This window comes from Ixodes scapularis, unplaced genomic scaffold (assembly GCF_016920785.2).
Source record: "Ixodes scapularis isolate PalLabHiFi unplaced genomic scaffold, ASM1692078v2 PGA_scaffold3__209_contigs__length_174095766, whole genome shotgun sequence".
Lineage (NCBI taxonomy): Eukaryota > Metazoa > Arthropoda > Arachnida > Ixodida > Ixodidae > Ixodes > Ixodes scapularis.
The window spans coordinates 133295117-133401186 of record NW_024609868.1 but is presented as its reverse complement, the minus strand read 5'-3'; the positions used below and the strand labels follow the sequence as shown (position 1 = coordinate 133401186).

At 45.4% G+C, this 106070-nt stretch overlaps 1 protein-coding gene across 1 annotated transcript; it reads left to right on the top strand.

Annotated features, from left to right (window-relative positions):
- Nucleotides 1–15854: 15854 nt before the first annotated feature.
- LOC115329253 (proline-, glutamic acid- and leucine-rich protein 1) lies at nt 15855–82921 on the top strand (the record flags this gene model as incomplete). Its single annotated transcript, XM_040222058.2, has 3 exons — nt 15855–15907; nt 45290–45476; nt 82631–82921. Coding segments are annotated over exons 1-3 (531 nt in total), but the record flags the coding sequence as incomplete, so codon positions are not given.
- Between the last annotated feature and the right edge of the window lie 23149 nt (nt 82922–106070).

The following is a 106070-nucleotide window of genomic DNA, read 5'->3' as shown; positions in this document are numbered from 1 at the left end:
CTATTTTTCTTTTTTCCCCCGGCGGCAGAGAATCGGTGTAATATTCTGACCAAACTTGTGAGTGTTTTGATCAACCTGCTACGTAGCAAGCGCACATACGGTGCGTGGACGACTGACGAGACCAGCGCTGGGGGACTGGAAAAGAACGTTTATTCGTCCGTGAACAGAGTATTTAACGCAAGCAAGAGAGAGGGAGTTGGGAAGGGAGAAAGGGCGAGGAAAGACATAACGCTGCTGTTGTTGATACGTCACACGCCTGGCTCAGGCGGCGGGAGATAGCATATCAAGATGATTTACAACACTGGGGAGAACTTCGGCTGTACAGCTAAGCACATTTTCGAACCGCTTTCCGTAATGGTTCTATCTGGAGCCCCGGTATCACCCTTGCATCAGCTGTCGAATCTATTCAAAATCGTTCTGCCCGTTTCATACTCTCGAACTATCATCGTAGAGCCAGTGTAACTTTCATGAAATCGTCCCTCTTCTTACCTGATCTCTCTTTCCGAAGAAAAATATCTCGTCTATGTTTCCATGAAATCGTCCCTCTCCTTACCTGATCTCTCTTTCCGAAGAAAAATATCTCGTCTATGTTTATTTCACAAGATTTATTACTCTAACCCCGTTGTCCGTCAAGCGTTGTTTTTAGAACCATCGTACCATCACGTGTAGACCATGACCTAAAGGTAGGGATTCCCCATTGCAGCACATCCACTTTTAATGCTTCTTTTCTGCCCCAAACCTCCATTGATTGGAATCGCCTTCCCGCACATAGAGTCTCAATGACTAACACCGTTGATTTTAAAAATGTGATTACCAACTTTTTAACAGATGATGCGTAGCGCGTATTTTTTTTTTCTGTGTGTGTGTGTGTTTTTTTGTATTTTTTGCCTCGTTCAACTATGTTACTTTTATGTGTTGACCGCCCACTCCCCTCTGTAATGCCTTCGGGCCCTGAGGGAATAATAAATAAAATGAAATGAAATGAAACAGATACCGGTATGATCGAAAGGGTGCCGCTATGAACCTCTTCGAATTTCAAACTTTTTTTTTTATTTGGTAGGGCGTGTATGTGCGAGAGCATTGGTCGGAATTAAATACCCGATCTTGTCTTGTGAATGCGGTTGATGCTCCTAGACTGAATCGCGATGTAATAAAAAAAAAAACCTTTGAGATCCGGAGGGGCACGCCTTTTACATTCACAGCCTTGTGCTTTTGCCCCCTTGCTTTGGACACAATGCACAATTCATCGAAGCCAACAAGGCAGTTGTAGTGAAAGCGATGCGCTTTCGTTTGCAGCTGCTTTACTGCTCAAATGAACTTATACAATCGCACGCAGAAGGCACAACATGTTGTACACAATAATGCTTTTCGAGCAGGAATTTCTACTTAAAAGAAAATCATTTTTAAATGCACGTAACGCATAGTCGAGCACGAAATGTGTATTTAAAATCAATGTAAAGTTTAATATTGCGCTTTTCTAATATAACAATATCGCCTGAAAATATTAAAATACGCGTCACGGAAGGGGCCCTTCAACTATACTTGCATCTTTTTTCAATATTCGGCTTGGTAAAAATCGTGAATACACTGAACACAGTATAAAACCCATTCAGTGAGTTTCCGAAAGAGTTATAATAAAATGGTGTAACGAGCGGAAAGTGGGCAAGACCGGGCAATAGAAACTTGAAGTTGCGCCGCTACCGTTTAAGAGGGCAATAAAAATAAAATAAAAATCTAGCCCCTTTGTTTTAATAGCGTGGCAAAGGCAGAGGTATCACAAAATGAGATGTGCTACTCTAAAGAAACTGGAAACACAGGTGGAGAAGGAATGGCGCAAATCGTATCCATGTCAGCTTTGCCGAAATCATTGGACGCGACTTAAGTAGTGTCCGCGAGCAGCGTCCTGCCTGCTATATCTCCATCTGCGAAGAGTGGCACCTACCTGGCTGAGGGGAGCGCTCGATTGTTGGTTGTGTGGATAAGCTCTTGCTTATCCAGGCAGACCCGTGGCTTGGCTCTAAGCGGTACAGTTTGCTGCAGCAAGGGGGCGACAGAAAAAAACGCCCTCACTGCCTGAATGTTATGATAGCGAGAGGTGACTAACCACTGAAGGAGAAATTTAGCCAGTGCTGTAAAAAATATGAAATGGGTTTTTTAACGTAAACCAAGGAGTAATAACTGCACGAGTGCAGACGCGCAGCCTTGCAGGTAACCCATCCTAAGTATAGGATAAATTTGATGGGCAGATTCCTATCCCCAGACTTGGGAGTGGGAATTTTCAAGATAAAATTGGCTTGCGAGACGTGTGTCATGCTTGATTTAGAAACGAGGCCGTACGGATAGTAGTATATTTAAATGACGACATGCAAGCGTAAGCGGAAAACTACTGACCTGCAGAGGAGGAAATAACTTCTTCTAAGGTCAGACTCACACCTCGATTACCGGGAATACACTTTTTAACATCACTTATATCTACTCGGTAGGTATATAGTTAGACTGTATTGAAAAATTATATTGTGAAGGATTTAAGACTCTAGCATTTCAGCTAGAGTGCGTCACGTTTAGCTGAAATGCCCCAGGCAATCCGAACCGCGGGCTATGCGTACAATTATTGTACAGTTTACTATGCAAGATTCCGAAATGGCTCCCAAGAAGATGATTATCCTGATGGTAATGCCGATAATAACAGTGGCGATAAGCGTGCAATTGTTCCCCTGCAAAACAGGCGGGCTAGAATTGGGTTTAAGCCCAAGCCGTCGCAATAGGCCCCTGGATGTCACGTTCAACTTCTTATATGGGCTGTCTGCCCGTTTTCCTCGCCTGGTGTCATCTAGAGTCACTGTAGGGGTTCCCAGAGTAACGCATTCCTTTACTATTTGTGTTTTGCCGACAACATACTCACTCTTGCCGATCATGTTTCGGCTTGGTGAGCATCATTCGGAGGTAGCAATCCCGTGACACAAGCACTGCTAGACTCACCTCCATCAGCGATACATGCGGCTCTAATCGCAGCCATTTTGGGTCGAGCAAGCAACTGCTCATCGAAAGCGCGTTTACGCGCCGTGCGCCGTCTTTTCCCCGAAGTTACCGACGTCAAAAGCAAGAATGTTGTGTACTCAGTGGCACAATCACTGCTTGTTGCGCTTTTGGGTGCAGTAGCAGGTCGGACGATGAAAAGAGACTCTTTCGTATCCCGTTTAGGAAAAACGCAACTGCAGGACAGAGGAAGAAGGCTTGCAGCAAGGCATGTAGTTGGGCTAGTTGGTAGTACACACTGATTTAGAGGGAACAGCGCAAAAAGGACGTAGGACGAGGTCCTACGTCCTTTTTGGACGTAGGACCTCGTCCTACCTCCTTTTTGCGCTGTTCCCTCCAAATCAGGAAGAAGGCTTGGCTGGACATAGTAAAACGGAAGGATTTCTAGCCCACCGCAACGAGCAAGCTTAGTGAGGTGAGTGCCAAATTCACCTAGTTCATTCCCCATATCGGGGAATCAACCAGCTCTTTTAACACGCTCCAACGCATGTTATTATTGCCTTCATACCCCCGTGGACGCGTGGACCCAAGATGGCGGCGGCATGGTTTCGTTTTCAGCGCCACACCGCGGTTCTAGAACGAACCTTCGTAGTTTCGTTACTCTGGCAACCCATACAGTGACTCTAGTGTCATCGGGTTTTCACGTCTTCCTTGTTAGTACAGTAAAGTCAACACTTCAACGAGTGAGAGGGGGTTTAGATGTTGTGGGCCGTTGTTTTGCGAGCAGCTCCCAATAAAAAATAAACATGCACAAAACTACAATAATGCCGATTATCTCCTCAGTAACCGACATGGGGTCAAAGCTGTCTCGCGGCTCCTCCTTCCATAAGGAGGTGCTTTGCCATACCCCTACCGCTCCACTATGTCGGCGCTGCCCTCCAACACGATTGCGACCAGCCCCACACTAGCTTGCGTCGCATGTTTCTTCCTGCATATAACGCAAGTGCGTCACAGCTATGTAAAGATAGTCATAAAGTCAGCCTCCACTTCACCAAAGAGTTCTTTCCATTTATGCTCACTTCACACCGTTAATTTACGAAAGCCCACCACTGCCGTCACTAGTCCGCCGGCTGTGCCTGCGTAACCACCGGCTCCTTTTTCCCAATTTCCCACATATATCTCTTATGTATACCACACTCTCCACGTATACCACACCAATACCACGCCTGACACTGAACGCACTCTCCTCACTCGAACCAGAAAAAACCTTGCAATCACCGCCATCCAAGATGCGCCATATAGCCACAGAGTTAAACTCTCCCCCTCTCATCTCTTCAGTAAAAAAATCGGCTCACAGCGTCTATGTAACAAATACCTACTGCCCCCCGAAGCAGTCGGTGCAGTTCTTTGAATCGACGGCGCGCCTCCGCCCCACACGACTTTTTCCGCACCTTATTGCAAGCGACTTCAATGCGCCCCACACGGCATGGGGTTACAACAAAAACGCTCTCAAGGGTAACAAACTCTTAGCCATAATAAAGAGGCAACACCTCTATCTCCTTAATGATCCCGACTCAACTACCCGCCACGGAAATTCAGTGGAACGGGACACTACTCCCGATCTCACCCTACTAAAAGGTCCGACGAAGGCCACGTGAACCACCACGCACGACACGCTCATTAGTGATCACACCCTCATCAAGATCAACCTTCACGCAGCCAGCCAACTACAAACGATCCAAGCGCCCCCAATCGCTCACTGACTGGAGGAAATTTCGTGAGGACACCGACCCGCATGATTCCTCGCATTCGCCGACTACCACATGTGGATGCGACATATCCATCATCGCACTCAGCTTCACTCTCAGAAATTACAACAACCAGACGATGCACCGGCGGCGGACGCTCTGCTTCTCCATCTGTGGGAAGCTCGTCATAGCCTCAATCGAAGGTGGAAGCGCAACAACTGCAACCCCCGCCTACGCAAACGCATCTCTCTCCTCAACGACGAAATAGCCACTTACTCGAACTCTCTTACGGAAGAGCACTGGTACAGCACCTGTGACAGACTTAGCAATAGCCTGAATCTTGCCTCAGCGTGGCGTCTCGTCCGCAGTCTAGTTAATCCATCTCAGTCCAAGGCGGCCGCACGCGCTTCCCTACACAAACTCCTCGATAAATATACAGCACCCGATCAGCTTGTTCAGGCTCTCCATGACAAGTACATCACCACTCCCATGCAGCTCGCGTACAACGACTATACCGGGCGCAAACCTGACGACCACTCCTTGTCGGAGGACATCACACTCGCCGAACTCAAACAGGCAGTAGCAGAAACCCGAGTCAACACGGCTCCGGGACCCGACAGAATTACACCGCAGCAGCTGCGCAACCTCACAGATCAGGATTAAGAGCACCTACTCGCACTCATGAATGAGTCCTGGTGCACTGGCTTACTCCCAAACCAGTGGAAGACGGCCATGATCACCTTCATCCCCAAACCGGGCAAGCCACATGATATTGAAAACCTTCGTCCCATATCGCTTACCTCATGTGCGGGAAAACTTATGGAGAGAGTTATCCTTCGCCGACTCCACACTCACTTAGACAATACAAAACACCTTCCACACTCCCGCATTGGCTACCGGAAACACGTCTCGACAAAGGACGCGCTGCTCCAACTCTAGGAAGAAGTATTCTCATCTCCCAGCACAGCCCAATTGAAGGCAATTCTCGCAATCGACCTCCACAAGGCTTTCGATAACGTCCATTCCGACAGTGTGCTAGAAGAGCTCCAGGCAACCAATTGCGGCACCAGGCTCTACAATTATGTCCGATGCTTCCTACGCGGACGCACATAATCCCTCAGTTTAGGTGGAATCACAACCACTACCCTCGACCATCCCCAACGCGGCATTCCACAAGGCTCAGTACTCTCCCTACTCTTTTCAATCTCGCCATGTGCCATATACATCGAGCGCTAGCTCCGATACCAGACATACATTACACTATATACGCCGACGATATCACCCTCTGTATAAATCGAGGCTCAGTAGGACACATACAGGACACACTACAACATGCACTCAACAGAATCCAACAAGCCGCCAACCACATAGGCCTACAATGTACTCCTACTAAATCGGAACTCCTTCTAGTTCACAATCCCCGTTGAGAACCGCCACAGATTCACCTTGAACAAAACTGTATCCCTATCCCACAGCCTAACAGCATCCGCCTTTTAGGACTCCATGTCCAGCGTGATGGCGGCGGCTCAACCACGGTTAATCATCTCCTCAAACAAGGCGAACAGGTTCTGAACCTGCTCCGCCGCATCTCCACTTCTCCTCGCGGACTTAAGGAAAGGAATATGGTGAGGCTCTGTGACGCCTTACTGATATCCCGCCTCCGCTACCGCCTCCCGTACACTAAACTCACTCAAAAACAAAAAAAATTAAACTGGATGCTCTGATTCGTAAAGGCATCAAGCTCGCCATGGGCCTACCCATCACCACTAGCACCCACCGCCTCCTCGATATGGGCTATCACAATACCGTAGATGAGCTCGTTGCTATTCACAAACGCGGTCAGGAAATCCGACTCATTCTCACCCCCCGAAGAAGATACATACTCACTCAACTGGGCCATAATGTCCCATCCTGACTTCCTCCGAAAGAAGCAGCTCTCCCCACCACTACCCGTTCACATCTTATCATAGCAACACTCCCTCGACACATGCACCCAATGCTGAATTTAGCATGACGCGCTAAACGTATTGCCTTTTTTCACACATTACACCGCCCGCACTCCTCATCGCACATACCTCTACACAGATGCCAGTACGACTGATACTCGCATGGCCATAGCGGTCACAGATCATCATTTCTGTACAATACACACAGCCGTTCTTCCTCCCATGGAGCCATGCTCGGCCGAACTACACGCCATTGCAGCGGCTATTACATATACCTCCTCAGGCTCTTTCACTTCGGCTATTCCCATCATGTTCACCGACTCTATGGCCGCCTGCCGGCGACTCATATACAACTCGCCTCCACTTGCCATCGCAAAACAATTAGAACGCGACCTACTATCACCCGTTGAGGTTGCTTGGATCCCAGGTCATGGGGACATGCCGGGCAACGAGAAAGCACACCTGCTCACCCGCGAAAGGCTTCACCGGGCACCCGACATCCCCAGATCTGCCCAGACGTTTCCCGTGGCCTTACCTTCCCTCGAGTCATGTAGTCTTTCCCCAAAGTAACACTCTTCCCACCCCAGCCCGCATCCACCTTCTACGAGATCTACTTCCTGAGGATCCTATCCCCTGCATCCACTGTGGCGACCGCCCAAATACCCATCACATCTTATGGATCTGCCATCCCCCGCCTCCAACACTCCCTAACCCCACCTCCCTGTCCTTCCCCCCCAACCCCGAGTGACTGACTACGACCACCACATTATCGGACCAAATTTACCTGGCTGCGTACATCCAGTCCTCTCTGGAGTACGCCACCAGAGGGGGCCTGGACTGAGGCCCCCCGCTCATATTCTTTGAGCCTAATAAAGTTTCATCTCTCTCTCTCTCTCTCTCCCACGTTCACGCATCTGTTCCTCACTCTGTTCCCCTAAAGGTATCTTAACTACTTCTTCCACTTGTTCTCCACCCCCCTCCCCCCTCCCATGCTGATCCACAGCCTATGTCACTTTTATGCGCAGGTCGATTGGAGAAGGCAGCACTAGCGGGCACTTCTCGAATAATCGCCCTGGCACTGGGAGCGTCCAAGATTGAGAGGGGCAAACCAAGACATATCTAGAATAATCAAGCACCGTAAATATCCTCTTCCTCTATGAGACGTCACCAGTCTGACAGCGCCCATTCAGCCACTGCACCCAAGTCCGTTGCCAAGCGCCTTTCGATACGTTGATTGGACACGAGACCCAGTCAAATGATGACGTAGCTATCATTCCCAAGTGAAGTAAAGCCTTTGCTTTACTTCACTTTGATGACGCCGAAAATCTTGTACATATACTCCGATGTTTCTTGGTGGTGTTGGGCAAAACGGCATCGGTTCGTTTGGTAGAAACCTGTGCTGAGGTTGGAATAGGTTCATCCCCGGACGGCAGCTCAGTGTTACGTGATCGTTTCGCGTATCAAGAGTTGGCAGGAGTGAAAAAAACGCTGAAACTCCATTCGCCGGTATCAGTTATAATTTAGGAACTACGTAACGAGCTTGCTCTCCCAGCCCAAGCTTCGTCCTAGCGTTTATCGTAGAGGAGCGTCTCATCTTCTGTTTCAGCTTCATTTGTCAGTGGTGAAAGTAGGTGGTGCCCAAATCCGTCGTTTCGAAGGGGTGCACGGCGACGAGGAATGCGGCATCGTTTCGAAGGGCTGCACGGCAGTGAGGCGAGGGATATGCATGAATTCGAGCGCCACGCCATAGCTCAGAAACGAAGCTTGGAATTGTTGGTACCGCGGAAACCTATAATCCCTTCTCTTTGCAAAACCACCAGGCGCTGCTCCCATCTTTGACATCCCAGCGCACTTCCGGATCATAAAAATAATGAACACAGCCGACCTTAAGAATCCTGCTTGAGACGCCGAGGAAACATCTAACAATTAATTTTCCAGACGCACGTCAAAACAATGAAGAATTGCGAGATCTGTTAAAATTTTTGGAACAATTTTTTTAAACCATTCACTCGTCTCCAAGACGTCGAATATTAGAGCCGGAGGCCCTCGCTACATCTTCATCTTTGTTGTGCATGTAGCATTTATGATGCCACGTTACTTTTTTTCGAATGTAATTTTGCAATAAAATTTTGTTACAAAATATTCGTAACGTATCACTTTTGTTACTTGTTATATTTAAAAAAAATATCAACATAATGTAAAAACTGGAGTAATATGAGCAGTCAATTGAGCAGCATAAGGATAGCAAGTTACACCAAATAGAAAACATAATGAAGAGGAGAATAACCGAAAACACAGCTTTTTGAATGACCGGTCACTAGAATCATTAAAAAAACGTGCAAAACCTACAATTTTGCGAAAAATAAAAATTCAGAAGACAACGCCGACTAGGCGTTTCTTGTTGACCTCCTAGCGGAGGTAGATCGTGCTAGTGAGCATGCGCGCAGCTAGCGTTGTCTGCAGAATTCTTGGGATCATTTCCCGTTGCTTAAGCTAGCGGGATGGCGGGTGTGGTCGTAGCTTTCACTAACTTCTCAGCTTGCAGGTGAACAGAGTGCATGTACATTCATTTTCTTGAATAGAATATTTTGTTTTCACAAGGATTACCATAACACGGGCGTATGGGAAATACAAAGTAGTTTGTGCAAAACCTTGTTGAATACATCAAAATTGGTTCTATTGTTTTCTTGATAAGTGTAGGGAGAAAAGTAACGTGAAAGTAATTTGTAACGTGACGAGTAAAGTAATCCGTAACTTTTCAGCGAAAGTAATCAGTAACGGTAATCCTTTGTATTAGAAACTCCATATTTTTTAGGTGTAATCAATTACACATTTCAAGTAGCGAGGATAAGTCTGGACATAAGCAAGCTCGACAGGCTTGCAAAGACTGCTCAACCAGTAGTCAGGGACGCAAGCGGCGGTTCATGTTTGTAAAACAACAAAAAGGTCTATTCATGAACTCTAGGAAACATCGTCTTAACGAAGTTCCAGATGTCGATAGGGATATCTCAGCCATTCCTCGTAACAATGTTGCCAACTCCAGCCATTTAACTATCGCGGCACCCACCACAAGGAGACCATGAAAGAGGAGTGCACGAACATTTGGTACCAGAAGCACTCAGGCGTCTCGTCGCTCCACTGGCTTCATTTTCTGAGAAAAGGAATGTATCTCGAATTTGACAAATCGCCAACTCAATCAACTCAACGAAGAACTTTCGCGCTTCAGCTTTATTATGATGGTCGAGAAAGGTACGCGGAAAAATCTATTGCTTCTCCCATTGGCACAGCGCTTCGCGCCTTATGGGTCACTATTACCAAATACCCATGCAAGCCAATACTGCCAACTCTCGCGGAGCACGAGCGAAAAGTTATCGCAGCGCCCCTGACAAGCTCGGAGTTTCCGGTAGCAGACGAATTTCCACAACGCATTGGTTTTGAATATTTGCGCGCGAGGTGACCAAGGAAAAAAAATGTTACGGGTGTTCACTGCTATTAATGATAAAACATGGTTGAAACCTCATGAGTGAAGGACATTTTGTTCGCGTGAAAAATGTTAGCTTTCTGGGTGCAATTTTTCGGCTATCCTGATGAAAACAATCTGTCACAACTTATGTAAGCCATTCAAAACACGAATGTATCTTGGCGCTGTTTTTTGAAGAAGGCCAATGTACAAAAATAACAAATCATAGCTGCGTTTCAACTCTGCTGTTTTCATCAATCAATTCGTTTTTCTGTTGCCATCCGCATTTCTTTTTAATGTATTGCTAATAACCGTGTTCTCGAATAGGCGAGCTGGCTAATCTCGTTAAGATCGTCTCCATATAAAGAAGCAAAACGCAATTTCGAACCAGGTACGGTACTGCGATGCCAGTATGCTGGATAAGAAGTCAGTTGTGCACATTCAAATATGACGCTAATATTGAAGTTAATAAAAGCGGGTCAGAAACAAAAAAACAGGCTTCTAGCGCGTGCAAAAGAAAAAAAGAGGAGAGCGTCGTAGCGCGAATAAAGGTGATTTCGATGGCGTTATATACGGTGCAGAAATTCCGACTGCTAGTGCCGGGACGATGAACATCTGCGTTTTTTACAATAAAAGCCGGCACCCGTCGGGCCGTTTGCTACTCCTTCCATTTTTCAAAAATTGATTTTCTTTTTACGTCTGAGGCGATGCTGTGCTGGCGCGGTCTCACTTCCTCCTGCTCTTATGATGTTCTTTTTTTTTTGTCTGATTGTGGCGCTAGCGCGCATTTTGCTTTGAACCCCCTTGTTCGGCTAGTTCTTCTCTTTCCTTCGCTTCGGCGCTTACTACCGCCGTTTCGTCTGCTCGTGTGCTACGCTATGCTCGGACTTAGGGCCCTTTCTAACTTCGTTGATTTTGTTTTCTACCAGTGTCGTTTCCGATGTCCTTCTATTTTCGCCTGCGATTGCGTTTCTAATTGGGAGTATTAATAAATATTTTTTGATGATTATGAAATATATTAAAAATTGTAAGCTCGTTATACATTCCTATTTGGGAATTTATTTGTCTATGAGGGCATATCTGCTATGAGTCATCGTTTTTTGATCAACCGGCCGCCTTCGGGAATACACCAGCGCATACTTCGAGACGGCAGGCATGCCATGTGCTGCCTACCACCGAGAGAATACGTTTTTGCGATGCGTTGAAAAATCCTTCTTCCGTTTCCGAAAGACCGCAGAAACGTAAGTAATTAATTTACTGCAGAATTCATATGAAACTGGAAAAGCTATCCAAGTCTGGCTTCAAAATCGCCATTAACGCGTCAACAGACTATTATGACAACTCCACAGAGATTGCGGAGAACTTCACAGACGAGAGACCCGATGCACAACTGAACACCGAGTCCTATAGAGCCGGGTGGGCAGCCAGTCATATCTGTCATCATGCTTGCCAAGTCTAACTGCAATCAGAAACATGGAACACCTTGAAAGACTTTCTGCTGAAGAACAAGAAAAATTCGCATGCAGAAATGACACCACCCTCCGACATGGCTCGTAACCTAGCCGGTAACATCAGCCGTGCCTTCCACACACATCTCAGTGATATATTGCAATAGAGAGGAGTTCATCTGCAGGCGGACTTGAGCCCGCTGATCGACACTCGAAACAAAGCCACGGTGAGCAAAGCTTACCTGGACACGTGCGTCATCAAGTACTTGAATGTACTTTTGAACTGCTTTGTCAGCGAGGAAACAAAAAAAAAAAAAAAAAAAAACTGGCCAAGGTCACTGAAAACGAAATGCGAACGCAAAAAATGTCACACACTACTTGCACGTACCAGATTGCAGCGTGCAACTCTTGTTTACCGGGCAGTGTGAGCTGGACTACGTTAGACCTTTCCCCTATTTTTTTTTAGATACTACCAGCGCCGCGAAAGCAGATAAGCCAACCTGTAGCAAGGAGCTAAAAGCAAAAAGCGAAGCACGTTTTTTTTTTTATTTGTTTTGTTGTAATGCGTTTGTGTTTTTGGTATGGACTCAACACCGACGGCGAAAACCACCTGCGGAACGATCGTCGACGCTATAGGAGTTTCTCTGCTGGGATATGAATCTTTCTATCATCCGCTAATCTCTTTGTTTTATTCGCCATTGTTTGCGATTGTTCCCCATTTCTTATTTTCGTCTTGGATGAGGACCCCATCTTTTCTGCAAAGTTCGGAAAGTGTTTGCACGGTCGTTTTTCTCGTTACATTTTGTTTTTGCTGTGCTGCAGCTGCTGGTGCGCTTTCGCTGGTAATCTTAACATGTTGTTTACACCCGTTTTAATGATCACTTATTCGGGTAAGAATTTATAACACCGCAGTTTGTAACGGATCAACAGTAACATTTTACGACGATGTTCGAGTAGCTAAACGTTTTTTGTTATTTTTTTTTCTTGCTTCCCAGTCGCGCTTTAAGCACGTGTGATCCCCTGAGCGTCTTTTGAGGCTGCTAAAGAAACAGCTCGATCTATGTTTCTGCGCTCCTTGTTATTTGATTGTCGTTGCAGTTGAAATCAGTGGATTCCGCTTTTCAAGCGGACTAACGGCAGTGAATTGTTTCAGCTGTTGTGGTGGAGAAACGGGACTCGCAATGATCGAGGACGTCCCGGAGCCTATATTTTTTCATTGCGTCGTCTGCTTTCGTAGATTCTGAGTACGCTAGGGGCGCCACCGTCGCGTTCGCCGCTGCTCTGATGGGTTTTCGGGGGAGTTTCTTGTATTGGCGAAGCTATATGGTACTTGCTATAACCACGGTACCATCTGTAAGCAGGCAGCAGTGAAACAACGGCAAGACCAGGTAGCTGCTCGTAATTTAGGTTCTAAATGAAACACAGTGGGCAAACAAAAACTATATAAAAAATTAAGCGTTTTATTTGCATATACGTGTGGTCCATCCTTCTAAATACTGATATAGAATGCTAAATAAACCAGGTTCTGGTAACTTATGCTTCTTTTCTAGCCCTGGAATGCAAGGAGGTGCTTCTTGCTGCATGCCGAACATTGTGAACTTTATGGACAATTGAAAAACCTCCGTGCCGTGTTTAACCTCTAAAACTTACCATTTAACAGCATTTAGCTCATTATTGTCTACAATGAAAGCAAAATCACTGGCGGGTGAGCCTAGCACAGCGAAAGGGTTTGTTTGAAATAATCTCGCTTATACCAGGCACTTTTTCAAAATTTCTCTTTCATGCACAAACACACACACGCGCACACCCCCACCCACACACACACACACCTACCCACCCACCCACACACACACACACACCCACACACACAGACACGCGCGCGCGCGCACGCACGCACACACGAGCACGCACGCACACACACATACACATACATTCGGACGCACACACGCACACACGAAAAACACACACACACAAACACACACACACGCACAATCACGCACACGCATGCACACACACACACATTTAGAGACAGGGAGACATTTGACTGCGTACTTTCAGCACTCATATGTTTTTTTTATACAAACTTCTTTAGTGAAGATCTGTTTTTTAACACTATTTATTCTTGAAGAGTGTAAAAAGGTACGTAGAGAAGGTCGCTCAGATGGACAGAGACAACGCTTTCCTTTTAGATACGATCTCCATTAATCATTGCCTGCATCAACGCTCTTTAGCGTAAAGAGCGTAGATAAATTTTATACAATAACCGTAGAGATGTTATTCATTATGCGAAATATTGTCGAGAAAAAAGTGACATACATGTAACCTGCGTAATTGTGGCTGCGGTCAGCTGCGAATCAATATTTTTTTTATTTGTTGAGCGCGTAAGACGGTGGAGCAGTCCCCAGGGACATGATTACTTTGTCGTGTGTCCTTCATTGCGTCTGTATTTGGTCTCTTTGTGCATGTAAGAACCACATATGGTGATTGTTGCATGAAAACTTCTGCTCCTACAAAAAAAATTATGATGATGGAACGGAAGTGATCAGGATGATGAGAGTTGCGTATTTGGTATACTTTGCACATTACATATTACATATTACGTAGCACACAAAGTTCAAATCATGTTTTTGTGCATTTTGTAATGTTCATCTTCAATAGACACATAAGGTTCAAGATCCGCATGATCCAAACTGAATGTCCTAAAAATTAGGCTTTGCTCTGCTATAGGTTTGCTGTGTTGTTGAATACAGGCAGCGATCTAGAAAGATACAACCAGAGGTGCTAATAACTTGGAGACCTGAGGCCTTAGAAGACAAAGACAGCTATGATGAGTTACGTATGACACAACAGTATTCCGAAGTCGAAACATCAAAAGTATTATTTTCTATGAAACAATATCAACAAATTGGGAGAGCTTGAAGGGAAATTGTGCTCTGCGTAGTAACAATAAACATCTTTTAGAAATCAGTAATAGACATATAATCGTTTTTGGTGAAAGAGTGCGTATTATTCTCCTTGCCATGAAAAGCATTAGTTAAAAAAATACGTTTACTAATCGGCTGCTATACACCTTTTTAGCACCTATAATACGGGCAAAAAGGCTTAGCAAATATGCTGTGGACGCACAACTCGGGTTATAATATCGTGCAAAAGAGAGCTTCTGCACAAGCTCATAACCAGTTCCACAGTTCAGTAGAGAACAATGGGAGCAAGAAAAATGCAATTTTTAGAATGGTTAATGGTTACTGAAAGATTGAGAACATCCAGGCGTCACTTTTATACGCCCGGCCTCCACCGTGCGCTCGTTGATCATTGTGGTGCACATTCGAGACTCACGAGGCGCGGAAGCGTTATTCAATGAAGGAAGCTCGTGCTGGAGGCGGGAGAAATAAAGGATCTCCATGCTATTCTAACATCGTCAGTTACTATATCATTCCTTCAATTGCTTTGAGTAAGATACTAAATGATGTACGGGGCGAGGAAATATGTTTCACGATTATTAACTGGAAACTGAAGCGGTTCTGTAGTCGAGAAAAACAAACTTAAGCTATCCTCATTTAGCCTTCATTATACCGAATATTGTAATTATATATTAGGTTGACGAGTCAAGTAGCCGCAGTAGCGTTTTTAAAATGGCTTTGAATTAAGCCCCTCTATCTCGGCGTGTTCGGTGGTAGTAAAGAATCCTGATGTATTATACAAATAACTCAACACTTCCGCGCCTTCCGCAAGCCTTAACGGAGCAGTAAAAAAAGACTACAGACGTCTCCTCACAAGCGGAAGCGCGAGGTGTTTTAAACCTATAAGCATGACGTCACAACCCGCTGTATTTCTTTCTCGTGTCTCTTGATACGCTCTGGTCAAATGTTCAAGATATTCATAATACAGAGGACAAAAGTACGCTGGACTTCAGCCATAATCCTTTTTTTTTCAAGAACCCCTTGAGCTTCTTTTTAACTTTGCTTCACGCTACGCCGTTGTGTTCTGCCATATTTTGGCACTTTCACATTTAACCTAACAAACAGAAAAAATATATTTAACAAGGAAGGGAGTGCCATGATAATAAAAATGACAAAGGCATGGAGCAGCAGTTTGTTGACTTTTCTTAGCTTCTTAGTTTTTTCTTCTTTTTTTTTACGATACAGTACTTCTAACATTTCTGACGGGGCATGACCCTAAGTGTTACGGAATCTTCGCACACAGGCGAGAGATATAATACACGGAAGGATCCTCGGATAATTGCACTGAGGAAAAAACCCAGGAGCTCCGGTGAGAGATGGAAGCTGAACCAATGGTCATCGCTGCTTTCATTTTGGTACTTCTGGCACAGTAAGTCGAACTCGGCTTCAGATTGTCGTGCGTGTCATGCAGTCTGATGAAGTATGATCGTGAAAAAATATTAGTTTACCCTTAAAATTACGCTTGTCGTGCGTGTCATGCAGTCTGATGAAGTATGATCGTGAAAAAATATTTGTTTACCCTTAAAATTACTCTTTTCCTACTATAATCATATTACAATTTGTGATTACCCAAATTAGAAATAAAAATAATTATATCCGAAACTGCTTTAAATATTTATCTGGCTCCTTACACGTGTAAGACAGGGGAATTAGTATTTTCACTATATAGAGTGTATATCTACATATCAAGAACGTCATTAGTCGTACAACAAAAGATTGAGTTTGCCGTGATTTGTATTTCGGTTGTGCGTTTGGGGAGATGCATAATTTATACGATAGTTATCTGCTTGCTACGTCACCGGAACAATCGCGTTAATTTAGGACCGCTAGAAACTATTAATTTCTTACCCTAGTTCGGTTCAAAGCCTTAAAAATAATAAAACTAGCGTTTAGCATATTCAAAATAACACGTAAAGGGATATTAAATATTAGCTGCACGAAAAAATTGTTGTAAAGGCTGTTACGACGAAAGAAGTAGTGAATTGCTTTAAGGTAACTTTTGCTTACTTTTTGCCCTTTAAAAGAGTAGGAGATTGAAAACTCAGCAGTATTAAATATTATTGCTGCCCACTTAAACTGTCTAAGCTCTCTTCGTTCACTTTGCGATGGTTTTTTCCTCATCGACATTAAAATATCTAAATATAAGGGAACTAAGATATCAAGGCACTCTGATGTGTTGGAGACGTGCGAGTTGTGTACACGGGTTCAAAGACGACGAAGCAGATCGAGCACGGGGACTTGGACCTCGTGCTGACCTTCGGTCTTGCTCAAAACGCATCACTTCATTTCATTTTCATTCTGATTCTGAGTGCATAGCTGAGTTACCCCACCTACCCCAGAAACATGGTGTAAGAAGGTTTGGTACTCGTCAGCAATCGTCGACACACAAAGTGAGAGTCGGAGTACAAAAAGAACCACCAGGTTTTCTGTACTACATCGTTACAAAACTAGGCCTACTCAAGGAGATATCTGGACAAGCCGTCTCATCGGTGCAAGGCACCCCATCGATCCACGTGAACTGAGCGCTCCTGAACCCTTCACGTTCCATCCGGAGCGATAGACGACAAGGAACCGCCGCTGGTAGCGATTTCGATGGGCATCCGGATCGTATCTTAAGTCTCCGGCCAACCAAGTAAATTCTTTCATTTATCTGATGGGACCTAGAGCATAGGAAATATACCCCCCCCCCCCCCCAAGCTGTATCGCGATACATTTTTTTCACCTCTATCCTCTTGTATCAAAATATATTTGGAATGTTTCTTTGTATCGCGATACAATCAGGATGAAATGTTTTGCGTTACATTTCTTGAGAAATACCTCCCGAATATGAAAATTCAAGTCCAAACGCATTTTGTTTTTAGTTCTGAGGGCACCAGGGTCAAGGAGATATTGGGCCATTGCTGTGATGCTGACCAAGGTTCCTTCCGATTCTCCAAATTATTTTTCTACGCGTCCTCTTCTCTATTCTGAAAAGTGTTGCGTAGTCGGAGACTCGAACCAGATGGCGTGTCAGGAGGGGAAGGCAGAGCATCTTCTGCCGCCGGTCCTTAGGTAGGGATTTCTTGAGTCATCGTTTGCTGGCATCAAGTGCCCGCTGCTAACCGGCTCTCTTGCCTTAGCGTATACTGTATTCAGTACACCCAGCCGGGAAAGCTGAGTCACAGTCTGTTGCAGCACGGCCTGGTGGTGGTTGACTTGAAATAGTAGGATGACTCACGCAGTAAAGTTTAACGCATATCCTCCTGAGGCCCAGGACGATTTTACCGCAGCAGATTCTCATTAAACTTTCAAAATACCTTTTATATGGCCTAAGTACCACACTACAGCAGCTTTTACTTCCATATGAGTTCCCAGAATGGCTCAGCACAGTGTCCAATATATTGGACATTGGGCCTACACATCTTGATATTTTCAACGAGGCAATCTAGGTTAAATAGATACTTGCGTCTAAGAAAGCAAGCATTTGATTTGATCAAGTAAAATAAAGAAGCTTTTATTCATGCGAACTCAAAGATACATAAACATACAGATTATTCTTCCATACTCTGGACATCACAAATGTTGGCACTTAGTTTCTTTACTTTGTGTGAGCTTTCTCGAAGCACTGTCTTTCCTTGGTTATACAAAAGAACAACTTGCACTTGATGCAAAAAAATTTAGTTTTCATGTTACATCCCTCTAGCCTACAACGGGCCGCATTTGCTACATCCGCAAGTCTTGGCAGGTGTCCTAATGTTTTTGATCTAGCTTCGATTGGAGGCAACCTAGCCCGTTTTGCTGCAGGGGACCAATCTGTGTCACTGTCAGTGTCTGAAGGGTCCCTACGGCCTTCTGCGACAAGGGCCTCTCCTACAGACAGGCGAAACTCTAATGATTTGAGTACGTCCTTCTGTCGCCTTTGTTGGGCGCGCATGTCTTGGGTGTACAGAATTCAGGAACTGCTTAAGGCAATGTCAATAAGATGAAAGATACATCGTACAGTCCACTTTTTTACTCGCGCTTTCATTCGATAGTAGCTGATCATTCGATCAGCCATGTCAACCCCTCCCATGTTTGTGTTGTACAAGCGTACAATGTTTGGCCTGGGGACGTCTATGTGCCCCTTCTCTTTAGCTGACCATCTACGGCACGTATCTTCTGGCTCTTTACCGTGAATTGACGAGAGGAATGTGATTGACTTGTTGTCGTACCAGCGAACTACTATTTGTTTGCTGTCGTTCCTCACTTTCATCTCGGATGTTCCTCGCCCTTTGGCCTTAAGCTCTTTTTCAGTGAACAGTTTTGCACCCTTCGGGATGCGGTTATTCATTATCGTCCCTGTGCCGGCAATGCCCATCTCCGCAAGCTTATCGAGCAGTGCCCCGGAGCTGAAATACCTGTCAAAGAACAGCTTGGTTCCTGGGGTGAGTGTGTCTGTAAGCCTGAGCACAGCTGACTCGCCGATTCCAGAACTGCCTGGATGTAGGGTGGATTTCTTACCTTGGTATATTTCGAAGTCAAGAATCAAGCCGCTTGGTGTCGCAAGTACAAAATTCTTAAGCCCTTCGGGGTTTGGTTTCCGTGGCACAAACTGCCTCAGCTGTGTTCTTCCGCTAAATGGTATCATTTGCTCATCAATACTTAGATACTCCTCGCGGGGAAGCTTCTGGCAACCTTTCAATACAGACGACACAGGAGCTCTGATCCGCCAAAGCCTGTCTTGTTCTTTGACCTGCACGCTTACTTCCAGGTCATCCACAACTTTTAGTCGAGATCGCTGTTGAAAATATCGATTCCTAGACATCCTGTTCGCAATGGAAGGCACCCTTGTACTATTCTGCCAGTACATCCTGATTTGTGGGTAGCCTAGGCAGGACATTGAAACCGAAATTCCAAAAAATACTTTCAACTCCTCCACAGATGTGTCAAGGCTTTTCCCGGTCTCAGCGACATGTTTCGTGTTCATTGCCAGTGCCATACTTTCGAAAACTTCATCAGTGATGTACTGCTGGAAGTACTCATTGGGAGCCCAGGAAGCCCGTCCTTGCTGGCCGTCAGCGAAAGCAGAGAAATCTCCCATCCAAGACGAAATCGGCCTGTAAAAAAAAAAAGAAGAGTAAAATAAGTACTGCTTTTGGTTCAGATCTCGGAAAAGGCATGTAAGAATGGAAACATGTCCAGTCTTGATCCTTACCCTTGAGCGGCTTCCCGTGACGGCATCCGTTTGGTTCTGCACGAGGTGGAAGGTTCTTCATCATCGCTGGCATCATCCTCGTCTGAACTAGGTGCATCAGGTAAAGCTGGTGCAGAAAAAGTGGCGTCTGCCACATCGTCATCACTGTCTGAGAGATCCATGTCCGACGTGTGGCCCCGCGCAATTCTTTCCAGGATTTCGTCAGCTGTTGCGTCACTGATACGCGGTCTGGTCCCTAAGTAAAATAAAACAATATAAAACTGAGTAAAAATGAAAAACAAGCGGCCTCGCTTCATGAGGCGCCAGCACGAAACAAAAAGTTGCACCAACTCGCGTAGCTTGGGCATAGGCCCAACGTCCATTGTATTGGACGTGACAAAGTTTGTGAAGTTTACATAAAAGCAGACGTGCTTGAAGCTCAAATCTACAGTCCTATGTATTCTCTGTACCATTGTGCTTAATACTCAAGCAATAGAAAGTTAGAAAAACAGGTCAGATATCTCGAAAAACAACTTACGTTTTCGGCCCTCGCCGTAAAACGTGGAGCCGCTGAGCGCTGCCATTTTGAATGAGCTTGGTGGCGCTGCAACATAAACAACTTCGACACTACTCACTAGATGGCGGCACTAGGTGTCCAAAATATGGGACAACGGGTTTCTACGCGCAAAAAAGCAATACTATTGACGTTGTAGCTCAGACTTTGTTGTCCAATATGTTGGACAGAGTCTCCATTGCTGGGCCTCAGGAGGATATTCGAATGCGTCTGCGGCTGCGCCCGTAATATTGCAGGGCTCAAGGGTACGTCACCAGCCGACGTGAACGTTACCCGCTGCTCTGGTGATCCGAAACCCAAGAAGGAGGCCAGACGCTGCGTCGCTGTGCCTACCCAGACCTCGTACACCTGCGACTCGTCTCGAGCGCATTGTTTCTCGGAGAGCTCGCACCTCTGCCGCCAAAATCAAGTCGCAGTCCACGAGGCCTCTGTTTGGATGATGCTAGGCGAAACTTGAGGACTGCAATCCATGCGGCGGTGGCGGAGGGTCGGCAGGAAGGACCCTCAGAACAGGGATGCCACTGTATCGTTTTTTCAACCGTAACAGAAAATAAGACATGTATTCCAGGAAACTTCAGGTGGTCCACTATCCTCAAAAATTCCAAATAACACTGCCTGCATGATCTTCAACGAGGGAACCTACAACGAAAGTACGTATTGTCCTTTCATCTAGCGCCGTGTTAAAGTTTCATCTTCAAGGCCACACTTACAAATAAAGAATACCAGTTCATTCCACCGTGACGTCATATGATCAATGTTGACAGGGGCGTCCTTATTGGAGAGGGGCGTGGTGACGTTTTGATGGGATTGAGGGTGACAAAATTTATAGAGAGATCGTAGTCATTTCGCATTCCTCGTCAGACAGACAGGATGTCAGAGAAGGTACCGCGGTCAGTCCTTGATGGAACGTTTTTTTGAGCCCATTGAAGTCTCTATGTCGTCCGAAACCACTACCTTCAAGCCAAAGTGCCAAGCCTACGGGAAAGTAATTTCGGGATCCAAAACTTCCACTTCAAACTTCAAGCTTCATCTCTGTTGGCGTCTCAAACCAATTTGAAAAATGTATTGCAGTATCCCTATTTCTGTATTTGTATCTCTGCCCTCCCTAAAACGTATTCCTCTATTTGTATTTCCAAAGACTTTTTGCCTCTTTTTAAAATGTATTTCCGATACACATCGCGATACTTTTTTACAGATATAATTTGAATCCGTATTTTAGCTACTATTTTAATGTATCCCAGTATTTGTATTTCCAAATACATATTTGAGTATTTCTGCCCAACCCTGCCCCAAACTAACGGTGTATCAGAATTGGCCGTCAAGGTAGATAAAATCAAGTTTAGAAGTGAACGGACCCTTCTGGAGAACTTCTTGCATATTGTGCCACGCACATAGCTTGTAAATTCAGTCCAGCAGACCTCCTATCTAGATAAAAAAATTCGAACACAGCTGGCGGTCCCACCACGACTGCTTCATCCGAAAACGCCGGACTTCTCCCTGCTGTGAGAAACAGAACGCCAAGAAAAACACAAACAGGAGTGTGACTTCAACGGGCTTCAGAAAGTTAGAAACTTTCCAAAGCTTGAATATTAACAAAAAGTATTGTTAAAGGACCTGAAGAAGGGGGGACAGTACTTATAAAGACCGATTCGACACGCTCAAATAGGGTACCCACAAAGGATGGCATCGTCCGGTGAAACGCGAAGTTTTTGGTTATTGTCCAACGATAGAATAAGGAGGACGACGAGATTTCGTACGATGAATTGCCAGGTACAAACCTATACGGAGGCCACCGGGACGATAGACCACTCGATATTCAGGTAGAGTCACAACTTCACAAACAGCATATCCCGGTAGAGCAACAACGTGGGTTCACTACACGATCAGGAAGATTGGTGAATCCACCAAGTCGATTTCGATAGTAATAAGAAGAAGGGATGTTGTCTACACGGGTTTTAAGACGACGAAGCAGATCGAGCACGGTGACCTTGAGATCGTGCTGGGTTTCGGGCTGACTCAAAGGGCATCACTACATTTCTTGGGATTTTTAACGGGATTTTATTCGATCGATTCTCAGTGCGCCTGGTGATCACGGTTTAAATGTTCTTATATTTCCTTCTGAAAATTTTAAATTCAACTTCCCACTTTGGAAGACCACTTTTGTTAAATCTCCTATGCAAAAATCTTTCCGTTTTAAAAGCTTCCTGATTTCACGAGAGATATAGTTACGCAAGCGAGAGTTATTCGATGTATTAAAAGGGATATAAATGTCCATGGCCTCCTGAACAACAGTTGTGAGGAGATATACTTGGTCGTTGACATCAGACGACCCCTAGATAGAAGCGAGTCAACACTCGACAAATGGTGACGCATTCCAGTGTAGTCCCCCGCTGAATACCTATAAGATGTGTGTGGGGAAAGATAATTAGTGGAACTGAGGACCGGAGGATAAAAAACAGAAAGAACTACGTCAAGAGCAGGGTGATATTTATCCCCAGTAACCAATGAAAGTTCACTTCGAGCCACACGTACATGGGCCCTGGTTGTTTAGAATAGTATTGTGATGTCTAAGATCTAAAAAAAGAAGTAAAGTGGAGGATATAGTTGCACTTTTGTTTACAATAAAAGTTGTAAGTAAAGACATTCAACTGTGTCCAGTTAGTACCTGAGGCGATAAAATCCCGCAAGATTAAGATCTTGCTTCCCTATTAGCCGTTCATTGTATTTTCAATGTCAGCGAGACATCTTTGGAAATCACCTGGTGTCAACCAAGGAGGCAGGTGAAACAGACCTATTAAGATACGTTCCCTCCTAGAACACTTAATTTCCTCCCCCCCCCCCCCCCCCCCCCAGAGACTCGAGAAATCTTTTCAAATCCTCGCGTCTTCGTGAGATATTTTTTTTCTTAAACTGCGAACAATACACCGCCTCCTACTCGGTCCCGGGAACGAAAATTGCGATCGTGACGGTGGACATCATAACGCGGCGGAAAGTAGACGGAGGAACTAACACTAGTACACAACCAAGTTGCCGTTGACGATTAAGTGATTAGAAAGAGTAATGGTTGGTAAAGAAACATTCAGCTTTCGTCCGCAGGCCATGGACATCCTGATAAAGTAAATCAATATTACACATCTTTATAATAACTGTTGGTCTTGTGAGCTTCTTCAGACGAGTGAAGGAGCCTTTTTTATTGTATCCTCTTTAGAAGTGATCGAAACCACTCCCACTTTCTGGGAACGGCCAAACGCAGTTTCCACAGGTCGGCGTCACTGCAAAAACTATACTGCTTATTTTTGTGTCCAAATGCAGCGGGTAAATTCATTTTGTTTGATAACACTCATGCTTGGCTACATATTGCATTTTCTTAATTTTGTAATGATGGCAGCTGACATTCCTTAGTCAGATCGTTAGTGGTGCAGCGGATGTTCCATTATCCGATGTCTAAAGCCAGGGCACAAAGGGCGGAGAAAACGGAACGATTTCTTCATGTAGGCACACTGGGGTCATATATCTGGTTGTGCTATACACAGCTTGTAAGGCTTGAAGCACCTCGCCACAGTACACAAATTTCGTTCGCAGGACGTCTCCTTGATACGAACATCGATGGACTTCGTTGTAAAAAAAAATGAAAAAAATAAAACAATGACAAGAAGCGTAATGATTTTCGACTTACCGGAGAGAGAAATCGATATATTTAGGAAGCACGAAAAAGAAGAATAGGCCTCAGTAGGTGCTCGCACAGGATTACGCTCCTTACATGTGTGGTGCACAGTACGCGAACCAGGCCAGGAACCTAAGGTGACATCAGCACGAGATGCAGAGGCTCCGGCAATATGAAAGACATATTCGCCGATGCTGTTCATGCAGCGATGCCAAGTCCACCTCGGCCGGACGCGCTTTATGTTGAAGGAGAAAATAGCACAAACCTTTATTTATTCTCAAGCCAAAGCAATGTGTGCCTAGCCAAAGCAAATCTACCGTAGCCACCTAAAATGAAATCGTCGAATCGCTTTTCCGTATTCCCGAAGGCTGTGCAATCTTCGCATTAAGCTCGGTTCTACAAAGTGGAGAAATTAAAAGTCTACATAGTCTAAAAGCCTTCTGTGCATGCGGGAATCGTAGCTTTTTGGCATTCAGAGATATCGATCGGTTTTGAACAAAACCCAACACTCTGATTTTTAACTGCTCATACTAGTTCAAACAGAAGGGCCACATTCTCGGGTTCACCGCTCGCTCGCTTTGGCTCCAGCTTTTGTTCTGTCCGTCTCGACTTGCCTCGCTGTTGAACTTCTCCGCAGCATCTGACCGCTGCCTTACAAAGTTCAGCTCACCTCCGCGCTCGATCGTCTCCGCAGAGGCAAGCCGACGCCGTTGTCAGAAAGTTTCAATACGGTGTTGCTCATGAACTGGACTATTTAAAGCACGACAACATATTGTTTTATAAGAGCATCCTAAATATATTAGCGTTAATTAATAAAAGTGACTGTTTATCGCCAATCGGGGTTCGTGTTCTGTAAAAAAAAATGCCTTCGCTTTATGTGAACTCAGTCCGTTTTCCCCGCTTTTTTCTCTGAAAACTGCTTTTCCTTCTTAAAGAGGGGCATGTGCTATTACATATTTTTGATATACACGCTGACAATAAAGAGCAGGCAATTACATGGTTATTTGATCACAGGCGACAAGACACATCATGGATGGGCGGCCCGTGCCGGGTGCTTCCTGGGTGCAACGGAGATGGGCCTATAGCGCGAAAGGCCGGGCGTGCTGTACGTGCCTTACAAGATGTGTAGATCACGAACAGATATATGACCCCGGTCAAAATACATGAAGGGCTCGTTCCGTTTTCTCCGCCCTTTGTGCCCCGGCTTTACGCACCGGATAATGTAACATCCGCTACACCGCTAACGATGGGACTAAGGAATGTGAGTTGCCATCATTACAAAAATAAGAAAATACGATATGTAGCCAAGCACGAGTGTTCTTAAACAATATAAATTTACCCGCTGCATTCGAACACAAAAATAGCAGTATAGGTTTTGCAGTGAAGCCGACCGGCGGAACTGCGTTTGGCCGTTCCGAGAGCGTTGGAGCGATTTCGATCACTTCTAGAGAAGATAGAAAAAAAGGGGGGGAAATCGCATCGAGCCAATATAAAGTTCATATGATCGGCAGCAATAAAAAAAAATTGAACGAAATAAAAAAATGGCCTTTTTCGATAAAGTGGGTTCAAAATATCGGTTAATTTAATTTTTGAGGATATTTCAAATTTCATATACGAATTCCGTAAAAATAAAATAAACTCATTCCCGTCAACAGCCCATATATAGGACCACACCGGCATAGTATTTGGTAAGCGACAATTATAATAACTCATGAGGTTTTGAAGATTTCACCGGATTGTCAAAGAGACGATGTTTGGCACTTTTTACCTCAAAAAACAAAAACAGAGAAATATTTTCGTTTGAACTAAAAAATAGTACAAATCAGTGTTGCGGAATGGGCACCCCCATTCCATTCCAATTCCATTCCGGGGAATTAGAGTTTTCGATGATTCCATTCCTTTCAACTCCTAGGAATGGGGACATTGTGCCCATTCCCACTCCTGGAATGGCTGAGTCGCTCCATTCCATTCCTACAATTCCTAAACGTTAAAAGTGTCACTTGACAGCTGCTATACATTGCAGGGTTGGGCAGAAATGTTCAGAAATGTATTTGGAAATACAAATACTCGGATAGATGAAAATAGTAACTAAAATATTGATACTCAAGGATCAAATATATCTATAAAAATATATCGTGATACGTATCGGAAATACATTTTAAAAAGAGGCAAAAAGTTTTTGGAAAAACAAGCACACGAATACATTTTAGGGAGGGCAGAAATATAAATACTAATAATACATTTTTTAAATTTATTTGAGACGCCAACTGAGATGAGGCTTTAAAAGTGGAAGATTTTTTTTTTGGTCCCGAAATTACTTTTCCGCAGGCTTGGCACTTCGCCTTGAAGGCAGTGGTTCCGGACGAAGATTCATCATTGGATTTAAAAAAACGTTATATCAAGGACTGACCGCGGTCCCTTCCCTAGCATCCTGTCTGACTGACCAGTGATGCGAAAAGACTTCGACCTCTAAAACAAACTCCATCAAAACATCCCCAATTCCCTGTCCAACAAGGGCGCCCCTGTCAGCACTGATCACATGACGTCACAGTGGGATGATTTAGTATCTTGAATCTGTAGGTGTTGCCTTGAACATGAAACTTTACCCACGCTGCTGTATGAAAGGACAATACATACTTTCGTTGTAGCTGACTTCGTTGAAGACCATGCAGGCAGTTGCATTTGGAATTTTTGAGAAAAGTGGACCACCTGAAGCATCCTGAACCACATGTATTACCTTCTGTTACGGTTGAAAAATCGATACGGTGGCATCACTGTTGTAACGGTCCTTCCTGCCGACTCTCCGCCTCCAACGCATGAATGGCAGCCTTCAAGTTTCGCCTAGCATTATTCAAACAAACGTCTCGTGGATTGCGATCTGAGATTGCCGGCACAGGTGAGAGCTCTTCGAGAAACAGCGCGTTCGAGACGACTCGAAAGTGTACGAAGGAGGCCAGACGTGGCCACAGCGAGGCCACGTCTGGCCTCCTTCATGGGTATCGGATCACCAGAGCAGCAGGTCACGTTCACGTCGGCTGATGACGAACCAGCCGTGCAATATTACAGGCGCAGACGCATTCGGATATGTGTTGAACTTCACTGGTGAAAGGCGCCACCCCCCCCCCTCCCCTCGCCCCTCTGTTCTTTGCTTTGACGCTTGTTTTTTGTTTTGCATTTTTCCTTTTGCGCATAAGTTTGCTAGGGACTTACGCGGGTTCGCAGTTTCTCGCTCATTTTATTTCTGAACAACCGACTCTCTGACTGGCTCGGTATAGCTGAACATAAAAAATAAATAAATAAATGAATAAAATGTAAAGAACGTGGCCCATTCCATTCCCATTCCATTCCGGGGTCGCGAAAATGCGGAATGATTCCGGAATCATTCCAACTCCGGAGTGGCAACTCCGCAACACTGGTACAAATAACATACAAGACCACAAAAACTTACTTTGTATTTTGTATACTTTCCGTATTCATACCAGCCTACAGAACTGGGTAGAAAAATCACAGAGTAAAGAACAGATTTTCACCCCGCTCCATTCAATATTTTTTGTGATACAAAATAGTTTGTTAAAAAACATTTTAAAAGCGGTTTTGTTCTTTACAAAAATGGGGCAATTACACATATTTTTAAATGAAAATCGAAAGTCTCACCCCGACCAAGAAGGACTTCTTACAAGGAAACAAGGTCATTATTACACTGAAAGAACAACTATGACACTACAATACTAAATAATACAAATAAAGAAAAACCGTACATCATCTAGATTGTCTTAGAGCTACAAAGATAAGGTCAATCAAAAAGCAGAAACACGACAAAAAGAAAAATAGTATTTGACAATAACTTGAAGGAGGTAATGTAGGGACCAAAGATAAATATATAAAAATTTATCATATTGTTCTTAGCTGTCTCTTTATTTGGCGTTTTGAGTTCTACTCTAAAAAGGAATTGGGTAAGCCATTAAAAAGTTCAGTACATAAAGCTAGGGTAATCGTTTTTCATACTTGGTATAAACACGAGGGATGATAAAGCGTTCACCGTCCCTTAGAATACGCTCGGAAACACGGGGGGTATTAAAGGTGCTAATCCAATAATGCTTCATAATGACACTTCTTTTAAAAAGAGCTGCAAAACGCTCCGGGCGCAAAGATAAAATAGTTTGTCACTTGAAACATCAAGAGGAGCGTAAGCTAAGTCCCTTAGAATTCCCTTTGATATACTTTAATATACTATATATTTCGTTCTGCCAAATAATCGAACAGTTTGCGTAGACTGTGATACCGTAATGTAAAACACCGTAGTCTAAAGAGTTGACCAACATCTTTCGAACAGAAAAAACAAGAAACGATTTTGTGGAATATAACATGCATGATACACTTCAGAGCGTTTTAGCAACATAGCTAAGATGCGAGTTCCAGGACATGTCAATATCAAAATATAACCCCAAGTATTTTGTTGTGTAAACATATTCAATAGGTGAGCAGCTGCAGCTAGCACACTTTGACGTGTGGAGCACAAATGAAAAATCAAGGCATTTACGTTTTAATAGACTGCAGAAACACTTAGTTTGTTTTTTAACGTTAATTTTGATAAGATTTGTTTGAAACCAGTCCATTACGTTTGTAGCATTAACTTGTAACATGCTAAGTGCACTGCGCCAATTTATATAACGGGAAAGTAACAAAGTATCATCTGCGTATTGAAAGATGTCACCACCTGATATCGCCTTAGCGAGATCGTTCACACACAGATTAAACAGAAGAGGAGACAAAACAGAACCTTGAGGAACTGCGGCTTTAAAGAAATACTTTGGCGCTCTGTTTATTGCTGACAGAAACGGGCTAGTCAAAAAGACTTGAAGTATATTAGAGAATGGACCTCTAAACCGTAGTAGACAACTTTTTGATTAATAGTTTGTGACTAACAGAGTCGAGCGCCTCAGAAACGTATAAAAAGGAGCGCCGGCATATTTGCTGTTTTTCAAAGCGTCGTGTAACTTATCCACAAAATCTTCGAGAAGTGAATCCGTGCCACGTCCCGAGATGAAACCGTGCCGGGACGGCGAAAAAATATCAAACGTTTCCAGGAACGCCGTCATTGCTTTTAAAAGGTGTTTCTCAAGTATTAAAGGTAAACAAGAGAAAATAGATATTGGTGTGTAACTTTCTACGCTATCACGTTTTCCTCCTTTGTAAAGCGGTCTGACAATGGCATTTTTAGACCAACTGGAATGACCCCTGAGCTGATAGTCCCATGCAGTACGTACAGACGTACAGCAGAATACCAGACAAAACGTCGAAATTCCACCGTAAGTCGCTGATACGAATATTATCAGCTCTGGGAGCCTTGTTGGGCTTAAAACTAAATACAAGACTACGCGAATCCTGTGATGTCATGTTTGGCAAGAATGCTGAGGCCGAGCAAGAGAGGTTCAAGTTAATAGGAGTGATGTTCTCGTCGTTTGATACACCCGACACGGAAGCAAAAAACAATTAAAAGCGTCAGTAACCTATTGTAAGTCGGTTCCGAAATATTAATACAATTAATAACACAAATAATAATAATACTAAGAAGAAGAAGGAGAAGAAGAAGTAGAAGAGCAATAGAAATAATAAATCTTTATTTTCATAAAAAACTATAGGTGGACAAAAACACGACATATTTCAGGGTAATACTTGCACAGTATTAACAAAAAATTCCCATTAAAAAAAGACAACAAAAACCAAAGCACATTTGCTACATGAAAGACCACGAAAAAACGTCCATCAAAACCTACTAAAAAATTACAGACATTAGTTATAGCAGCCTTACCACCTCTTTTAATTTTCTTTTGGAAGTCACCGAAAATATACGTTCCAGTAATGTGTTAAACATATCGGTAACATACACACATCGTCTGGCCGCACCATATCACGTTGAACACCAAGGCATTGTAAAGCGTGGGCCTTTTTTTTTAACAATCTCGAACAAACATGTTCAATTTTAAATTCAGGATTCCAGAAATGCCGTGTCACCACCGTCTGCTCAAATAAAAACGCAGAAAAGGAAGGCCAACGTCATAAAAATTATCTGATCAACGTAAAAGGGAAGAATTGTACGGAATAATCTTTCATATTGCCACCCGCAGAGCCGAGAAGGCAACGCTCGGTCACGGTCTTCTAGAAGATTCCCGGTCATTCTCAGAAATGTCACGAATGAAGGTGACGAGAAACCGAACAGTGAACTGAAAATAAAGATTTAATGGGCGAACTTGTGCCAACCAAAAAGAAGTAACGGAAGAGCGTCGAGGTAGCAGAAAAGCGGGCGGCGGTTCGGCGGCACTACAGAGCGCTAGCGAAGCTGGGACTGACTCGACAAGGTCGCGGGAGCCGCTTATCTACCCTGCGTCACTATCTCGAAAGTTCGGCAAAGAAGGTTCGAGCGTCGCGCGCTCGGGGCGAGGATGAACTGGCACTTTCGAGAATAACAAAGCAGAAGGAAAGTTACGTCTGCTGCGAGAATGACCGGGAATCTTCTAGAAGACCGTGACCGAGCGTTGCCTTCTCGGCTCTGCGGGTGGCATACGCCAGCCAGGAGCACGGGGCTCCTGGCTGGCGTACTGGGGCTGGCCGCCCCGACGCCAGTCTCCTGCGCCGCAGCACGACCGACGCCGCGACGACCAGCCCCAGTACGCCAGCCAGGAGCCCCGTGTACCCCGGAAGACCGATGTGTGGCGAACAGCCGACCGACGCCCGCTCTGCTACCACTGCGGGGAAGCCGACCATGTGTACCGCCGATGCCCATACCGACGACTCGGGCTGCGCGGATTCCACCCAAACGACCCGCGCCCCCGGTATGGTGAACGCCCTCGGGAGATCGACGAGTACCTGCGACGACCCCAGTCCCCCGAGCCTGCGTCCCGCCGAGAGTTCCGGTCGCCATCGCCCCGACGTCCAGCTTCGCCGATGCACCGACCCCGACGTGAAAGCCTGTCACCCCTCGCTCCTCACCGGGGAAACTAGGCGCGGCAACCCCTGGAGGTGGAGTTGCCGAAGACAACCGACGTAAAGAGCCTCCAAGAACGACGGAGCGCTCCCACTCTCCCGACCCCAAGCATCACAACGACGCTCCTGCATCGGTGTCTAACAACCTGAACGTTGTGATCGACGGCCTCGACGCATCGGCACTCGTGGACACCGGAGCAGACTACTCAGTCTTGAGTGGGAGGCTCTCCCGCCGCCTTCGAAAAGTCATGACGCCGTGGGAAGGACCCCAAATACAAACCGCCGGAGGACATCTCATCACACCAGTCGGGAGATGCACTGCTCGCGTCGACATCCACGGTGAAACGTGCCCTGTCAAGTTCGTCGTTCTGCAAGACTGTTCGAGGGACGTTATCCTCGAAATGGACTTTCTCTGCGAGTATGGCGCCGTCATCGATCTCGGAACAAACCGGCTGACGCTACGAAAACCTGCTCCACCAGCGGAGGGACCCCAAGCGACGTCACCCACGGTCCGAGTCCTCGCAAACCACGTAAACCTACCACCGCGGTCGAGTGTTTTCGTACTTGTCGGGATCGATGAAGCTTCCTGTGGCGAAGTTCTTCTCGAGGGAAGCCTCCAATTGCTCCTGGGAAGAGGCATAGGCGTCGCAAGGGGAGTAGCTGAACTTCAGGACGGGCGGACTGTGGCCCTCGTGACGAACTTCCGAAACGAAACGCAACACCTCACAAAAGGTGCAGCCGTGGGCCACATCGAGAAACTCCGAAACCCCGCCGAAATCACCGCGATTACTGACGAATCCTCGCCGCCCCAGCAAGACAGTACGTCGCCAGCGCAGCTCGACATTGACCCTAAGCTTCCGGACCCTAAACGGCGTCAGCTGGCTAACCTCCTCGCCGAATACCGCGACTGCTTTGCGACGTCGTCGAAGATGCGCCAGACCGCGGTTGCCAAGCACCGCATCGTTACCGAGGACGACGCGCGCCCTGTGCATCGATCGCCGTACAGAGTCTCCGCTAAGGAAAGGGAGGTGATCCATCAGCAAGTTCAAGAGATGCTGAATGACGACATAATCCAACCTTCAAGCAGTCCATGGGCCTCTCCAGTCGTGCTGGTTAAGAAGAAGGACGGAACTCTTCGGTTCTGCGTGGACTACCGGCAGCTCAACACGGTTACGAAGAAAGACGTCTACCCACTCCCCCGCATCGACGACACTCTAGACCGGCTGCGCCACTCCCGATACTTTTCGTCGATGGACCTTAAGAGTGGCTACTGGCAGATCGAAGTCGACGAACGGGACCGAGAGAAGACTGCCTTCGTCACGCCCGACGGACTGTTTGAGTTCAAGGTGATGCCCTTCGGACTGTGCACGGCGCCGGCAACGTTCCAACGTGTCATGGACACCGTCCTGGCAGGCCTCAAGTGGCAGAGCTGTCTCGTTTACCTCGATAACGTCGTGGTATTCTCGGCCAACTTCGACGAGCATTTGCGACGCCTTCGGGCCGTTTTAGAGGCAATCAGGACCGCAGGACTCACCCTCAAGCCGACGAAGTGCCGGTTTGCCTACGGCGAACTGAAGTTCCTGGGCCACGTGGTGAGCAACGAAGGTGTAAGTCCTGACCCTGAGAAGACTCGCGCCGTAGCGGCCTTTCCACCGCCCACCGACAAAACTGCCGTCCGAAGATTCCTTGGGCTTTGCGCATACTACCGGCGATTCGTTCAGGATTTCGCCAAGCTTTCTGCGCCGCTAACGCACCTTACGAAGGACACCGTGAACTTCGACTGGGGTGAAGAACAACAACAGGCATTCGACGAACTAAAGCGACGGCTCCAGTCACCACCGATTCTCGGCCACTTCGACCAATCAGCCGAAACGGAGGTCCACACGGACGCCAGTAATACAGGACTCGGAGCGGTACTGGTCCAACGACAAGAAGGTGCGGAGCGCGTGATCGCATACGCTAGCCGGACGCTGTCGAACGCGGAACGCAATTACTCGACGACCGAGAAGGAATGTCTGGCCGTCGTCTGGGCTATCACGAAATTCCGCCCATACCTGTACGGGACTCCGTTTCGGGTGGTCACCGACCACCATTCGCTGTGTTGGTTAGCGAGCCTGAAGGACCCATCGGGACGCCTCGCTCGATGGAGCCTACGACTGCAAGAGTACGACGTAACCGTGGTCTACAAGTCAGGCCGAAAACACAGCGACGCCGACTGCCTGTCCAGAGCCCCTGTCGAGTCAGCTGCCGGATGTGCCAAAGACGACGACGACGACGACCACTTTCTTGGCGCGGTGAGCATTCACGGCATGGCAGCGCTCCAGCGGGACGATCCTGAGCTGCGTGCATTGATCGACCACTTGGAGGGACGAGGGGGTACGATTCTCCGAGCCTTCTCACGTGACCTGCCACGATTCGCCGTCCGGAGAGGTATCCTCTATAAAGAAAACTTCGGGGACAACAACTCGACGTGGCTGCTAGTGATTCCTGCTAGTCTTCGAGAAGAGATCTTCCAAGCCTGCCACGACGACCCAACATCTGGTCACCTTGGCTACAGTAGGACTCTTGCACGGATCCGAGAAAAATACTACTGGCCCAAGCTTCCGAAGACTGTCCACCTCTACGTCCGTTCGTGCCACGAATGCCAACGACGTAAGAAACCACCGACGAAGCCGGCAGGTCTCTTGCAACCGATCGCGCCCCCGACTACACCATTCCAGCAGGTTGGAATGGATCTTCTCGGACCTTTCCCACCGTCGGCGCAGGGAAACCGGTGGATAATCGTGGCAACTGATTATCTCACCAGGTACGCCGAGACAAAAGCACTCCCGTCGGGGACCGCCGTGGAAGTAGCCAAATTCTTCGTGGAGTCTATCGTCCTCCGACACGGCGCTCCCCAAGTCCTGATTACGGATCGAGGATCCTCGTTCATGGCGCAACTGACACAAGAGATACTCCGCCTGAGCCACACCGACCACCGCCGGACCACGGCATACCACCCGCAGACCAACGGGTTGACGGAGCGACTAAACAAGACCATCGCCGACATGATTTCTATGTACGTTGACGTGGAACACAAGACGTGGGATGAAGTGCTGCCCTACGTCACGTTTGCGTACAACACGGCGATTCAAGAAACTACCGGCATTACACCCTTTCAGCTGGTGCACGGCAGAAAGGTGACGACGATGCTCGACGCCGTGATGCCTCACGGCACCGACGAACGACGGCACCGACGAACGACGGCACCGACGAACGACGGCACCGACGAACGACGGCACCGACGAACGACGGCACCGACGAACTACGGCACCGACGAACTACGGCACCGACGAACTACGGCACCGACGAACTACGGCACCGACGAACGACAGCACCGACAAATGATGGCACCGACGATGCTTAGTTGGTCACCCAACGAGCAGAAGTACGCCAGCTAGCCCGCCTTCGCATAAAAGACCAGCAACGTGTCAAAGCTGGCCGGTACAACTTTCGTTGCCGAGACGGGGAGTTCCAGCCCGGAGACAGGGTGTGGGTGTGGATGCCCATTCGTCACCGCGGCCTTAGTGAGAAACTGTTAAAACGCTGCTTTGGACCCTACAAGGTTATTCGCCGCCTTGGGGACTTGAACTACGAGGTGCTCCACGACGGAACTCGCCCATCAGGACGCCGCCAGCCACGACCCGAAGTCGTCCACGTAGTTCGACTCAAGCCGTTCTACGCGCGTTAGGATTGTGAAACTGCACGTTTGTTTTGTTTCGCCGTAATTGTTTTAGCCATTTCCGTTTTCCTTTCGTTTTGCATCGGGGCGATGCACTTTTAAAGGGGGGATAATGCCACCCGCAGAGCCGAGAAGGCAACGCTCGGTCACGGTCTTCTAGAAGATTCCCGGTCATTCTCGCAGCAGACGTAACTTTCCTTCTGCTTTGTTATTCTCGAAAGTGCCAGTTCATCCTCGCCCCGAGCGCGCGACGCTCGAACCTTCTTTGCCGAACTTTCGAGATAGTGACGCAGGGTAGATAAGCGGCTCCCGCGACCTTGTCGAGTCAGTCCCAGCTTCGCTAGCGCTCTGTAGTGCCGCCGAACCGCCGCCCGCTTTTCTGCTACCTCGACGCTCTTCCGTTACTTCTTTTTGGTTGGCACAAGTTCGCCCATTAAATCTTTATTTTCAGTTCACTGTTCGGTTTCTCGTCACCTTCATTCGTGACAATATATTCTTCAGTAGACTGTCAACACGGCTTTGCCCAAGCAGTGAAACGTATGTGAAGGCAGTTATACCATATCTGAATATGCTGTAAGAGAGAGCCTGAGCAATTGTTTGCTTTATCTCAACGGGAACAATACTTTTGAAGTTAAAAAGTAAGCAGGCCGCGCTCCGCAACATAGTGCAGACATAAGCTATGCGGCTTTTCCATAACCGGTCACTGTAAAAACAAACAATATATTTAATAGAATTTACATATTCAACCGTAGAGCTTTTACACGGGGAACATTCATGACCATTCAAAAAAGAGGGTTCTGAATCATTCTGGTTTTTAGAAAAATTCTTAAACAAATCAGCCTTGTCTTTTGCACATTTACGAAAATGGCATCTTGAGAATAGCACCACATAGCTTTGATTACGATACTTTGCGGATTTTTTATTGCCTTTTCATGGCACAAGTTTTTTTAAAAGCAGAACCGTATCATCCGCGTATTGGAACATAGTACAGTTGTTAACTGTTGAAACAAAGTCATTAATAAAAAATGTTTAAAAGCATGGGAGATAAAATTTAGCCACGGGGGGCACCGGCCTTCATTTGTAATTTACTGCTACAGTTAATTTTAACGTCTAAAACTACATCTTGGGATTGATCGGAGAGGTCCACGGAGGGGTCCACGAAAACCCACCGCATACAAATTTTGTAATAAAATATGATGGTTAGCTGTCGAAAGCTTTTGCTATATCTAGGAAAAAAGCACAGCTATACAGGTTTTGTTCGAACGCGCCATGGAGCATATATGAAAATTCTTTCAAAAGTGGTAGGTATTTACCTTGCCGCCACTTTACCGTACCAAAAGTGGTAATGTAAAGTAATACGAGAAATAAATCGATTCGAATAATGAGAGATATTCCTCTTAACACAACCCCAATTAAGATTGTAAGCAATTTTAAGGTTTTGGGAATGATCTTTTCTGAGACTATGTCCTGGGATAATCACATAAATTATATAATTCTCATACTGTCACGAATAATTGGATTGATATATCGCCAGCGACCAATTTTGCCAACGAATGTGAAATGACTAATCTACAATTCTCTGGTTTATTCGTATTTAAATTATGGCCATCTTGTTTGGGGCTCAACTGCATTATCGAACCTTGAGTAGATATTTTTATTACAAAACAAATACTGGAGGTATATCGGCGGCGCCTTGTTTGACTCTCATACAGCTGGTCTTTTTGGGGCTTTCCGCGTTATTAGCATATACAATTTATACAAATAGAGACTTAGTAATATGTTTAAAACAGAAAACAATAGAAATACACGTTTCCTTACAAATTTGGCTAATCTATATCTGAAAGAACCCGTTTACCACACTCGTCATGCACACCTTTGGGAGATGGTGGCTCGAGGACAAATTACGGCTCCCAGTTGGTTTGATATTGCGTTGCCTAAATTACTGAACCAGTTAGAAGAGAGTGAACTGGAATTGAATAGAATATCATTAACACACATTAGTGAATATTTTATAAGCTAAGATAGGTAAATTAGCAATGACTTCCTGTTTTATGTAATATTTGTTTTTAAATATTTTCTAATATATATATATACATTTGTTTTTATTCCTTGTTTGCTTAGTACGTATTTTGCGCTTGTATGGTGTCCTCTTGTTTTACCTTGAACCATGTTTTGGTATAGAATATCTTTTTCGTATGCGTTCTTCTTTTTTTCCTGCGCCTCTGCTGTTTCGCTCATGTAGGAGGTCGAGGACCTTGTCAAGCTGTACTTTACAGCTTTTTTTCTCGGCCTCCGCCATCAGTGTTGATGGGAAATAAACTTACTTACTTACTTAATTCGTTTTGTAGTGAAACCGAACTGTCGGCTAAACAAAATATTAAATTTTTTCAGAAATTACGTCATTCTTGCGAGAAGAGATTTGTCCAATATCTGCGACAGTCTTGGCAATATTGATATTGCTCTGTGAATTTGTATGTTGCCCTTTTGTCCTCCCTTGAAAAGTGGGTTGATTATAGTGGTCTTTAAATTTTCTGGAATAAAATATTTATCTAACAACTCATTTAAAATAAACAGCAAAATATCAGCAAGAGTATTGAAGGTACTTTAAAGCGTAAATGCCGACACACCGTCAATGCCGGGTGGCTTATTTTGTCGAAAACTAAATATAATTCTTGCTAGTTCCGTTTTTCTTTGAGTTGCGAAAACGCTGAGGCTGCTAATGCCTCAGCGTTTTCCTGCTAATGCCTCAGCGTGCACCAGCCATGTTGCACCGAAGATGAGCTTTCCAAAGTCCCTGCAAAGTAATGATTAAAGTTATTGGCCACTGCAGCGGGATTCCCAGCAAAATGATCTATGATAGCGAAACAGTTATTATTTCGTCCTCGAAGGTGATTTATCACATACCATGTTTTGCCGCGATTCCCGCCGATTGATTGAAATAATGTAAAAAGTGCCGTCGCTTTGTAACAGGGGTAAGAGCGGACACTCCACCCTGTAATCTAAAGATAAGGCCTGATTTTTTGGCGCACGTTGTTGCGCGTCCACAGCCAGTCTCGATATGCCATGGATAGGTTAACGTCAGAATTTAACCAGCTGTATCTACGTTTCTTTATAAGAACCCGTTGACTGAGATTTTCAAATATTTTAAAAATATTTTTAAACGTTCACAAATTTTTTTCGTACAGGTACACAGAAGAATTACACTGAATGAGTGTTAAGCAATCAAAACCAGTGATTAGATCATCGAACTTGCACTGATTGAGTATCAGAACTTAAATTTTATTGATTTTTCCCTTGCTATATGAAGGTCGTTAAGCAAAAAGGAATGAAGTGTTTGAAAAACGATAGGCCACAAAATATTGATCTGCTAATCGTTGCGCGATAACGCAGGAACTCAAAGAGCTATTAGGTGTGCGCAATGCAACATGGTCTAAACATGATTCTACCATCTGGTTATTTACCAACTCTTCCCGGGTAGGATCATGTATTGTACCATTCCAATTCATTTGCAAATAAAATTGACAGGTAATCCGAAACAGCTACTTTACTAGAACATAAGATGTCTATTTTCAGATCTCCTACCAGACAAATCTGATCTGTCGACCACCACGGCTGCAAGATGTCATCAAGTTTCAATATAATACGTAAAATACTATTGGAAGGCTGGCGATAGAAAGCAAACGATGAGAATAAAATTGCCAAGACTCATTTTAATGGCTAGGCAATCTGCATGTGTAAATGCAATGTCGAGGGGTGCCACGGCATAAATCTCTTTTACAAAAATGGCTATGCCCCCACACCGACGCAGTGGTCGCGTTACAAAAAATGGACAATAACCTTAAAAAATAAACACATCTAGACATTCGTGTGTAACATTAATTTACGTGACAATAAAAATAGCAACAAAAGATGGCAATGGTTCCGCCAAGATTTTGATTTCTTCCCAGTACTTTCAAATGCTTCTTATGTTTATACTTAGCAGTGTAAAATCCTGTTCAGTATTTGAACCAAAGTTCTCTTAAAAAAACAGTCTGAAAATACCAAAACATTAGATGGCGAGCTGAGGCTGCTAATGCCTCAGCGTTTTCCTGCTAATGCCTCAGCGTGCACCAGCCATGTTGCACCGAAGATGAGCTTTCCAAAGCCCCTGCCAAGTAATAATTAAAGTTATTGGCCACTGCAGCGGGATTCCCAGCAAAATGATCTATGATAGCGAAACAGCTACTATCTCGTCCTTGAAGGTGATTTATCACATACCACGTTTTTGCCGCGATTCTCATCGATTCATTGAACTGATGTAAAAAGTACCGTCGCTTCGTGACACGGATAAAAGCGGACACTCTATTTCTTTAAACCCTGTAATCTAAAGATAAGGCCTGATTTTTTGGAGCACGCTTGTTGAGCGTCCACATCCAGTCTCAATATGCCATCGATCGAATAACGTCAGAATTTAACCAGTTGTTTCTGCGTTTCTTTATAACAACCCGTTGACTGAGATTTTCAAATATTTAAAAAATATTTTTAAACGTTCACTAATTTTTTTTGTACAGGTACACAAAAGAATTACACTGAATGAGTGTTAAGCAATCAAAACCAGTGATTTGATCATCGAACTTGCACAGATTGAGTATCACAACTTAAATTTTATTGATTTTTCCCTTGCTATATGAAGGTCGTTAAGCAAAAAGGAATGAAGTGTTTGAAAAACGATAGGCCACAAAATATTGATCTGCTAATCGTTGCGTGATAACGCAGGAACTCAAAGAGCTATTAGGTGCACGACTCTAAACACGATTTTACCATCCTTTTATTTAGCAACTCTTCCCGAGTAGGAACATGTATTGTACATTCCAATTCATTTGCAAATAAAATCGACAGGTAATCCGAAACAGCTACTTCACTAGAACATATGATGTTTATTTTCACATCTCCTACCAGACAAATCTGATCTGTCGACCACCACGGCTGCAACATGTCATCAAGTTGCAATATAATACGTAAAACACCAGTGAAAGGCTGGCAATAGAAAGCAAACAACGAGAATAAAATTGCCAAGACTCACTTTAATGGCTAGGCATTCTGCATGTGTAAATGCAATGTCGAGGGGTGCCACGGCATAAATATCCTTTGCAAAAATGGCTATGCCCCCACTCCGACGCAGTGGTCGCGTTACAAAAAATGGACAATAACCTTGCAAAATAAACACATCTAGACATTCGTCTGTAACATTAATTTACGTGGCAATAAAAATAGCAACAAAGGCTGGCAATAATTCCGCCAATATCTTGAATTCTTCCCAGTACTTTCAAATTCTTCTTATGTTTATACTTAGCAGTGTAAAACCCTGTTCTGTATTTGGACCAAAGTTATCTTTTAAAAAAAGTCTGAAAATACCGAAACGTTAGATGGCGAGCTATTCATACAATCTTATCAATACCTATTTGCCTGTTGACTCGAATTAGAATAGCATTTTCTGTTTTTTACCTATATATTTTACCTCGCTTGGACTATACGAAGTTATATCTCTTATCTTTTCCTGTAGTCCTTGCCTGCCAGAACAGTTCTCGGTTTAGTTTCGAAAGGTTATCGTTAAAGAACAGCTTTTGTAGCTCCTCCGGTTGGTGAAGCCGCTGCATCCTTCCGCGTGCGTTGGACCAGCTCTCTTTTTGCTGCGACTGATGAAAAACGCACCAGGACTGTCAAAATTGCTTCTGATTTGCTGGAAGGCAATGAACTGCCGCAACGTCGATGTTCGAAAAATGTGGCAATTCAAGCCGCGAGGCAAGCTGAGTTAGCCTCTCCTTCAAGTTCTCATTTTGTTTGTAGGGCAAGCCTCGAAGTTCCAGGTTTGCATTTCTACTGTGTTCCACGTCATTTTGCTAATCTCGCAATTGCTGCAGCTGGTTCGCCTGCGCCTGAACAGTTGCTTTTGAGCTGCTCATCTCAGCCTTACCTGTAGTGTCCCGCTTTTGGACACTCTTCACCGCAACATTAAGCACCTGAACCGACCTAGAGAGCTTCGTGAACTGCTCTTTCGAAAAGAGCAGAGGGTCAACTTTTGCATGCAACGCTGGCAAAGATTCCACGTTTGCTTCTATCTCTCTGAGCTCACGGAGCAACAATAATTCAGAGAGCACGTTTTCCGCCTACTCATCGTGAACTAGCTGTGAATCAAACCATAAATCAACAAGTGAACCGGAGGACGATTAGAAGACAAAATGTGTCCTGGCGCTTGGCCAGGTAGACCGCAGCCTCGGGCCCGCGGACCAGGTCACAGATCACAGCACCAGTGGAGTGAATAGGCGAAGACAGCAGCACTCACCAAATGTTTCATGTTAGGTGATGCGACCGATCCCAGCTCACCGTCGAACAATTCCTTGATGTCGCCTGGCGCGTTCCCGGCAAACACGGTAGAGAGCAGGGTGCAGGAGTGTGAGGTGGCGGAGCACACTTTGACGTAGTTCGATGCGTTTCTTGTGGCCCCTGAAGAAGAGTGCGGGAACAGCTTACAGCGCGGGCTCGCCGTTTTCGATGTTGCTTGGTTCGTTTCTCGGAGGGGACTGCGATGCTTTTAGTTTATTTTTATTTTTAATTTAATAATAATAATAATAATAATAATAATAATAATATAATAATAATTCAATTTCACTTCAATTCATTTCATTTATTTAGATACCTTCCTAACACTATAAGGTGACGGGTCGGTCGTTTCCTTTATGATTTCTGTGGAGAAAGTAAAGCACAAAAACCGTGAGTCGCTTGGTTCCTCAAGAGGCGATTACTTTGGCCTTTATGAACATTAAGATAATGCAGATTGGGCTTTCATATATAGTAGGATCGATGGAAATCGTGCCGTTGAAGTGTTTGCAAACTATACCGTATATGCACTTCAAAGTTTCGTGCCCAAAACGCGTCCTTACACAAGTCGTTATCCGCTCTGGTACTCCAACGAGCTTAGATCCCTTCTAAGTAAAAAAATTGCATTGTCATCAGAAATATAAGTTCGAAAATTCCACGTTTTAGTATCGAAAATTTTCTGAGTCGCGTGCGCTATCTAATACATTGCTGAAGCGCGTGAAATATCACATCGTGAGCCAGTAGATCGTAGTTTAAATCGTGACCCAATGTTTTTCTGGCGATATGTAGAGGATCGCACAGGTATACCTTCGTCAACAATAAACATAGGTGACTCGTTTTGTAATATGCTGTATGAGTCCGAAGATGTATCAAATGGATTGGCGAGTTATTTTTCTTCGGTTTATTCTTGCGGCCAAACTGGACTGCCTGTGCAAGGCGCAAGTGATAATGCCAGTGATCACATGACAATTTTGTCTTATGAAATTACTGGTATTGAACTTGCTATCAGAAAACTGAAGCCAAAGTTATCAGTTGCATTTGACGGCATTCTAAGCTTCATTGTTAAAGGATGCTCCTTTGTTTTTGCGCCTGTCTTAACGCATTTTTTTAACTTGTCGTTACAGAGCCTTACATGTCCTTCCCTGTGGAAGAAATCTAGAGGGTGTTTTTTTTTAGATGCACCAAATTTTCAAGAAAAGGGAACGTGAGATAGAGTAATTGAAGCCCTGGGAAATGTTAATGGCCATGGCGGCTACTAGAAAAAAGGTGAAATTAGGTAATTAGGTAGCTAATTAACTAAAATATTTTAACTAACTTTTTAATTTTTCTCCTGAGAGTACATAATGTATTTGGAGAATTGAAGCTCGACCTCAATATGGTCTAGCCCTGACATCAAAGTTTGATTAAAAATTTGTAGTATGTGCTACGGGGTGAAGAAATTTCACCTTGGTGCACGACGTCAAACCGAAACTAAGCAAGGAAAAGCGCCGGTGAAGTTTTCGCTCCGCCCTATTAAGTATGCGATTTGTTATTATCGCGGCCGGCTACACTTGCATAGGCGAAGCTGGCTGCAATAACGACGATCCACGGGGGCCGGAAGGGCGGACCAATTACGTTACCGGCGCTCTTTCTCGTTTAGTTTCAGTTTCACGCCGTGTACCAAAGTTACATTTCCTGACATCGTAACACCTACTACATATTTTTTAACCAAACTTTGATGGCAGGGCCAGATTATATTGATGTCGAGCTTCAATTTTCTTAATACATTATGTGCTTTCAAGTAAAAAATTAAGAACTTAGTTAAAACATTTTAGTTAATTAGCTAACTGATTACCTAATTTCACCTTTTTTCTAGTGGTCACCATGGCCATTGACACTTCCCCAGGGCTTAAATTACTCTATCTCACGTTTCCTTCTCTTGAAAATTTGGCGCAGCTAAACAAAAACACCCTGTATTACAGTGTCAGTAGATAAGAATGGCAGAGCGGATGAAGTAAAAAATTACAGACCTGTGTCGTTGCTACCTCGCTTTGCTAAGATCAATGATATGGTTTTATTTGAACGCATTTCAACCCGTTTTCAAGCGTAAGATAATCCCTTCACAAAACGGCTTTATGCGTAGAAGGTCTGTTGAGACAAGTCTCGTGTCTTTTTTTTTAATTTTGTTTCGCCTACTGTGTGTCAACGTGGACAGATAGACGTTGTATATTTTGACCTTCCTAAGGCTTTTGATCCGGTAGACCATTCGCTAATACAAGGTGGTGACGTGTCCTCGTCAGTGGGCCTACAGCGTTTTCTGCCTCGTTTTCATTGACGTGTCATCCAGAAACATCGTTGGAAGAGTCCATTTTAAACACCTCACTTTTTTAAACACTTTACAAGAAATAGTGAACGATTTATAATTCCTCGAATATATACCAACTGTGGAAAGAATGTACAGTGGCCCAATCTTTTAATATTATCAAGCGAGAGTCGACCGCCGGGCCAGAAAGCGCCTTGCCGTGGAGCGGTGCGGCGATAGGGAATAAATTTGGTGCGTGCGCATAAAGCTCTTTTTGGTGCAAGGGTCGTCTGCTAAGCTATACCGTCGACCACACAAAACCCCTGCTCTTTATCTGCTGGCAGAGCTAACCGCCTTTAAGCAACGACCTGAACAGCGCTTGCTTGCGTGGTTCATGATACTTCTCAGGCGCAGCATAAACCGCGCGTCATTGCGCCTCTGTTTATGCTGCGCACGACGTGCATCACGCCAGCGCTCTCTTTTTAGACATTTGCTCTACCAACAGATAAGAGAAGCAGAGAGAGAGAGAAAAAGAAATTGAATCTTTTGCGAGGGAGCAGGGGCTGTGTCCGGTCAACGGAATAGCCTAGCAGACGGCGCTCGCACTTGAAACTGCTTCGTGCGCACGCGCGTAATCTCTCCCGTATTGCCGCACCCCTCCGCGGCACGGCGCTTGACGGCCCGGTGGTCGATGTTCGCTTAATATTATTAAAAACATGGGCCACTGTGCGAACATTTTACGTCCCTGACATCTCTAACAAATTACCAGACTTTCTTAATCACCTCGATTCACCACGATCTTTAAAAAAAAAAAACATATAAAAGAAAAATGCTAGAAAAAATGTTTGCATTTGATTTTACAAATAACATTTCAAACTCTTTTTGGGTCTTTCTGTATTTAGTGCTGAATCGACATATGCATTTGCTTGTGTCTTTATCTATGAAGTACTTACTTGTAGATTTGTATATCCGTGTACGAATGCGTAGACCAAAATATGGGTATATATATAGGTCTCGGTGCATCATTGTGTGATATATGCCTGTATACACATATCGGTATTGCTTTCGGCTTTTTATCCGAACATTTACATTTTTATTTTACTTTTTGAAAGTGTACACTGTCTCATATATGTGTTTAAATATATAAGTTTACTTTGTCTTCAAGGATGGTATAGTGTAGCTGTAGCAATCATATATGTTTGTCTTATTTGTGCCCTTCGTTAAGTGTTCTGAAATTGTACACCGACTGCTATTAGCAACGCCAAGAACGCCCGTTTACCACTAATATTGGCTATCATCATTGCTGGGTCGTGTCACACAAGCCATCACTGGCTTCGACAGACCTGACTCTTATATAATGATGAAACCAAATGCTGGAATATATTTATTATTATTAATATTATTACAGAAACCTTCTTCGATATTTCTGCAGACGTATCTAAGGGATATCTTGTTACGTAAACAGCAAATGTTTCTAAGTATAAAAATTTAGGAATAAAAATACATGTACCTCGAATTGTATAACATATTTTTATTGCAGTATCTATGCCCCGCATTGGACTACAGGGCAGTAAAATAAACCAACAATTATATCGAATAAATTGTTTTCAAAATATTCCACATTTAACGCACTTATCCCATGCGCTTGGAATTACCTCAATTTTATAAATAACGACGTTATGCTGGGTTATGCGCATCTCAATTTTCATAGCCCTGCAAGGTGTTTCACAAGTTTGCGCAAATATATACCGCGAAATTCCGTGGATACCAAGAAATGCGTAATAAAGAAAAACAAAGTGGAATATATATTTTTTTATTTTTGTCGTAATTTTGCAATTTCACTAACTATTTAAAATCAAAAGCTCATTTCAAAAATGAGCAATTAGAATAAAATATAATGTGTGGCAGTTTGAGGACTATATCTAGAATAAGAAATATTTACCTGTTGCTCTTCGTCCAAATTGCGAAGCTTGACGACAAAAAAAATATTTTGTTGAGTCGTGTCTGTTATTTGCCAGGTTTGGAGCGCTTAGCAGTTTTGAAGTATCAAACAAATGTGGAAGTATTACAAGGTTCAACGTTTCAACTATTGCCAACGGGTCGGACCTTGTATGCCTGACAAATACAAGTTGGTCAGACGGAAATAAAAGCTACAACTTTTCCTACATCGGGAACTGGACTGGTCACCAACAATGCCTTTCCAATGTAAGTACAACATAACTTTTATTTTTTTTTCCTTGTGTGAGGAGTTTTATAACTAAAGTTCAGAAGAATACAGACGGTTCTATTAGAACTGAGCTGGTGCGGCCGTCACACCTAATGTTATGAAGTCAAATAGTGTACTATAATTTAGTTGAATAATGAAACTGTCTCTATATTAAGAACCTAAATAACATGAGGGATGTGCATTGCGCCGTCATGGTGCAAATTGAGGAGCCTCAAGACGGTCCGATTGGATATCAGCATATTGGCACCATCGTGGCTGAGGAGACGTGCACTATACTGTGTTTCACCTTTGGTGAGAACGCAGCCGACGGTACAAGCTGGTGTTGCTAATCAAATTAAGCTAAAGTTTCAACATCTTGGCATCTGTCATATTGTGTTGCGTCTCCTATCTTCAGCTAAACTCGTACATTATGGCTCCTCGCTTTTACTACGTGCGTCCGTGATTGCACGTCTTCTGTTCTTCGGCTTCGTTCTCGCTTATGGCGAAAACAAAGTATGGAAAGCGCGAGTTTGTCTGCTTCTAGCACTGCGGTTGCTATGATATCAGAACGCCTAGCTCTTATAGTCTGATTAAAAAAATATTTTGATCTCAAACATCTAGCATTGAGGTTTACCCACTATCCTTCCAATCAAAGTCAATCAGAACTCGTCATAAAGCAGACGACCTATTCTTAGGTGTGCTCACCTAGTGAGTGTTATGCACCGAGAAAGTGAGGAAGAACGGGAGACGGGAGCGCCCGGGGACGTTAGAACGCCGAGCTTTTTTAATGATTAGTGGGTAGACCGAGCTAGGTGACCGTGTTACAAGATGTACTCGATCTGACTCTAGAGTAAAGGTTCTGTACCTTGGCGTTCGAAAACCTTCCCGCGTCTAGCGTAGCTCTGTCTTGCCACTTAGTATGATTCGCCGCAATAACTAGGATCCATTACATGGAGATTTGCAACACGTCCTGTGTCTAAACTACACTCGCCGAACGCGTTCCAATGGGCTGTAACGCGTACGGCGAATGCAGTGGAGAATAAGGCTGCCTCCGTCTCCTCTGCACTCGTCGAACACGTTCTGCTGCCTACTTTCATCGTGTCTCCATGCGTGTGCTTTCATTGTGTCATCATGCGGCTGCTTCGTAATTTTATCCTATCTTTACTAGTCATCCTCGACATCCTCGTGGAGTTGCGGGGTACTTTATCCCAAGTCCTTTGTTCGTACACACCCAAGGAGCACTAAATCATATCCTATAACGATGCCGGCAGAAAGCCCACAAGACCAGCGAGTCCCACAAGGAGAGCGAACCATGCTAATAGATTAAGAAGAACCTAAACACTGAGCTAGTCACCGCAAAAAAAGAGAACCACCGGAATTTGGTCACCTGCCACAAGACCGATGCGGACTGTAAAATGAACGATGATGAAACCATCGCAGCAGACCTTGGCCGCTCTCTATCGCTATTTACATGCTCGTCGAACCTCGCACTCTCTCGCCATAACTGGCCGAGGTGTACGAACGCGTCGAGCACTGCATTAACCAATATGACAGCGTCGCCCGCCAAACTGGGTGCACAGATGACCCGCTACAGCCGAACCTGTACTTCTGGCTGAAAGGAATTGCAAGGCACTGCTTTGGGAACCACAAATGCTCCTTCACGTCGTGTAAAGTCTGCAAGACCAAGCTGAAGCGCACGCTTGTCAGCCAGCATCGACGAAAGAGAGCTGATCTGCTTTGGGCCAGGGCACGAGGTCCCAACGAGAGCGTAACCGCCTTCGTGAACCATGTGATGCGCCTAAACACCCGCACTGACACTGAGGCTACAGAAGAGAAGCTGAGAATTCTTGTGCGGGACGTGAGGTACAGCACCTTAGGCGACCTTATTCGCTACTCTCAGTCATCAGTTGAAGAGTTCGTCAGCGCGACTTTCAAAACCTAAAGTGCACAGCAGCCTTCAGCCAATCAGGATCAACGACATCCTGGCGTCTCCATACACTGAGTCGTCCAGCTGCAACTTCGACGCCAGCCTCCCAGACTTTCGTGACATCATCCGCGACCTTGAACAGGAGGAATGAACCCTGCCGCCAGTCTCCCTGCTTGCATTTCAATTGCCTAGGTTGTTCGGAAAGAAGTTCAACAGGCATTTCAACCTGAGACTTCTGCGGGCGCAGCGGCAACTGTCCAATTGAGGGTGACCTACGACGCAAACACACGACGACTGTCATAAACTGCTCTTTAGTAGCCGACGCCAACTCAACGGAATACCCTAACGCCACAGTATTCCCGACCTCAGGAAGAGCCAGATTACGTCAGCGTTGAACAATGTACACCGAGAAAGACGGACATATGGTGAACGGCTGACCGAAAACCACTCTGCTCTTACTGCTGTGATGCATGTCCAGCGGACTTGCTTGTACCGACGAATAGGTCTGCAAGAGTTCGCGCAGAACGACCATCGACAACGATTTGGGGAGCAACCGCGGGACTCTGAAAAGTATCTTTTACGAACTTAGTTCCTCGTGCCAACTCTCCCCTGAGGCTCCCAACCCGTTTCACCTCAACGTGTATTAACTCCCTTACGCTGGTATCACCAAGGTAGTCTGTTTTTATTGTCTTGTTGGGAAAACAACGCCTGGGGGTGGCGTTGCCGAAAGCACACAAAGTAAAAACCCTCCAGGAACGCCGGAGAGCTCCCGTTCTAACGAGGACGCATTTGCAAGGGGGTCTAACAACCAACACGTCGTCATCGACGGCCAAACTTCAACGGCGCTTACCGACACCCGTGCGGAATATTTCGTTTGGAGTGAGAAACTGCCAGAAAGTGACGATGTGGTTTAACGGTCCACAAATAAGGAGCGCCGGAGGTCACCTAATGGGCCCCCAGCGTCGAAGTTTCGAACATACTGTGGCGCCCTCCTTTTGGGTAGTACACTTTCACCTCATTAGCTCTCGACGAAGTTACAAAACACTCAGTTGCTAAACTCACCCTTAAAACCCGGACTGGTCGCGTCCACCGTGACTAAGCTGGATCAGAGCCGTGTATTGAGAAAGTTTGGCCATGCATCGGTTTGAATAGGCGAGCATCTCGGAGCCAACCACAGGCCGCGAAACATCCACTAGCACTGATCATGAGCTCTAAAAACGCGACTCGAAAAAATTAAGCTTTTTCAGCGTCGCTGGAGTAAAATGGTGTAACTCTTAGTGACTGAAAACTTGGCGCATGTGATGTTTTCGTCACGCCCATATTCAAGGGTAGAATAACGAACATGCGCTCCCAACGCGACAACTTTTCTTGACATTTCCGTGGAGAGGAGGAGAGCCCGCGCACAGCTTTATACAGCCGATACAGCCTCTATCAGCGTTCAAAATGAGAGAGGGAGCGCCTACCTCTGCCTTCCCCTGCACTGCCGAGAAAAGTTATCGCAGAGTATAGAAACAGCGTCTCAGCTGAGGTGGGGAAAGAAAGCACTGCCAAAGCCAGCGCACGAGCCAAGCGGGAGTCCGCTTCTCAATTCGCTTGCGCGCCCCAAACCTTTGCACGGTTTTCTTTCAGCCAGTCTCAGCTGAGACGCTTTCCTAGCCAGCCGGCCCAACGCAAACTGTCACCGAGAGGCCCAGATTGAACGCTTCTACTTCACGCTTTAAATGTCATTCGCAATATCGTGACGTCGCGGTCTGCTGATTGGTCCACGCTGTGTCGCACCCTTAGTTTAAGCTCTAGCCGCGGTGGGAGCATTCGGCGTTGGCGGCGGCCTTTGCTCCGCCCATTGGCCAAACCCTCCTAATACACGGCTCTGGGCTAGATATGATAACAGCGACGCCCTTTATTGGCGAGTCAAAACATGAAAGTGTATTCATACAGCTACTGCGAAATGGCACTGCATTCTAAAAAGAAATGGAGGAAAAAAGTAGCAACGGCGCGTCTTCCTCCCATCTACTGACGCGTCCCCAAGCGGACACGAGAAAAGGGGAGGAACGAAACGTTTTTCTCCTTCTCCGAGTACACGGGAGAAAGCTTTCGCCCTCCCGACTCATCTTCTTTCGGTTTCGTTTTTCGAGCAGGTCACCCACGTTGTTTAATAAAAAGCTGTTGAGTTGATCGAGCTTCAGCGGCAGCGAAGGCCGCCTGTAATTTTGTCTTCTATTCTAAACGTGCAGAACATTTCGGTTGAATTGACGTTTTTATCACTAATTTTATCAAACGAGCAAACGAAGCCGCTAGAAACAGCGAAGTTCCGGAGCAGTGCCAGCAGCGCCACGTACACTGGGTAAAATGGCCGTCTCCGGATTGCGGGACTCACGCGGCATGGACTACTACAGTGTACTAGAATACTTGGGTAGTGTTGGGACCGGAGCGGCTCGGCAACGGGAGCTCGTGAGGAAGCGTGTATTGACAGTTCGTGGCGGCGCTGTAGTCGAGTTATCCAAAAACAATTGCGCAGTCCGCCTTTTTTTTTTTTTTTTTTTTGTCACTTTGAGCAGTGCACGTGTCGGTGTTTTCACCTTATGTTGTACCGCAGCGAGGGCTAGAAGCTGCCCTTGGTGCACGAGAGCTTGTGCCGCCGAGATGTGCCCTAGAGCAAGGAGCTCGCGCTTGTAGCCTTTCCTGCGGTACAACACAAGGTGAAATAGAGTATTGGCGACGTGCGCGATCAAGCGTGTCGCTCTGGTCGAGCTTTACAGAATTCATTAAAAGGAGGTAGTAGATACGTGTATGTCGTCTGCACTGTACATACGTAGATCTCGGCAAACCCAACAGGGGTGAAAAACCGTTGCAATATTTTGATTACTCAGCCGAATATAGTAATTAACTTTTTAATGAACGGTTTAATGGGCCATGTTGCAATTGCAGCTTTAAAGGAGCCATTATTAAAGGCCAACATAATTTAGAAAGTTCGCGAACAAACAACGAGCTTTGAGATATTCATCGCTAAAATTTTGCCTTTCTTGCTTAATTAAAAAACCGCGCGCTGAAAGCGCGAATGAGGTTGTGCTGATATTGATGCGTAGAAGAATGACGCAGGTTGTTTCTGTCCCCTCGTCACTAACTCGACAGCGTTTCTTCGGTGGACTCGCCGGCGCCACACATCAAGACGACTAAGTTACTATTCTACGTATTATTTTCATAACGCGGTTTCTGAATCAAGCGAAGAAAGGCAAACTTTTACAATAAATATCGCGAACCCCGTTGCCTTTTCGCGAATTGTCGAAATTGTGTTTGCCTTTAATAATGACTCATTTTAAAACTGCAATTGCGCCATGGCCAATTAAGCCGTTAATAAAGAAGTTATCTAGCAGATTTTGGTTAATTATTAAATATTGAAAACGGTTATTCACTTATTTATTGTCCACCGAGCCCTAGAGATATAACGAAAGACGGCATCCACATGTCTGCCACATCCTTTTTTTGTAAAATATGTAGTTCTGTAAAGAATAAAACAAAAGCACCCTGTATGCCTGCGTGAACCACATATGCCCCCTTTGGAACCACTGGACTTTCCCTTCGAATACCCAGCTCAGGCGAGACTTGCCTGGTTGTCAGAAAGCAGCTGTCGGTTAAATTTATTGTTATGAGTGTGTGGGTTTCAGATGGTGTACCCTCAAGAGGATAATGCGCTGCATATAGTAACCATGTATGCGCTGCACAATGTAACCATTATTTCAATGCCGTGCTGTAAACTATTACAACTTTTTCCTTGCCTGATCTATGTGTGCTCATGCTTTCTGCTCAAAATGATGTGAAATAGTTTCTTGTTTTCTTTGAATCGTATAAAGCATTACTTGTTCAGCCCACTTTGTCTCAGATTTTGGACTTAAGTTCAATGTTAAAACGCGTGATAAAAATTGCCACGGCTTATAAGCCATTTCTTACAAGTGAACGTCGGGTGGTCCTCGGATGGTCGTGGCAGTCATTAAGAAATAAAATATTCTCCCCCCTTCTCGACCGTCGCTTGGGTGGTTCGTCGCATAAATGGACACAAGAATGAGTGACAAGTGATGCGAGCTGATTAAGGTAAAAAAAAAAAAAAAAGAAGACGGACAGAAATGAAGACAGAGAAGTTAACCTGGGGTACTTAAAACATACTAAAATGATTTCGGACTTTAGTATGTGCCGTTTCGTTCCATTATAAAATAAGATAGAAAAAAAAAGAGAACCGCTTCCGAGTTTTGGATATCCCTTCCAAATATCTAATATTCGGCCTTTGCGACCAAGAAAATGGGCATTTCATTTAAAATGCGCACCATCCGACAAACCGAAAGTCGCAGCTAATTCTACGTTGAAACAACTTGCAATCCGCTTCTTTAAAGTCGCAATTGTTTTTATGTAAAGGAAGGGTAATGTTGCTTAAACCGTCCAATACATTGAAGCATCTTGTTGCTAACGTTCGTGCCGCAGCGTAATTGATGCCACGGTAGGACCGCTGGCAGGCCGTAGCTGTATCAGAAACCCTATGTGCACTCCACCAAAGCGGCACCAAAGATTCATATTTTCGCGCGTGCAGCCGCGCATGCGCACACCTTCCGGATAACGCGCCGGTGTTGACACCTGTCGCGATCAATACCACGCGCTTCAGGCGAGCCCCTCCGGTCCCAACACTACCCAAGTATTCTAGTACACTGTAGAACTACTGTAGCGAAACCACGCGGAACTGTGTCGACGTTTTCGACGTTATGGAAATCGCAGGAATCGGTTATGGAAATCGCAGGAAAAAGCAGGTTTTGCTGCCGGCTGCCTGGGTGCCTTCCGTGCTGAGTACGGTTCTGTTTTCCGATGCCAAGTGCAACCGGCGTTCAACGTGGTTCTGTATTTGTGCGTGTCAGCAACATAGCAAAAACATCGTGGTGGCAGTGTTATGGGTTGTGAACAGAAGACTGGAATTATCGCCGATGTGACCGTGTGTTCGCGTATCAGTGGTGTAACAACAAGATGAGATCATAAACCGTCGGGCATTGATGCCGCTTGTCAGGCCGTGATCGGAGGGGGCGGGGTGTCGCAGGTTGACATTCCGCTTTGCATTAAAAAGTTTAATACCACTTGAGGGTTTAGGTGCAATCGATCGACGTCCGGATAGTGATGTTGGAGCGCTGGTCTGAACAGTAAGCTTCAATCGTACAGTGGCCAATGTGACTGTCGGTTGTCTCGTCCCCAAGAGCGATTGCGCTCTGGGGAAAGGACAACCGTACAAAATCGTAACGGAAAGTACGTATGTTTACTGTGTGGAATTTTAGCATTAAAAAGAATAGCAGGTAAAATCAGAAAAAAAGCTACCCTTTATTTTGCTGTTTAAATATACTACGGTTCCTGGAGAAACTGCCCTCCAAGTGGCGCGCTGGGATGAGCGCTAGAAGTTTGCGAGCTCGCCACGGCGTAGCTCTGTACACCTAACACCTGCCGCAAGTCGCGGCTTTGACTACACTCAAGTTGATCGAAAAGCGATCTCTGAGCCCGTGAAGCATCACTTCCAGCTGAGTGAATATCCGCTCTACAGAAATTAATTCAAGACGGCAATCGCAGCATTGCGCGAACAGCACGAATAGGAAAACAAACACTACAATAGAAATACAGGCTGCGACGTGCCGTGCGGGAAACAAACTCATGGCTTCGAACCGCATTGAAGCGGCTTGATTTATTGCTTTTAAATAATTACGGCGTGATCGAGCGTTTGCTTTTTAATAAGAGATTCATCCCCTGAGCCATTCAAAATACTCTCAGAGGTATGACATTGCTGGAAAAAAATCAACATGCTGGTAATATTTTTTATTGCTTATTCAGTCACCGAAAAATTCCGTACGTTCAAAACGACCAGTATCAAAGACGAGAACACAGAGCACGGGTGTAATGCTCCGGCTAATGTGGTGTGCCGCTGTATTTATGTTTGTATGTGCCATGTATTTGTATGTGCTCGATGTATGTTAACCTGATGCTTGTACTATACGTTTGTGTATAGTAGAGGATTCCAATGCGCGATAGTGGCCTGAGAAAATGAAAATATTTTCATGTAGAACATGAATTGGGCGGTACCTAACGCCACCCAACCTAGCAACTTGCAATTCCTTTGCTTGACCCTGCCATCTGGTGGCAAGCGACTTAGCCCTCTTTCAGGCTACGCGATAAACAGCGGCTCCGAGTTTGTTCTTTCAAAAGCGGCTTTTGGTTTCGCTGATTGGTTCGCCATTTCTCCGTGATGTGCGGTTGGCGAAAGAATTGTGACTCGAGGAACACCGAAGGTAAGGCGCAAAGTGCGCGAAGTAACTGGGTATCGGTTGTCTCCGTTTAACATCGCAGTGCTGGCGACGAGAAGACTGAGTAACTGCTTTCGAAACGCAAGTTTCTGTACCTGTGGGGGGAATCTGGCTTCGATAATAAACACAGTTTGCGGAAAGCTCGTGTTACGCTTTTATTTGCTGCTCCTCTCGTCCTGTACAAGAGACGTAGCGTCCTCGTTAAGCCTTATTGAGCTCGATTTGCTCGATTCAAGGCCGCCATGATGAGATGCAGGCGACGGAGGAACTTTGCTCCCGTACTTCAGGGACGAACGTTTCTCTATTTCTAAAGGAACATAGGTTACAGTCCGTTCCTCCCCTAAGGGAGGACTATCCATACCCTTTTTTCTATGAGTGTGCGACATGATACCGTCCCTAGTGCGACTCGACCTGAACCAATTACGTGCAGCCCAAGTTACTAAAACAACTTAGTTGGAAAACTGCTATGGAGCCTGCTTTGAAAAAGCTGCCCCGATCTGTACTCGAGAACCAAGCTAATTGCGATCGCATCCCCGCCACTTCTCCCGCAGTGGTCACTCCGGGAACTGCACGGCTGCATGCATTGGTTCAAGTCGAGTCGCGCGAGTACCTGTGGCGCCATCTCGGATAACGCTTTCGCAGTATCTATATAAATCACCTTTAATGTTTTGACTCGCCGCTAAAAGGCGGCACTGTTATCGTATTTAGGTTGGTCTCGGTGTACGGGAGCAGTCCGGGTTTCATGGGTGAGTTTCCCAACTGAGTGTTTTAGTAACGTTGCGTGCAGCCGTGCATTTTCCGGTGTGGCCGCTGGGGGAGAAATGGCGGCGCTGCGATCGCCTTTAGTTCGGTTCTCGCGTGCGGATCGGAGTCACTCTTTACGGGCAGTCTCTGATGCAGTATCCCAACTGAATTGCTCTAGTGGCGTTGGGTCTCGCACAAACTTAAGGTGCTTCGGCTGAGCTTTTTTTATTTTGTTGTAGTGATGAAGAACGAAAAAGGAAAACACCTGTGGGTGTCTGAAATCCGCTACATTCAACGCCGCAAGCAAATCGAAAGTTTCATATTTATACTGCCACAGCTAGAATACGCCTCTCTTATTTCTGGGTGGTGACGTCAGGAAATCTGGCGTCCCGGCGTTATTTTCTCCCCCTTCTTTCTTTGAAGCGCGGACACGGCGTTTTTTGGTTCACAGTTTTATTTTCTTAGCTTCGACTTGGGTTCGACGGTGTTAGATTTTTTGTTTTTTTTGTAGCTTCCTTATTGTCGCGTTCCGGACCAGGGCACGCACGCTTCTACATTTCTTACAGTTTTAAATGCCACCTGTAATACACGTAGCAATACTCACAGAGGGTTATTTTGTAATAATGTTAAAAGGTGTAAATGCTATTTCTGCAATATTGTAAGCCCACGCATAAATATAACGAGTGTTTGATTTTAATTCGAACAGATTTATTTAAATAAAAAAGTCGGGAAAATAAACCATCGTTTCCAATTGGAAAATCTAGGGAACGTTGTCTTAAACCACCAAATCAGTCAACCTCAGTTAAACTTGAAGCAGACGGTAGGTGCGATAGTGCACTGAAGTTTCGACTCGTGCAACTGGCGCAACGCTGGGGGTGTGAAAACGCGGATGAAAATATTTGCATCGCGTTTTCGCACTGCCAGCGTTGTGCCTGTTGCACAAGCGAATAGACCCGCGTTTACAATGTGCTTCAATTTTTTTTTTTACTTGACCGATTTGGTGGCTTTATATTTCACTCAGCAAGTTTCTAATTGGAACCATGTGCTTATTTTTACTTAGTAAAATTGATTAACAATTTATTAATTGTTCGACTTATCGTGAGAACAGCCCCCTATATGATGTCCCCATGGCCATATACCTCTCGTGCACTTTATGTCACGTGCACTGTCTAAGTCATCGACTTGAAACGAGCGGGGTCAGGAATATTGTAGCGTCGAAATACAGGATGGTTCGTGTCAAATCAATATCCTGTCATACTTTTCCCGAACATGAACACAGAGCAGGTTGGCACAGAAGAAAAAAAGACCTGTCTGTGTTTGTCCGTCCCTATGTCTTTTATTCGTTCGTGTTTCAAGATACTTCAACCATCGAGCAGGCGCACTACTGAAACGCAAAAGAATTTGTCCATGCAAACGGTTTCGGACATATTTCCTAAGATCAGAACAAAAAAAAACAAAAAAAAGCAATCTAAAACTAAAACACTGCGCTTGTCATCAACAGGGTATGTAGTACAATATTTACTACAGTATTTCAAAATCTGCTACCCTGAGACAAACACAAGCTACAAAAGAACGCATTGCAACCCCTTTCTGGCATTTTCTTCGATGACACAATTTTTCATGAATTCAGCGCATAAGCAATAATACACAAAATTGTCGGTGAAATATTTATTTCCCACAGAGTTTACGGTATCATTTTTCGGGTCTGTGCAACCACTGTAGTGGAGAAATGTGTTCTTCCTGTCGCGAAAATGCTGAAGATTTGTCACGCTTTATGTTGCTCGTTGTTCCATATTGTTCTGCAGTTCAATTTAAAGGGATACTACAACGAGATTTCGGCGCTCATTTTTTGGTCTATATGTGTTCGAAGGAGCAGTATCACATCGAGCATACCAATATCTTGTTAAAAAAGTCTCGAAAAAGAATTTTAAAACGAATTAAACGATTAGCAAAGAGCACCTGGTGGATGTCGCTAACGCCTCGTTTGTAATGCCCGTCTATAGACCGTTCCATTAGGGTCATAGCAGAGAGGGTAAAAGAGAAAAAAATGCACTCCACCTCTCACCCCGCATGACGTACGCTCCGCCGAGTGGGCTGTAGCTAGCGTCCGGCTGGCGTGCAAACTCTGTTTAAAATCGCGTCATTTTGGAACTTTCAAGCGCAGATGCGCAGATTTTGGTATGCCAGTTGTCGTGCAATATTATGCTAGATATAAACACTCACGGGGTCCAATTGCGCTGTTACCTGCGTGCAAATAAAAAAAATATTGGGAAAACTGTGTCAGATTGGCCGGTCTCTTTGGCGAAAAGTAAATCCGGTTGCTGTACCTTTTTTACTATACACTAGTTCGTACTGGTGTAGGCCTTTAGCGACCATGAGTGGAAGTCTGAAATAATAAATAAAACGTGCTCTGCTGCCGCAATACAAGCAGTAGTTGAGGGTAGTACTGCCGGCTCACTCAACTGCTATTTAAGTAACGGAAAAAAGATATGCTAGTTGATCATTTAGCAAAATAGGACAACAGAGAGCTATAGGCTGATTTTGGAGTAGCCACAACTATTCTAAGAACGCGAACCACTTCACAACGGTAGCCACGAGCGAGAGTTCGATGTTCGGTAGAGCCCGCCGATACAGCCCAAAGATGGAGAACGGCAACCTCCCGGTTTGTAGTCTGCTAGCGGAGTCGCGCGCGTGCCCTCTCCCTCGTTTTACCCCGCCGAACCCGCTGAGCTTCCCGGATGTGTGGAGAGGGCGCTGCTGTCGAACAAAATGGTGCCGCCCAGAGAGCGCTAAATGATATGGTCTATACACCTTTTCCGTCTAACCTCGACCCAGCGTGTAACGTGCGTAGCCTCGACTCGGCGCACAGCGGGAATAGTTCTTCAGGTTCTAACACTTCCGGTATGCGGGAGCAGGCCTAGCCGGCTGACAAGGTGCTGAAGTGGTGCGCGTTAAATGTGTTTTGAAGCCCTTGACAGCCAGGTAAGTTGTAATAAGGTGGGTTAATAAGTCGATGTATCATGTCCGCGCATATTTGGTCATCGGGCTACCACTGCGCAGTCGTTGGCTGCAGCAGCAATTTCTGAAAACGGAAGATAGCGCGCGACAAATTGTGCACCAAACACAAGAAGTCGCAAAGCGAATGCGGCTGTAACGTATACATTTTGCATCGCTTCCCCGGTGATATCAGCGGGGAAGCGATGCAATATCAGCACATAAAAAAAGCAAATAGGTAGAATAGAAACGGACATCTACAAGTGCAGTAATAGGCCTCGACAAGTCAAATGTGGAACGAAGTTTGCAGCTTGTGGTGCAAATGTAAGACCCTGGGTGTAATGATTGTTATTGGCTACTCAAGTTTTGTTTTTCATTCCGTTCATTCCTACGAGGATGTGCACTATAATTTTGTGTGTTGCTCGGTAGCGACGCCCGTTAAAATACGTTCATGGAAACAATGCGAAAAGAGGGCGCAAAATCGTCGTCGCCCTCCCTCCCCCCGCCTTTTCACCCCCATCTCCTGAATAGTTCCGACGCATCTGGGCGTCATACGAAGTAGAGATGTCCAGGTAACTAGCGATCGTACCTCGACGCTGCACCATAACAATAAACCGTTCGGCCCGCGTCGCCAACTCCCATTGTGAGTATTTCTACGATTAAACGATGATACTACTATGCCCAGGGTCGCCCTCGCTCGCGCATAGAAACCCTCCGTTAGTCATTCGCAGAAGGCTGTCATTCTTCACAAACAACAACACGCGAAGAGTAAACACTGGTAAACGTCCTCAGGAAAAGTGAACATGCCTCCGATTTCGATTACCGGCGACGCTGGCGACGAACCTGTCGGCGCTGTTGGCGCAACAACGGGCGCCATGAAGGCGAATAAACACGCCAGAACACAAGAATAATTCACACTTTCAATAACAAACAAATTAAGAACTCACTAAAGGGAAAACAATGACGATACGATGCACGGGGTCAATGGGGACGTAACGGGAGCTAGGAACAACGCTGCTCTCCGCATACCAAAATGGGCACACAACAACCGTACGCCAGACGGCGCGGCTGTCGCTGCAACACGCAAGATGGCGACGACTACGCGGAAAAGGTGTATACTCGGCGACAACTTTTCTTGGCAATGCAGTGGAAGGTAGAGGCCCGCGTCCCCTCTCCCATTTTGAATGTACGCAGGCTCTCCTCCTCCCCCATTTCCGGGGAGAGGAGGAGACCCTTCGTACACTCGAAATGGGAGAGGGGACGCGGGACGTACCTTCCACTGCATTGCGAAGAAAAGTTGTCGCGGAGTATAGATCGTTTTACTGAAAGAGGGCGAGAGAGAAAAGGGGAAAGGGCTACCGGCGCTTTCCCCCTTTCTGATTGTGTAGAAAGAGTGAAAGTCCCAGATGAGAGGCTTGGCCGGTGTTGGGTGTCTGCTGTGCCCCAACTTCGTTCGCGCTTTCTTTTCTGTCTTGAACTCGCAAACTTAATTAGAGTAACGGGCTTCGATGGCAACAGTTCCCCGGTCATCGGGACACCATTGCTCGGTCATAGGGTGCACGAATAACGACAGAAAGCGTCGAATACTGTCCGAGGACCTATGTAGCTTGCAATGAATCCGGCAAGGCGGGAGCGGCTGCAATGTCTTTAAGCTCCATCGCTTTCCACATGACCCCAGTCTTGGCGGCAGTGGATTGCGTTCGTAAACCGAAAAGACATTTCCTCAACACCATCTTCTCGACTGTGCTCGGAACAGCTTGCGAATGGAGCGCGCACCGAACGCTGTACCGCCAATGAACATGGGGTACGCTCGCAAGGTGCGTGCCAGTTTTCTCGTGATAATTGCTGTTTCAGCTTGTAAAATTTTGTAACTGAATTTATCTTAATATTGATAATTTGCAGTGGTGACTGACTCGATTTCATCATTTACAACACTTAGTTGAAGGCTTATTTCCGCCGCCGGGTGAGGCTAGAAATTGTTGAAAAGGTAGTTCTATCGGTTTTCCTGAATAGCGATCCCCTGTGCGAGAGCCGAGAGCCGAGAGCCGATACCAGAGAGCCGGCAAAAGCGCTCCTTGGAGTGCCGCTGGTGGGTTGTTTGGGTTGTTTCCGTTGATTGGGCGCTTTGAAGCGCTGGATAGTCGCTCCAGAGTACGACTCGTGTGTTGCGATCTGCGTCTTCGAGCCCAGTGTGTACGTTTCTTTGTTCGAGTCATGGCATCCGCCAGTGCGGCAACGGGGGGAACAGCGGCAGCGAACGCGTCAGTGATAGAAGTTGGAGGTTAGTATTCAAAATATTGCATCAAATAGTAAAATAATTCGTGGCTGCTTTGACGCTTTCTGCGGTTCGATATAAGCACATCTAGAACGTCTTCGTCGTTCATCCACAATGAAATATCAGAACACGGACACGCAAGATAAAAGCAGCGCAGCAAAACGATATGTAGCAGCTCCGGGTGTTCACAAAAGTTAATTGAGGTTCCAGTTTTGTGTAACGCTTGTTCATTACTAAATGCGCCTATTGCAAGCAAAAATTTATGAATGGTTCATCATTTCCCGTCACGCGGAGAGCGGTGGAGCTTCAAAACATTGCAGCCGCACGTGCCTTGCCGAATTCCATGCAAGCTACGAGGTCCTTGGGCGGTATTCGACGCTTTCTGTCGTTATTCGTGCACCCTATGACCGAGCAATGGTGTCCCGATGACCGGGGGACAGTTGCCATCGAAGGCCGTGGCTCTAATTAAGTTTGCGAGTTCAAAACAGAAAAGAAAGCGCGAAAGAAGTTGGGGCACAGCAGACACCCAACACCGGTGAAGCCCCTCATCCGGGACTTTTACTCTTTCTACACAATCAGAAAGGGGGAAAGCGCCGGTAGCCCTTTCCCCTTTTCTCTCTCGCTCTCAAAATGGCGCTACCCACGATAAAACGGTCTATAGACCGACACGCTGTTTACAAACAAGCCCACGTTCGCCCACACCAGGTGTGGGCACTGCGCATGCGCAGAAACCTAATTTGGAAGGAGTGAAGCGTCCGCGCATGCGCAGTGCCGTATACAGCGCCACCGCAGCTGCGTGACGTCAGGTTCGCGTGTTGGTCTATAGGAACCCTGACAGCTAGTGACGGAGGTTGTCTCGCCTCCGGCCACCTCGAAAGATTAGGGGAAGGAGGAACTCCCCTCTTCCCGAGAATGCCTTTTGTGTGCCGGAGAAGTCGCTATTGTCCCCCTAGAAGATTATAGAAGATTAACCCGTCACTCAAAATTCGTACAAAAGCAGCCGCTTCGGTGGCTGGAACGACTAGGCCATCCTCTCGACGTCAGCCTCGCCGTAGCTTTGCTCGTCTTCAGACGACCTACGTCACGATTGCGTTGGATGTCACGTGGTCTCCGCTGGGCCTTCTCCGAGCGCTTGCCAGAGTGGGCCGTTTATAACGAAAAATACAGCCTCCAGGCTCAAAATACAAACGTGCAATTGTCTTTTACGGATATTGTGCATCATATTCAACCTATTTTTGAACACGACGGGAATATTTCAAATTTCGTTGAAGTATCCCTTTAAAATAGGAATAAATAATACTAGCACGTACTATTACGCCACGAATTACCGGGATAAGGGCTGCACAACTCAAGTTAGAAGCATCGGGTTATCACTGGCGTCGAGGAGCTCAGGCACTTGCTCCTGTACGAGTGCAAACACAAACGCGGTGTTTCTGCATTAGCACATGTGCGTCACATATGTACAATCAGGCAGTCTAAACTATACGCTTACGCACATGCAGGTGGAGAAATATTGGAAACGTGTCCAGCAACTTTAGGCGTACCGAGAAAGATCACTGTTAGTCAACAATACAAAGGCAGCGTTGTGGTAAAACGAGCTAATATTCGCTGTGGTGCTTCCTTACCAACATCTTTTGCGGCAGGTTGGTGAGTCCCAAGCGCTAGAAACGTTGCTATGTTCACTGACAGCTAAAAACGCCGGGCCTGGCGTATTATCTTCACGCGTCTTGCTTCTGATTCGTTCTAAAGGCTAATTTCTTATTCTTGTTGATTGCAGGGTGATACGGTGCTAGTGACTTGCCGTGCCTTGCTTTTTTTAAGCTGAGAGTGACTACACCAAATCGCGTAAGGTAGGCGTGTCTGCAAGAAGTGCGTGTTATTAATGCGCTTGTACGGTTAGGCCAGAGTGAATTGACATTTCACCATAATGATTTTAGCCCGGGACCGGGGTACAGGATAAACTCGTAGTGGTTAATTTCAACCATCTCGCCTGTGCACTGACCGTAATTTCATTGACATATAGTTCGCAAAGGCCTGTTTGTGGATCGATCAAAGAGTGATTCGCAACATTCAGAAACAAAAGGGAGTGGGGAGGAGGCACAGATGACAACAAAAACTGTTGGACATCTGGGTGATTGACATGGCACAGCACAATGACGTGCATCGTTCAAGGTTAGTCCTGTGGGGCCGAGTGCTCTATGGCTCCTACTCAACAGGCTGATCTCCACTGCGACAACGGTTCCGTCATGGCAGAGTTTGTTGCGTTCTGTAAGCACTAGTGATGGACCGAATGTGCCGAACTTCAGAATCGGCAGAGGACGGTACATGCCGAACTTTTGAAGAAACGTTCGAAAACGATTCAGCTAAGATTTGGCAAACGCCTGCGCACGCGCGAGAACGCGGCGCGGCCGCCGGGCCAATGATTACAACTGGATGCCTTGCGGTCGTGCGGTTACCATCGTACAGTGTAGTACTACCGTACCAACGTACAGTGTAATACGTCGAGGTGCAGAGTACATGGAAACTGTGTGTTTGTCAGGCTTTGTGTGTGAGGTTTTCTTCAGTATTTTTCTGCCTCAAGAACAGAAAATCGACCAGCAATTGACGCAATCTACTGCGCAAATGACAAATGATGCGGTAAATTCGAGATAACGTGATTTTAATTTGATATTTGTGACGCACAAGGGTAGCTGCAACATTGACAGACAGGTACTTAAAGCACTCCTCGGCATTATATTGTTCTCGGCTCACAAGCGCTTTTTGCCAAAACTAAATATGATTGCTTTTTAATTAGCGCTATTTTGCGGTTTTTACCTGCCTGCATAAAACTAAACTCAGCACTATCATGCTCGATGATGCACATCCCATTTTCCTAACTCCCAAACGTCTGCGTGAGCCCCAACATCAGAAACCAGAATTTTAAACGTTAAAACGAGAAGTTTTGAGAATATGAGACACTTTCATGGAAAGCTGAAATAACCCGAATTCGAAACCAAAATTTAAAATAGCGTATTTACAGTAACATTGCTATCTCTTTTGTTGAAGGCTCAGCAGCCGTTGCATTCATTTTCGGGCACGAAACGGTGACTCGCACAGAAAGTAAGAACATAGTGTTAGCGCATTTATTTCAACAACGTACGTGCACACTTGCAGGCTTGCGCTGCTGAGGCCTAAAAACTGAAGTTCGCGTATTGTGCGTGACTACGTCTGCTACCCCGCTACCACTCAACCTTGTTGTCAAACTCCTTCACAAAGAAGTCGCTGTAAAATTGCCAGTAAACATAAAAATGACAACCATGCGATCATTTTATGTAATATCACCTCCTTTAGTAACAAATGTGTTAATATGCCTTTAAAAAGAACCTAAAAGCTCGTTTTGCCGGAAAGACGAAATATTAAGAGCTCTGGCGACAATGTGTTGTTGCCGAATCTTTGCCGAATCTTCAGAAAAGTTCGGCAAAACTTCGGCTTTTGCTGAATCCTAAGATTTGGCTCCAATTGTTTTATTCGGGCAACGTTTGGCCCTTCACTAATAAGCACAGGTCAGACACCAGTCACAGGTAGATAATTGCATGTCCTCAAAGAACGCCGTACTAATTCAGAGCTCATTCAGCGTTGGAGATAGTGCTAATGCTGATATGTAACTTTCATGAAAAAATGTTTGGTTACAATGCACGCAACTTCATCAGGCATAGTTGCACAAATGTAACAGAAGCCTTTTCCTCAGTCACGCAAGTGAAGGATAACCCTCCTTGTCGAGTGTATTATCTTCAAGAGTGAAGCGGACTATTTCTTCTAGTGTCCCTTCCGCAATGCTTTCTGAAGTCCATGGCTGAAATCTTCGAAGCCATTGTGCTTCTCTTTCAGCTCTGAATACAATATTAAATGCAATACCGCGTCTTTCGGCAGTGTCGCCCCATCGAAAAGATTCTGCTCTGTAACGCAAAAAGAATTACGGATGCGCGGGAGAGTGGTGTGTGGATAAAGTAACAAGACAAAACGAAACGCCGAAGGTCCTGAAGGAGAATCGGAACCAGTACCCTAAGATAACTGCGTCAAAAGGAAGGCTTGTGAAGGGGTATATACTAAATGTGAAAACATATTGTTCGCCATCCGACAACTCCCAACATGCAAGTGGCGCCAGCGGGTACGACATACCTAGCGGGAGATCAAGGAAATATAACCAGGGAAGGTAAATTGTAAGTGATGTTTATATAAAACTGAAGGGAGTAAAAATAGATTACACATAAAATGGTCAGGGTATATGAGAAGGAGTGCTGGGGCCTGACTTCCCTTTTTGCTATATGGGTACTGTGCCTGAGGCCAGAGATTGAATCAATGTTAACAAATTGAGAAGGGAGCGTGGCCACATTGGCACTCGGTGTCTATGGGAACAAACCAAATAAGACGGTGCAGGAGGACATGGTGTGGTCGTTCATTGAGAACAGAGGTGCAATTATTTAACTGAAATTCGAACAAATGTTGAAATAAGTGAAGAATAAAGGATGGACCCATAAATTACACAAACAATTGAACACAAAAGTCAGCATAAAATTAACAAACCGAAACCGAAAGATGACATGTAAATATCTACACATACATATAGATCTGAGGTAAACTAGTTTGGTAGAAAGGATACTAAAATATCAAAAGGGTAAATGTGGATGGGAAGAACGCGATAAAAATCGACACTATTAATGTAGAGGTCACAAAAGCAGGGCACTATAAAAGGGAAAAGTGTTCGGTATTTCACAGGAAGCTCTTTACTGTTTTTATGCGAGAAAGCGAGCGTCAAAGAAAAATGCGTAAAGGACAACATTTCAAGAGATAGACTCATATGTGCCGTATGCCACAGTGATTACGAGACCACGATCATCTGGTGGGCTAGTTGGTTGATCATATTGTTGAAATAACAGCGCAAATACGACAGGAAGGAGAGATAAGGGAGACAGGATAGAGCGCTGAACTAACAACTGACGTTTAATAAAAAGAGAAAGAGGAAGAATAACCGAAGAATGCTTTTAAAACATGCATAATGAAAACCCGCAAAAACATATGCTATAGCTTGAGTTGCCTGAAAATGAATTGCTAAGAATACCAAGCTTTAAGCTGGTCGCTTAAATGACTTGTTGAAATCGATTGAGTCCTGGGACGACGTGAATAGAAATTCCGGTAGAAAAAAGAAAGAGGAAGTTTACGTTTAAAATATTCACCGGATCTAAGGACCGTTAAAGATCGCGACTTAAAAAGTGAAGTTCTTTTTGTGACAAGGCCACGGACGGCGCGCTTACGCAGGTATCCCCACGGGACAGAATAACCTGTGCCTCGTAGAGCTCGCGAGTTCGTCGTTCCCCTAAACGTTTCAGGATTTTTGTTTTCCTGAACAAGGCGGAGCACTGGCAGTCCCTGACATGTATGGCAAAGTGGCCTGATGGCGACGACTTTAGTGACACGGCATGTTCTCTTAGACGATCGTTGACACACCTTCCTGTCTGACCCACATGCACTTTCCCACAAGTAAACCGTATTTCGTAAACGACCGCACATTGGCATTCGACGTATCTTTGTTGATGTTGAACTCCGCACCCATCTTGCTGCTGCTGCTTGTTGTTAATTTTCGGACACAACTTCTTTAGTTTGTCCGGTGCAGACAACACGACTTTGACGTTATACTTCGATGCAATCTTCTTAAGGTTGTGGGAAATGCGGTGAATGTATGGAAGCACAGCCGGTCGGATATTTGTGTCCCTTTGTATCGTCTGTCGTCCCCGTGTGGTGATAATAGACTCTGCGACGTCATACAAGATGGAACTCGGGTAGCCAGAATCTTGAAGACGCTGCACTTGATCATGAAAGCTTTCCCCCGCTGAATGTACACAGGATTTCTTTAGCGCCGCATTTTGGGAGTTTTTTACAATTCCTCTCTTAATAATCTTCGAATGTGCCGAATCGTATTGCAGGAGGCCTTTCTTGGACCTTGGGGAGTACTTCCAACAAGTATGATGTTCCTGAAAATCCTGAAACGTTTAGGGGAACGACGAACTCGCGAGCTCTACGAGGCACAGGTTATTCTGTCCTGTGGGGATGCCTGCGTAAGCGCGCCGTCCGTAGCCTTGTCACAAAAGGAACTTCACTTTTTAAGTCGCGATCTTTAAGGGTCCTTAGATTCGGTGAATATTTTAAACGTAAACTTCCTCTTTTTTTTTTCTTCCGGAATTTCTATTCACGTCGTCCCAGGACTCAATCGATTTCAACAAGTCATTTAAGCGACCAGCTTAAAGCTTGGTATTCTTAGCAATTCATTTTCAGGCAACTCAAGCTATAGCATATGTTTTTGCGGGTTTTCATTGTGCATGTTTTAAAAGCATTCTCCGGTTCTTCTTCCTCTTTCTCTTTTTATTAAACGTCAGTTGTTAGTTCAGCGCTCTATCCTGTCTCCCTTATCTCTCCTTCCTGTCGTATTTGCGCTGTTAATTCAACAATAGGATTACGAGACGCGGGGCTTCTCCCTGCCCTGCCTAAATGGGTAACAGATTTGGCGAGCATGTTGAGTTTTGATGGCAAAGATGGGTGAGCGGGTAAACAAAACGGATATCTATATAGACTAAAAAGTCTGTCTAGAGCATAGAGATATTACAATAAGCTCTAGAGGCTCTGCTGGCGCTAGAGTCTTTGGGTCCTCCGGTTGCAAATTGAAACAGACAGCAAGCAGTCTACTTTTCCAGTCCTCCTGTGTATTCCTATGGCAAACCGTACGTGCTTTATTTCTCGTCGCCAGGGAATAATAGAAATCAGCGTAGTTTCTTTGCTCGTAACGGGTACTATGTAGCTCTATTCACATCATAGAAGTGCAATTTAGTTAGTTAATGGTTTTCTTTTAGGTACTTATCAATGTTCAAGTTAGCAAAAATTAAGGCCCAGGGCTATGTTGTACAGCATATGTCAATACAAACTATCAATTCAAGCAAAAAAAAAAAAAAACATGAAAGACGTTTACAATTTTTTGTAGCGACGAATTGGAGCTCAGCTCTTGAGGAGGAGGAGGAGGGAGGGTGCGGGGGAAGGGTATGCGCCTTCGCCTTCTCCGCTAAATTTAGCGGAAATATTGGCAATGTTAGATCCGCTGACGTCATACGTAACGTGAGGTCCTGTGTTTTGCATAATGTCGGCACATGTTACATCACGAGGGCAACGCTTTGATGTTACCCTCGTGACCCTCGTGGAGATAACCCTCTCAAGGGTTACCCCCGTGAGGGTAATCCTCGCGAGGGTATCCCTCATGAGGGTTACTCTCGTGAGGGTAACCTTCGTGAGAATTACCTCTGTGAGGGTTACCCTCAGCCCCGTGAGGGTAACCCTTATGAGGGTAACCTTTATGGGGAAAACCTTCACGGGGTTACCCTCGTCAGACTAACCCTCACGAGGGTTGCCGTACCCTCACTCCCGTGAGGGTGACATGACCGTCGTGAGGGCAACTTTCACGGGGTAACTCTCACGAGGGTAACCCCCTTGAGGTTTCCCTCGTAAGGGCGCCCTCGTGCGGATAACCCTCATGAGTGTTTCCCTCGTAAGGGTAACCATCGTAACGTAACGCGTGACGTCACACGTCCCAAAATTCAACACTTGGTTACGCCGACGCCGGCGCCGAAGGCGACGCCGCTCAACACGCAAACGGGCGCCTAAGAGTTGCGCTCTAAAAGAATAAAAAGTGCGTAGGGTTTATTCAAGAGCTCTACAATAGCATTCAGATGACGGAAACTAAGTTCGTTGCTAATTCCCAGTTTGTTACTAATCCGGTACGTGTTCTTCTTTCCATAACTCCATGCTTCGTTCTCGTTGTCTGTTTTAATTGTTTGATTTGGCATATATTACCATCCTTTTGGTGTTTTGTTAAGCTGATTTACTTTGCGTGCTTCATAGCACTGACTATATCCGTAAATACGTGCCTACAATAGCAGTCTGTAACGTCAACACATATTATACATATGCAGTGGGCTATCTTAGCGCAGTTTTCAACGCCACGAATTTCAAAGAAAGACGCTTTAACTGACACATATTTTTGTACATTTGATTGTAAAACGTCCCAAACTTCTTATTCTGTCACAACACTAAGCAGAATTCGCTCTTATAATCGAGCGCGAAGAGAAAACACATTTGTGCTTTCCCATAGGAATGCATTACCGGAAGTCAAATTTAGACTGCTTGCTGTCTGCTTCAAAATGCAACAGCACACTAGCGCCACCTGAACCTCTAGCGTTTATTGTAATAGCTCTATGGTCTAGAGATCGTGATAATACGCAAAATTGATGATGTAGAGAATTTAAGGAGAGACGTAATTTATATGAGAATGTAAAGGGGAGAGAAGCAAATTTTTCTAGACAAAGTTGCGCAAGTTACCGCCCGATACAAAGGGTTCAGCCAATACCATCTGTTGGAGAATGGATACGGGACGACGAATAAGTGGACAGCGGGGTCACGCGCGGAGATAACCCGCCATGTTTCATTCTGATGAAGCCGCTACCATCACCTCGATCGATTCGTACATTTTATAGATTCAAAACATAGGATCTAAGAGATGCCCAACAAAAAGTGGGACAGATTCCTCTCTGACGGACAGAAAACACGGATAAACGCTCGTTTTCATAAAAACAGACCTACTTCGAAGGAAACGAGCCGCTATCCTGGCAGCGATGACCAGAGCCACCAGCGAGTTGCAAGCTTTACTGGATTCCTCGGTGGAAACTGCGGATGATCTCACAAAATCTTGAATATCCTTGAACTCAAGGGCGCAGCACATAAGGCAACTGCCTTATGTGCTGCGCCCTTGAGTGCCTTATGTGAATCCAGCTTGAGCGTAAGATTGAGGACGGAATTGGTATTGATCAGCTTAAAAAGAAATGGGAAGCATAGAAACGAATCAAGTGGCGATCTGCCGCTTAGGAACAAGGTCCGCGCTCAAACTGGACGCCCTGCGCGCGCCCAATAGGGCATCAAATATTGTGGAACGATTACAGAATTGTGATCACAACCATTTAAGGTCGAAAACGATAGCAATGAAACTTATAAGATTAGAGATCCGAAAGTTTTGAAAACGACCCGTATAGCCGGAAACCTTCTTGGGCTCAATTTCCAGAAAGGAAGGGTTTTTACACGACAACCCCGAGCCTTTCTTAAATAGATAAAGTTAAATATTTGACGAGCTATCTATTCGGAATGGCGGAAGACAGCATACAGGGATTGTCTATTACGGGGACCAACTATAACATTTCTGTGGATCTCTCGAAGAATAGGTCTTGCCAGAGCCAGCCGATAATTGAGACCACATCTTACGTCTCTTGCTTAAAAAAAAAAAAAAAACAGAACGCCACTACCTCGAGCGACGTCATGGCACTGAGAAGGCTGTATGATAAGATCATGATAAATATCTATAGCCTAGAAAGCACTTAGCGTAAAGGCGGACGAGTTCAGTGTGTTGCCACCTGCTGCCGTGAAGACGCCACTTCCTGACGACCCTTTTCTCCCTTACTGCCAGCAAAGAGCCACCGGCATATCAGTTAGCACCGGTAGTATGCAATGCTTTTTTTTTTTTATTTCATGAAATCTAAGGTTGAAAGCCGAGAGCGCTTTCTGAAAATAAAGCCCAATCAAGCCAATCTATCGAAGGCCCCAAAAGGACGGCTCATCAAATTAGGTACGCAAAGCATACATTACTCCATCGGCAGCAGCTTTAGCTACAAGGACGGTCGCTCAGGATGCCGAATGCTTTTTCTTTCTTTTTTTTGACACATGTGAGCACTTGTTTGAAAAATGCAATGCGCGTTCCATCTGTGAGAAAAAAAAATAAAAAAAAAAGACGGCCGATGTTTTAGGTGCTGCGAAAGATATCATCGTTCAAGAGGTTGGCTCAAAGCCAGATTTCTCCGCTGCGCCAACTGCCAAAGGAGACGCATGTTGACCTCAAACACGCTACGGACTGTCCTCATTCGCCAGTAGACCCAGGCACTTCGGAAGTGTCACTAACGAGTTCGGTGTCTAACAGCGTTGAAACAGTTCCGCAAAACGCCGCTATCAGGGCAGAAATGGAGACTAAGCGCCGCTATTCCGGTGCTTACTGAATGGAGGGAGCCAAATGACGTTTCTGACGACCAGGCGTGTCAACAAGCTGTCCTGTGAGATTCAAGAAAAAGAAGCTTTGAGTACCAAAGCCTTCGGCGATTCTGTCCATGGTAATGTGAGGAAACTCGGTAAAGCACGGCTCCAAAGCCAACACTATCGGAGACCAATACGAATTGAGGCTCTGGAAGTTCCTGCGTTTCGCCATTCTTCTGAGTTTGCTGTAAGTAAATGCAGAGCAGCTCAAACGCGCACGATGCAACTCTCCGACCCTTCATGCTCGGGGTTCAAGAGGTGGATTGAGGATGATATACTGATTAGAGCGGATAATTCTGGAAGGCTTTCACTGGGTCCATCAAGCGACTTGACGGAAATTTGACCGCGGTAAAAATCGTAATTGGGTGGACACTGCAAGGGCCAGTACGACAATTAACGCTGGTGAAAATATTATCCCGGTGATGACTCGACGTAAAAGCAACCAGCTTTCTCGGCAGATATTGGAGTTCTGGGAAAGTGAAGCTTTTGACGTCCTGGAAAGAGAACAACACGACGTCAGCACGAATGAAGTCCTTCAAGCATATTTTTTTCCACAAATAAGAAATTTAATATCTCTCATAAAATCTGCTCTCCTTGAAAAAGAAAACACAAAAACGTCAACGACTTGGGCACCAATGAGACGATAGCCCGAAAACGGCTCAAAGGACTGACCAGGCTCCTCCTGAAAAACTGGAAACAGTTGATTCAGTGCGACAGAGTCAAACGTGAGTACCTTGAGAATAACTTTGAGAAGAAGGTTGAAGAGGAATATATGGATGGTCCATGGTACAATATGCCACAAATTTTGTATTAAAGACGAAAATAAGCTACTAAAGTGCGAATAGTATTTGATGCCTCGTACAGTGGTCCATGACAGTTGTTACTAAACAACACACTTCATGAAGGACAAAATCTGAATCCAGACATTCTGCATTTTCTGCTTAACTTCTGTACATTCCAGGCGTGTCTCCAGGTCAGGTTGGCTGAACAAGGCAGAAGCGCTCTACGATTCTTATGGTACAAGTCCAGTCCTTCTTGCTGAGATCACCTGCTACCTTCGGAAGTTGGGCGAAAGAATCAAGTGCCCTTTGTAGCATACAACGGGAGTGAGCTGAGCTAGTTGGTTTGTGATTCATCTCAGAAGGAACCAGCTGAGCAAAGGATGGAGGGAGTTAGGATAAAATAACGGCAAACTAGCAATCGGTTTGCAATGTTTACCTCCTCTCTCTCTCCTTCCTATGGCCAGCTGGTTCCAGCCGAGACAATTGGATCAACGTCAAGCCACTTCCTCTTGGCGGCGTCCCTGTGGTGTTGTTTTTAAAGTGTGAAGGATCGGCTTTCAGAAACGGCAGGCATAATGGGAAATCAATTATATGTAGACAAGCACGTGAAAGACGCACATTCCGTTTAGGAAGACCAGGTTGTGTGGGATACAGCGGCTGCAATACTAGGTTAAGCGGGAATGCATCGTTGCATTTGGACAACTAATAACCGCGAGTTGCGTCGAGTAGCACACGAAACGTCAATCCACCCCGACATTATGTTCAAACGGACGAACGCGATGAAGGTGTTTGGTGTGCTCTGTAACCCAGCAACCAAAACTTTACGCTTCGAAGTATTCAGCCTGATCTTGTTAATCTTGACAACAAAATGGACTAAAAAATTGGTACTTTAATCCAACTCGCGCTTTTATAATACATTTGAGATCATCTAGCCATTTGTAACCAAAGCCAAAATATTGTTCCAAAGAATCCGGCAACGCGGTCTAGAGTAGGATTACTCGCTACTTGAAGACATTCATCAAGAAAGAGAAAAATGCCTCCGAAATCTCTCTTTTCCCAGGAAAACTTCGCATTCTCCGGGTGGCATCCCTTTAAGATGGCACGAACTTCCACGTTTTTGCAGATGCCAGCGAGGTATCTTACGTAGCTGCTATTTACGCGAGGACCCAAGATGGAAATGGAAACGTGGACATCATGCTCGTCATCTCAAAGTCACGCGTGGTCTCAATTAAGATATATGGTTGCCAAGAATGACCCTACTAACAGCCTCACAGCGGCTCGCTTTATGAATAACGTGAGACAGAAACTCTCGTGAACTGGAGAGACGTTATTCTGGTCAGACTTTACTGTGACCCTATATTGGATCAAATACGTTGCAACTGGATGGAAGCCGTTCGTGTCGAATAGAGTCACAGATATTCAATCTCTATCCTCGCCCACCCAGTGGCAGCACTGCCCAGGTGAGTCAAATTTGACTGACCTGCTCACTCGATTATGAACGGCGCAACACTTAATACAGAATACGCTCTGGTGGAATGGGCCGGTATGGCTAAGCTTATTTTTCTCTGCTGAGGCATTATAGAGGGGAGTGGTTACATTTTATATGATTGTACAACAGCTTGTGAAATAGACACAGCTGTAATAATTTACGACGAGATGCTAGGATTGGCGGGTTGAGGCTAGATTTCATTGAACTAATGATGGCAGTCCTGTTATTATTAGATAGGATAAGACGAACTAAATTACCTTGAAACATTTCAAGTGAACTTATTAAGCTTTCTTGGTAAGGATTCCACACAGATGAAGCATATTGAAGTTTTGAACGGATTCGTGTTTTATAAAACAAATGTTTTAAGGACGAAGGGGCTTTTGATAAGTTATGTCGGAGGTATCCAAGCATTTCTGTTAGCGTTGTTAAAACCATATGAGATGTGTGCGGTCCAGGTGAGATCGTTTGTAATATCAATACCGATGTATTTGTAAGGAATGACGACATCAATTGGCTGGTAATTACAAAGTAGGGGGAAAATTATCATTTTTCTAGACACACGACTATATTTTCATCTATTAACGTTTATGTTTGCAGCATTCAGAGATGGCATCAAAGGGACACTGACACACCCCCAATTTTTTTTTAGTTTTTTGTCAGGCGATTTATTATGGTGTCGGAATACTACCCAATTAATACTCAGCTAGAGAGTCGCGTTTTCTTTAATGAAGCCAAAAAACGCAACTGCTCGGAACCGAAACCGAAACTCCCGCAACGCACAGAGAGGTGGAGAGGATGGAGTGACTGACTGAAGTCATGTGGCTACACCCGACCGTGCGCGTGCGGGCTCTTTTTTCTTCTCCGCACGTAGCAGTCGAAATGCGTTGCGGGATCCGTTCGCCGTCCGATTCCTTTGCAGTTATGCTTGTTCTGCTCGCTGTTCTGTACTTCTAGATGATTTTTTTCTACATTTAAGTGTTGACAATTCGTAGTGAGTGCCCATTGTGAATTCCCGTGATCGGCTCTAAAAAGAATACTCCCAAGATGTTGCCTGAAGAGCTACCTCACATGTCCTGCATCTGAAAGTGGCATTGTGCGGCAGGGTGCACACGTTTTCGAAAGATCAACGGGTCGGGATCAATGGCTGGCTGCGATTCGTGTAGACGAGTTACACGAAGCTCGGAAAACAGACGCGACCCGATTCTAACGATCCTTGCTTTTTGTGGAAAGTGACTAGAATGAGATCGCAGGTTTCAAAAATGGAATCTTATACAACTTAGTTCAGCGACGTATCGTCCACAACAATTCGCCTTTTGCAAGATCCGACTTGGCGTGCGCCGTCTGCACTTGGAGGCCAGCGACATTGTTTCTTGTCGCGCCCGTGAGATGGCGCCACAGCGCAACGCAAAAGGCGAATTTTTTTTTCAGTGATAATTGTTAAAAAAGAAACGTAAACATCGCAACATGCTTGACAAAAAAAAATGGTGCACCCACACCAGGGATTGACCCCGTGCCCTGGTGTGATTACAGCGGACGTCTTTCCACCGACCTACTGAAGGAACTCTTTCATGCGTAGCAATGGAGCCGGTAGGCTGCATGTCGGAAGTTTGCCGCCGATTTCCCTTCAATACATGCACTTCCGGATTGAAGTCGGGCAGCACCACGCATAGGCCACATTCGCACCTCGTAAAGAAACCGTACGCACTTCATGCTTGACGTTTGAGCGAGCAATGTCTTCTGCCACGAGAAAGGATGACGTCTCGGCGACGTCTTCGTGCAATAGGCTTGCTGGTCCGGCGTGACGTACGGGATGAATATCAGTCCTTTTGATCGGTCCAAAATTTCTTTTTCGCAGGAAGACGGAATTCGCCGGTACCGTGAACGACAGTTCTGAAGTAGAGGCCAACGCCCGTCGTCCGCTGCCATCCGCTAGTCCCACAATTCGCGAAACGACGCCATGTTGAGAATTATGCAGTGAACGCACAGAATGCCTCCTGTTGTCTGTGCTGCCTATTTTTTCAATCAACGTATTTGCAGCTTTTTGGAAGCCACAAAAAATGGGTTTCATATTTCTTTTTATATTTAATATTTACTGTGCGCCTTCTCTGACCCACGACTTTGATTAAAATTGGTGGTCGCGCCGAAACCTTAGAAAACGGCCCGTGACTACGGAAGAGAGAGTGAGCGCGGCTCAAACCGGCCAGTTCTCGATCGGTGGTTTTCGGGCGGAAAGAAACCGAATTTCGAGCCACAAATTCTGCTCTGGGTAGTTGGGCTCTCATATGTCTCGTACAACGAAAAACTTCGGCGACCATAAATACCCTGCCAGTGTCCCTTTAACGTCCCACTAAAGGTGAGTTATATCGTCGTCACACGCTATTTCATGAAAATCCACTCGGACATCGGCAAACAAGAGAAATTTAGAAGGAACGAAAGAAGGTAGGTCGTTTGTGTCGATAAGGAAAAGGAGACGACCAAGAACAGAACCTCGTGGCACGCCGGATTCGCTGCGAGTTAGAGTTGTTAGTTGAAGAAACTCTGAACGGCTAGGAAAGAAACATTTAATCAATGCGAGGAGTTTCTGATGAACGTTATGGTGATGTAGTTTTTATGGTAAAGATTTGTGGCATACTTTTTTGAATGCTTTAGAGAAGCCTCACAAAGTGCAATCGGCAAATATGGAATGGACAAGAATTAGGTTTAGTTTATGCGTAAATGATACCAATTGAGTTTCACAGGAGTAAGTTTTGCGGAAGTCATGCTGTGACAGTGTGAAAAAGAAGTTTGATTCAAGAAATTTAACAAGATGCGAAAACAAATTGTGCTAAAGAAGTTTTCAAGGAATTATGGTGAGTGAAATGGGTTGGAAATTAAAGGAATAAACTTTGCCACCTAATTTATGGAGTGGACCTTCCATTCTCCAGGAATATAACCGCTTTTAAACGATTTCTAAAAATCTTAGAAAATATACTAGAGGAATACACACTGGTACTTTTCAGAAACTCGGTCTTAATTTAATCGCATCCAGAGATAATGAAGGTTTAGGTGATCTAATTGAGGTGTTCTACACCAGTAGGTTTAATACGTATGAGGGACATGACAAGATAGTCGAAGCCATGAGTATCGGGTATAGAGACACCTAAAGTTACAGAAAAGTTGCATGAAAAGACCATTCAGCACCAATGGATTGTGGCTAAGAGAAAGAACATTTTCAGTGCTGTCAACTAAAGTGATCGCATTCTCATAATTTGATTGTCTAACACGCCTATATTTTTTTAATGTCGTTTGTCAACATTGATGGTAAAGTGCTTTGAAGAAATACTTCCCTAGCAATTTTTAGTGCTGCTACATATTCATCGGCGGCATGTTTGTAGGCAGTCCCGCGGGCACCATTATCACCTAGTTTAGCTGATAGATATGAGCGCTTGTTTTTGTTTGATAAACGATTGAGATTACGGCTGTTTTACAGAGCATCACTATTATATGCGATTGTGAAAGGGGGAATGTATTTATTAGTGGAGTCAGTTACTTTGGCCACAAAAATGTCCCAATTAGCTTGTAGAGTGCGATCATCAAAACCATTCAAAACGTTATCAAGAAAACTGAACAGTTCGTAACTGATTGCTTCAAAATTTGCTTTTGTGAAGTTACGAAAAGTTTAGTTTTTTTGAGGTTGTTTGGTCGCGACAACTACACCTGGAATGTAAGCAAACAGCGATCGGTTAAGCCAAGTAAGTAACTAATCTCGGAGACAATATCAGGCTGGGATGTCAGGACAAGATAAAGGGTGTTCGCAACCGATTGTGTTGTCTTTGTAGCTTGCTTAGTAAGTTGTGTAAAGGAAGACACAGAGCACAAGTTCAAGAATTGATTGGATAAAAGGGAGAGGGTGTGTATGCTGGGTGCTTCACTGTTCCATGATATACTCAAAATGCTAAAATCACCACGTAGAAATAAAGGAAACGTGGGGTATCTAGATGACACTATATTGCTTACATCACGAAGTTCATCTAGAAAACTAGAAGAAAACGTGGGGGGTCGATAACAAACACCAAGAATGATTTTCATGTAACTTAGGTGAACGACAGCCCAAACAATCTCAACGTTACTGGAATAAAAACGGACTGGGACGGAAAATTTTTTGAAATGGTCAGCAGGACACCACTACCGTGTCGCGTTGTGTCGGTCAGCGCTGTGTAATCAAAATTGCATGTATCATTGGCAGAAGTTAAAGGGTCCCTCCGGAGATTTCTGCGATCGTCTGTTTATGTTGTTTTATTGCGTAGTAGGTGCAAGTTAATATGCAAACAAACTTTTAGATTACAAAACCGTTTATTAAGCAGATGGCAGAAGAAATATATCGGGACTATTTTCTCTTGGAAGACAATCCCCCATTCCGTGCCCATTGCTAAAACTTGACCAATGGAAATGCTGCATCTCGCGGTGATTGCGAACGTTATTATTGCAACACTTTTTAAGCTTGATGTAAATTAGAGTTTGAGAAAAATGTAAGCTGATTGTAATGGGGAAAACATAGTCCGCAATTATCGCTCCAAAACCAGCGAACTATGTTTTCTCCCCGCAAGCTTGTTGCTAGGGGGTAATGCGTCGGCGCGTCGGCTCGTCTGCTTCCTGGCGCGTCTGCAAGCGTGCGTTTGCGGGACACGTATTCTTTCTTCCCGTGGATCCCGACTCCGAAGCCAGCTTTTTGATCCTTCAACGTCAACGAGTCAAACTTTTCCTTGTCATCTGTGGAATGCGACTGCGTATTGCAGTAGCAGCGCGACGGTGCGGTACGACGAACGACGACTGCCGAGCAAAAAGTCCGGGTCCCTTGACGACGGTCCGCGCGTGTTCGAGAGATTCCACTGCGGGTCGGCGGTCGGCCGCGTTGGGGACGCGCAGTGACGCCGGAATCCTTCGCTTGCTATTGGCTGACGCGTAAAGAGATGCCCCTCCCGTTTTCCGGGGTCATCTCAGAAAGGGGGGCCTGCCGGGGACTTTGATAGAAATTTTAGTAGGGAAATCTGCCGCCCATGACCGTAATTTTATGATTTTTAGGATCCTTAGGGCCTGTAGAATGAGTTACCGCCATAAATAGAGCATCGCAGAACACTCCGGAGGGCCTTTTTAAATAATCATGCTTGCCTATAATACTCCGAATGTTGAGAAAAGAATGCATGACATAAAAAAACGTCCACTGCCCCTCTCGTCCAGCTAGGTCATTACACTTGTGTGTTAAAGAAGTGGGCTGCTGGTTATTTTTTGTTGGTTTAGGCATAAGTTCAACCACGTTATAAATTTCGGCAGCGTAGACGTACTGGTTTTTGTTTAAGACAAGCTTGTTGTATCCTAGCTGAAAGGGAGGTGTAGCGGGTTGGTTTTGAGCGAAGACGATAAGTTTCTTTCGAGCATATTGCATGGCGGTAAAGAAACCTTCGCTAACGGCAACGCTTGTTTTTTTCTTCTTTTTTTTTTAGTGTAGTACGCACGGAGAGTACCCTGTCTCTTATCTTGTAGCCAGAAAATTTACCTCTGATAGGACAACATTTATTCGGCAAATAGGGCCCTATGCGAAGAGCTCGCTCAGTTGTATTCTCGGGGAAGGTATCAATTATTCCTGCTTGAGCGTTTTTTTCTTGAATTTTTCCCACGATTCACTCGAGTCGGGACTCAGGAATGCCATGAAAAATAAAATTATCGCGTGGCGATTGGTCTTCAGTTCGTCCAGACGCATTTACAACGAGTCGTGCTGAACTCTTAAGAATTTTACTAAGCCTTGAGCGCTAGCGATGTCTTGGTGAATATGATCGAGAGAATTTGTTTTCTCTTCTTATTCGTCATATCTTCTCTCAATGCACCCAATCTTAGTTTCAATTCTTTCCTGTCCAGCCTAAATAGCTATTATGTCAGTCGCTAAGTCAGTCTGACTCCTGGCAGACTCAATCGAGCGCGCCTGAAGATCCTTTAAAACATTAAATAATACAGCCATCTGTTCGGAGGGCTCACTGGGCAGAACTCTACATCCAGCTCGGAACGAGTAAGAGGTCTCGGATTCATCTCAATACAACGTGGTAGCATTTGTACGTTCGAAAAACAATCATAATCAATTTCGCAAAGCAGTTGTGGGCACGGAAGCAATAAAGTGTAACGATATCCTTTTTTAGTGTGAATTGAAAACTGGTTACACCTGGAAAGCGCAGAAGCGCGGCACGTAAGACATGTTGTTGGTATTGCTTGCGCGACCACTAAAGAGAAAATTCCACTGCCAGCCGTTCACACAGTCGCCGGCGTGGCTGTGGAGAACTGATGTCATCGCCGATGACGTTGCCGCTGGGTAGGTTCAGCCTCTCAACGACGGGTGTTCTAGAAAAAACGTTGTTGTAGGGTCACTGGCAGTTCATGCACTCCCGCGATGATGGCAGCGGGATCAGGAAGCCTACTGACGTCTGTGTCGGAGGCGGGCGCCCACTATCGGCAAAACCATCCACTCCGACAACGGACGAACGTTTAAACGTGCTTCAAATGACTTGAAATTGATATGGAGGCTCAACGCCGAAGAAGACGTATTAGAACGCTTCCGACACAACAGGATTCATTGAAAGTTCTCTGCAGGAATAGCTCCATGGTGGGGCGGCTTCTTGGAGAGGGTAGTAAGATCTTTGAAAACAGCGTTGCGAAAGACGTTGAAGCAAAGCTGTCTGAGGTATGACAAACTGCTGACCGTGCTCATAGGAGTGGAATCAAAAATAAACTTACGACCTCTAAAAAAGTGACCTCATCCGCCGATGAAGAGGTTGTAACACCTGCGCGCTTTCTAATCAATGAAAGGCTTATGTCTTTGCCTTCTACAAACGTTGAACCAGAAAGGTCCACCGACAAAAATTATCCAGACGGTGGAAAGTACGCGAGCTCTGCTAGACGTATTCTATTCCAGATGGCGGAAGGAGTATCATTTGATGCTGCAATCTGCGCACACGTTTGGTTCATCTGACTCAAGCGGCTTTCAAGTGGAACATGTGGTGCTTCTCAGCATACGACCATCGTCCAAGAACATTCAGGGGTCTGGCCGTCGTCAACGAGACCTTCCCTGCTCGAGATGGGAAAGTGGGTTCCTGCACTATTCGACTCGAAGGGGTGTGAAGACAAGAAGACGCATCCAGCTTCTTTACCGTCTAAAAATTTCGACACATAGTCGGTCTGACTTTGTTGGGGGGGGGGGGGGGGGGGGGGGGTCGGAAGGATGTTAAAGAATGAACACAGAAAGACCGAAGAAGTGTGGAAGGGCGTCACGCTCGGGGAAACCCCGCCACGTCTCATACTGATAAAAACCCTACCATCACGTCGATCGGGTCGTGTTTGGCTAGGGACCAGAAATGAATGTGGGCTCGTTTTGCTACAATTGAAGGATGAGAAAGGGATGATTAGTTTAAAAAAATTCAGTGGATATATTGCCTTCATTTAAAAACGTTCAGCCTTTCTACTCTCGTAAAGAAGGAAGACCAGCACAGCTGTACTCGATACACTGTGTGCTTCTTCTTCGCCGCCGTCTGTTTTTGGCGCTGTTTCCTACGATGAATTCCCACCAACGCGCCCAACTATTCATTCCGTTATAGCTGGAAAGGTTGCCGCCATCTACGAACGACGGCGGAAACCATACTGGTTGCGTGCTTGCCGCCGTCGCTTGTAGATGGCGGCAGCTGTCCAGGTAGGTTTGTGTCAACATACGCGGACCCTATCCTGGGAAACCTAGCCCTTAAAGCTCCGCTGTTAATTGTATTTTTTTTGTACAGATTGTGTTTGTGATTTAGGTTTCATGGGATAACTGTCACGCCTCAGAATGACAAAAAAAGTTACTCGCAGGACAAGGCAATATAAAGCATGTAGAGCCCATAACCGAAAATGCATTAATTTACAAATCAACTAAAAAGCATACTTAGTCATAATAAATATTTTCTAATTACGAATTGGCCCAATTAATCGAACCTAGCTACATTCACCAAGGGGCTTGGTGGGAATGGAAACCAGAATAATCCAATACGCAGCTTAACGTCTTTGCTGAATTCGAGGAGAAAAACGTGAAAGAAAGCGCAAGCAGCTGGACTAGGTGTTACTTGCTGCCGTCGCCTGTGGCAGCACTACACAAACCTTCGCGGTGATTCTTAATCCAGCATACGTAATACGCAGGCGACCATCCTTTGCGAGTCATACTTGCCAAACTGTGTCCGCTGGCTACCGTCATCGGCGGCTTATGCTCAACCCAGTATACTTAGTTGGCGCCCAACCGTAGGCAAAAATTTATAGAGGGTGTCTCCGAAAAAACAAACGAAATTACAGATTTTTGTCCACTTCAAAAATAGACTACGCCTCGTAGAACGCTCATTCTCCGTCCAAAGGCGACGCTAGAGGTGTGAACCAGGTGCCAAAGTTTCAGCCCATACCGATATCTTATTTAAAGATTATAAGCGATTTTCTGAAAATTGAAATGAGAAAATAGGGCCCGTTATTGCCCGTTTTCCCCTTCTGGGTCAGTAAAGCTTCATGCAGTCGAGAACTCCGTCGGCCGCTTTTTCCCATTGAAATTTTCAAAAAATAACCTATAATTTTTTTTATAATATATTGGTTCTGGCGGAAGATTTGGCATCTGGTGAAACCCTATGGCGCTATAATTGGGCGGAGAATGAGCCTTCTGTCATTCAGTTTATTTTTGCGGAGAAGGAAACCTTGTAAATGCTTTTCGGGGACAACCTGTGTTTAGTCGAGCACGCTTGGTTCGCAGACGAATCTCGGCTGCGAGTCCAGACGACCGCGGACGGGAGTTATGCATTACTCCAAAAGCAAATGTCTGCGCGCAGCGGGCTCCCCCAATGACAAAACATATCCCTCCTTCCCTCCCTCCCTACCTCCCCCCTCCCCCCCCTTCCCCCCCTTGGAGTAATATCACAGGATGAATTACACCTAGGGTTTCATGGTGTCGGTGTTCATGTTTCTTGTTTTGAATTCGAGTGTTCTTTTGTTCGGTCGGAGGAAGGGGAGGGGGGGGGGGTATTGTTTCTAAAACAAATTGAGGATTTTGTTGTGCATTGGTGAAGTTATAACAATTTCACACAAAAACACGATATCGGTAGTAAAAATGCCGCCACGAAAAGTTTATAAATTTGAAAAACTAAACACAAAAAACAGGTAAATCTAATCATAACGTAGCTTCCAAGGGTTACGCAGGACGTATATGACTTTACCACTTCAAACAGTAGTCATTAGGTATCCTAAGCGGCGTTAAATACCTCTTTTCGAGATTACTTCAGTTACCAGAAGAGGTTCCCTGAATTCCAAGCACATGAAAAATTCAAGGTCTTAGACGCACTTAATCATGCTCGTGACACACTTCACTCGGGAATAAATTTACACTTGTCTTGATTAATCTGAAAAAAAAAAAAAAAAAACTAAAGAACGAAGGAGTGTGTAGTGTGTGCAGAGCTCTCGAAAGCACAATCGTCTCCCCGCAATCAAGCATAGGAAGTATTTATTGACGTAAAATATACACGCGGCAGATTTTTTGTATGAACGGATTTAACAAAATCATCAAGGCAATCTTTTTTTTTTTTTTTTCACTGCCGCGGGAATGTTGATCGGTCATTACGTGAAAAAAGAAGAATATTGAGCCAACGACTTTTTCTCAAAGAGTACAAACATAAACACTTTGGTTTTAGTGTAATTACGCCAAGCTGTCTGAAGACGGCATCCTTTCCGGGCACTAGATTTACGTTTTAGAGCGCAGCTCTTCGGCGCCCGTCTCAGGCTTGAGCCCTGTCGGTGTCAGCGCCGTCGTCGGCTTCGGCGCTGACGCCGACGGGGTCAGCGCCAAAGCCGACGCCGGCGCTGACTCTAAATTTCGCTGCTAAATTTAGCGGGGAAATTGATGTCACGTGACCTCATCACCAATGTAGTTTTCCCGCTAAATATAACACAGAAACCTACCCCGCTATATTTAGCGGGAAACGTCGACCAGTAAACTTAGAGGGGAAATTTCACCACAAAATTTATATGTTTGTTTCTCCCCTATATTTAGCGGGCAAATTGACGTCTCGTAACCTCAACACCATTTCAGTTTCCCCGCTAAGTTTAGCGGGAAAATTTTCCCTAAATTTCACAGCTAAATTCAGCGGAAAATGTTTCCCTCTAAATTTAGCGGGAAAATTCGTGCTATATTTTGCCGGAATATTTTTGTGCTAAATTTAGCGGAAGGAGTTCAGCTATATTTCGCCTGAAGTTTAGCCAAAATTTCCCGCGAAATGGGAGGGGAGCAAGAGAGAAGGAGGAGAGGGGGAGGAGTGGGAGGGGAATACCCTCTTCTCCGTACCCTCCCCTCCTCCTTCTTAGTAGATGCGCTCTAATTTGGCATTACACGGAATTGCAAACGTCTTTCATTATTTTTATAGCTAATTTTTTTATGGTATTTCTATTTTGTTTCAGTGTAACCCCTGCCATCCAGAGCCATGTACCTGTATACCCGGCTGTGTATGCCTGCCAATGGCGGGTTATCCTAGTGTAGGACGCTGTGTCCGAAAGGAAACCTCTCTACCTATTGGAATAACAAGCACCACCAACTTCTCTTTGAATGATTGTGGGAACAAGGAACACGACTCTGAGGAGGATGAGGACGAGGAGGACGAGGAGGATGAGGACGAGGAGGATGAGGACGAAGAGGACGATAAGGACGAAAAGGACGGAGAGGACGAAGATGACGATGAGGACGAAGCGGACGATGTGAACATATAGTGCGAGGACGAGAACGTGTAGAGGTGGGAGTGGAATACGCAGCAGAAGAATGATCAGCATTGCTGAAGCTCTGGTTCACTGCCGCCCACTTCGCACACTTGTTGGGAAGTTATCACTCGCAGTAAATTTAGTTTTATATAAAAAAAACGTGCATATGATTTACTTGCGTAAAATTCTCAGAAGTTCGCCCGGCTTCTGTTGTTTGCTGCTTTGTCAATTTGGTTGAAAACCTCCAGCACCAAAATGCACAATGGTATACTACGTCCAACCTTGAGCTGAGACTAGAAGCTCCGTCTTCTGCACGAGCTCTCTGGCTTCCGGTGTGTTTTGGTTAAGCCTGCCAGCGCGTTCAAACTTGTGTTAGCAGAAAGGGCAGAATGCTCGCGCTGAAGGCAGAACTTCTTGTCACAGCATAAGGGTGAAGGGAGTATAGCTCATTCGTTTTATCGGTCTCCGATTATAGATATCACTAAAATATTTGTACATAGAGTTGCGAACTTCAACCGTTTAAAGAAGTCGTTGCTAACACTACTCTACTAAGTCACGACGATAATTTGGACAGCAACGAGTACTGTCGAAGGCTGGCACATGTGGTACTGATTGAGGGGTAAAATCAAGGGATTTCGGCTTGCCTAAATGTATGGCGAAAATAATCTAAAATGTCTAACTAAGCCCTAAGGGCGTAAAACTATTTGTGGCTTAAAATACGACTGTTTTTGAGCGGAAGCAGCCGTTTGCGAAATGGGTGTTCACATCAAGTATAGACACATTGTCTGAGGTCATGTGCTTTCACAATATAAATCACGAACCTGCTGTAACGTCGTCAAAGGTTGGAGGCATATATTCACTACTAGAATTATACGCCGTACAGTCTAACGTTACAATGTGCCTGACTGCTTCTTAGGTTCATCGCCACCACCTAACGAATGCACCCAGGATGTCTGATCTGTAAACAGATGCAGCACACAAGCACGGCCAGCAGCACGCAGTAGCAGTTCTCGATCAAAATTAAAGGGAACTTAACATGTGCCTCGTCGAATGTCGTTTACTAATTCGAGTGTACGGTATGCAAATCAAATACATAGGGCAGACTAGAACGGCATTTAGACTGCGCTTTAATAATCACAAATCTCACGCCATAAATCTTCCGACACTGCCTCTATCCAAACATCTCGCTCTCCCAAAACACTCGTTTGATAAATTGTCAGTGACGCTCCTAGAATCTGGATTTAAATCAAATCGCGAACGTGAACAGCGTGAATCCTACCTAATTTACCGATTTAACACTATTAAACAAGGAATAAATGAAAGCCCCAGTACTCTGGCATCGATTAAAATGCTAACAGACGAATAGCAAAAACAATCAAAGAACACTTTTTTTTTTTAATTTCTAGGTTCTTTGTTAACAGTGGTACTGTGTTTTTGGCCGGAACTGGACCATCAACTTTCTCTTTTATTTCCAGGTTGTGATATTCATTGTATTTCTTTTTACATCTAGGTTTAACATTGTTCCCTTCCAGGTTTGACTCATGCATGCCTGCATGCACACAAATGACCGTGCCGCCCATTTTTTTGTTTGAGACAGCATTTTAGTTTCCGCGTGTAACTTTCGTCTATTGTACGCTATCGTCTATATAGACCGACACGCGGGCTTGACGACACGGCGCTGCGGCGGCGCTGCGATCGCGCCGGAGCCGAGGGGTGTGTGCAAAAGGGAGCACGTTTCGCATGGGCGTCATTGTATTTCAGTATGCCGCGAAGCTGTGTTGCCGTTAATCTCACAGAAATGTACAAGAAAAGCACCGGAGTGAGATTCTACAAGTTCCCGGCACACTCTGAAAGGCATAAAAGGTGGATAATATCCGTGAATCAAAAATTATGGTCGCCTCGCGTGTTTGGCGGCAAGCACTTTCTTGGAGGCAAGTGCGGCTTCCGTTTCAATCTCTGTCTCGGGGCTTGCTTATGTGCAGGGAAACCGTCCTCTGATCGAGACCACCCGGATTTTGTTCCTTTGGTGTTCGCGCACAAAGCACCGGCCAAGCGCTTGTCGGAGGCTCGCTACGCCCCTGCTACCCAGCAGAAGGGGATCGGATACAGAACGGCAGTGTTGTAGGCGTTACCAAAAAAAAAAAAAAAAATAACGAAATACGTTACTCGTTACTTGCAAATCAAAGGTACGCGTTACTGAACTATGTTGCCTAAAAATAAAAGGAACGCGTTACCGCTACCGATAAAAAGTAGCACACGTTACTTCTGCGTTACTTTTTAAATTGTGATTTAACACGTTTTACGGTTTTGACGATACAGGTATGCATAAGCTCACATATCAAAAAACATTATGTTCATGCAGAAACAGAACATAATTACTTTATCTGTTCTTACGGTTTCACATAAAGACTGACGAGAAAAAACGCGAAGAACAACATGGCTTGAAGCCTAAAAACACGGACAAACTTGAAGTGTAATTGTAGTAACGAGTAACGTAACTACGCTACTTGACATAGTAACGTAAGTACGTTACCCGTTACTGTGTCAAAAAAGTAACGAGTAGGTTACTACGTTACTGAAAAAAGTAACGCGTTCCTGGTAACGTCGTTAATTGTAACGCGTTACCGCCGAGACTGCAGAACGGACAAAGCGTTACTGTTTGTCATGCCTTGTGGTCATGAGAGTAGGAAAAATAGCCTACCTTGACTGGAAGACGCTGTGTGTATTTATTTAATTAATAAATACATTTCCGCATACCCACAGTCTGCTGATCCCCCCGGCAGTGCGGAAACCGACTCGAAGTAATCGTAGGCCTTGAGAGACTTGTACGCCTGCTCCGTGTCGGACGTAAACTGGCTTGGCGAAAAAACTGAATAAACGACGACGTAAGCCGTCCACTTCGGTGGCAGCAACTTCACGTCGGAAGTCCAGCAGGCCTTGTTTACGGCATACGAATCCTCGTAGGCAACGCCGTCCACGCACAGTTTGTTTCGATACCGCCGCCGTTCAGGCTCGGGTAGCGAGCTTAAATAGTCGGGCATAGCATGCGACATACCTAGCCAGGAAATACGACTCACAAACAAAGCTAGAAGCGTCCCTACAACGTCAACAACGAGCGCACGCCACACAATGCAATGGCGAAAACACGGAGGGCCGGGTTCTTTTGCCCACATAGCTACCGCGCATCCGCGGCCTCCCGGCCGTGTTGGTAGACAGAGCCGCTCCGCGTGTCGGTATATAGGTCACCCCTGCCGGCCCGGACACAAAGTCACCCTGCGCCCCCTCTCGAGAAGCTACAACCGTCATCCCGCCGTCCTTGAAACTTGGCGCCGACCGTCAAGCTTCTTCACCCGGATAAGAACTGCCCTACGCTCGCCTCTCTCGAAAGCTCCAACCGTCACCCCGCCGAAATTTGGACTCGACCGTAGCATTGTATAAATACTACCCGCGTTCATCTGTAAACGTTCTTCCTGACAAAGGCCGGACTCCGGCCGAAACGTCGAAGATTAAATCGTCCGTTGTTGCTGTTTTCACCAAGGGTTCTTTTCGTCTTTTGTACCCACGCCTTCGGCCCCTCCGCCACCATGCCCGTTATATATATATATATATATATATATATGTATACAGGGTGTTTCCGAAAACTCAGGCCAAATCGCTCCTGCGAAAGCTACTCATCGCAACGAAAAAAGGCTGGTGTCGTTTTGGTCCTGTGCCAGGTGTCTATTTAGGAAAATTATTAAAGTCCGCGATAATTGAGTTTTCGATTATTTTTGCCTAATTAACTTTTTTAATATTGTTTTAAGAGCATGGTTTCAAATAGAAAATTGCTTAGTATCGTCGAAAAACGCTAAATCAACGAATTGCAGAACGATAGAAGGCACGCGAAGCTTTTTACGGCTTTCTGAAAAACAGCACAAATTCGCCGGGTTTTTAAGTTTCGGTTTGCTATCGGAGCGCATCTGGGCCCCGGCGGCATCGCGCCCCGTGGAGAGACAGTGCGACCAACTTCTGCTGCGCTGTCATCGCGCGACGCAGCAGTCTTTTTTTTTTTTTTTTTTGTCTGCTTTGTTGTCCGTTCTGTTCGAACTTCGTTCGTCCAACCTGCTTCGACCTGACGCCTTACCCTGCGGTCTCATTCAGATGTCTCGACAACGTATAGGATCTGCACCAGAGCTGTCAGTGTTCGAAAAGTCCGACACGTATATCGGCAACGAGCGATTCTTTAAAGAAGTTAGGAATTCTTGCGGTTTGGTTGGGTTCGGCAAATGACAGCTTGTGCGCCGCATCGTGTTGAAACTTCAACGAGCCTTCGTTCTCTGGTGAAGGCGAGCGGGTTGAACATGAATATATACAAGTGAAAGGAATAAAACACGGAGGACAAGCACAGGACAACCATTTTCTTTCATTTAGCAACGACGTTTATTTTGGGCAGAGACAATGCAACACTGAACGAGACCCCGACTAAGATAGGTTGATAAGGGGGAAGGCTAACTGGGAGACGGAAAGGGTGACATAGGGAACGGAAAGAAAAACTGGGAACGCCGTTTCGTTGAACGCCGTTTCATCGAAAAAATGGTCGTTTCATGGAACGCCGTTTCATAGAATCGCTGACGGCCGTTTCATCGAATGTCTTTTAAATAAAAAGTGTGAAAGATGCTCTTTTATGCACGGATCGAGTGCATTTCCCTGTCATTCACCCAGTTCATCGTCAGGTTTTTAATGTCCATACTTGTAGCTGTTACAATTTATTATGATGTTAGTAACCCATGAGGATATTTGTACCGATTTTTATGTTTGTTTCCCACATTGTGCTTATCTGTTCACCCGCTCTGCATTACCCGATGGACCTATAGGGTATATTGTAACAAATAAATAAAAAGTCGCACTCCCGGTAAGAGCACACTCCAACTCATAGAGGCCAAAGGCGACTCAGGTTTTGCGCAGGTGCAGCAACTTTAGCCATGTGAGCCTCCTAGCCTCTCATGTCTTTCTATTGATACCTTTTCACTGCCCGAAGCCTTCAGTACCTAAAGTTGAGGTGCTATTTCGGAAACTACAACGAAACATTGTTTTTTATTTTTTTTATTTTCAAGACTAATGAATTAAAAGTAAGTACGTCACTTCAAATTTTATTTGAAAACTTTCGGCGGTTCATCTGTTCGTGCGACAGTCATTCACCGTCTCAAATGACGAGCAATTGCCCTCAAGAAGTTTTCCAGAGCCACGGTCCGTCGGTTTTCATAAAAAAGGCGGACCTTCTAATTTCTTGGCGCTATGACCTTCTTCTGGCGAGGAGGCTCTCGGGAACTCAGCATCGCCTCCAGCTTGTCTTCCGTCAGTTGATGTTCTGCGGCGATGCAAGTCAAAAACTTCCAGAACCCGGGATGGGCACCTCCGACCAGCTTCAGGTAGCGGGAATGCCACCGTGGCGTTCGATAAGACGGCGTTCGATAAAACGGCGTTCGATAAAACGGCGTTCGATAAAACGGCGTTCGATGAAACGGCTTTGATGAAACGGTGTTCGATGAAACGGCGTTCGATGAAACGTCATTCGATGAAGCGGCTTCGATGAAACGGCGTTCGACTAAACGGCGTTCGATGAAATGTCCGCTCCCAGGATACGGTGATAGGAGATAGAAAGGGGAAACCAAGAGGCAGGGGCGGAGAGAGCTACCGTGATGGTGTGTATTTACGGGGAGTTGCAATGTTTTTCAAGTTCAGGCTTGATGAATTCTAATTCCCGTCTTGATAAGGTTACTGAGGCCGGTGAAACGTTGTTTTTTGTATTCTGGATGAGAAAAGATTCGATGATTGCACGTCCGTGGCAATTGCGGTGTCCCCCTCTTGTCTGGGTTCCTGCGAACTCAGGCGCGCATCCAATGCATTCGTTCGCGTGAACCGCGGTAGGATGAATGGGGTTGTCGGTTCTTGAAATGGCTTCGTTTTCGTGCTCTCTTAAGCGGTCATTGATACATCGGCCGGTTTGTCCTATGTACTCGGCTCCGCATTTCAGGGGAATCGAGTAAACTTTTTCTGTGCAGCAGGTCCGGAAAAGCGTGGCGTGCTTTTTTTCGCAAGCCTGCTTGACTTCTTGTCGATTGATCATGTTGCACATGCTTGCCAGTTTGAATCTACTGGAAAAGACAACTTTCATGTCATAGCGTGATGCAATGAAACGGATACGATGGGATGCATCATGAATGTATGGTATGCTGGCTATCCTTCGACTGAAAGGCGTTTTTGTAGTTGCCCTTGGGTTAATAGGTTGGTGGAAAACGGACACGAGGCGTTCCACCGGATATCCGGACCTCAGGAATCGTCGAGTTTGGCTCTTTATGCTATCTGTTGCCGAATGTTGACAAGATTTCTTTTCAGTTGATGTAATTAACGTCTTGATGATACCTGTCCTAACAGTCTTTGAATCAGCACTCACAAAAGGGAGCACCGGCTTTTCTGAACGCTGAATGAACGCCAAGCAAACGCCGTCACATCGGCAGTGCGGCATAGCTTCATGGACAAGTTGTTTGGTCCAGCCTACGTGAAGTATCCTTCCTACACATTTCTGAAGCAAGCTGCCTAAGAAATTTTAGAGTCGTCCTGGACCAAGATCGTCTCCCAATTCAATCTGCAAAGCCGCACGCAAGCCCCTACCACCAAGTTCGCCCCACCGACCTACCTAAAAGATACAAAACTGTCCTCTGACACAGAGGCTCTTCTTTCGAAAGGACCTAAGTTCGCACCAGATCTTCCGATCTCGAAGGTCGACCACCTGGCAGCCGTCCACCAGGTGGCAGCAGTCATGCCGGAACAAGAACGACAGGAAATCCTGGGAGCAGCGACCCGTTCAGTCGGCTACCATCCAGCCCCCCGGCCAAAGGCAAGTGTCAACATTCACTCGGCAGTAGCGGAAATTCGAGAAAAAACCTCAAGCTCCTACAGGCGGATAAAACAGGAGGTTTCGTAGTAATTGATGACGAAATGTACAAAACGAAAGCCAAAGCCGCAGTCGAAAAGAACTTCACAGACATTAAGAAGAGCCCTTCAGGTTCCCTCCGCAGCAAACTGAAAGAATTATGCGTTCAGCTAAACCTACCGAAAATGAAAAATTTGGTAATAGCTCCAGCCAACCAGTATCTGCAAGTACTCTTCACCGCTAAAACGCATGAGCCGGACGTACCCCTCCGCACAATAGTATCTGAGAGAGGATGCTGGCAGAAGCACCTCGCCACGTTTCTCCAGAAACACCTTTTCGACTTACCTACATCCCTCACAACCTTATCGAATCAAAAGCTCTCAGGAGCTTATCAACGCCCTAGAACCGGTTCATACTGGTGCTCCTGACTTAAACTTCTTTTCCCTAGACATAGAAGATATGTACTATAATCTGGACGTTCCAACTCTTCTTAAATGCGTAGAAGAAGTCATCACTGAACACGAAATGTGTAGCTTCCAAAACTCATCCGGAGTATCACTTTAAGGCTTCCTCGAGCTTCTGCAACTCTACCTAAAATCGACAATGATCGAGCACGAAGGAAAAATCTGGATGCAGAAATCCGGGGTATGCATAGGGTCTAGCCTTGCACCCATATTAAGTGAAATCTTCCTGTCTTATGTCCATAGAACCATACAGGTAAAGCTCAAGAACACTATCCCGGACTGCACCGTAGTCCGCTACGTTGATAACTACCCGATCATTCACCCTATAGCCAATAAAGCCGAGGTGATCGTGGCCTCGTTCGAAAGCGCAGGAGGAAAACAAAAATTCAAAAAGGAAGATCCATCCTCGGAAGGGCTACAATTTCTAGACGTGCGATTGAAAAAAAACTAACGAAGGCGTTTGCTGGGCGTTCAGTCAGCGTTCTGAAAAGCCGGTGCCCCCCTTATGAGAGTGCTCATTCAAAGACTGTTAAGATAGATATCATCAAGACATTAATTACATCAGCTAAACCGAAATTCTGCAAACATTCGGCAGCAGATAGCATAAAGAGCCAAACTCGACGGCTCCTGAGCTCCGGATATCCGGTGGAACGCCTCGTGTCCGTTTTCCACCAACTTATTAACCCAAAGGCAGCTACAAAAACGCCTTTCAGTGGTAGGATAGCCAGCATACCATACAGTCATAATGCTTCCCATTGTATCCGTTCTATTGCATCACGCTATGACACGAAAGTTGTCTTTTCTAGTAGATTCAAACTGGCAAGCATGTGCAACATGATCAACCGACAAGAAGCCAAGCCGGCTTGCGAAAAAAAAGCACGCCACGCTTTTCCAGACCTGCTGCACAGAACAAAGTTCACTCGATTCCCCTCTAATGCGGAGCCGAGTACATAGGACAAACCGGCCGATATATTAATGACCGCTTAAGAGAGCACGAAAACGAATCCACTTCAAGAACCGACAACCCCATTCATCCGATCGCGGTGCACGGGAACGAATGCATTGGATGCGCGCCTGACTTCGCAGGAACCAAGACAAGAGGGGGACACCGCAATCGCCACGGTCGTGAAATTATCGAATCCTTTCTTATCCAGAACGCAAAAAACAACCTTTCATCGGCCTCATTAACCTTATCAAGACGGGAATTAGAATTCATCAGACCTGAGCTTGAAAAATATCGCAACACCCCGTAAATATACACCATCACGGTAGCTCTGCCCGTGCCTCTTGGGTTTCCCTTTCTATCTCCTATCGCCGTTTCCATTTCCCAGTTTTCCTTCCCCTTTATGCCCTTTCCATCTCCCAGTTAGCCTTCCGCCTTATCAACCTATTTTAGTCGGGGTTTCGTTCAGGGTTGCAATGTCTCTGCCCAAAATTGACGTCGTTGCTAAATGAAAGAAAGTGGTTGTCCTGTGCTTGTCCTCCGTGTTTTATTCTTTCAATTTTATGCCTTCCTTCTCGTTTTTGTGTTTGTGTGGTTTTCCTGCTTTGACCGTGTCAAAATGTATCGAATTACATCTTTCAAGTCCGTTATTATTATGGTAAGCGCACTGCAACCTACTTGTTGGCAACGATTGGCCGTTCTTCTATACGCACTCTTTCAGACAGCTGGGAGAATAATTTCGCCGAAAGTTTACCATTACATTCTAGGATTAGATCAGTTCTTGTTTGCTTTGCATGCTTCTCAGTTGTATAAACGCTTAGAGTGGCTCCTCACATTTCACAAACCGCTTGCACGTTTGTACTTGTTTACAAAATAGGTTGTAATAAACTTCTAGGAAAATTGAAAACAATATTTTGTGTCTGTTTTCCTGCCCATTTTATGTATACCTTTGCGAGCTCATTTTTTCTACGGTTTTACTGCGTCTTATAAATCGGTTTATGAGTTTCGGGACGTTTAAAAAAAAAGTTTAATGTAACCAACCTTCCAGACAATACCCATTTAGGGCTAGCGAACGATTTGCCTATCCGAATGGCTCGTTCAAATGTGTGGTCACGTGCCAGGTCGAACGGTCACCTGTATCAAACGAGGACCCGTATCAAACGGGCGCCCGTATCAAGTGGGTACCGTATCAAACGAGTACCGTACCAAATGGGTACCCGTATCCCATAATCACGTTTGATCTGAATGGATCGACCTGTTTTCCACCCGTTTGATTCAAACGGGTCGACCAGTTTGGCACTCGTTTGAATTTCAAATGGCATTTTTTCAGTAGGGAGGTGTTGTAGTTTCTATTTATTTAGCTGGTCTATCGCACGTTTCGTCGACACAAAATTTTCTTCAACACTCGTTACGCGAATTGCAAGCTGTAAGGATATTTCATCGCGCGTGCTACCTACCCAGTCCACCCGTTCACGTCGCTTTGCGACGACAGTCTGCAGCGGCTCATTACCAGAAAAGTGATCCCACATCCATTTCAGTTCAGTTCGCCCACGGCAGTCGCCACACCCCGAAGGAGAGGATTTATTGAGACAGAAGGCCACTAAAGCAATGCAGATTCTTTAGTGGTCAGGATAGACTCTCTCCTGTCTGTATTGTTATATTGTCACGGATGCTTGCTCCAGTCCTATTGTTTTATAAATATTTACTATACTTAAAATTTCCGGGCCATGCTCAGCTGTTGTCGAATGTTCTGCTGTAGGTGTTGTGCACTTTAGCCATGGTCCTTCACTCTCTGTAGACCCTGGTGGCTCCTCAGCCGAGTTGCCCGATAACAAGACACGAGTGGCGGAGTATCCCGCGTCTTAGACTCCCGGCGAGCCGTGAACCAAGTCTTCTCCCGAGCCTGGCAGAAAAACCGCAAGACGAGCGAATACACCACGAAGAACATGAAATCCGAGCCCGTCGCTGCTACCACCAAGAACCACCGGAATTCTTCGGGGCGCCAGCCAAAGGACGATGGATTCGATGAAGAACTTGGCGACTTCGGTAGCAGCCCCCGATGGAAGGGCTTTCGTCGCGGTGTAACGTGTAAGATAATACGTGGCGACGATTACCAAGCGGTTTCCCATCGTCGATGGTGGAAAAGGACCTAGCAAATACATTCGAATTTTCTGGAACAGCTTAGTTGAATGGGAAATCGGTTGAGCAAGACGTGCTGGCTTTGACAGCGGTTTCTCGCGTAACTGGCACTCATGGCACGATCGTGTGTAGAGATGGACCGTCTTCGGAAGCTTGGGCCAGTAGTATTTTTCACGTACTTGGGTTCCTGTCCCGCTGTAACCGATGTGTCCTGAAGTCGGGTCGTCGTGGCAGGCTTGAAAAATTTCTTCTCGAAGGCTTGTAGGGACAACCAGAAGCCACGGCGAATTACTGGTTCCGAAATTCTTCTTATAAGGTACACTTCGTCGAACAGCTAAGGTCAACAGGGCTCCTGAAAAGACACGAGAAACAGTACTTTTTTGTATTTTTAGATGCCCAATCAGGGCGCGCAATCGCGGATTATCTCGTTGAAGTCCTGCCATGTCGTCGGTGTCCACGGCACCTAGGAAACACTCGGTGGCACCGTCGTCAGTACAGTCTGACGTTTCGATGAAGGCTCAGGACAGGCAGTCTGCGTCACTATGTTTCCGTCCTGACTTGTAGACCATGCTCATGTCGAATTCTTGCAATCCAAGACACCATCGAGCACGCCGACCTGAAGGGTCTTTTAGATTTGCTAGCCAACAGAGCGAGTGGTGGTCTCTGACCACGCGGAACGAATTCCCATATATATATACGTTCGAAATTTTGCAATCGTCCATAGGACCGCGAGAGATTCTTTTATCGTCGTGGAGTAATTTTTCTCTGCCTTCGACAGTGTCCGACTTGCGTAGGCAATCAGCCGCTCTGTGCCTTCCTGTAGATGTACCAATACCGCGTCAAGTTTGGAGTTATACTTGCATCCGTGTGAATTTCCGTTTCGGCGTGCTGGTCGAAATGTCCGAGGATCGGAGGTTTCTGAAGTCTCCGCTTCAGTTTTGTCGAACGGCCGCTCTTGTTCTTCTGCCCATTGAAACTTTACGGCGCCTTTTGTAGGATGTGTGAGGGGCACCGAAAGTTTTCCGAACTTTTGAACGAAGTGCCTGTAGTACGCGCACAGCCTCATGAATCTGCGGATGGCATTGTTGTTCGATGGTCGAGGAAATTCGGCTACGGTGGAGGTCTTCGCGGAATCAGCGAGTACTCCTTTTGCTGCTGACGACATGGCCAAGAAAACTTAAGTTCTCCGTAGGCGAAGCGGCACTTCGTTGGCTTGAGTGTGAGCCCTCCTGTCTTTATGGCTTAAAGCACGGCCCTATGCCGTTTCATGTGCTCGTCGAGGTCGTACGAAAATGCGACAACGTCGTCCAGGTCAACCAGGAAGCTCTGCCGCTTCAGTCCCGTTAGCACGGTGTCCATGAGCCGCTGGAAAGCCACCGGCGCCTTACAGAGTCCGAAGGGCGTCAACTTGACCTCATTGAGTCCACCGGGAGTGGCGGAGGCTGTCTTCTCGCGGTCCCCTTCAACGACCTCAATCTGCCGGTAGCCACTATTCAAGTCCATCGACGAAAAGTATCGGGTGTGGCGTAAACGGTCGAGGGTGTCATTTATGCGGGGAAGCGGATATACAACTTTCTTTGTAGCAACGTTCATCCGCCTGTAGTCCACGCAAAACCTAAAAATTCTGCCCTCCTTCTTCAACAGCACAACTGGAAAGGCCCACGTACCGCTTGAAGGTTGGATAATATCGTCGTCAAGCATTTCTTGTACTTGTCTTTGGATGGTTTCTCTCTCCTTCGCCGACACTCGGTACGGCGACAGATGAATAGGGGGCACGTCATCGTCAGTAACAATTCGATGCATCGCAACCGCTGTTTGGCATAGCCTTGACGATGTGGCGAAGCACACACTGAATTCAGCGAGAACATCATTCCCCTATCGTTGTTGTGGGACGTGAAAGAACGGGTCGATGTCGAGCTCTGATGGCGTGGTTCTCTTGTGCTGCGTCGTAGAGGCGCCTTCGAGATCACGGCTATCGCGGGTGAGTTCTGAATATGCTCGACGGAGCCCACAGCTGTATCCTTTGTAAGGTGCTGCGAGTCTTGCCGGAAGTTGGTGACAAGGGCTAAGGTATGCCCGTCCTGGAGCTCGGTTACGCCTCTTGCAATGCCAATACCTCGTTCATGGAAACGTTGGACGCTTCCTTCTAACAGTGCTACACTGCAGATGGCTTCTTCGGTCCCGACGGGCACAAAGAAACTCAACAGCCGCGGCAGGTTTACGTGGCTGGTAAGGACTCGCACTGCAGCTAACGTCGCTTTGGGATCTTCCGCTGATGGAACAAGTTTCTGAAGCGTCAGCTTTTTCTCCGCAAGTTCGAAAATGGCGCCGTATTCACACAAGAAGTTCATTCCGAGAATGACGTCGCTCAAACAGTCTTGCAGAACGACGAACTTCACAGCGCAGGTTTCACCGTGGGTCTCAACGCGAGCGGTGCACCTGCCGACTGCTGTGGTGAGATGTCCACCGGCAGTTCATATCTGCGGTCCGTCCCACGACGTCGTAACCCCCTGCGCGCTAATGCCGCGCGCGGGGGCTGACGGGCAGGAGGTGGCGGTCGTCGAGCCATAGCTGCGTAGCTCACAGTCGAATGTTCCTGTGGTGGCAGGTCGACGGGAGCCTCCGGCTAGAAGGCTCACTGCATCTCCTGTCGCACAACTTCGGTCATGGAGGGCAAGGCAGGGCAATCTGTAGTGGACATCACATTTCTGATCTCCTTCCGAACGACGTCGCAAATGATTTGGTGAAGGTTGTCGACATGGAGGCTGCCAAGGTCAGGAGGCGACGATGCAATGGTTGAAGAAGGATGGGCGCCAGCGAGTCGATTGTAGTACCTCGATCGTGCTTGCAAGGCCCGCTCCATATTCGTGGCTTCATCGACGAATTCATCGACTGTCGTCGGAGGATGGCGAAAAAGGCCGCCGAAGATTTCGTTCTTCACGCCCCTCATCAGGACGCGAAGCTTCTTTTACTCGCTGGCGGGCACTCAGGCGTAGCCCGGGCACTTAGGCGTAGCACGCCCTCAACGAAGCTGGTGAGGCTTTCGTTGTGGACTTGGGTCCTTGAGTGCCGAAGGTCCTCCACACGCTGTCGTCGATGTTGTCTTGCGAATGTTCGCTTAAGTTCAGCAATGCAGGTACCCCCCAATGTAAGGGAAGCCTCGTGGTTCTCAAACCAGTCCCTCGCTGTGCCCTCCGGCCACAAATAGAGGTTCTGGAGGCACTGTTCCGTCGTTCTTCTGTTATGTCCGGAGACACGTTGGAAATCCTGAATCCAGTCTTCCACGTCCTCGTAGACCTGGCCGTGAAACGGCGTCGAATTTATGGAATGACGGGCAGGCAAACAATGGCGGGTGCTGCAGTGGTCTGCGCCGTCGATGAAGCCATCGTCGTTATCGCTTGCCTTGTCCTCGCCGGGAGTGGCCCGAGTTGAGAAACTTGGCCCTGAAGGCGGCGGCTGGCACGATGCACCGAGTCTTCGACGGAAGGACGTCGTGGAACGGGCTTGCTGAACGAGTTCTTGTAGGGGTACGCTACACGGGTTTCATACCCCGCATCTCTACCAAAAGGTCACGAACGACACGTGATGAGGCCACGAAAACTGAAGAAAACTAAACGTTTTATGGGGCGAACTTGTGCCCAAAAACAAAATAAAAAAAAATTGTTCAGCCTTTTCACACTTGTGAAGATGGAAGACCAGCGGAGCATTACTCGATACATTGTGAGCTTCTTCTTTGTCGTCGTCTGTTTTTCGCGGTGTTTCCTAGGATGAATTTCCACCAATGGCGCAACACTATTCATTCTTCTGTTATAACTGGAAAGGTTGGCGCCATCTACGAGTGACGGCGGAAACCATACTCGTTGTGTGCTTGCCGCCGTTGCTTATTGATGGTGGTAGCTGTTCAGGAAGGTTTGTGTCGACATACGGGACACGATCCTTGGGAACCTAGCCCTTTATAGCTCCGCTGTAGAAAAGGCTAGCGTCGCGAGCGTCGATGGCGGAAAAACAGCGGGATCAAATGCTGGAGCGTGGTTGATTCGACAAACAACAACAACAAACAACAAGGTCGCGGGTGGCCTTCTATCGGGAGTGCATCACTATCTTGAAGTTTCGGTAAAGAAAACTCGGGCGTCGCACGCTCGGAGTTAGAATGAAGACGCACGTTCTAGAAGAAGAAGAAAACAGGAATAAATGAGAGAAGTTACGTCCGGAGCAACAATAAAAGAGAACCTTCTAGAAGTCCGTAACCGAGCGTTGCTTTCTCGGCCCTGCGCGCGGCAATATTACAAATGTATCTAAACAAAATAAAATAAAATATAAATTGCAAGACAAATCAAACGCACGCTCACGATTTAGGCCAAGAGCTTGTAATAATGCGAAGGAAATACGCAGTTCATGCCGAAGTTGAAACTCCTAATCGACATCAAACACATCAAGATAAAAGTACTGTACCTCAATCGCAGTCTTCAGTTAACCTGGGGCGGCGACATCTTCAACGTAGTTCAAGCGTCCAGTCCGTCGGACGATGCTTTTTGCGCACTCCCACGCACGCCGCCGTACCGCAGCACAGCGGAAACCTAACTCGGGGGCACTATGTTCTTCTAAAAACGAGGCTCACCTCCACGTAATTCAGGGGCACAATTACCTTCTAACTGCGAACATTAGCTTCGCGTTGTCTTCGTTTCCGCAAGGCTGGAGAGCAGCACTTCAGTCAGCTTTCGGGAGTTTTTCCCCTAGTGTTTTCCAAAGTACTTGTATAAATAAGTAATAGATGCTTTCTGTACCCTCCGTTGATCAACATAAAACGAGCTTCTAGAAGCCGTTGACACTCTTGGTTTTTAAAAAAGTAAGAACTACAAATCAGTTTTAGTATTAGAAATTGAGAACAATATTCCTTGACATTGAAATATGTTTGTCAGCTGTTTCTTACGTCACCCTAAACACCCAGGGACAAGCGTATGCGAGCACGCAATTCCTCCGACGGTTAAACGTCCATTTTGCTACGAACACCAGGATCACAACAAAAACGAGACTAACAAAATCTGAATGAATAATAAAAACAATCTTGATTAACAGGGTGATTCGCAGCAGCAGCTTTGTGAAGATGAGGATTCCTTGACCAGCCTGGCATAATGGCAGATTTTTTACAATTTAAGTTATGAAGTTTTCCGTGATGAACTTTTCTTTAGTTATATAAAAAAAATGGATTTCACCAGAGCAAGTTCTGATATACAGGGTGTTTCACGAAAGGTGGACAAATTCGATATTGCGAAAACTACGCGTCGCAACGAAAGAAGGCGTGTGTCGTTTTGGTCCTGTGCCAGGTGTCTATTTAAGAAAAAATATTAAAGTCCGCGATAATTGAGATTTCGATTATTTTTGCGTAATTAACTTTTTAATACTGCGCTTAAGCGCATGGTTTCATTTAGAAAATTGCTCAGCATCGTTGACAAACACTAAATCAACAAATTGCAGAACGATAGAAGGCACGCGAAACATTTTACGGCTTTCTAAAAAAAAAACACACACACACAAATTCGACGGGTTTTTAAGTTTCGGTTAGCTATCGGAGCGCATCTCGGCTCTCACGGCACCGCGCTCCGTGGAGAAATAGTGCAATCAGCCTGTGCTGCGTTGCGCGATGACAGCGTAGCAGAGGTTGGTTGCACTATTTCACTACGGGCCGCGGTGCCGTCAAAGCCGAGATGCGCTTCGATAGCAAACTGAAACTTAAAAACCCGTCGAGTTTGTACGGTTTTTCAGACAGCCGTAAAATGCTTCGCGTGCCTTCTATCGTTCTGCAATTCGTTGATTTAGTTTTTGATGATGCTCAGCGATTTTCTAATTATAACCATGCACTTAAGCACAAAGCTATAAAAAGTTGATTACTAAAAATAATTAACAACTTAACCATCGCGTACTTTAATGATTTTTCTAAGTAGGCCCCTGGCCTAGGACCAAAACGACACAAACATTTTTTGTTGCGACGCCTAGTTTCAGCAATATCGAATTTGTCCAATGTTCGTGAAACATCCGTATTTATGTGGTGAGAGTTGCTCTACAGGCCTGCATACAAACGTTAGTAACTATTCGGGTGAACCGGGTCATTTGTCGGTCGACAGTAGGGGTAGTATTCTTAGAGCGCCAGCATAGGTGACATTGACTGTCTGTTTTGCAAATCTTAAGCATACTGCAGAGATGCATGGCGAACCACCTGGCTATTCTTGGAAACAGTACAGGTTGTACTGACATGGTGGCTCCGAGAACACAAAAAGCGGTTGATGATCAATCATTATGGTTACATTTCGTCCCGTTATGTACTAATATAAATTATTTGCTTCATAGGTTTTTAACAATACTCATCTTTGAGCTGTGAGTAGTGTGTTTCGGAGTTGCTTCATTGTCTTGACGCCAAAAAAGTTTCCTTATTGACTTTGAGTGTTTTCCTGAAGCAGCACAGCTGTCTCTCTATGTTAAGATGCATGACAAGGGAGCATGATTGATTACTTTCATTATATTGTGCTGCGACAAATGATTGTTGGAAGAAAGCGTTAAATACACTCTCAGCCGCGTAACCATTAGTGGATGGTACGTTTTTACAAATTTGTACCTTTGAATATAGGAGTTACAATGTAAACGCAAACACTGTACCCTCTACGCAGTGGTCACGTGGAAGCTCCTGCATAAAGGTTACAGTAGCGTCTGACATACAAATTTCTTTTTCTTTTTTTTAATGTTTTAGAAAGTGGGCGACCGTTGTGTCGGGGCTGTCTTTCAGTATTATTAAGAGTTGTTTTTAGAAAAGGCGGTAATAGCTGCGTGGATGCCGTCTTCACCGTATTTTCGTTTGGTCAGCGGAAATCATGTGAGATGACAAACGTCACATTGTGTTCACTAATTAATCAAAATTTTATAACTAAACTTTTAATAATGGTTGAACTGGTCATGTTGCGATTGCAGTCATAACGTGAGTAATGGTTACTGCCTAACCCAATCGAGGCAATTTCTGAAAAGACAACGATCTTTGAGATATTCATTGTTAAAATTTTGCCTTCGCTTAATTCAACACCGCAAGCTGATTCTAATCCGCAGGAAAGTGACATAGTTAGCTCTGCCCCTCCGTCACTATCGCTCAAGTTTGACACCGGCGCGTCCACCAAAGGCAGGCCGTCGAGATGGTTACGAGGAGGCCCGATAAAACTGCGTCACACTTCTACGCACCATAATCAGGCGCGCCTTTCTGCGAGCGGTTTTGAATCAAGCAAAGAAAGCAAACATTTAAAAGACAGGTAGGTCAAAGGTTGTTATATCTTTTTTTTGTGAGCTGTCTAGATTGGGTCACGCTTTGATAATTGGTCCCGTTATGACTGCAATTGTGACATGGCAAATTGAGCCATTAATTCAAAAGTTAATCAACATATTTTAATTAATTAGTCTACAAAATGGGACGCTTATTCCCGCACCTAATTTCCGCCGAGCAACACAAAAATGTGACTAAGACTGCATCCACGTAGCAATATTTCCTTTTATTAAAATAGCGTAAAGAATCAAAATACTCTCTCTATATAGTATGTACTTATGTATAAGTTTAGCAAGTCATTTTTGCCAGTTTGAGGCCCTCCTTGAAAATAGCTTTTAGCGATAAAATATAACTAAAAGAACGCCCCTCGACCTAAAATCGGCGCACATTTAAAGTTAACTATAGTCAATAATATGATATTTGTGACTAATATCATTTTCACGCTTAGATAGGCTCGCTGATTGGCGAATATGAACATCCCACATAAAGATATGTGCTTGGCCAGCTTAAATACTACAACAAATGTTGAGAACTAGTCCTTTTATTGTCAAAGCCTTAAAGTAATTTCTTTTCAAAAAATAAAACGTCCTGCCCACGACGAAGATCCAACATGAATTAACTTTTTATGCAAGGTAATGTTTGACGAAGCTCACACAGGTCTTTATTGTCCAAGCATAACCAGCGACGCTTTCAGTTTTTCGTTCATTAACGCTTGGGGTGCAGTCTCCTTGGGTAAAAGCAGTTTGTGCAGCAGTATCAACGGCTGCACAAGATCGATCACGAGGGCTTTCACTTAGTGGAACACGTTCTCCTGGCTTTCCGCCGTAAATCACAATCTCCTCAGCTGTTGCGTATATGTGATGGACTGACAAAATGGGTTTGTCTGGCACCTCTGCCTGCAGTATGAACAGAAAAAAAAATTAGCTTACCAAGCTTGGGGAATTTGTCATATCATTGGTGTGCTGATGGTTTATCAATATTGGACTGCCAATACGTGGATTTTGTCTGTCATTAAAAGTGCTACAAGGCGGCATTGTTTGGCTGTACGTAATAAATGTTTCAATCTCACTATTTTGCCAACCTAAGGAATTTTATTGTCACTTTCGTAAATCATACAAATTAGAAGTATTAAACTTGTTAACGGAAATCTGACACAAGACAATGCACAAACTGAATCTTAAAACCTTCTGTACCTGGTTGTTCAACAGGTACTTCGCTCCAGCTGGTTTCAGGTGTCGCTCAATGTCAAAAAAGGTTCTTGCGTTTTCCGTGCATGTCCGAACAGATGTTGACTGCATTGATCCCGACGTCCACGAGTACAAGTTGAGGTTCCAAAAGCAAGTGTCTGCCCAGACACTTGCTTTTGGAACCTCAACTTGGACTCAAAACCAAGCTGCATATAAAGTACATTCGGTATAGAAACGTGAACCGAAGCGGTGATGCAGACTCAGTCCTGCGTCAAGCATAATATCTTTCTCACTAGCCAAACGTCAAGCATACTTTTTTTTAAGACTTGTTGTCTTAGACTATTTCAGATAAAACAGCAGCAACGACGGGTTCAGATCCCAAACCATGCACGACAGCCACGCGCGGCCACAACCGCGATCCCTTAAAAACCGAAGTGTCGCCAGTGTCGGCGGTGAAGGCAGTAAAGGTGCCAAGGAGTCTGGTCACGTGAGGTTACGTCTCTACAGTTTCGGTATTCGTTGAACTAAAAACGTTGGGTTCAGCACTCCTCTTATTATGCCTTCTCTGTCGCTCGTGTCGGCCCCTCCCTTTTTCTTTCTAAGTTTTCTTTTTGGGTAAAAACAAAAGTAAACAATCGTGTCAATCGTGTAGAGGTTAACCGTTCTTGTCCAACGTTACATTTTAGAGTTTACAACACAAGAGTCGCAGCGTAACCAATAAACGTGATTCCAGACAAAAAAAGACTCGCTGTTTTAACCTTTAAGGCAACGGAAAATGTTTGAAACATTTAAAAAAGACTTCGTAACTTATAAAATAGAGGTTGCATTCGTCTATGTGTGGCCATAGATGGTACGCCGTTAAGGGTATGACGTGAAGCTCTCCTGCGTTTGTTCCGAAATTTGCTCGGGACGTTTTTTAAGAACGATTTGCACAGGGCCAAGGTGCCGTTCGCTTGGTTCCCGAGTAAGCGATCGTGGAAAACAATGAGCCCTGAGGACGCTAGTACAGAAGACATGTATTTTGGTGTTTGTCGTTGAAGAATTTATTGGCCTGTATTTCGTCGTGCGAACGCCTTATTCGTTGATGAGATGTCCCCAAACATTACCGAACCTCAGCGGACAAGTTTCTTGGCTGTGCCCATATCTTAACTTGTCTGCCTTGGTTTAAGGTTACTAGATCCTTGGAAGGTAGTCTCAAGGTGTCCTTAACACTACTGAAAAAGAAAACATTTTAAATTTGAACGGGCGGCAAACTGGTCGATTTCTTTGAATGAAACAGGTAGCAAACTTGTCGATACGTTTGGATCAAACGTGATTATGGGATACGGGTACCTGCTTGAAACGATGCCCGTTTGAAACAGGTGCCCATTCTATACGGGAGCCCGTTCGACTTGACACGTGATCCCATATTATAACGCGCCATTCAGATAGGCAAATTATTCGCTAGCCCTAAATGGGTCTCGTCTGGAGCGTTGATTATCTTAAACTTATTTAAGACGTCCCGAAACTCATAATCCGATTTATAACAGAGAGGGAACACGTAGAAAAAATATGCTCAAGCAGGTGCTAGCAAATGGGCAGGAAAACAAACACAAAATATTGCTTTCAACTCTCCTAGAAGTTTACTACAACTTATTCCGTAGACAAGTAAAAACGTGCAAGCGATCTTATGCAACTGACAAGATTGCAAAGCAAGCAAGAACCGAGGTAATACTAGACTATAATGAAAGAGTTTCGGGGAAATTATTCTACCGCTGCCGCGAGAAAAGACCCTGCATAACTATATAGATAATCTGGAAGAGTACGCGTAGAACGGTCAATCGCTGTCAACAAGTAGGTTGCAGTGCACTTACCTTAATAATAGCGGACTTGAAAGATGTAATCCAAGATATATATCGACCTGGTCAAAGCAGGAGAATCACACAAACACGAAAACGATGCGGCGCACAAGCTGCCATTTGCCGAACCCAACAAAACCGCGAGAATTCCTGATTTCTTTGAAGAATCGCTTGTTGCCGATATACGCGTAGAACTTTTTGAACACTCATAGCTTTGGTGCACATCCAATACGTTGTCGAGAGACATCCTAATGAGACTCCACAGAAAGGCTACAGATCGAAGCAAGTAGGACGAGCGAAGCTCGAACTGCAACGGACAACAAGCACACAAAGAAAAAAAGTGGCTGTTAAGGCGCGTTCAGTCTGGAAGCGGATCCGCAAACGCGAAGCGGATCTGCACGTTCTCAACCGCAATGCGGCTAGGATCGAGCGGTTGGAGCGCGTTTTTGCCAACCGCTTCAGGACCGATTTCTCCCAACCACTTTCACGAACCGCAAAGCGGCAACCAACCGCAGCGCGACGAATATGTGACGTCAGTGACCTTCGAAACAGGATGGCATCTGTCGCTGGTAAGGCGTCCAGGGCGCTGTAGTCCTAGCGTCACAGCAGACAAATCAACGGGGAAACGTGTTGCTCAGGTCCGTGACTCGAGTGAAACGTCTGCGCATGCGCAGTGCCGTCGACAGCGCCACCGCAGCTGCGTGACGTCAGGGCCGCATGTTGGTGTATAGAAGACTTCGAAATAAACCGCAGTGAGACAACTTCGGATCGCCCTCCATTCGCTTATCCTGCAAAATAGATTAACGTCTTGGGTCCAGAGCTGCTGTCCCTCGTTTCGCTACTCCAAACGGTGGTTGAGGTATCCCCATGCTCCGGATCGACCCTCACCACTTGCTCAACCTTTTCCCTCTTACCGCTGTGGACTCTTTCACCCTCCCCACTTCCCCCTTCCTCTCCTTCAGCAATATGCTCGAACTTCGGGTCAATAAACGATGTTGCTATTTGGAAGTGTATGTTTTCCGTCTCTTTCTTTGTGTTCACCTTCCTCATGGTAGATACTTTTATCAAAACGCTTGTTATGTGCTTGATGTTTTTAGCTCTACTATGTTTAGCAATCAGACAAGTAAATCACAAAAAATCATAAAAGAATTGATAAAATCGAATTTTATATTTTCTAGCACGTCGCCATTAAAGACGACAGTGCTTCAAAAACAAGAGAAGAAAGTGTCACATAAAAAGTGTACCAAAATAAAATAAATAGTTTCTGCAATATTCAAATATGAAAACTGGTTTCAAATATGCTTTAAAAAAACATGCTCTTCAAAAAAAAAAAAAAGCTCACGTGTAAAGAACAAGAGGTTTACAGCTAACAAGGTCCATATAGAATTGTACATGATCATGAAATAAAGTAAAAAAAATGGGTGCGCCATTTGTCATGAAACTTCTTGAAAGCCATAATAGTGAGAGGCAATGTTAGGGTTTACACTCCTTGTTCACACATAGGTTGCTCTCAGTGTCAGCTGTATATGGTCAATCCCCATCCTACCCAAGGTAATGTCACGCAAGGGTTCCCGATCTATGGTGCTGTGTCATTAGTTTAAGATAGGTTATACTGAACGGAGCGCCAAAAAATACAGTATTTAGGACACATTTGTTTCATTGAATAGAGGACATTAAACAGCGGTTCCGGAAGTAAATACCCAACGTTTTTCTACATTTTGGGGGAGACTGAATTTGTGCGCCATGTGACCAGGGAGATGGCTGGGGGAATAAAGGCAGCAAAGAGGGAGGAGGGAGACAGTGCAGTGACGTGCAAAAGGATGAGAGAGACAGGAGAGAAAGGGGGAAAGGTGGCGGATGGTTTGATGGAGAGTTCACTGTAGGAGGGTGAAAGGAGGGAGAGGGAAAAAAGCAAAGAGAGATAGGGAGCGAGAACTGGTGTGTCACGTTACATATATTATCCTGCTAAATTTAGCGGGAAACGTAAATTGTTGTGTCACATGACTAAGGAGGAGAAAGGAGGGGGCGGCGGTGGAAGTGAGAACGGGAAGGGAGGGAGAAGTTGGTGGTGAGAAAGGGAGAGCGAGGGAAGGGTGGACATATGTGGAGGACATCTAGGATATATGTCCTCCCCATACTGGCATGTAACATGTCACGTGACAGGGAAACTGCATTTTTGCATCGGTGCGTGACATCAGGCCATGTGGCGTCGATTTCTACCGCTAAACGCACCGGGAAAACTGGACTGGTTGTAGGTCATGTAACGTCATTTCTAACGCTAAATAAACTGGGGAAACTAATAAAAATATGTGCAGTTACTCAGAGAAACTCCAGCGTTGCCCTTAAGCTCCTAGAGAAAGGG